This window comes from Ovis canadensis, chromosome 21, assembly GCF_042477335.2.
Source record: "Ovis canadensis isolate MfBH-ARS-UI-01 breed Bighorn chromosome 21, ARS-UI_OviCan_v2, whole genome shotgun sequence".
Classification (NCBI taxonomy): Eukaryota; Metazoa; Chordata; class Mammalia; order Artiodactyla; family Bovidae; genus Ovis; species Ovis canadensis.
In genome coordinates, this window is record NC_091265.1 from 53,371,103 (window position 1) to 53,484,395 (window position 113,293).

The window sequence follows — 113,293 nt, forward strand, 5'->3', positions numbered from 1 at the left end:
TTATTTTTGTTCTTTGCCTCTTTTTCCTTCTGGCTACATTTCTCTGGTTGATTGTTTTAAACGATGAATTATGATGTGCCTTTGTGAAGTTGTACTTGAGTTGAGTTTCTATGTTTATGGGTTTAAGTTTTCATCATTTATGGAAAATTTTCAGCCAGTAATTTTGCAGTTCTTTTCTCTATTCTCCTGTCTTTTACTTCCTGTAACATATATTCCAGTTACATATATTCTGGTATTCTTAAAGTTGTTTCAAAGCTCTCTGATGCACAATTATTTTTTCCCCACAGTCTGTCCTTTACTATTTTACATATATCTATTTAATATGCTCAATATTCTTTACCTAATGAATATAAGGATTACAATTGAAGTAAGATTTTAATGTCTTTCCCTGCTAATTCTGTAAACTATATTTTTAAGTGTGTTTCTACTAATTGATTTCCCCCTCATTCTTAATTTTCCCTTGCTTCTTTGCACATCTGGAATTTAAAAATTTGCACATCTTTTAAAATTTACTTATTTATCTTAATAAGTAATAAATGGAATTCCAGCTGAGCTATTTCAGGGAAGCTATCCTCCTTCCTTGGCACCTCAGTGGCTAAAGAATTCAGCTGCAATTCAGGACACATGGGTTCGACTGCTGGGTTGGGAAGATCATCTGAAAAAGGGAATGGCTACCCACTCTAGTATTCTGGCCTGGAGTATTCCTTGGACAGTAAGTTCATGGGGTCACAAAGAGTCAGACACAACTGAGAGATTTTCAATTCAGTTCACTTACTGCTCAATATGCCAGTAAACCTGGGAAACTCAGTAGTGGCCACCGGACTTGAAAAGGTCAGTTTTCATTCCAAATCAAAGAAAGGTAGGGCCAAACAACGTTTAAACTGCTGCACAATTTCACTCATCTCACAAACTAGCAAAGTAATATTCAAAATTCTCCAAACTAGGCTACAAACAATACGTGAACTGAGAATGTCCAGATGTTCAAGTCAGATTTAGAAAAGGCAAAGGAACCAGGCATCAAAATGCCAACATCATTGGATCATAGAAAAATCAAGAAAATTCCAGAAAAGCATCTACTTCTTCATTGACTACACTAAAGCCATTGACTGTGTGGATCACAACAAACTGCAAAATTTTTAAGGAGATGGGAATACCAGACCATCTTACCTGCCTCCTGAGAAACCTATATGCATGTCAAAAAGCAACAGTTAGAACAGGATTGGTTCCAAATTGGGAAACAGTATGTCAAAGCTGTATTTTGTCACCCTTTTTATTTAACTTATATGCAGAGTACATCAGGGGAAATGCCCAGCTGGATGAAGCACAAGCTGGAATCAAGATGACTGGGAGAAATATCAATAACTTCAGATATGCAGATGACACTAGCCTTATAGCGGAAATTAAAGAAGAGCTAAAGAGCCTCTTGAAAGTGAAATAGGAGAGTGAAAAAGTTGGCTTAAAACTCAGCATTCAAAAACCTTAGATCACATCATCTAGTCCCACCACTTCATAGCAAATAGGTGGGGAAACAATGGAAACACTGAAAGACTTTATTTGGGGGGGGCACCAAAAGCACTGCACATAGTGATTGCAGCCATGAAATTAAAAGACTCTTGCTCCTTGGGAGAAAAGCTATGACGAACCTAGACAGCATAAAATAAGCAGAGACATTACTATGCTGACAAAGGTCCATCTAGTCAAAGCTATCACTTTTCTGGTAGTCATGGATGGATGTGAGAATTGGACCATAATGAAAGCTCAGTGCCAAAGAAATGATGCTTTTGAACTGTGGTGCTGGACAAGATGCTTGAGAGTCCTTTTGCCTGCGAGGAGGCCTAACCAGTCAATTTTAAAGGGAATCAGTCCCAAATATTCATTCTAAGGACTGATGATGAAGCTCCAATAATTTTACCATCTGATAAGAACTAACTCATTTGAAAAGTCCCTGATACTTGGAAAGATTGAAGGTAGGAGGAGAAGGAGACAACAGAGGAAGAGATGACTGGATATGATCACTGACTCCATGGACATGAGTCTGAGCAATCCCCAGGAGTTGGTATGAACATGGAAGCCTGACCTGCCCCAGTCCAAGGAATTGCAAAAAGTCGGACACAATGGAGTGACTGAAATAAACTGAATTTGTCTTAATTAGAGAACAATTAATTTACAATATTATCATGGAATTAGGACAAATAATTTCACAGTTTGTACAGAAATTTTAAATTGGATGTTGAATGTTATAAATTTTACCCTGTCTGATGCTGGATATTTTAAAATTTTGATAAGTATTCTGGCACTGTTTTGGACCACTGTTAATTTTGTGGAAACAACTGTACTTTTGAAGGCTTTCCTATTAGTTTTGTTAGCTGAGATGAGACCAGCCTTTAGACTAGGTTTAATTTTCCACACTTGCAAGGCAATACTGTTTTCAGTCCCCTACCGATGTCCTGTGAATTGAATAATTTCCATTCTGGTGGGTGGGGACACAATTAGACTTGGCTCAATTTGAAAATCAATGGTTGTTCCTTCTAAATATGATCAATACTCTCAGCTGAAAACTGGAGGGCTATCTCCCGCAGACTTCCACAGTTCTCTGTGTGTAGCTCTCTCCTGTGAACTCTAGAGTTCCATCTCTTTCTTTCCCAACTTGGGGAGACTACTTGGATCTGCCTGCATTCCCCCTCCCTGTGCCACATGTTGCAAACTCGGTCTAGAGTTGGGACAAGTGTAGAGCTCACCTTGCTTGCTCCACCCTCTCAGGAATCCATTCTCAGCTGCTTAATGTTTGATGTACAAAAAACTGCTGTTTCACTTATTTTGTCTAGCTGGGAACTGTTTGAGGCAGGAAGATAAATGTGGTCTTGGCTTCTCTCTGTCTGCCAAAATGGAGACTGCACTCATTGAGCACCTTGTGCATGCTAGGCACTGACCTCCATGAAGGGGTGCAGACATGATGGGGAACATACGTTGGATCCTTGGGGAGCCCCAGTCTTGCTGAAGTAACATGCTGATTCCTACATAATAATTGCTATGTGGTATGTACAGAGGACCATCAGGGAGCAGGAAGAAGTCTTTGGAGAAGGAGAAAGGAACAGCTCCTGGACAGTTGACAGTAATGGGTTGGCAGGCCTTTTCAGGCTGGAGAAGCTGTAGAGAAGAAATTCTAAGCCAGGTGGAGGGAATGGTAAGAGCAAAGGCAAGGCGGCAGTGCTGGGAGCTCCCAAAGAACAAGATTCCAGCTCTATTAAATTTTATCGATGCTCAATATTGTCAGGTGATAGAAACATGAGTTTTGTTTTGGAAGTGGTAGAGCAATATTCAACGGAAGGACTGATGTTGAAGATGAAGCTCCAATACTTAGGCTACCTGATATGAAGAGTCAGCTCATTGGACTCTGATGCTGGGAAATATTGTGGGAAGGAAGAGAAGGGGATGTCATGATGAGATGGTGGGATGGTATCACTAACCTGATGGACATGAGTTTGAGGAAACTCTGGGAAATAGTGAAAGACAAGGAAGCCTGGCTTGCTGCAGTCCAAGTAATCACAAAGAGTCAGACTTGACTTAGCAATTGAAGAACAACAACAAGAACATAAGATCCAGAGAAGCTGGTGTCCTGGTGGGAAGGGAGAAAGATTTAGAAGCAAGTGGAGACTGCTGGGCACTGATGCAAGTCCTTCAATTGCAAGCTAAGGAGCACAAGATTTTGAATGTGTTACAAAACGTTAAAAAAAATAAAAAGACTGTTTTCTGCAGGAGTAAGAGCTTTGACTGAGTTTGTTCTCTAGATTTTGTTGGGGGATGTGGAAAAGACCTGGAGTGGACTGAGTCTGCAGAAACCAGGTGACCAGTTGCTGGATGACCAGGATCATGGTAGACATTCTGCACTGGGTGGAAAACAAATCCAGAGAAAAAGTCTCCCTTCTGGAGTGTACATGCCAATGTATGAAGTTGTTGCGGCAGATCACTTAAATGGTATTTTGAGGCAAGCAAGAAATGCATGATGGGGGTTTGCTTTGGTCAATTCCTGTGTACAGTTAGATGACTGAAAGTCTGGTTACACCATTTCTTCATTTCACATATTTCTTCATTAAACAGAAAGTGTAGGAAGATTTATAAGGCAACTGCAGATGTTTTAGACATGAGGGACCAAACAGGGCAGTTCCATTTAAGAGACTGAAATTCTACTGTGCAGGTTGCCATAGTAACAGTTCTTGTGCTATGCTAGAGATGTGGGAAACTGTCAAGAGACCAAAAGCCTTTACAACTCTCTTTGTAGTGTGATTTCAGGTTAGAAATATTTGGCAAGAAAAGGCTGACTGGTAAGGCTGAGGAAGGGAGTAATCTGAGCCAGTGTTTTAGCTTCTATTGGAGCACCAAAACAGAAACATCAGCTCAGTCAGAGTTCTGTGTCATGGCTCAGAAATAGATGTTATTTTGCTTGACTCAGTATTTAGTTTTGGGGATTGCAGCCAGAAGCTCTAAACAAAAGATTGCCCCATCCCAGGAGGCAGAATAATTCATATTTAATTCAGAGTCAGGGACTCAGAAAGCCTCTCTGGACCACTTGTATGCACACATGCAGTCTAAAAGGTGAAATTATCATCATGGTGCCCATTTTCTAGATGAGGAAACTGAAGTTAAGGGACTTGATCAAGGTTACACAGCTAAGCATGTGAGAAGTCAAGCACAAACCCAGTACTCAAATTGTGTGTTTTTGCTCCATACCCACAGTGGGTGGAGAGAGGTGATCTAGCACTGTTTAGGCAGAAGCAGGAAATATTCAGGTTTAAATTGAAGAAAGTAAAGAAAATCACTAGAACATTCATGTATGACCTCAGTTCAGTTCAGTTCAGTCACTCAGTCATTGCTGACTTTTTGCGACCCCATAAATTGCAGCACGCCAGGCCTCCCTGTCCATCACCAACTCCCGGAGTTCACTCAGACTCATGTCCATCGAGTCAGTGATGCCATCCAGCCATCTTATCCTCTGTCGTCCCCTTCTTTTCCTGCCCTCAATCCCTCCCAGCATCAGAGTCTTTTCCAATGAGTCAACTCTTCGCATGAGGTGGCCAAAGTACTGGAGTTTCAGCTTTAGCATCATTCCTTCCAAAGAAATCCCAGGGCTGATCTCCTTCAGAATGGACAGGTTGGATCTCCTTGCAGTCCAAGGGACTCTCAAGAGTCTCCTAACCCCTTACAATTATAGACTGGAGGTGACAAATAGATTCAAGGGATTAGATCTGGTAGGCAGAGTGTCTGAAGACCTATGGGTGGAAGTTTGTAACATTGTACAGGAGGTGGTGACCACAACCATTCCCAAGAAAAAGAAATGGGAGAAGTCAAAGTGCTTGTCTGAGGAGGGCTTAAAAACAGCTGAGAAAAGAAGAGAAGCCAAAGTCAAATGAGAAAGGGAAAGATATAACCAATGGAGTGCAGACTTCCGGAGGATAGCAATGAGAGACAAGAAAATCTAGATATAGAGCAAAGCAATGGAATTGTAATGACTAGAGATCTCTTCAAGAAAACTGGAGATACCATGGTAACATTTCATGCAGTGATGGATGCAAAGGACAGAAAAGGCAAGGACCTAGCAGAAGCAGGAAAGATTAAGACAAGGCGGCAAAAATACACAGAAGAACTACACAAAAAAGGTCTTAATGATCCAGATAGGCATGATGCTGGGGTCACTCATGTAAAGCAAGACATCCTGGAGTATGAAATCAAGTGGCCCTTAGGAAGCATTACTCAGAACAAGTTAGTGGAGGTGATGGAATTCCAGCTGAGCTGTTAAAAGTCCTAAGAGATGATGCTGTAAAAGTGCTTCACTCAATATGTTAGCAAATTGAAAACTTAGCAGTGGCCACAGCTCTGGAAAAGGTCAGCTTTGTTTCAATCCCTAAGAACAGTAACTCCAAAGAGTTTTCAAACTACCGAACAATTGTGCTCATCTCACTTGCTAGGAGGTAATGCTCAAAATTCTTCAAGCTAAGCTTCAACAGTACATGAACTGAGAGATTCCAGCTGCAGAAGCTGGAATTAGAAAAGGTGGAGGAACCAGAGATCAAATTGCCAACATCCATTGGATCATACAGAGAGTAAGGGAATTCCAGAGAAACATCTACATCTGTTTCACTGACTATGCTAAAGCCTTTCATTGTGTGGATGACAACCAACTGTGGAATATTCTTAAAGAAGTGGGAGTCCCAGATCACTTACCTGTTTCCTGAAAAATCTGTATGCAGTTTAAAAAGTGACAGAACCAGACATGGAACAGCAGCTGAATGATTCAAAATTGGGAAAGGAGCACGACAAGGTTTTTTGTCACTCTGTAGTTTAACCTATATGTAGGACATATCTCCAAGAAAATTAGAGATACCAAGGGAACATTCATGCAATCATTGGCACAATAAAGGACAGAAATGGTATGGACTTAACAGAAGCAGAAAATATTAAGAAGAGGTGGCATGAATACACATAAGAACTATGCAAAAAAGATGACCCAGATAACCACAATGGTGCGATCACTCACCTAGCCCCAGACATCCTGGAATGTGAACTCAATGGGCCTTAGGAAGCATCACTACCAGCAAAGCTAGTGGAGGTGATAGAATTCCAGTTGAGCTACTTCAGATCCTAAAAGATGATGTTGTTAAAGTGCTGCACTCAATACGGCAGCAAATTTGGAAAACTCAGCAGTGGCTACAGGACTAGAAAAGGTCAGTTTCATTCCAATCCCAATGAAGGGCAATGTGAAAGAATTTCCCTCTCAATTTCACTCATTTCACACGCTAGCAAAGCCATACTCAAAATTCGCCAAGGGCAGTAGTGTGAAAGAACTGTCCTATCAATTTCACTCATCTCATATGCTAGCAAAGTAATACTCAAAATTCTCCAAGCTAAGCTTCAACAGTCCACAAACTATGAACTTTCAGAAGTTCAACCTGGATTTAGAAAAGGCAGAGGAACCAGATATCAAATTGCCAACATCCATTGCATCACAGAAAAAGCAAGAGCATTCCAGAAAAACATCTTCTTCTGCTTTATTGATTGAGCCAAAGCCTTTGACTGTGTAGATCACAACAAACTGGAAAATTCTTCAAGAGGTGGAAATACCAAACCACCTTACCAGCCTCCTGAGAAATCTGTATGCAGGTCAAGAAGCAACAGTTAGAACCAGACATGGAAAAACAGACTGGTTCCAAATCGGGAAAGGAGTACATCAAGGCTGTATATTGTCACCCTGCTTATTTAACTAATATGCGGAGTACATCATGTGAAATGTCAGGCTGGATGAAGCACAAGCCGGAGAAATATCAATAACCTCAGATACGCAGGTGACACCACCTTTATGGCAGAAGGTGAAGAGGAAATAAAGAGCCTCTTGAAGAAAGTGAAAGAGGAGAGTGAAAAAGCTGACTTAATACTCTACATTCAGAAAACTGAGTTCATGGCATCTGGTCCCATCACTTCATGGCAAATAGATGGGGAAACAGTGGAAACAGTGGCAGACTTTATTTTCTTGGGTTCCAAAATTACTGCAGATGGGTACAGCACCCATGAAATTAGAAGACACTTACTCCTTGAAAGAAAAGCTATGACCAAACTAGACAGCATATTAAAAAGCAGAGACATTACATTGCTGACAAAGGTCTGTATAGCCAAAACTATGGTTTTTACAGTAATCATGTATGAATGTGAGAGATGGACTATAAAAAAAGCACTGAAAAATTGATGCTTTTGAATTGTGGTGTTGGAGAAGACTCTTGAGAGTCCCTTGGACTGCAAAGAGACCAACTAGTCATTCCTAATGTAATCAATCCTGAATATTCATTGGAAGGACTGATGTTGATGCTGAAACTCCAATATTTTGGCCACATGATAGGCATAGCCGATTCATTGGAAAAGACCCTGGTGCTGAGAAAGAGTGAAGGGAGGAGAAGAAGGGGATGACAGAGGATGAGATAGTTGGATAGCACCAACGACTTGATGGACATGAATTTTAGTAGGTCCCAGGAGTTGGTGATGGACAGGCTGCAGTTCATGGGGCTACAAAGAGTCGGACAGAAATGAGTCACTGAACTGAACTGAGGACACATCATTCAAAGTGCTGGGCTGGATAATCCCAAGCTGGAATCAAGATTGCTGGGGGAAATAAGAACAGCAGATATGAAGATGTTACCACCCTAAAGGAAGAGGAACTAAAGAGCCTCTTGATGAGGGTGAAAGAGAAAAGGAAAAAGCTGCCTTAAAAACTCAGCATTCAAAGAACTAAGATCATGGCACTCAGTCCCAGCATTTAATGGCAAGTAGATGGAAGAAAAGTGGGAGATTTTATTTTCTTGGGCTCCAAAATCACCATAAGCCTTGACCACAGCCATGAAATTAAAAGACACTTGCTCCTTGGAAGTAAAGCTATGACAAACCTGGACAATGTATTAAAAAGCAGAGATATCACTTGGCTGACAAAGGTCTGTAGTGTCATAGCCATGGCTTTTTCCAGTAGTCTTTTACAGATGTGAGATTATAGAATGGAGAGCACCTAAGAACTGGTGTTTTTGAACAGTGGTGCTGGGGAAGATTCTTGAGAGTCCCTTACAGAGCAAGGAAATGAAACCAGTCAATCCTAAAGGTAAGCAATCTTTGACCCCTGCTGTCCCAGATGAGGCCTCTGTCAAGGGTGTCCAGGTGGGAAGAACTGATGCTTCCACTCCAAAAGTGCCTAATCATGGCAGCTCCAACCAAATGGTTTGTAGCACCACCCCTGGAGGGAGCTCAGAAAGGCTGAAGCCTCTGTGTACCCTGGGTGCCCCAATATATGAGTTGCATTCTCCCCAGCAGAGTTGGAGGCCAAGGAAGGGGCATTTGAGCCCTGCAGGAGGAGGATGACTCAGGGATCCACAGGGGTCATCACTTGTCAAGTGGGACTGGACAGGACACAGCAAGCGTGTGTGGCAGAGAGCTGGTGACTGGGGTGTGGGGACAAAAACAAATCCTTTCAGTATGATGGACTCACACAGAACCCCTGGAGCAGAATCCCACTGCCAGTGTTCACCTGAGATGGGATGATTAGAATATTTTCATTATCCCTTATAATTCCTCGGAATGAGGAGATGGTGGAGTTGGTGGTGGAAGAGTCATAAACTCTTACATAGTCTAGACCATTCCCTAGCCACTATCTTTGCAGCTACAACTACCCAGCTCCAGTCATGTGGTTCTGCAAGAAATTGACAATCATGTTTGCTGCTGAGTTAGGGCCACATGACCATGTAAAGCCACTCATAGGACCCCATGGCACTGCCAGGATGGTTGGTTTCCAGCTGGACATGTGATCTGAGGTGGGCCATTCAGAGCACTCCCTAGAATCCTGATGTCTCTGAGCTTCTCTTCTTATGGGTTAGACTTCAGGATACAAAATCCTAGGGCAGGTAGCTCTGAAGTTCCTCACTAGGTGTAGAAGCCTTAGGGAAGAAAGCTGTCAGGCTAAGACAATCAAAGAAGAGAGAGGAGAAACAGCAAGGATGAAAAAGAGAAAACTGATGACTTCTGATTTCTTGGGTCCAGTCACTGAGATCTTTGGATCTGCTCTGGTTCCTATGTTCCAGATCCCCGGAATCCAGCCAATAAGTTCTCCCTTTCCTTGAAGCCAGTTGGAGTTGGGCTCCTCTCAGTTGTGCCTCAGACTTGGCACAAGATCCTTCTTGATCATTATGTATCTCCCAGACACAAACAGAGGCACCCATTTGTTTTAGCACCATTAAGAGTGAAACCTTTTATTCTTTACTGAGAATAGGGTTTGCAGATCACCAGATGCAGTTCACCAGCATCCCTGGGCAAGAGTGCCCTAAGTTTTTGCCAGTGTGTGTTTGGAGCAGCTTGATTGATTCCTCAACCAGTCCAAGCATTTACGCTGCCTGAGCCAGGCCAATCCTGTTATTTCCTCGATCATAAACTGAGAAATACAGCCTCAGGAAGATGTCACCCAGGACCCAGGTCTCTCTGTGTTTAAAAACTTCTGTGCCTCCTTTAAAGGTGCTAAAGCAGCCGCCTTGAGAATTCTAGGGGAGTTAGAGACACATACCAGTCAGCCTGAGACCTTACCTGCGACTCCCCCCGATATCCAGACTCAGCACACTTCTTTGTTTTATTTCCCTCTTTTGGTAAGTATCAGGTGATTTTCTCAGCAGCTTTGGATGTGATGGTTCATCCAAAACAAAAAGGGCCAAAACATGTGATTGCCAGAAGGAAGGGTGTGGGTGAGAGGAGGACAGGGAGTAGGGGATTATCAGATGCAAAGTAATATACAGAGGAATGATAAACAACAAAGTCCTACTGAGAGCACATGGAAATATATTCAATATCTAGTGATAAACTGTAATGAAAAAGAATAAGAAAAAGAATATATATTTTTGTATGTGTATAACTGAGTCAGTTTGCCATGCAGCAGAACTTAAGGCAACATTGAAGATTAGTTATACTTCAATACAAATTTTTTAGAAAAAAACAAGAGTGTCCCATAGCTCTCTTCACACTCTCTTGTTTCTTTCCTACTGACTTCTGCTTCTTGTTTTCCTTGCAGATGTTGCCTGTTCTTCTTCATCCCCACAACCTCTTCTTTATTAAAAACCTTCATTTTGTATTTGAGTGTAGGTGTTAACAATATTTTGGGTTTCAGGTGGATGATGAAGTGACTCAGTCATACATATACATGTATCCTTGTCCCAAAGATACCCCTCCCATCCTGGCTGCCACCTAACATTGAGCAGATTTCCCTGTGCTATACAGTAGCTCATTGTTGGTTATGCATGTTAAATACATTAATAGCAGTTCTCACAACACGTTCTTTAAGTCTTCACTGAGGCCCTCTGGGAAAACTCCTTGGAGCCACACTAACCTGCTTTGGTCACTCCAGGAATGGCTGGGTGATTCACTCTCATGCTCCACCCCCACCGGTCAGCCTGTAGCCCTCATCACCCCTAGAAAGTCCCCATTGCCCCTTTGCAGAGCACCTTTGGTGCCATTTGCATGAAATCTAGTGTAGATTTGCCTAGAGACAAGCAGGCCCCCTTATTGTGCTATGAGTCTGTGGGGTTAGAATTACTGAAATTCCCTCTCTTCCTCAAAGCCTTCTTTGAGCCCATCAGCCTGCTCTGAGCTCCCACAGGGAGCTGACATGAAGCCTCCCCCCTGTGTCAGGGCTGTACAGTCACTGTGCGCCCTTTGGTCACCTTAGCATCCAACTTACCCACAGAGGGCTTAGGTATCCCAACTCACAAAGGGGGCACATGGGCGTAGCAACAGAAAGATGCAGCTGAGACTAGGGTATCCAAACAAGGAAAACTTCGAGAATGGAAAGGAGACTGTTAATCCCTATAGTGGGACAGTACATTGGGACTGTCCCCAGCCATTCTCCTTGTCACATGGCCTATTTCAGAGATTGCTAGAGCTGACTTTCTGTGTTCATGCATCTGAGGGCTCTGATTGAACTGAAGTTCTCCGAGGCTGAGGTCCTTAGTGTTCCCCTCTTCTGGTGATTCATACCAGGCCAGCACGGGGTGGTGTCTCCACATCTATTTCAGGAAGATCAGTGCCCCAGACTGACCTTTACTCTCAAGTGGTTGGTTTTGTGGGAGGCACTGACCCAGGTACAGGGGCTCAGGAGCATCTGCCATGGTGTGACATGGCCTGCAGAGGGTGCCTTCGTCCCTGAACCAGCTAAAGGGTTTCTGCAAGTTCCTATTTGAGAACCAACCCTCAAGGCTGTCCCCTCACCTTGAGGATGTAGGCTTGAGCTGGCAGAGTGTAGTTGATGCCATTGATGGTGAAGATAATAGAGGGCAGGATATTGATGGTAGAACAGGAAACGTAGTGCTGTTAGAGAGAGAGGGAGAGAGGTTGGCCCTGGAGATCCTTGTTGTGTGTGGAGACTGAGAGTGACCCTGTGGCATGACCCTTCACCTTGGGACCCAGGGGCATGGCGCCGATCAGCCTCTGAATGTTAGTGACCAGTCTTGTTGGGCCGTTGATCAATGATGTCCCTGTGTCCACGAGGGCCTCGCAACCGCCAGAACAACCAATAAGCTTTCCTTTCATGGAGATGCTGAGAGACAGTGGAACAAAAAGCATCAAGGTAACTCTGAGTCTCCCCAGAGCTGCCCCCTTCCAGACTGTCTCCTGAACAGCCCTTCAGAGATGTCAAGGCAACATCTCTCTCCCTGACTCTTTTACTTTGCTCTCGACATGACACCTTCCTTGACATCCTTGAATGCAATATTTGAATACACCAGGCTTTTTTGTACCTTGACACAGCTGGCCTTCCTTCCTAGAAGACCCCCCCTCTCCTTTGACTAGCAAATTTCTTCTCCTCTTCCAGATTCCAGCTTAACTGTCATGGTTTCAGTGAAGTCTTTTCCTCGGTGTACATCAGTCTCCTGTCTTGGTCATTCTCTGTAGACCCTTCCTCATGTCTAGCATGTACCAAAGTGACAATTCACTATGTCTGTGAGGCATTTCTTGTACATTTGCCTTCTCAGATGTGAGGGTAATTTTTTTTTCTCATCACATCCCTAAAGTGCCTGGCCCAGAGTGGATGCACAATGCTTGTCTGTTGAATGAGTGAATGAAGACTGTGAAAATAATGAATGAGGACCACCAGAACTATATCTGGTGTCGAACAAAAATGGGTCAAATACACAGTGAAGATGGAGGTTCCCTGCAACAGCAGATTCTCATGGGGTGGAGGAGACCAGCTGCCCTGGGAGAGGGTATCTCCAGCACTGCTCACTCACCCAGCTCAGACACTGATGCCCTGGCCAGGCGATACCTGAGTAGCCCAGGGGACCTCCAAAGGACAGGTCCACATTTGTCTGAGGATACTACACAGAATCCCATCAATTATTTCCCCTTGTTCTCAAGCCATTCCTAGATCCCACCTTCCTGTTCTCCCAGTTACAGCAGCTTCTCCACTGTGTGCTTAGGATAAACAATAGGTAGCTAGGTTAAGTGGGGTGTCTTATTATGAGTTGCTTTCAGATCTCAAGACTGTGGCCAACCTCTCTCCACTGCTGGCTAGCTTCTCCCTAAGGAGACCAGTTTTCTCCCATTTGTTCAGGATGTTCCCTATGTTTAAATTGACATTTATATGAACTGAGAGCTTCCTCAGTCCTGTGTAAACATGGACACTTGGTCATCTTATCACAGCTCTGTTCAGGCTGAGGAAATTCTCTCTGATTCTCTTTTCACTACACTGTAGGGTCCGCTAACCATGTTCCCCACCTCACACTCAGGGGTGAAACCCTCCCCCAGCTGCACAGGCCTTTATGAACCCTGTTAAGGACCCTGGAGAGAGCCCTGGTCAGGAGGCCTGGGGCAATTATGAATCCATGGGTGGTTTTTGTATCTGTGTGTTTCTGTGTTTGTGTGTGTATTTGTATGTGGCTCTGTGTGTTTGCTTGTGTGTCCATCTGCCTATGCAATGTATGTCTCTGTGTGTTTGTATGTATCTGCTTGTGTGTTTATATGTGCCTGCCGTTGTGTTTGTGTGTGTCTGTGTGTCTGTATGTGTCACCGTGGATGGTGTATATGTCTGGTGTATGTCTGTGAGTGCATTTGTGTGTGTCTGCTTTGTGTCCGTGTACTGATGTGGGAGCATCACTTGGGGTGACCCTCAGAGGGAGAAGCTTACTGGTCCAAGTTTATACGCCAGTCACCCACTCGGGACAATGGTATCCAGTTGAGCTGTCCCTTGTAGTAGGCTTTGTCCACCCCACCCAACATCAGCACACTGCCGTTCACCGTGCCTCTGTAGAAAGAAGGAAGAGGGTGATTCTTGGACGACAGTAACAATTGCACTGTCAGGACTGTGCTTGTCCACCCATCAAGGCCCTGATAATGTCCCTACTTACAGATGCAGACATTGAGGCTATGAGCGATTGTAAACTGGACCAAGGTCAGTTACTGACTAATAAGTGGCACAGAGGAGGGTAGAATCTGGGCCACCTTCCCTGGGCTCCACCTACCCAAACTTCTGAAGAGTTCTGGACCTTCTGTGACCTGAGTGCTCAGAGATACCCTCAGAAGACAGTGTGTTGAAGGTTTTGGCTTCCCCTTGTCTCAGGCCAGAAAAATCAAGGCCTGAAAGTGCTAAAGGTGTGAGTTCAGGCTCACCCAGGGTTGGCACCACTAGCCTGTGACCTGTGCTGTCCATAGGGCCCCGCACTCAGTAGGGGACTCAACCTCTGCTTTCCCTGGCTTCAAATCCCAATACTTGTTGAAAAAGGATTCCCACACTTTCATTTTGGGTCCCACACTTCTGTTTTGCACTGGCTCCTGCAAATTGTGTAGCTGATCTGGGCTCCCAGTGAAATGTTAATGAGGAAGGAAAGATTTCCACCATCCCTCTCTTTCCATCCATTTCAAAATCATCAGTGTATCTTGTTGCCTTTTCTTCCAACTCACATCCTGATACCTTGCATTAGTCTTCATCTCCACTCACCCCCCACTCCAAACCGCTGCTCTTGAACCCAGGAGCATGATTGTGTTCCAATAAAGCTTTATTTATAAGGGCCAGTAATGATGCAAGGTGGGGCCCTGGGAACATAGTTTTCCTGGGTTAGATTATCTCTCAGGATACTTCTGTATCAAGTGTTCGATAATTTTCTTGCCACTGAAACATCTTAAGCTAATTTGGAGAAAGGGCTTGTCCAGCTCAGACTTACTTGCTCAAGTAGAAGGCAAAGATCGGCTCAGAAATGGCACCTTGTTTCTTCAGGTTGTCAAAGATGGGGATGGCTCCTAAGATGGAGTTGTTGGGGTAGTTCAAGCCCAAGATGCCATCAAAGGGTAACCCATTAAATCCATACTCCTCCAGGCTTAGACCAAATGGCTGGTCAGTACTTACAAGGTTCCCAATCTGAGGGAGAGAAGAGTGTTCCCACTTACAGATTTGTGAAGTAGGGCTAGGACTGGGCTAGGGTGCCTTGCCATTAAATCCTTAGAGAAGAACTGAGGCTGGGCTGTGTTTTTGGTAGACCCCAGACGGTTAGACCGAGCTAAGGAAAATTTGGATTCCGTTTGTGAGGGGTTGTGGATTTTACAGTATTGTAAAGTAAAATAAAGTAAAAATAAAAATTAAAAAAAATAAAAATAACAACAACAACAAAACAAACAAACAACAACAACAAAAATCTGCCCCTCTGAAAAAACATCTGCCTGAGTCAAATTGGCTTCAATTCTTCTGTACAGTTGGGGCAAAAAAAAAAAAAAAAAAAAAGTCAGGACAAAAAAAAAAAAAAAAAAAAGTCAGGACAGGACCTAATGGTGCCCCGTTCGGGACAATATAAGTAGGGAGCAGAACAGTCTTCTCTTTGTCATCACTATGACCTCATGACAGAAATGGACTGAATTCACTATAATATACTGTGGATTCTGCATCTGCCCAGGAAGACAGAAACCAAAAATACAATGTTGCTTGCAGGGTTCTATGAAGATACTGCCTGGGAAATACACTTTTGGGGACATGTGTGTGTTTGTGTGAGTGTTTGTGAGAGAAAGAGAATAAAAGAGAGAGGAGAACTACTCAGGTACTTTGAGAGAGGGAGGTCATAAGTTTCATTAGACTCTCAAAGGTCCCCAAGAGTGAGAACTCATTTATCAGGCCTCTCTGACATCTCTGTACCACTTCTTTCCATCTTGGATATCGGAAAGACTTGACTGCCACCAGGGTCCCCAGATCAGTTTGATTCTGCCCCCAAATACCCCACGGCAACTTAAGTCCTGAAAAGCCAGCCCAGCTCCACTGCTTACCACATGTGTGACCTCTGCAAGGCCCTTGCTGTCTGCACCTCAATTGCCTCATCTGTATTATGAGCTAATCAAAGTACCTGCTGTGTAGGGTTGTTGCAGGATTAAACCAGTTACTACCCGAAAGTGCTTGGAACATTCTGAGAATTTAAAAGTGGGTGCTTTCCCTCCTCCTCTTCTAGCTCCCAGCAAAATGAACCTTGAACTGCTTATGGGCAGAGGAGCTGCAAGTCCACATCCCAAGGTACTCTCTGGGTTAACTAATCTGGGAGTTTGTACGGCACCATGGGTGCTGTCGTCCCAGGCACAGGACCCTGTGGGTAATCACTAGGGGAGTTAGTGTAGGATGGGTCCTGCCAGCTGGTCCTGCATCTTTTTTGTAGCTGTGGTCACTTCGTTCCCAGTCCTGACTCAGCTTCTGTTTACACATTACCTGAATGGTGTCATAAGCAAGATGTCCCTTTATTCTCCCAGATCCATAGGCGATTTCAAAGGGCTTGGTCGTATGCCGGTAGGTGGAAGACTCCCAATACTTGAAGGTAATGTGTGAATCTGCAGACACAAGAGATGAGTGTCAGAGAGTGACACTGTCAGATGAGTCAGACACACTGTCAGATGAGTGTCAGGTGCCAATGATGAAAAAGGGGGGTGTCAGACAAGTAAAAGATGGGTGGGTTGGGAGGTGTCTGTACTCACAACAGGCGGGACTGGTGCAAAAGTTGGAGGGCACCCACAAGTCAGATGAGCCCGTGTCAAACACAACCCGGAATTGCTGAGGGGGTGTTCCAATGGCGATGTTACCCACGTAGGCTGTCTATGGGGACCAGGAAGGGTGGGTTAGTGTAGATCTGGCTCCCCTCGATTTCCACACTGCTGCCTCCCTCTGGGTGTCACATGTCTCCTGAGATCACTCTCCAACCACCATGAAGTTCACAATCTTTCTCAGAGAGGTGCCTGCATTTGATATTATTTCCTGCACTACACAGCATGAAGGATATTAAATCTATGACCAGGCATTGAAGAAGTACCTCCTGCATTCGAAGCCCAGAGTCATGACCATTGGACCCCAAGGGAAGTCCTGGTGCCTCCATTTGAGAAGCTTTCTAGTCTCTCCAAACCCAACCTGAGCACCTCCATCTACAGGTGGTCCTCTTTGATCAACACCACTCTCTCCCTCTAAACTCAAACCACATTCAATCAACACCACACAGGTGACCCTTTCATTTGACATATATTTACTCTTTGCCTCACTCCCAGGCTGGCCTGGGCATTCTTGAAAGCAGAATGAGCCCCTTTTTCCTAATCTAATAAAAATAATCACAGTTAGATTCTTATGTTATTACACAGAATAGGGGTTTGGTAAATTTTTACAGCTGTGGTTCTTGCACCTGTGGAAGTTGAATTCCTCTGCCTGGGGATTCACAATTACTTTGCAGTTGGCTTTACCTTTTGATCAGAGATGGTCACCCTTTATCTGTAACTGAGTGCCTCACTTAGTTCAGAAAACAATCTCCCTCAAACTAATGACACATTTCTGACACAGAAATGGAGGTTTACCTGCCACAAAAATGGATGTTTACCTGCCACCTGGTCATTTCAGGGCCTAGTCACCACAGGCCAAGAGGATGAGAATGCCTTCTCCTCTGGGAATGGGGTCCCTGTTCCCCAGTGTCCCTGCCTTCTGCCCCTGTCCCAGCCCCAACATCTGATCTGCCACCTGCAGATGAGCCCTAGTGCTAAGCCACACCACCAGGGGGCGCGGGGGAGCACCATCCTCCCAATAGACTCACATCCAGGAAGTTCCTCATGGGTACAAAAGCCATTTTTGAGTTACGAGTAGAATTCTGGGCCAGTCTATAAGCGTATTGCTTCAGGAAATTGTTCAGCAAGCTTTTTTCATTGAGGGTTTCTTGCATGACGTTCACTTTCATTAGAGGTATTCTTTCACCGATCATTGGGGAAAGAAAACAAAGAAGAAGCAACAATTAGCTGTATCTGTTAAGGTATAAATGTCATTGTAATGGCACTGTGTATTTCCCAATCACTTTTATAAGTGTCACATTATTATCAGAACTTTATGCATATACCATGGGAAATACATAGATTTGAAAATAGGTTCTGTTCTGTAATCTTGGGTAAGCCATTTGACCATGTGGGGTCTCAGTCTCTCCCTTGGTAAAAAGGTGGAATGTAATAATTCCCACCCTCCAAATAGAATATTTGGGGGATAGGTGAAGTGATGGATATAAGGTACCTGATAAATAAGAAGTCTCAACAGTGACAGCCATTAGCATTGCTGTTGCCATCCCACTGTATCTTTCTCATAGAAGCTCAGGGAAGGAGGTAGAAGTGGGATTCCTGTCCTCTTTTACAATGGAAGAATTTGAAATGCAAGAGGTTTGTGAGTTGGCTGTGGTCACACTGCTTGTCAGATATAAAACAGTGTATAAGTAGCTATTCCACTCATTCTCTAAGTTGAAATAGAAGAGAGAGTTGAAAGAAGAATCTAGGAGATAAGGAACAAGTTAGAGAAATTCAGAGGCTTGAGAAGGAAGGATGAGTCAAATGAAATTTAAAAGAAAGGAAAACAACACAGAGAGAAATACACTCACAGAGACTTCCAAAGAGATGGAGAGATAAATGACAGTGATACAGAGATGCAGACATAGATATATACATACTGAAGTAGAGAGAGAACAAAGAGGACATGTTGAATAAAATGTAGAAAAAGTGCTATTCCACAGGACCACAACTACATCTGCATAGACTGTGCACTGAACAATTGCAAGGAGTTCCATTTTCAATAGATCGTGAGATGACTGGACTCCAAGAGTTGTGCAACCATGCAAATCTACGCCAAGACCCTCGCTACCTTCCTATAGCAAGGTACTTATCAATAAGTAAGAAGTGAACTTTAAGACTGTCAGGGAAATATTCAATTCTCTTCTAAACCTGATGGGTGGAAGAATAATCAGATGAAAGGAAAAATCCGAGAAAGGAAGATGCTGCTGCTTACAGTCCCCATACTTACTCGACTATGCACTCTGAGAGGGCCACCAGCCCGAGGAGCACAAGCCACTTCATGTTTCTTTCCTGGCTCCAGGTACTCAAAGAAGTTTGGGTTCCTAGCATGTAGTGGTGACCAGGAGCTCCCAGTTATATATGCTCTGACCTGCACTAAGTTTCCCCTTTAGGCCACTAAAAGGCCTGAAAAAAACCAGAAATCTCAAGATAAAATCTTTACCTCTATCAGTGTCCTTGGTGAGTGGACTTTGAAGCTTCTCAGAATACAGAGAATTCAACTGTAATCTCTTCCTTGAAGCTTGGCTGAAAATCAAACTGATCTGCATGGATATCTAAGAAGATGGAGAATCTTGCCTACTTGGAGAAAAAACTGCTAAAAACATCATGAAAATGGATACTAGTGGCCATGCTCATCATTCGTGGTTTCATGTCATCTTCCTAGCCACTTCATGAGATATACATTTCTGTCTTCATTGGAGAAGAGATTGCTAGGAGGATAAGTTGTCGAATGGCAAAGTGAAGACTTCAGGAACAGCCCAGGGACATACAACTGGGTTTAGGTAGTGGGTCTAATGGCAGACATCAGGGGCACCTATGATGCCAGGCTGCATCAAAGATTTAGGGCAGAGCAGTACTTCAATTGCATGCTTTCAGTATTGGAAGAAATGTCATATGCATCCACAAGATATTTTATATCATCCAACAAATGTACAAGGAAGAACTGTGTGCTGGGTTCTGGGTTAAAGGCTTCAAAGTCAAAGTTGATCAAGACAAAAGTAGTCTTTATCTTAAGACAGCTAGCAGTCTAGTTCTTACAAACTCATGGCCCCAGGAGGCAAGAGAAATGATACTAGGACTAGGTTGCCATGTTGGACCCTGGGCAGCACAGGCCTTACCACTGGGAGCAGCCTTTCCTCCACTTCAACCATGTGGAAAGCAGGTTGTATATTTATGTACAATATACTGATTTTAATATTAGCAACTAATTTTTTTTCCCCTGAAAAAACAGTGGGCATGAAATCTCCACAGCGATGTGCTAGAATCAGCCTTCAGTCTCTGCAGGTTTTTATTTCTGGCCTAGAGTTGGGAGTGCCCTGGGGAAAGAAGGTATGAAATTTAAGTTGGATGATTTCCAAAGGGACTGAATGCATACTAAACATGTTTGTTTCCTCTCTATTTATAAATAAAGATCATTAGGGACATACAAACCAGCAAATTTAACTGCTGAAGATAAATGGAGATATTTTGGGTGTAATTTTTCCATAGGGTCTATGCCATGAAAGATTTTGTCTGCCACACGAAACATACAAAAAATAATTTTGAAATGTCTTACCAATCAAAGAACACAAAACAACTGCGGCAGCCAAAGTAAAGACAATCGGGTTTAATGACTCATCCAGGACTTTCAGGGCCTATTCCGGCATGAGATCTATTCATGCCTGTCCCTTGAATACAACAGGAGCCTCTCCTGGTTGCCAAATGTGTATAGATGGGGCACTGTGTTTTAATCCTCATTTTTGCATATTGTTTAAATTCAGTTTTGGTGGTTAAATTCCAACAAGGGTAATATCACATCACTGACAAATGACAAACGTATATGCCCCTTGAACGATGGTGTTGGAGAAGTCTCTTAAGAGTCCCTTGGACTGCTAGGGGATCAAACCAGTCCATCCTAAGGGAAATCAGTCCTGAATAGTCACCGGAAGGACTGATGCTGAAGCTGAAGCTCCAACTGTTTGCCCACCTGATGGGAAGAATGGACTCATTGGAAAAGACCCTGATGTTGGAAAAGATTGAAGGCAGGAGGAGAATAGGAAGACAGATGATAAGATGGTTGGATAACATCACCATCTTGGTGGACATGAGCTTGAGCAAGTGCTGGGAGTTGGTGATGGATAGGGAAGCCTGGCATGATGCAGTCGATGGGGTTGCAAAGAGTCAGACAGGACTGAGTGAAATAGAGGAGAAAGAATAATAAATCTGATTGTATCAAGTTGGTGACTAGCTGCATGTAACAACACATTAATTAAGTGTCTTTAAAATTCAAATTATGACTACATTCAAAGTGGAATATCTTCTAATGACAAACAAAAATACTGCCCATCCAAAAGAAAACCAAAGAAAATGAAAAGAAAATAAATCTGAAACTATGTTCAACAACCTGCTGTTCCGATTTTGTTTCTGTTATTGTAACAGAATCATATGTCTCTTAACAGGTAAAAGCAAGTCAATAATTAAAACTAATATTGTTCTGAAGAATCACTTTCACTGGTTAGAAAAAGAGGTTCACACATAACATAAAGAAGTTTAATTAAAACCCTACTGTCTTAAATCTTGAACTGAAAGCATAATTTTGTACCAACTAATTATATTCCTTTTTATTTTATTTTTTAGGGTAAATGTACTTCTTATTCTGACCAATGTAGAGCTTAGAAGCAATGACAACTTGATAACAGTGGCTATTCTGAGGTCTAACATGTAGCTTCTAAATGTATTTCCCAACAGACAATCCATAGATTCTTAAAGAGATGGCTGATTTCAGGACTGGGTCAAGAAATGCACAAAATAATCTTGGGAATCTTGAAGAATCAGAAACCTGAGGGACTTCAAAGACCAGTGGGGACTGGACAGAAATTTTAGGAATCCAAATGAAAAAGCCAAATATCTACCAGTTTGTTGGGCAGGATGATGTTTCTGCTTCTCAACACACTGTTTATGTTCCTCATAGCTTTTCTGCCAAGAAGCAAAACACTTCTGATTTCATGGCTGCAGGCAGCATCCAGAAATCTGTCATTGCTTCCACATTTTCTCCTTCTATTTGCCATGAAGGATGGGCCTGGATCCCATGATGTAGTTTTTTTTAAAATTTTTTAAATTTTAAAATCTTTAATTCTTACATGCGTTCCCAAACATGACCCCCCCTCCCACCTCCCTCCCCACAACATCTCTCTGGGTCATCCCCATGCACCAGCCCCAAGCATGCTGCACCCTACGTCAGACATGGACTGGCGATTCAATTCTTACGTGATAGTATACATGTTAGAATGTCATTCTCCCAAATCATCCCACCCTCTCCCTCTCCCTCTGAGTCCAAAAGTCCGTTATACACATCTGTGTCTCTTTCCCTGTCTTGCATACAGGGTCGTCATTGCCATCTTCCTAAATTCCATATATATGTGTTAGTATACTGTATTGGTGTTTTTCTTTCTGGCTTACTTCACTCTGTATAATCAGCTCCAGTTTCATCCATCTCATCAGAACTGATTCAAATGAATTCTTTTTAACGGCTGAGTAATACTCCATTGTGTATATGTACCACAGCTTTCTTATCCATTCATTTGCTGATGGACATCTAGGTTGTTTCCATGTTCTGGCTATTATAAACAGTGCTGCGATGAACATTGGGGTACATGTGTCTCTTTCAATTCTGGTTTCCTCAGTGTGTATGCCCAGCAGTGGGATTGCTGGGTCATAAGGTAGTTCTATTTGCAATTTTTTAAGGAATCTCCACACTGTTCTCCATAGTGGCTGTACTAGTTTGCATTCCCACTAACAGTGTAGGAGGGTTCCTTTTTCTCCACACCCTTTCCAGCATTTATTGCTTGCAGATTTTTGGATCGCAGCCATTCTGACTGGTGTGAAGTGGTACCTCATTGTGGTTTTGATTTGCATTTCTCTAATAATGAGTGATGTTGAGCATCTTTTCGTGTGTTTGTTAGCCATCCATATGTCTTCTTTGGAGAAATGTCTATTTAGTTCTTTGGCCCATTTTTTGATTGGGTCGTTTATTTTTCTGGAATTGAGCTGCATAAGTTGCTTGTATATTTTTGAGATTAGTTGTTTGTCAGTTGCTTCATTTGCTATTATTTTCTCCCATTCAGAAGGCTGTCTTTTCACCTTGCTTATATTTTCCTTTGTTGTGCAGAAGCTTTTAATTTTAATTAGATCCCATTTGTTTATTTTTGCTTTTATTTCCAGAATTCTGGGAGGTGGATCATAGAGGATCCTGCTGTGATTTATGTCTGAGAGTGTTTTGCCTATGTTCTCCTCTAGGAGTTTTATAGTTTCTGATCTTACATTTAGATCTTTAATCCATTTTGAGTTTATTTTTGTGTGTGGTGTTAGGAAGTGATCTAGTTTCATTCTTTTACAAGTGGTTGACCAGTTTTCCCAGCTCCACTTGTTAAAGAGATTGTCTTTACTCCATTGTATATTCTTGCCTCCTTTGTCAAAGATAATATGTCCATATGTGTGTGGATTTATCTCTGGGCTTTCTATTTTGTTCCATTGATCTATATGTCTGTCTTTGTGCCAGTACCATACTGTCTTGATGACTGTGGCTTTGTAGTAGAGCCTGAAGTCAGGCAAGTTGATTCCTCCAGTTCCATTCTTCTTTCTCAAGATTGCTTTGGCTATTTGAGGGTTTTTTGTATTTCCATACAAATCTTGAAATTATTTGTTCTAGTTCTGTGAAAAATGTGGCTGATAGCTTGATAGGGATTGCACTGAATTTGTAAATTGCTTTGGGTAGTATACTCATTTTCACTATATTGATTCTTCCGATCCATGAACATGGTGTATGTCTCCATCTATTAGTGTCCTCTTTGATTTCTTTCATCAGTGTTTTATAGTTTTCTATATATAGGTCTTTAGTTTCTTTAGGTAGATATATTCCTAAGTATTTTATTCTTTTCGTTGCAATGGTGAATGGAATTGTTTCCTTAATTTCTTTTTCTACTTTCTCATTATTCGTGTATAGGAATGCAAGGGATTTCTGTGTGTTGATTTTATATACTGCAACTTTACTATATTCATTGATTAGCTCTAGTAATTTTCTGGTGGAGTCTTTAGGGTTTTCCATGTAGAGGATCATGTCATCTGCAAACAGTGAGAGTTTTACTTCTTCTTTTCCAATTTGGATTCCTTTTATTTCTTTTTCTGCTCTGATTGCTGTGGCCAAAACTTCCAGGACTATGTTGAATAGTAGCGGTGAAAGTGGACACCCTTGTCTTGTTCCTGACTTTAGGGGAAATGCTTTCAATTTTTCACCATTGAGGATAATGTTTGCTGTGGGTTTGTCATAGATAGCTTTTATTATGTTGAGGTATGTTCCTTCTATTCCTGCTTTCTGGAGAGTTTTTATCATAAATGGATGTTGAATTTTGTCAAAGGCCTTCTCTGCATCTATTGAGATAATCATATGGTTTTTATTTTTCAATTTGTTAATGTGGTGAATTACATTGATTGATTTGCGGATATTGAAGAATCCTTGCATCCCTGGGATAAAGCCCACTTGGTTATGGTGTATGATCTTTTTAATGTGTTGTTGGATTCTGATTGCTAGAATTTTGTTGAGGATTTTTGCATCTATGTTCATCAGTGATATTGGCCTGTAGTTTTCTTTTTTTGTGACATCTTTGTCAGGTTTTGGTATTAGGGTGATGGTGGCCTCATAGAATGAGTTTGGAAGTTTACCTTCCTCTGCAATTTTCTGGAAGAGTTTGAGGAGGATAGGTGTTAGCTCTTCTTGAAATTTTTGGTAGAATTCAGCTGTGAAGCCGTCTGGACCTGGGCTTTTGTTTGCTGGAAGATTTCTGATTACAGTTTCAATTTCCATGCTTGTGATGGGTCTGTTAAGATTTTCTATTTCTTCCTGGTTCAGTTTTGGAAAATTGTACTTTTCTAAGAATTTGTCCATTTCTTCCACGTTGTCCATTTTATTGGCATACAACTGCTGATAGTAGTCTCTTATGATCCTTTGTATTTCTGTGTTGTCTGTTGTGATCTCTCCATTTTCATTTCTAATTTTATTGATTTGATTTTTCTCTCTTTGCTTCTTGATGAGTCTGGCTAATGGTTTGTCAATTTTATTTATCCTTTCAAAGAACCAGCTTTTGGCTTTGTTGATTTTTGCTATGGTCTCTTTTGTTTCTTTTGCATTTATTTCTGCCCTAATTTTTAAGATTTCCTTCCTTCTACTAACTCTGGGGTTCTCCAACTCTTCCTTTTCTAGTTGCTTTAGTTGTAGAGTTAGGTTATTTATTTGACTTTTTTCTTGTTTCTTGAGGTATGCCTGTATTGCTATGAACTTTCCTCTAAGCACTGCTTTTATAGTGTCCCACAGGTTTTGGGTTGTTGTGTTTTCATTTTCATTCGTTTCTATGCATATTTTGATTTCTTTTTTGATTTCTTCTGTGATTTGTTGGTTATTCAGAAGTGTGTTGTTCATCCTCCATATGTTGGAATTTTTAATAGTTTTTCTCCTGTAATTGAGATCTAATCTTAATGCATTATGGTCAGAAAAGATGCTTGGAATGATTTCAATTTTTTTGAATTTATCAAGTTTAGATTTATGGCCCAGGATGTGATCTATCCTGGAGAAGGTTCCATGAGCACTTGAAAAAAAGGTGAAATTCATTGTTTTGGGGTGAAATGTCCTATAGACATCAATTAGGTCTAACTGATCTAATGTATCATTTAAAGTTTGCGTTTCTTTGTTGATTTTCTGTTTAGTTGATCTGTCCATAGGTGTGAGTGGGGTATTAAAGTCTCCCACTATTATTGTGTTATTGTTGATTTCCCCTTTCATACTTGTTAGCATTTGTCTTACATATTGTGGTGCTCCTATATTGGGTGCATATATATTTATAATTGTTATATCTTCTTCTTGGATTGTTCCTTTGATCATTATGTAGTGACCTTCTTTGTCTCTTTTCACAGCCTTTGTTTTAAAGTCTATTTTATCAGATATGAGTATTGCCACTCCTGCTTTCTTTTGGTCTCTATTTCCGTGGTATATCTTTTTCCAGCCCTTCACTTTCAGTCTGTATGTGTCCCTTGTTTTGAGGTGGGTCTCTTGTAAGCAGCATATAGAGGGGTCTTGTTTTTGTATCCATTCAGCCAGTCTTTGTCTTTTGGTTGGGGCATTCAACCCATTTACGTTTAAGGTAATTATTGATAAGTATGATCCCATTACCATTTACTTTATTGTTTTGGGTTCGGGTTTATACACCCTTTTCGTGTTTCCTGTCTAGAGGATATCCTTTAGAATTTGTTGGAGAGCTGGTGTGGTGGTGCTGAATTCTCTCAGCTTTTGCTTGTCTGTAAAGCTTTTGATTTCTCCTTCGTATTTGAATGAGATCCTTGCTGGGTACAGTAATCTGGGCTGTAGGTTATTGTCTTTCATCACTTTAAGTATGTCTTGCCATTCCCTCCTGGCCTGAAGAGTTTCTATTGAAAGATCAGCTGTTATCCTTATGGGAATGCCCTTGTGTGTTATTTGTTGTTTTTCCCTTGCTGCTTTTAATATTTGTTCTTTGTGTTTGATCTTTGTTAATTTGATTAATATGTGTCTTGGGGTGTTTCGCCTTGGATTTATCCTATTTGGAACTCTCTGTGTTTCTTGGACTTGGGTGATTATTGCCTTCCCCATTTTAGGGAAGTTTTCAACTATTATCTCCTCAAGGATTTTCTCATGATCTTTCTTTCTGTCTTCTTCTTCTGGGACTCCTATAATTCGAATGTTGGAGCGTTTCATATTGTCCTGGAGGTCTCTGAGATTGTCCTCATTTCTTTTAATTCGTTTTTCTTGTTTCCTCTCTGATTCATTTATTTCTACCATTCTATCTTCTATTTCACTAATCCTATCTTCTGCCTCCGTTATTCTACTATTTGTTGCCTCCAGAGTGTTTCTGATCTCATTTATTGCGTTATTCATTATATTTTGACTCTTTTTTATTTCTTCTAGGTCCTTGTTAAACCTTTCTTGCATCTTCTCAATCCTTGTCTCTAGGCTATTTATCTGTGTTTCCATTTTGATTTCAAGATTTTGGATCTTTTTCACTATCAATATTCGGAATTCCTTCTCCAGTAGATTCCCTACTTCTTCCTCTTTTGTTTGGTTTGGTGGGCAACTCTCCTGTTCCTTTACCTGCTGAGTATTCCTCTGTCTCTTCATCTTGGTTATATTGCTGCGTTTGGGGTGGCCTTTTTATATTCTGGTAATTTGTGGAGTTCTCTTTATTATGGAGCTTCCTCACTTTGGGTGGGGTTCTATCAGTGGCTTGTCAAGGTTTCCTGGTTAGGGAGGCTTGTGTTGGAGTTTTGGTGGGTGGAGCTGGGTTTCTTCTCTCTGGAGTGCAGTGGAGTGACCCGTAATGGGTTATGAGACATCAAAGGTTTTGGGATAATTTTGAGCTGCCTGTATATTGAAGCTCAGGGGAGTGTTCCTGTGTTGCTGGAGAATTTGCGTGGTATGTCTTGTTTTGGAACTTGTTGGCCCTTGGGTGGAGCTTTGTTTCGGTGTAGGTATGAAGGCATTAGATGGGCTCCTATTTCTTAATGTTCCCTGAATTCAAGAGTTCTCTAATGTTTTCAGGCTTTGGATTTAAGCTTCCTGCTTCTGGTTTTCAGTTTTATTTTTACAGTAGCCTCTAGGCTTCTCCATCTATACAGCACCAATGATAAAACATCTAGGTTAAAGATGAAAAGTTTCTCCACATTGAGGGACACTCAGAGAGGTTCACTGAGTTACAAGGAGAAGAGAAGATGGAGGGGGTAGTTAGAGGTAACTGAAATGAGATGCGGTGAGATCAAGAGAGGAGAGAGCAAGCTAGCCAGTAGTCACTTCCTTATGTGCGCTCTATAGTCTGAACCGCTCAGAGGTATTTACAGAGTTATACAGGGCAGAGGAGAGGGAGGAAGTAGACAGAGGTGACCAGGAGGATAAGAGAGAGGAATGAGTAGGAGAGAGACAAATCCTGCCAGTAACCAGTTCCTTAGGTGTTCTCTACCGTCTGAAACACACAGAGATTCACAGAGTTGGATAGAGAAGAGATGGGGGAGAAAAGAGACAGAGGCCACCTGGTGGAGAAAAAGGAGAGTCCAGAGGAGGAGAGAGTGGTCAAGCCAGTAATCTAGCTCTCAGGTAAACTTGGGTAGTGAAGTTTGGGTTTTTAAATGTACAAAATTGACAACAAAAACCTAAGAGCAAAGATTAAAAATCTGGAGTAGAGGTTGGATTTTCAAAGATACAATATTAAAGAAAAGCAGAAGGAAAAAGGAAGAAAGAAAAAAAAGAATTATTAAAAAACAAACAAACAAACAAAACAAAACAAAACAAAACACCAACAACCATCCAAAAGAGTATATATGGTGTTTGCCTTAAAAAAAAAAAAGTCTTTTTTTAAAAAATAGTAATACTAGGTTATAGAAATAAAAATTAGAGGAGAAATAGAAGACTTAACAATTTAAAAAAAGCTAGGAAAAAAAAGAAAAAAAAGCAAAAAGCAAAAAAAAAAAGGAATGATTTTAAAAATATTAAAAATATATCTGGCTCTTCTCTGATGTTATGGGCCGTGTGGGCTCACTTCCAAGGTGGTTCCCTCTGTTTAACTTCTTCTGTTTGCTGGTTTTTTAGGCTCACTAGTTCAGTCGTGCTGTGGGGAGGGGGGATGCTGTTTTTGAAGACCATGGTCTGCTTTTCTGGTTGCCTGATGTCCTCTGCCAGCCTACAGAAGTTGTTTTGTGGAGTTTGCTCGGTGTTGAAATGTTCTTTTGAGGAATTTGTGAGGGAGAAAGTGATCTTCCCGTCCTATTCCTCCGCCATCTTTTTGATTTGGGGGACAAGCTGAACAAAAGTATTTCTCTTCAAGAGGGTGCCAATCAAGCAGAAGCAATTCCCATCTTTGCCTCCTAGATAAGCCATATGCTATTTTAGTTCTTTGCATAACTTCAAGGATGTTGCAACCTTTTAGGACTCAGTTTCTCCATCTGTGGTTTTTCAGATCCCTGTGTTTGCATTCTGAGGTTCACTCTTATTTTTCTGAAAGTACTTCTGGAAGCTCCCGTCTTGGCTTCTACACTGCCACCTGCGCGAAGGGTCGCCGTTGGTGGCCGGTGCGCCCGCCGGCTGCGCGATCTCTGCGGTGTGCACTGCTGGAGGAGATAGTGGCGGCCTGACCCTCGGCCTCCAGGCGTCTCCTTGCTCCTCAGCAGCGGCGGTCTCCACTTCCCTTCCTCCCAGAGGGTGAGCCTCCCAACTAGCCCGCAGGTTCTGCCACCGTCCCTCTGCCCGCCCGAGTCCTCCAGTATTCTTGTTTGGAGAATCCCCATGGCAAGAGGAGCCTGGCTGACTACACTCCATGTATTGCCAAAGTTGGACACAGCTGAGCAACTAAGCACACTTATAAAAATAGAATAGTAGTGCCATCTATATTACCGCTGCATTTGACAGTATAGGCTTGAAATAAAAATACTACACTATTGTACTCCATACAGTTCTGTACAGTAAAGTACACAAAAGCACACCCAATTGTCTGGGATGAGCCCAAGACAATGTGTGTCAGATCTGTGAACTAACTGATGTGATTGCACATGCAAATACACTTTTACATGTGTAAAAGTTTTCAACTTGAAGGTTTGTATGTAACAGATTTGCTACACAGGTGTTCAGTGAATGTATGTAGTGAATGAACAAGAGAGGAGAGTAAGGAGCTGCCTGTTCTTTCCCTTTTTGCATGTTTAATGGCCACTCTGCATAGGAATTCCATTGAGCATAATTGAGGCCCAGCGTATGGGAACATGGCTGCAAGTGAGAGAGGACCAGGATCCCAGGAGGTGGGACAACAGCCATGGTTGGTTGAAAAGAGCCAGAAGTGCAAAAGAGGAGGAACAATTTTTCACTGCTGTATGTGAAAGACTCAGCAAATATCCAGATTTGTTTGTTATGATTGAACTGTGTTTTTACCAATTGATTTTTCTTCCATTTTGTATATTTTCTTGCTTCTTTGCACATCTGGAATTTTTAAAAAAATTTTATATATCTTAATTAGAGGATAATTACTTTATAATATTGTGAAGGAACTAGGACAAATACTTTCACAATTTATATAGAAATTTAAAATTGGATTTAGATGTAGTCATTTTTACCCTTTGGATGCTGGATTTTTAAAAATTATTATCAATTGTTCCTGGCACTGTTTGCAAACACTGTTAATTTCTTGGAAACTGTTGTACTTTTTGAAGGCTTGTTGTTCAGTTTTTTTAAGCTTAGATGAGACTAGCCTTTAGATGAGGTTTATTATTCCCCACTAGCAAGGCAATATTGTCTTTAAGGCCCTACTGATGTCATGGTAATTATGAATAATTTCCACTCTGGTGGGTGAGGACACAATTAGACTTGGCTCAATTTGAGGCTCACGGATTGTTCCCTATAATTCTGACCAGTACTATCAACTCTCCACTGAAAACTGGAGGGTATCATCTGTACCTTCCCACAGTTCTATCTGTGTAACTTTCTCTTGTGAACTCTTAACTATCTAGAGTCTCAAATCTCTCTTCTTGGGGAGACTTTTTCTCTGCCTAGATACCCACTCCTTGTATGTGTTGAAAACTATTTCTAGAGTTGGGGCAATTGTAGAACTCACCTTGCTTGCTCCTGGCCACCCCCCAGGAATCCATTCTCTGCTGCCAGATGTTTGATGTAAAAAACTACTCTTTCATTTATCTTGTCTATTTTGTAGTTGTTTGAGACAGAAGGATAAATGTGTCCTTTGCTCTTCTATGTCTACCAAAATGGAGGTACCCCTGCAATCAGAACTCACTGAATGCCTTGTGAAAGCTAGGCACTGACTTCTGTATATGGGTGCAAACTTTAATGGGGATAGGTGTTGGGGCCTTAGGAAGCCTCGTCTTGCTGGAGAAACATGCCAATTACAAATAGTATTTGCTATGTGGTATGTTCAGTTCAGTTCAGTCGCTCAGTCATGTCTGACTCTTTGCAAACCCATGGAATGCATCACGCCAGGCCTTCCTGTCCTTCACCAACTTCTGAAGCCAGCTCAAACTCATGTCCATCAAGTCGGTGATGCCACCCAACCATCTCATCCTCTATCGTCCTCTTCTCCTCCTGCCTTCAGTCTTTCAAAGCAACAGGTCTTTTTAAATGAGTCAGTTCTTCACATCAGTTGGCCAAAGTATTGAATCTTCAGGTTCAGCATCAGTCCTACCAGTGAATACTCAGGATTGATTTCATTTAGGATTGACTAGTTGGATCTCCTTGCAGTCCAAGGGACTTTCAAGAGTCTTGTCCAACACCACAGTTCAAAACCATCAATTCTTCATTGCTCACCATTCTTTATGGTGCAACTGTCACATCTGCTGGGGTCCAGCCCTGGTGGATCCAGGGAAATTCGAAGCGTGGACAGCGTAGGTGAGGAGAAACTTATTTATTTATTAATATAGAAATATAAGATTAGATTAGGAGGAATTAGTGTAGTAGGAAAATTAAGTGGAGAAAAGAGGCTGAATAACTTGGTTTACGTGGAAAACCAATAAAGTTCCAGACAAGGAACTTGCAGCATCTATGTTGGGCCACCGTCGCCTGTTTGAATATCGGAGAGTGCCCCACCTTGGGCTCTCTCTCTTACGGATCTTAGAAGCCAGGACAAGGAAGTAGACATGGTGAGCCTCCATGACCCAGATGGGAATTCAGCCTGAAATTAAAGAGGAGACACGGGGGAAACCAGTCCAGTGACTGGCCCCGGCCTCTATTGTCCAGAAAGGCCTTTTATACCTTTTTGATTGTACATAGAGATCAATGGGTAATACAAAATTGTGCAGCGTTAGAAGCCCAGACTCTTATCAAAAACCAGGCTTTTCTCTCTACATGCCTAGTTGTATACACAAGTCTTAGGTGATTTGCATCATCTTCCAGCCAAAAGGGCCAATTAACATTTTACAGCCTTTTTTCTGATAAGGGTTTGTCAACCAGATTTATTTGTGTTGATCTTCCCGAAGTCTGGTGCCACTCTCAGAAAGCACTAAATAAAGTTACATTCTTACATAGCAAAGATACAGTGCCTTATAACAAGTAAAAGGAGTACAGTGATTTATAACAAAAGAAAAGTAATTAACTCAAAAGTCTAGTGTTGCTAACATCAAAACTACTATATATCTTTTTCCATATCCCGTTTACATTGATAACATCCTCCCGGGTGCCTAAAAGATAACGAATATGGAGGCCTGGCAGCAATCATTGAGTCAACAGTGAAAACCCGTCATCAATATGATTTTTAGCTCTTTAGAAAAGGTTCTGTATCTTTAAGATGCTTTTAAGCTTTGTGCCTCTCACGGTTGGGGGGCTGTAAGCAATTCACAAGCTGTAAGAGTCCGGGGGAACCTGTTAGGCAAGGTAGAGAGCTATCAGAGGGGGTTTAACAGAAACATCCCTTTCAAATGTAGAAGACTAAAGTCCTGAGTTGACTTTTTGCAGAGTGTGTCAGAGAGTGGAAAAGCAGAGTACAAAGGCCGGCAGATTTTTGGTTTTTGGGGTACATGCTCTAGAAACACCAGGGGGAAACCCTGAGATCTGACTCGCCTTGCGTCATCAGATGTCTGCCGCATGACCTTGTCATGGGTGGGATTCCTCATGCTGGCTCCCAGCACACATCCATACATGACAACTGGAAAAATCATAGCTTTGATTATACTGAGCATTTTCAGCAAAGTAATGTCTCTGCTTATGATAGAGGATGCTTGGGGCTGGTGCATGAGGATGATCCAGAGGGATGGTATGGGGAGGGAGGTGGGAGGGGGGTTGTTTAGGATGGAGAACATGTGTACACCCATGCCTGAATCATGTTGATGTATGGCAACACCAATAAAATATTGTAAAGTAATTAACCTCCAATTAAAATAAATTTATATTTAAAAAATGCTGCTAGGTTTGTCAGAGCTTTTCTTCAAACGAGCAAGCATCTTTTAATTTCATGGCTGCAGTCATCATCTGCAGTGATTTTGAAGCCCCCCAAAATAAAGTCTCTCACTGTTTCCATTGTTTCCCTATGTATTTGCCATGAAGTGATGGGACCAAATGCCATGATCTTCATTTTCTGTGTGTGCATTTTAAGCCAGATTTCACTCTCCTCTTTCACTTTCATCAAGAGGCTCTTTAGTTCCTCTTCACTTTCTGCCATGAGGGTGGTGTCATCTGCATATCTGAGGTTATTGACATTTCTCCTGGCAATCTTGATTCCAGCTTGTGCTTCATCCAGTTGGGCATTTCTCATGATGTACTTTGCATATAAGTTTAATAAGCATGGTGACATTATGCAACCTTGAGATATGCCTTTCCTCATTTGGAAAGTCTATTGTTCCATGTTCAGTTCTAACTGTTGCTTCTTGACCTGCATACAGATTTCTCAGAAGGCAGATAAGATGGTCTGGTATTTCCACAGTTTCCCACAGTTTGTTATGATCCACACAGTGAGGCTTTTGCATGGTCAGCAAAGCAGAAGTAGGTATTTGGAATTCTTTTGCCTTTTCTATGGTCCAACAGATGTTGGCAATTTGATCTCTGGTTCCTCTGCCTTTTCTCAATCCAGCTTGAACATATAGAATTTCACAGTTCATATACTATTGAAGACTTGCTTGGAGAAATTACTTTGGTAGCAGGTGAGATGAGTGCAACTGTGTGGTAGTTGAACATTCTTTGAAATCGCCTGTCTTTGGGATTGCAATGAAAACGACCTTTCCCATCCTGTGGCCACTGCTGAGTTTTTCACATTTGCTAGCACACTGAGTGCAGCACTTAAATAAAATTTTTTTTTAACTTTTACTTTATTTTACTTTACAATACTGTATTGGTTTTGCCATACATTGACATGAATCCGCCACAGGTGTATACAAGCTCCCAATCCTGAGCCGCCCCCCCCCGCCCCCCGCCTCCCACCCCATATCATTTCTCTGGATCATCCCCATGCACCAGCTCAAAGCATCCTGCATCCTGCATTGGACACAGACTGGCGCTTCGTTTCTTACATGATAGTATACATGTTTCAATGCCATTCTCCCAGATCATCCCAACCTCTCCCTCTCCCTCAGAGTCCAAAAGTCCATTCTGTACATCTGTGTCTCTTTTGCTGTCTCACATACAGGGTCATCATTACCATCTTTCCAAATTCCATATATATGTATCAGTGTACTGTATTGGTGTTTTTCTTTCTGGCTTACTTCACTCTGTATAATTGACTCCAGTTTCATCCATCTCATTAGAACTGATTCAAATGTATTCTTTTTAATGGCTGAGTAATACTTCATTGTGTATATGTACCACAGCTTTCTTATCCATTCATCTGCTGATGGACAGCTAGGTTGTTTCCATGTCCTGGCTATTATAAACAGTGCTGAGTGCAGCACTTTAACAGCATCATCTTTTAGGATTTGAAATAGCTCAACTGCAATTCCATCACCTCCACTAGCTTTGCTCATAGTAATGCTTCTGAAGGCCTACTTGATTTGCAATTTAGGATGTCTAGCTCTAGGTGAGTGATCACACCATCGTGGTTATCTGGGTCAGTAATATCTTTTTTGTACAGTTCTTCTATATATTTTTTTCAACCTCTTATTATCTCTTGCTTCTGTTAAGTCCATATAATTTTTGTCCTTTATTGTGCCCATCTTTGCATGAAATATTCCCTCCCTATCTGTAATTTTCTTGAAGAGATCTCTGGTCTTTCCCTTTGCGTTGTTTTCCTCTATTTCTTTGTACTGATCACTTAGGAAGGATTTTTTTTTTTCTTGTAATTCCTCCTTGCTATTTTGTGGAACTCTGCATTCATATGGGTATGTCTTTCTTTTCTCCTTTGCCTTTTGCTTCTCTTCTTTTCTAAGTTATTTGTAAGGCCTCCTCAGACAACCATTTTGCCTTTTTGCATTTCTCTTTCTTGGGGATGGTCTTGATGTGGTAAGTACAGATCAAAAAATGAAGATCATTGCATCCAGTTCCATTATTTTATGGTAAATACCTGCAGAAACAATGAAATCAGAGAGAGACTTTATATTCCTGGGCTCCAAAGTCACTGCAGACAGTGACTGCAGCTGTGGAAAAAAAAAGATGCTTGGTCTTTGGAAGAAAAGCTATGAAAAACCTTGAAAGCATACTAAAAAGCAGAGACATTACTTTACCAGCAAATATCTGTACAATTAAAGCTATGATTTTGAGAGAAGTCGTGACTGGATGTTAGAGCTGGACCATAAATAAAGCTGAGCACCAAAGAATTAATGCTTTTGAACTGTGGTGAGACTCTTGAGAGTCCCTTGGACTACAAGGAGATCCAACCAGTCCATCCTAAAGGAAACCAGTCCTGAATATTCATTGGAAGGACTGATGCTGAAGCTAACCTCCAATACTTTGGCCACCTGATGGGTAGAACTGACTCATTAGAAAAGACCCTGAGGCTGGGAAAGATTAAAGGTAGGAGGCAAAGCAGAAGACAGAAAATGAAATTGTTGGGTGGCATCACCGACTTGATAAACATGAGTTTGAGCAAGCTCTGGGAGTTGGTGATGGACAGGGAGCCCTGCATGCTTCACCCGATGATATAGGAAAGAGTTGGACATGACTGAGAAATAGATGGGGAAACAGTGGAAACAGTGTCAGAATTTATTTTTGGGGGCTCCAAAATCACTGCAGATGGTGACTGCAGCCATCAAATTAAAAGAAGCTTACTCTTTGGAAGGAAAGTTATGACCAACCTAGATAGTATATTCAAAAGCAGAGACATTACTTTGCCCACAAAGGTCTGTCTAGTCAAGGCTATGGTTTTTCCTGTGGTCATGTATGGATGTGAGAGTTGGACTGTGAAGAAAGCTGAGCACTGAAGAATTGATGCTTTTGAACTGTGGTGTTGGAGAAGACTCTTGAGAGTCCCATGGATTGCAAGGAGATCCAACCAGTCCATTCTGAAGGAGAACAGCCCTGGGTGTTCTTTGGAAGGACTGATGCTACAGCTGAAACTCCAGTACTTTGGCCACCTCATGGGAAGAGTTGACTCATTGGAAAAGACTCTGATGCTGGGAGGGATTGGGGGCAGGAGGAAGAGGGGACGACAGAGGATGAGATGGCTGGATGGCACCACTGACTCGATGGACGTGAGTTTGAATGAACTCTGGGAGATGGTGATTGACACGGAGGCCTGGCGTGCTGCAATTCATGGGGTCACAAAGAGTCGGACACGACTGAGCGACGGAACTGAACTGAACTGAGAGACTGAACTGAATTGATGTATAGAAGACAATCAGGGAGCAGGCAGAAGTCTTTGGGGAAGGAAGAAGGGACAATTCCTGGATAGCTGACAATGATGAGTCGGCAGTTGGTTTCAAGCTGGAGTAGCTGTAGGGAAGCAATTCTATGCCAGGTGGAGAGAATGGTAAGAGAATGGCAGGGCGGCAGTGCTGTGATTTCCCAGAAGATCCCTGTTCAATTAAACTTTATCAATGCTCAATTTTGTTGGGTGATTGGAAACATGAGTTTTGTTTTGGAATTGGTAGAGCAAAATTCAGTGGAAGGACTGATGCTGAAGATGAAGCTCCAACACTTAAGCCATCTGATGTGAAGACCCAGCTTATTGGAAGAGACATAGATGCTGGGAAATACTGTGGGCAGGAGAAGGATCAAAAGGATGAGATGGTGAGACGGCATCACTGACTCAATGGACATGAGTTTGAGGAAACTTCACAAAATAGTGAAAGTAAGGGAAGCCTGTTTTGCTGCCATACATGTAATCACAAAGAGTCAGACATGACTTAGCAACTGAACAATACCAATGAGGACACAGGGTTCAGTGAAGCCTCTGGCACTGGTGGCAGCAGAGAAAGATTTAGGTGGAAGCGGAGGCTTCCCATTCTCTGGTGCAGGTCCTTGAATCCAAGGCAAGGAGCACAAGATTTTGAATGTGTTAACAAACATTGTTTTCTAAACAAAACAAAACAAAACACTTTTCTGCAGGGATGAGAACTTTCACTGAGTTTGATCTCTAGATTTTACTGAGGGATGTGGAAGGGATATGGAGTGGGCTGAGTCTGTAAAAATCAGGTGATCAGCTGCTGGAGGTCCAGGCTCATGGTAGACATTCTGCACTAGGTGGAATACAAATTCAGAGATAAAGTGTCCCAACTGGAGTGTACATGCCAATGTATCAGATTGTTGCAGCAGATCACTTCAATATTGTTTTGAAGTAAGTGAGAAATGCACAATGGGTGGTATGCTTTTGTCAAATCCTGTGGGTAGTTAGATGACTAAATGTCTGATTCCTTTAATATATGGTTGGAATCATGCTTGGGAAAGAAAACTAAATCAGGTCCACACATATTTCATCGTTAAACAGCAAGCACAAGAATGTTTCTAAGGCCACCGTAGTTATTTTAAACATGAGAAGCCATATGTGGACAGTTTTATTTAACAGGCTGAGATTGGACTGTACAGGTTGCCATAGTTGTTGCTATGACAAGTAACTATAACAGCTACTTCTTGCTATGCTGGAGATGTGGGAAACTGACAAGAGACCAAAAGCCTTACAACTCTCCTTGCAGTGTGATTTCAGGCTAGAAGTAGTTGGCAAGGAAAGGCTGACTGGTAAGGCTGAGGAAAGGAGTAATCTGAGCCAGTAATCATTAGCTCTTTTGGGACCCCAGAAAATAGAAGCATTGGCTTAGTCAGAGTTCTGTGTCATGGTTCAGAAATAGATGTCATTTGGCTTGAATCAATATTTAGCCTTGAGGATGGCAGCCATAACGTCTAAAGAGATGATTTCCTTCTCTCCAGGTGGGAGAATAATTCATATTTTTTCCAGACTCAGAAACAAAGAAAGCCCTCTCAGGGTCACTTACTCTTTTCAGGCATGCATGCAATCTACAAGTTGGAATTATCATCATGATGCCAATTTTCCAGATGAGGAAACTGAGGTTAAGGGACTTGATCAAAGTGACACAGCTAAGCAAGTGAAAAGCCAAGCAGAAACCCAGGGTAACAGTCCTCAAATTGTGTGTTTTTGCTCCACACACACTGGGAGTGATGGGTGGTGATCTGGCACTAATGCTTAGGCAGAAGCAAGCAATATTCAGGGTTAAATTGAAGAAAGTAAGGAAAACCTCTAGAACATTCAGCTATGACCTAAATCAATTCCCGTATGATTATATAGTGGAAATGAAAAATAGATTCGAGGGATTAGGTCTGGTAGCCTGAAGAACTATGGATGGAGGTTTGTAACATTGTGTGGGAGGTGGTCACCAAAACCATCCCCAAGAAAAAGAAATGTGAGAAGACAATGTGGTTGCCTGAGGAGGCCCTAAAAACAGCTGAGAAAATGAGAGAAGTGAAAGGCAAAGGAGAAAGGTAAAGATATACCCAGTAGAATGCAGATTTCTAGAGAATAGCAAGGAGAGATAAGAAAGTCATCGTAAGTGAACAGTGCAAGAATTAAAGGAAATAATAGAATTGTAAAGAGTCTAGATCTCTTCAGGAAAATTGGAGGTACCATAGGAACACTTTACGCAAATATGGGCACAATAAAGGACAGAAAAATCAAAGACAAACAGAAGCAGAAGAGATTAAGAAGAGGTAGCAAGAATGCACAGAAGAACTATACAAAAATGGTCATAATGACCAGGATAGGAATGATGCTGGGGTCACTCATGTAAAGCCAGATATACTGGAGTATGAAGTCAAGTGTGCCTTAGGAAGCATCACCACAAACAAAGCGAGTGGAGAGGATCAAATTTCAGCTGAGCTGTTCAAAAATCCTAATGAAGGTGCTATAAAAGTGCTGCATTCAATATGTCACCAAATTTGGAAAACTCAGCAGTGGCCACAGTGCTGGAAAAGGTCAGTTTTCATTCCAATCCAAAGAAAGGCAATTCCAAAGAATGTTCAACCTATCATGCAGTTGTGCTCATCTCACTTGCTAGCAAGGTAATGCTCAAAATCCTTCAAGCTAAGCTTCAACTCTCCATGAACTGAGAACTTCCAAATGTACAAACTAGCTTGAAGAGCCAGAGATAAAATTGCCAACATCCATTGGATCATAGAAAGCAAGGGAATTCCAGAAAGACATCTACATCTGCTTCATTGACTATGCTAAATCCTTTCACCGTGTGGACCACAACAAACTGTGGAATATTCTTAAGGAAATTCAAGTACCAGATCACCTTACCTGTCTCCTGAAAGTCTGTATGTAGGTCAAAAAGTGGCAGTTAGAATCAGACACGGAACAAATGAAAGATTTAAATTTGTGAAAGGAGCATGAAAAGGTATACATTGTCACTCTGGTTATTGAACTTGTATGTAGGATACATCATTCAATATGCTTGCATCAATCCCAAGATGCAATCAAGTTTGCTGGGAAAAATATCAACATCCACAGATATAAAGATGACACACCCTAATGGCAGAAAGCAAAGAAGAACTAAACAGCCTCGCGATGAGGAGAGGAGATGAAAGAACTAGCTTAAACTCAACATTCAAAAAACTATTCACAAACAGACACTCAACATTCAGGGCATCCAGTCCTACCACTTCATGGCATATAGATGAGGGAAAAGTGGAAACAGTGGCAGATTTTATTTTCTTGGGCTCCAAAATCACTATGGACCTTGACTGCAGCCACGAAATAAATTTATATTAAAAAAAGACACTTGTTCCTTGGAAGGAAGAAAGGCTATGAAAAACCTGCACAGTGTATTAAAAAGCAGAGACTCACTTTGCTACAGAGGGCTGTAGTGTCAAAGCTATGATTTTTCCAGTAACCATGTACAGATGTGTGATCTGGACCATAAGAAAGGGTGAATGCCAAAAAATGAAGCTTTTGAACTGTGGTGCTTGACAAGATTCTTGAGAGTCCCTTATACAATGAGGAGATCAAACCAGTCAATCGGAAAGGAAATCAACCTCTGACCCCTGACTCAGCTGAGGCATCTACTGAGGGCCTCTAGGTGGAAAGAACGGATGCTTTTCCACTGCAAAAGTGCCTAACCATGGCAGCTCCAAGCAAACAGTTTGTAGCTCCTCCCCAGGAGGAAGCTCTGAAAGGCTGAAGGCTCTGTGTACCCTTGGTTCCTGATACAAGCGTTTCATTCTCCCCAGAAGCATTGGAGGCCAAGGAAGGGGCATTCTGGGCCCTGAAGGAGGGGGATGGCTCAGGGATCCACTGGGGCCATCACTTACCAAATAGGACTGGAAAGGACAGAGCAGGCATATGTGGCAGAGAGCTGGTGACTGGGGTTTGGGAACAAGAGGGAACCAGCTCTGCATGAAGTACCTCACCCAAACTGCCCTAGAGGAGAAGCCCAGTGATAAGTTCATCTGAGATTGGATGAAAAGAGTCTATTTCATTACCCCTTATAATTCCTCTGACTGAGGAGGTGGTGGAGTTGGTGGGTCATCACAAATTCTTCCATGGCCTAGACTATCTTCAGTCACTATCCTTGGGGCTGCCTCTCCCCAGCTTCAGTCATGTAGTGCTGGAGGAAACTGCAATCATGTGTGCTGCTGGGTCAGGCCAATGACCACGTAAAGTCAATCATAGGACCCCATTTCCCTGCCAGGATGGCTGATCTAGGACTGCCCATGTGAACTGAGGTGGGTCATTCAGAGAACACCCTTGAACTCTGATGGCTCCAAGCTTCTTTCCTTACTAGGAGATGCCTTCAGGATATAAAACACAAGGCAGGTAGCTAACTCCCATATTAGGCGTAGAAGCCTTAAGGAAGAAATTTGTCAAGCTAAGACCTTCAAAGAAGAGGAAAGGGAAAGAGTGAGGGTGAGAAAGAGAAAACTGATGACTTCTGAATTCTTGGTTCCAGTCACTGAGATTTTTGTATTTGCTCTGATTCTTGTGTCCTGGATTCCTAGAACCATTTCAATGAGTCTCCACTTTCTGTAAATCCAGTTGGAGTGGTCTCCTCTCAAATGTGATTCAGACTTTGTTCTAGATCCTTCCCAATCATTGTACACATCCCAGACTCAAACAGAGGTACCCATTTGTTTCAGCACCATTAAGAGTGAAACCCTTTATTCTTTCATGAGAATAGGGTGTGCAGACCACCAAATACAGTTCACCAGCATCCTGGGCAGGAGTGCCCTAAGTGTGAGTGAGTGTTTGCTCAGAGCAGCCTTACTGATACCCGAACCACTCCAAGCATTTACACTGCCTGTGCCAGGCCAATCCTGTCATTTCCTCGATCATACACGGAGAAATACAGCCTCAGGAAGACGTCACCCAGGATCCAGTTCTCTGTAGATGTCCTCACTGTGTTCTCTTTAAAGGTGGTAAAGCAGTGGCCTCTAGAATCCTGGGGGAGTCAGAGACACACACCATTCAGCCTGAGCTCTTACCTGGGACTTCTCCAATACCCAGACCCAGCACAATTCTTCATTTTATTTCCCTCTTTTGGTAAGTATCATGGGGTTTTCTCAGCAGCAGGGGATATGAGAGTTCATCCAAAACCAAAAAGGGCCAAGACATGAGGTTGCCATGAGGAAGGCTGTGGGGGAGGGGAGGACTGGGAGTTGGGGAAACAGAGGAATGAAAAACAACAAAGTCCTACTGTAGAGCATAAGGAACTATATTCAATATTCAGTGATAAACCACATGAAAATGAATAAGAAAAATAATATAGATTTTATATGTGTATAACTGAGTCACATTGCTGTGCAGCAGAACTTAACGCAACACTGAAGATCAGCCACAATTCAATACAATTTTTAGAAAAGAGCGAGAGTGTCCATAGTTCTCCTCACTCCCTGTTTTTTCCCTTTTGACTCCTGTTCCTTGTTTTCTCTGCAGAGAATGCCGGTTTTTCTCCTGCATCTCCACAATCTGTACTTTATTAAAAAACTTTATTTTGTATTGGAGTATAGCTGATTAACAATATTCTGAGTTTCAGGTGGACAGTAAAGGGACTGAACCATATGTATCCATGTATCCTGGTCTCAAAGATCCCCCTCCCATCCAGGCTGTCATATAACTGAGCGGAGTTCCCTGTGCTACACAGTAACTCATTGTAGTTTATCCATCTTAAATATAGCAGTGCCCACAACACGTTCTTGAAGACTTAACTCAGCAACTCTGCGAAGCCTCCTTTGGCCCACACTCACCCTCTTTGGCCACTCCAGGGTTGGTTGGGTAACTTACTCTGGTTCTCCATCCCTATTGGTCAATTGTAGCCCTCATCACCCCTAGTAAGTCCCCAGTGCCCCAATGCAGAGCACCTTGGAATGCCATTTGCATGAAATCCAGGGCAGTTTCGCCTAGAACCAAGCAACCCTCTGTATGGCTCCATGAGTTTGTGGTTTTAGAATGCCTGAAATTCGCTCTCTTCCTCAAAGCCTTCTTTGAGCCCATCAGCCAGCTCTCAACTTCCATAGGGTGCTGACATGAAGCCTCCACCCTGTGCCGGGGCTGAGCAGTCCCTGTGCACCCTTTAACATCTTAGCATCCAACCTCCTGCACAGGGGTAGGGTACCCCAACTCACAAAGAAGGTACCTGGCCAGAGCAAGGGGAAGATGGCACTAGGGTGAACATGTAATTTATCATCCAAACCAGGAAAACTTCCAGAAGGGAAAGGAGATTGTTAATCCCTATGGTAGGACATCACACTGGGATTGTCCCAGCCATTCTCATTGTCACATGGCCCATTTCAGGGTCTGCTAGAGCCGACTTTCCATGTTCACTGATCTGAGGGTTCAGATTGAACTGAAGCTCTTTGAGGACTGAGGACCTGAGTGTTCCCCTCTCCTTGTGATTCCCACCATGCCAGCGTGGTGTGGCATCTCCATATTTATTTAAGGATGATCAATGTCCCAGACCGCCCTTTACTTTCAAGTGCTTCGTCTTGTGGCAGGCTCTGGCCCAGCCAGAGGGGCTCAGGGGCTCAGGGGCTCAGCAGCATCTGCAATGGTGTGACATGGCCTGAAGAGGGCGCCCTCCTCCCAGCAGCAGCCCAAGTGTTCCTGCAAGTTCCTATTTTCGAACCAACCCTCAGGGTTGTCTCCTCACCTTGTGGATGTAGGCTCGAGCTGGCACTGGGTAGTTGATGCCGTTGATGGTGAAGATAATAGAGGGCAGGGTATAGATGGCAAAACATGAAATGTAGTGCTGTTAGAGAGAGAGAGAGAGAGGTTGGCCCTGAAGATCCTTGTTTGTGTGGAGACAGGGAATGACGCTGGGGCATGACCCTTCACCTCGGAACCCTGTGGTGTGGCACCGATGAGCTTCTGGATGCTATTGACCAGTCTTCTTGGGCCAAGGATCAGTGATGTCCCGGTGTCCACAATGGCCTCACAGCCACCAGAACAAGCAATAACCTTTCTTTTCATGGAGATGCTGAGAGACAGTGGAAAAAGCAGGCATCAAGGTAACTTTGAGTCTCCCCAGAGCTGGCCCCTTCCTAACTGTCTCCTAAACAGCCCTTTGTCTCTTGCTTTCTTTTCCTTTGCTCTCAACACAGCATCTTTCTTGACATCCTTGAATTCAGTACTTGAATACACCAGGATCTTTTGCACCTTGACACAAACTGGTCTTCCTTCCTAGAACAGTCCCCTCCCCTTTGACTAGCAAATTTCTTCGCATCTTCCAGATTCCAGCTTAATTGTATTGTTTTCAGGGAAGTCTTTCCCTTGGTGTTTATCAGTCTCCTGTCTTGGTCACTTTCTGTAGACCCTTCCTCATGTCTAGCATGTACCAAAATGACAGTTCACTATGTGGGTGAGTCATTTCTTGTACATCTGCCTTCTTAGATGTGAGGGCGAGTTTTATTCTCATTGCCTCCCTAAAGAGAGAACCATCCAGAGACCTGTATCTGGTGGGGAACAAACAATGGGTCAACTGCAGAGTGAAGATGGAGATTCGCAGGGGCAGCAGATTCTCATAGTAGGGGGAGAGAGGGACTCTTCTGGGAGAGGGTGTCCCTCAGCACTGTTCTTACAACCAGCTCAGACCCTGAGACCCTGGCCAGGAAATACATGACTAGCCCACAGAAACCCCAAAGGACAGGTCAGCTTTTATCTGAGGGTATCACACAGAATCCTATCAAGTATGCCTCTTGTCCTCAGGTCAGTCCTGGATCCCACCTTCCTAATTCTCTGTTATAGCCCCTGCCCCACTGTGCTCCCAGGTATGTGGGGTGTCTTTTTAATTAGTTGCTTTCATGTCGTAAGACTGCAGCCAACCTCTCTCCAATGCTGGGTAGCTGCTCCCTAAGGAGACCAGTTTTCCCCATTTTTTCAGGGCTTTCCCTGTTTTTAAACAGACATTTATCTCTGCTGAGAACTTCCTTGGTCCCAGGTAGCCCTGGACAGCTGATCATCTTATAACTCTGTGCAGGCTAGTAAAATTCTCTCTGATCCTCTGTTCACCACACTGTAGAGTCCTCTAACCATGCTCCCCACCTCAAAGGGCAGTGGGTGCAGCCCTCTCCCAGCTGCACAGACTTCTCCGGACCCTTTTAGGACCCTGGTCAGAGCCCTGGTCAGAAGGCCTGCAGTGATTATGAACCCATGGATTGTTTGTGTATCTATGTGTTTGTATATGTGTTTGTATGTGTCTCTGTGTGTGTTTGTGTCACTGACTAGCTGTGCATATTTTTATGTGTCTCTGTGTATGTTTATATGTGTCTGCTTCTGTGTTTCCATGTGTCTGTGTGTCTGTCTGTGTTGCTGTGTGTGGTGTATATGTCTGTGTGACTGTGTGTTTTAGAATGCATTTGTGTGTGTGTGCCTGTGTCCATGTACAATAGTGGGAGCATCACTGGGCTGACCCTCAGAGGAAGAGGCTTACCGGTCCATGTGTACACTCCAGTCACCTGCGTGGATCAATGGTACCCAGTTGAGCTCTCCCTTGTAATAGTGGTGGTCCACCCCACCAAACATCACCACACTGCCCTTCGCCCTGCATGTGTAGAGAGAAAAGGGGGCAGGGATTCTTGGAGGACAGTAATGACAGCACTGTCTTAGAGCTGTGCTTGTCTACCCATCAAAGCCTTGTCTACCCAATAAGGCCCCCATTTACCGATGCAGAAATCGAGGCTAGGAGTGATTGAGATCCAGACTGAGGTCGGTTACTGGCTAATGAGTGGCACAGAGGAGGTTAGAAGCTGAATCATCTGGTTGGGCTCCACCCACTATGTCTTCTGAAGAGACCCTGGACCTCCTGCTACATGAATGTTCAGATACATTCAGAGGACAGGGTGCTGAAGCATTTTTACTTTCCCCTTGTCCAGCTTGTCATTTTTCAGGAAAATCAAGTCCTGGGAGCGCTAAGTGTGTGGGTTCAGGTCACCCAGAGTTGGCTCTGCTGGCCTGTGAACTCTACTGTCCAAACAGCCCCACACTCAGAAGGGACCCCACCTCTGCTCTCCCTGTCTTGAAATGCCTAATATTTCTTGAACAAGGGGTCCCATGCTTTGGTTTTGTGTCCCACACTTTCATTTTTCACAGGCTCCTGCAAATTGGGTAGCTGGTCCTGGGCTCCCAGTGAAATGCTAATGAGGAAGGAAAGATATCCACCATCCTTCTCCTTCCTTCCTTATCAAATTCATAAGCAAATCCTATTGCCTTAACCTCCAACAGTTTTCCTGTTGCCTTCCATTAGCCATCCCCTTCAATCATCCCCCTAGACCAAGTTACTGGTCTTGAGCCCAGGAGCAGGGTTGTGTTCCAATAAAGCTTTATTCATAAAAGCCAGCGGTGAATCCAGGTAAGGCCCTGGGGCCATAGTTATCCTGGGTTTGATTATCTCTCAGGATACTTCTTTATCAAGTGTTCTATAATTTTCATGGAACTTAAAGCATGTTACAGCTAATTTGGAGAAAAGGATTGTCCATTTCCGACTTACTTGCCCAAGTAGAAGGCAAAAACAGGCTCAGAAAAGGCACCTTGATTCTTCAGGTTGTCAAAGATGGGTATGGTTCTTATGAAGGACATGTCAGGGTAGTTCAAGCCTAAGACGCCATCAAAAGGTACATGCTCAAACCCGTATTCCGCCACGCTTAGTCCGAATTCCTGATCAATACTTAGAAGGTCCCCAATCTGTGGGAGAGAAGAGTGTTCCTGCTTGCAGATACATGAAGTGGGGCTAGGACTGGGCTGGCTGGGGTGCATTGCCGTTAGATCCTCAGAGAATAATTGAGTCTGTTCTGTGTCTTTGGTGGACCTCAGACGGTTAGACCAAACTGGAAGGGAAATTTGGGTTCCATTTGTGAGAGGCAGTGTATTTTAAAACATCTGCCCCTCTGAAAAACACCACCTGAGTGAATCAAATTGGCCTCATGGCTTCTGTACAGGTGTGGCAACCAAGAGTCAGGCCAGGACCAACTGGTGCCGCCTTGTGGAGAAAATGAGTCGAGAGCAAGGTAGCCTTCTCTTTGGCATCACTCTGACCTAATGACAGGAATGGACTGCATTCTGTGTAAGGCACTGTGGATTCTGCATCTGTCCAGGAAGACAGAAGCCAAAAACACAGTCTTGCTTGCAGGGTTCTATGAAATTACTGCCTGGGGAATCTACTTTTGTGGATATGTGTGTATTTGTGTGAGTGTGTATGAGAGAAAGAGAGAGAGGGGAACTACTCAAGTACTTTCGGGGAGGCAGGCCATAGGTTTATTAGACTCTTAAGGGTCCCCTAGAGTGAGAACTCATTTATCAGGCCCCTGACATCTGAGGCCTCCAATTTCCCACTCTGGATACCTGATCCCTTGACTATCCCTAGGGTCCCCAGATCAATTTTGTCCTGTCCCAATCACCCCACAGCAACTTCAGTCCTGAAAAGCCAGCCCAGCTCCACCACTTACCACATGTGCGACCTCAACAAGGCCCTTGCTGTCTGCACCTCAGTTTCCTCATATGTCTCATGAGCTAATAAGACCACCTGCTGTGTGGGGTTATTGCAGGATTAAACCAGTTATTACCTGAAAGTGCCTGGAACAGTGTCTCAGAATATAAAAGTGCGTGCTTTTCCCCTCTCTTCTTGCTCACAGCAAAATGAACCTTGAACTGCTCATGGGCAGAAGAGCTGCATGTCCACACCTCAAGCCACTCTCTGGGTTAGCTAATCTGTTTGCTCGTGTGTCACCATGGGCACTGCCTCCCCAGGTACAGGATCCTGTGGGTAAGATGGCCAATATCTATGGGAGTTAGGCTAGGAAGCGTCCTGCCAGATGGTCCTGCATCTGTTTTGCAAGCAGTGGTCACTTCATAGCCAGTCCTGACTCAGCTTCCGTTTACACGTTACCCGAACGGTGTCATAAGCAAGAAATCCCTTCATGCTCCCAGATCCATAGGTGATGCTGAAGGTCTTTTGGGTAGGCCGGAAGGTGGAAGACTGATGATGTCGGAACCTAACGTGTGTAGCTGCAGACACAAGAGATGAGTGTCATCAGATGCCAAGGGTGGAAACAGGGTGGCAGGGCAAGTGAAGGATGGTCCGGGTATAGGGTGTCTGTACTCACAACAGGCTGAACTGGGGCAAAAGACGGAGGGCACCCACAAGTCAGATGAGCCTGTGTCAAAGACAACCTGGAATTCCTGAGGGGGTGTTCCAATGGTGATTTTACCCACATAGACCATCTACAGGGAAAAGGAGGGAGTGGGTTATTGCTCAACTGGCTATTCTCTATTCCCACACTGTTGCCTCCCTCTGGGTGTCACATATCTCTTGGGATTACTTTTGAATCACTGTGCAGCTCAAAGCCTTTGATCACAGTAGTGCTTGCATTTGATATTTTTTTTTCAGTGCTACATGATATGCAGGATATTGACTCTATGACCAGGCGTTGAAGTGGTACCTCCTGCATTGGAAGCACAGAGGCATAACCACTGAGCTGCCAGGACCACTGGACACCCAGGAGAGTCCTGGTGCCTTCATTTGAGAACCTCTGTAGTCTCTTCCAACCCAGCCTCAGCATCCCCTTCTCCAGGATGTCCTTCTTGATTAACATCAGCCACTCTCTCTAAACTCAGACGACATCCAATCAACACCACACAGATGACCCTTTTCATGACATGTATTTACTCTTTGCCTATCTCTCAGGCTGGCATGGGCATTCTTGAAGACAAAATAAGACCCCCTTTTAATCTAAATACAGTAAACACAGTGTTAGATTCTTATGACCTTACATGAAATACAGGTTCAGTAACTTTTTACTGCTGTGGTTCTTGCATCTGTGGAAACTGAATTCTTCTGCCTGAGGATTCACAGTTGCTTGGCAGTTGGTTGGTTCTACCTTTTGCTCAGTGATGGTTCACTCTTCATCTGTGACTGAGTGGCTCACTTAGTTCAGAAGGAACAATCTCCCTCAAACTAATGACACATCTTTGACACAGAAATGAATGTTTACCTGCCACCTGGTCATTGCCAAGCCCTGTCACCAAGACCAAGAGTTGAGGATGAGAGTGCCTTCTTCTCTGGGTGGCGTACCTGTTTCCCAGGCTTTCTGCCTCCTGTAGGAGTCCCAACCCCAACATCTCACTTGGCCTCTCCAGATGAGCCCCAGTGCTAGGCTAGAGCACCAGGGGGCGCTGTGGAGCACCACCCCCAAAACACTCACATCCATGATGTTCCTCAGGGGATGAATAGTTATATTTGAGCCACGAGAAGAAATCTGGGACTGTCTGTAAGCATGTTCCTTCAGGAAGTTTTTCAGCATGCTTTTTTCACTGAGGGTTTTTCTCATGGTCTTCACTTTTGTTAGAGGTATTCTTTCATTGAACATTTGACAAAGAAAACAAAGAAGCTACAATTAGCTGTCAGTGTTAAGGTATATTGTCATTGTAATGGCCCTGTGTATTTTCCAATCATTTTTATGAGTCACCTTATTATCAGAATTTTATGCATATACTATGGTAAACACATAGGTTTGAATACAGGTTCTTTTCTGCAATCTTGGGTGAGCCATATGACCATGAGGGATCTCAGTCTCCCCCTAGGTAAAATGGTGGAATGTAACAATTCAAACCCTCCAAATAGAATATTTTGGGGATAAGTGAAGTGATGGATATAAGGTACCTGATAAATAGGAAATGGATGACAATGACATCCATCTCAGCAATGACAGCCATTAGCATTGCTGTTGCCATCCCATGTGTCCTTCTCATAGAAGCTCAGGGAAGGAGGTAGAAGGGGGACTCTTATCCTCTTTTACAACGGAGCAGTTTGAAATGCAAGAGGTTTCTGAGTTGGCTTGGGTCACACTGCTTGTCAGATATGAAACAGTGTATATAAAACAGTGTATCTATCTCCAAATTGAAAGAGAATTGAGACTTCAAAGAAGAATCAAGGAGATAGGGAAAAAGTTAGGAAAATTTAGGGGCTCAAGACGGAAGGATGAGTCAAATGAAAAATTAAAAGAAAACAACACAGAGAGAAATACACTCACAGAGACTTCCAAAGAAATGGAGAGATAAATGACAGTGATACAGAGATGCAGACATAGACATATACACACTGAAGTATATGGGGGAAAAAGAAGACATGTTGAATAAAATGTAGAAAAGTGCTATTCCACAGGACCACATCAACATCTGCATAGACTGTGCACTGAACAGTTGCAAGGAGTTCTATTTCCAATAGATCATGAGATGAATGGACTCCAAGAGTTGTGCAATCATGCAAATCTACACCAAGACCCTTGGGATCCACAGTTCCTATAGCAAGTTACTTGTCAATAAGTAAGAGTTGAACATTAAGACTGTCAGGGATATATTCCATTCCCTTTTAAACCTGATGGGTGGAAGAATAGTCAGATGAAAAGAAAAATTTGAGAAAGGAATATGATGTGGATTACAGTCCCCATACTTACATGACTATGCACTCTGAGAAGGTCACCAGCCCGAGGAGCACAAGCCACTTCATACTTCTTTCTTAGCTCCAAGTACTCAGGGAAGTTCAGGTTCTTATCATGTAGTGGTGACCAGAAGCCCCCAGTTATATATGCTCTGACATGCCTTGTTTTCCCCTTTGGGCCACTAAAAGTTCTGAAAAAACACAAATCTCAAGATAAAATCTTTACCTCCTTCAGTGTCCTTGGTGAGTGGACTTTGAAGCCTCTCAGAATACAGAGAATTGAACTATAATCTCTTCCTTGAAGCTTGGCTGGAAAATAAAACTGATCTGCATGGGCATCTACAAAGATGGAGAACCTTGACTACTTGGAGGAAAAAATGCTAAGAACATCATGAAAATGGATACTAAGGGCAATGCTCGACATTCTTGGTTTCATGTCATCTTCCTAGCCACTTCGTGAGAATGCATTGCTGTCTTTGTTGGAGAGGAGATTGCTAGGAAGATAAGTTGTCAAATGGCAAAGCGAAGACTTCAGGGACATCCCAGGGACAAACAACTGGCTTTATTTAGTGAGTCTAATGGCAGACATCAGGGGTACCTATGATGCCAGTCTGCATCAAAGATCTAGGGCAGAGCAGTACTTCAATTGCATGCTTTCAGTATTGGAAGAAATGTCATATGCATCCACAAGATATTTTATATAATCCAAAAAACATACAAGGAAGAACTGTGTGCTGGGTTCTGGGTTAAAGGTTTCAAAGTCAAAGTTGATCAAGACAAAACTAGTCTTTATCTTAAGAGTGCTAGTAGTCTAGCTCTCAAAAACTCTTGGCCCCAGGAGGCAAGAGAAATGGTAATAGGACTAGGTTGCCATGTTGGACTCTGGGCAGTACAGGCTTTACCACTGAGAGCAACCTTTCCTACTTTTCACCCATGCTGGAGAGCAGGCCAGTTGGCCATGTTTTCAAGAGAAGTCAGAAGTTTGGATATTTATGTACAATCTACTGATTTTAATGTTCAGTTCAGTTCAGTAGCTCAGTTGTGTCCGACTCTTTGTGACCCCATGAATCGCAGCACGCCAGGCCTCCCTGTCTATCACCAACACCCAGAGTTCACTCAGAGTCACGTCCATTGAGTCAGTGATGCCATCCAGCCATCTCATCCTCTGTCGTCCCCTTCTCCTCCTGCCCCCAATCTCTCCCAGCATCAGAGTCTTTTCCAATGAGTCAACTCTTCACATGAGGTGGCCAAAGTACTGGAGTTTCAGCTTTAGCATCATTCCTTCCAAAGTAATCCCAGGGCTGATCTCCTTCAGAATGGACTGGTTGGATCTCCTTGCAATCCAAGGGACTCTCAAGTGTCTTCTCCAACACCACAGTTCAAAAGCATCAATTCTTCGGGGCTCAGCCTTCTTCATAGTCCAACTCTCACATCCATACATGACCACAGGAAAAACCATAGCCTTGACTGGATGGACCTTTGTTGGCAAAGTAATCTCTCTGCTTTTGAATATGCTATCTAGGTTGGTCATAACTTTCCTTCCAAGGAGTAAGCGTCTTTTAATTTCATGGCTGCACTCACCATCTGCAGTGAATTTGGAGCCCCCCAAAATAAAGTCTGACATTGTTTCTACTGTTCCCCCATCTATTTCCCATGAAGTGATGGGACCTCATGCCATGATCTTCGTTTTCTGAATGTTGAGCTTTAAGCCAACTTTTTCACTCTCCTCTTTCACTTTCATCAAGAGGGTTTTTAGTTCCTCTTCACTTTCTGCCATAAGGGTGGTGTCATTTGCATATCTGAGGTTATTGATATTTCTCCCAGCAATCTTGATTCTAGCTTGTGTTTCTTCCAGTCCAGTGTTTCTCATGATGTACTCTGCGTATAAGTTAAATAAGCAGAGTGACAATATACAGCCTTGACATACTGCTTTTCCTATTTGGAACCAGTCTGTTCCATGTCCAGTTCTAACTGTTGCTTCCTGGGGCACTTGCAATCTTCCCAAACCAGGTCTCAAACCCATATCTTAAGCACTGGATCAGAAAGGAAAACATTCTTGAAGGAATTTGAAATACATCACTTTTAAATGAAACTTGGCACCATGGCCTATTTTTGAGGAGACTAATAGAGTGTTGTCCCCTACTGTAAGCAACCTCCTGAGATCAGGACTGATTTAGTTTCCCCTCCCAAGTATTCCTATAGCATCTTGAAGCTGTCCCTGCCATGTGGTTTTGATCTTGCTTGAGTTTCTGAAATCCACACTAGACCATAGCTTCCAGAGGGCAGGCCTGTCACTTGACTCACTTGTAAGTATATGTCAGTAGATCTTATCTCATTATACCAGACTCTAATGTCAAGACAAGGCTAACACAAAGATCAGTTATTTTATTATGAGTGTTAGGTTACCAGTACAATGACTGTAATCAAACCCTAAATAACATTTGTCTTAAATACAAGACAATTTCAATTCACTCTTATGCAATGTTAGTGCAGGTCTCTCCACAGGGGTGGGAACCCACTTCTTTCTTGTCACATCTTCCACCTCTGCTACTTACCTCTTGTCTGATATGGCTGCTCCAGTCATTACATGTGCATTCCAGCTAGTGGGACAGAAAATAATACTTCCATTTGGAAGTGACATATCACCTCTACTCAAATTCCACTCTCCGAAGTATCTTCCATGGTCATGGCAAACCTGGGGGTGGTGGGTCCACAGAAGGGCAGGGGAATGTGATCTTACTATAGAATATTCATGATGAGTAACAAGGGCCACCGCTCTTCATTCATGTCCCTATAATTCATTGTTCTTTGGTTCTCCCCACACAGCTCTCAGTCTGTTTTGGGCTGCAGATATGGATATGGATGAGGCTATAAGAGAGGAAATGGCCCAGGCTGTACAAATAAGGAGAAAACAAGAAAGGAAAGAAGATAAGAAAATATAAAAATGCAAAATCTATAGAAAAGCCTGCTTGTAGTCATAATTTTGCATTTATGCAATTTATGTATACTTGTGGTTTATGAATCAATTTATAAAGTAAAAAATAAGACAAATGTAAAATATAAATATATTAACTAAACCCAACAAAATAATAAATTGAAAGTGAAGTCGCTCAGTCATGTCCGACTCTTTGCGACCCCATGGACTGTAGCCTACCAAGCTCCTCTGTCCATGGGATTTTCCAGGCAATAATACTGGAGTGGATTGTCATTTCCTTCTCCAGAGGATCTTCCCAACCCAGGGATCGAACCCGGGTTTCCTGCATTGTAGACAGATGCTTTACCATCTGAGCCACCAGGGAAGTTAACAAAATAAGGCTAGATCATATTAAACACATAATAGTATCAGGATTAAGTTTGGATGCACATTGCAAGAAAGTAAAACAACCAAAACTTTAGCAAGATAAACTTGACTTTTCTCCACCACTCAAACAAAGCTGGAGGTGGGCCAGCCAGAACTTGGGTGGTGTCCATCTCCAGAGTTACATGTTTGTTCAATACAACTTCAGGAATTCCAACCATCACAACTAAAATCCAGACAACAGTTAGGAAGTAGGTGGGGAAGGGAAGAGTCTCATCTCTCTGCTTGCATCTCAAAGTCACCAGTCATGACTAAGAGCACAGGTGGGTAGGAAATGCAGTCCTGTAGCTACTGGGCTCATAGCTATATAACAAACTATTTTCAGTCTTGAAAGAGAAGCAGAGAATAGATCATTTTGTAGGTAGCCAGCAGTGTCTGCCTTAAAGAACAAACCTTTTCTGAATGGATTAGGCTGAATGGCTGGACACAGTGTGGGAGCCAGGGGGAAGGAGTAGCAACGAGAAACAGCTAGATGGATCTGAACTGTGCTCCAGAAAAAAGAGGCAGGCTGGTCAGTAGAGATCTTCTAAGGACTGAAGTGAAGATTACACATACCACATGACCCAATTTGTTTTGAAAACTTCTTTTCCAACTCAGGTCCCAAATCTCTCTCAATCTTCAGCTTCTAAATACCTTGCCTTTGTTACCTCACATCCTCACCTACCTGTCTCACCTTCCTTATTTCTGTTCACACCACTTATCCATCTAGTTCACCACCATTACAAAATCCAGTATTGAGAACTTTTCAACACTTTCTAGAAGTGGGTTGAAACACAGTGACTCTTTCTACTTTAGTATTTGTTTGTCCTGATCAAGGTTGTTTGAAAGGACTGAGATGGCTAGAATTATGGAGATCTCACGTTTCCTCTAAAATCCCAACCAGGAATGTGATTTCCTTGGACCTGGAGGGGATGTGTTCACTTTTGGATCCACAGGTCTTAGCATAACAGTAAGTCCCCTTGTATACGAACAAATTACATTTGAAAAGGGTGTTCAAAAATCCCAATTTCTTCATAAGTCCAGCAAAGTTACTTAGGTAGCCAACTAAGACAATTGGCTATATATTGCTGTGGATTAATAGCTTTATGACACTTTTCACACAAATAATACATAAAAAACAAACACAAGCAATAAAAGAATCATTTTTAATCTTGTAGTACCTGGATAGGGAATGGCAACCTACCCCACTATTTTTGTTTGGAGAATCACCATGGAAATAAGACCCTGGCAGACTGCAGTCCCTATGTTTCAAAAGTCAGATACAGCTGAGCAACTAAAAACACCTTTAAAAATAGAATAGTAGTACTGTCTACATTACCACTGCGTTTATACTTTCTTTCAGACAGTGAAGGCTTGAACTAAAAGTCCTGCACTATTGTACTCCATACAGTTCTGTATAGTAAAGTACACAAAATCACACCCACTTGTTTGGATGTGCCCATGACAATGTGTGTCAGATCTGTGAACTAACTGATGTGAATGCACTTGCAAATGCACTTTTACATGTTTGACAGTTTTCAACTTGAATGTTTATATGTAACAAACTTGCTACACAGGTTTTCAGTGAATGTATATAGTGAAGGAACAAGAGAGGAGAGTAAGGAGCTGCCTGTTCTTTCCCTTTTTGCATGTATTATGGCCACTCTGAATTGGAATTTCATTGGATGTAATTGAGGCCTGGTGTATGGGAACATGGCTGCAAGTGACAGAGGACCAGGATCCCAGGCTATAGGACAAGAGCCGTGGTTGGTTGAAAACAGCCAAGAATGCAAAATAGGAGGAAACAAGTTTTCACTGGTTTATGTGAAAGACTTAGCAAATATCCGGATTTCTGTGTAGTGATTGAGCAGTGGATTAGAGGACCAGTCCCTGTTGCCCAGGATGAGCAAGATAGGAGAAGAGAGAAGAGACTGAACCACGAAAATGAAATGTATCCCAGGTCAAGTATGTCTAGTATTGAAGGGATGTAAGTCCTGTCAATTTATCTGCTCCATTCTGCAAAGAATTAGAGTTGTAAAAGAGGGAAGGTCCACACTATGCTAGCACCTTATTCTTCTTCTGTCCAGTGAACATTGATTTCTAATGCCATTTCTTTATAAACAGAGGATGCACTTTGTATGATTTAAGTCTTCTAATTTACTGTTCCATATAAACTTTTGGTGCTGTTCTGTGCCCAGGCACATGGGGCCCTGGGGCCTTGCAGGCTCTGTTTCTGCTCAGAGTGCAGTGTATGGGGATCCGCTGTCTTCTGAGCCCTGGGTTATATTTTCAGTCTGGGTTCACATCTGAGGGGTTAACTCTAGTTGGGTTTAATTCTATCATCTTGCTCTTTATCTTCAGTTTGTCCCATGTTCTTTCTTTCCATTTCTCTTTTTATGCCTGACTTCTTTGTGACTGAGAAGTTTTTATGATTCCCTTTTATATCCTTTGCCACTTTATTAACTGTAACTGTTTTTTTTTATTTTTATTTTTTTTATTATTATTTTTTTTAGTTTTTTATTTTTTTAATTTTAAAATCTTTAATTCTTACATGCATTCCCAAACATGAACCCCCCTCCCACCTCCCTCCCCATAACATCTTTATGGGTCATCCCCATGCACAAGCCCCAAGCATGCTGCATCCTGCGTCAGACATAGACTGGCGATTCAATTCACATGATAGTATACATGTTAGAATGTCATTCTCCCAAATCATCCCACCCTCTCCCTCTCCCTCTGAGTTCAAAAGTCCGTTATACACATCTGTGTCTCTTTCCCTGTCTTGCATACAGGGTCGTCATTGCCATCTTCCTAAATTCCGTATATATGTGTTAGTATACTGTATTGGTGTTTTTCTTTCTGGCTTACTTCACTCTGTATAATCGGCTCCAGTTTCATCCATCTCATCAGAACTGATTCAAATGAATTCTTTTTAACGGCTGAGTAATATTCCATTGTGTATATGTACCACAGCTTTCTTATCCATTCATCTGCTGATGGACATCTAGGTTGTTTCCATGTCCTGGCTATTATAAACAGTGCTGCGATGAACATTTTAAATTTTACTTTATTTTACTTTACAATGCTGTATTGGTTTTGCTATTCATCAACATGAATCCACCGTGGGTGCACACGTCTTCCCAATCCTGAACCCCTCTCCCACCTCCCTCCCTATACCATCTCTCTTGGTCATCCCAGTGGACCATCCTCAAGCATCCTGTTTCCTGCATCAAACCTAGACTGGCAATTCATTTCTTATATGATATTATACATGTTTCAATGCCATTCTCCCAAATCATCCTACCCTCTCCCTCTCCCACAGAGTCCAAAAGACTGTTCTATACATCTGTGTCTCTTTTGCTGTCTCGAATACAGAGTTATCGTTACCATTTTTCTAAATTCCACATATATGTGTTAGTATACTGTACTGGTGTTTTTCTTTCTGGCTTACTTCACTCTGTATAATCGGCTCCAGTTTCGTCCACCTCATTAGAACTGATTCACATGCATTCTTTTGGCTGAGTAATACTCCATTGTGTATATGTACCACAGCTTTCTTATCCATTCGTCTGCTGATGGACATCTAGGTTGCTTCCATGTCCTGGCTACTATAAACAGTGCTGCGATGAACATTGGGGTACATGTGTCTCTTTCAATTCTGGTTTCCTCAGTGTGTATGCCCAGAAGTGGGATTTCTGGGTCATAAGGCAGTTCTATTTCCAGTTTTTTAAGCAATATCCACACTGTTCTCCATAGTGGCTATACTAGTTTGCATTCCCACCAACAGTGTAAGAGGGTTCCCTTTTCTCCACACATTCTCCATCATTTATTGCTTGTAGACTTTTGGATTGCAGCCATTCTGACTGGTGTGAAATGTTTTAAAAGTAGTTTTAAGATCCATGGTATGCATCTTTAACTTGCCAGTCTATCATTATTAATTATGATAATCATTAAATTATTTATTTATTTATCATTTCTTTGTCTGTACTGGGTCTTAGGATGGCATGCAGGATCTTATTTGTGGTAGGGACTCTCTATTTTAGGATGGCAAGCTCAGTACTTGCAGCGTGTAAACTATTTGAGACATGCAGGCTTAGTTGCTCATTGACATGTGGGATCTTAGTTATCTGGGAAAGGAACAAAACTTTGCCATTTGCAAATGCTTTGCATTGCAAAGTAGATCCTTAACCACTGGACCACCAAGGAAGTATTTACCTTTTAATACATATTACATACGTGTCATTTTGGGTACTGCTCATTCCCCTTGAAGATCCAGATTTTCATTCGTCTTAAATTCCTTCTGACTTGAGACCTTTTAAAAAACATTTATTACATTGGTCTGTTGGTGGTGATGCATTCTTGTAGTTGTTGTATGTCTGAGAAAGCATTTTATCTTGTTTTTGATATGTATTTTTCTTGGGTATAGAATTCTGAGTCAGTTATATTTCTCTCAGCATTTTAAGATGTGGTGCCATTGTCTTCTGGCTACCATTGTTTCATTTGCCTAATCTGCTGTCTTCCCCATTTCTTGTTCTACTGTGTCTGTTTTTCCTTCCGGTTACATTTCTCTGGTTGATTGTCTTAATCCATGAATTATGATGTGCCTTTGTATAGTTGTCATATTTCTTGTCCTTGAGTTAATTGAGCTTTTGTGTTAATGGGTTTAAAGCTTTCATCATATCTGGAAATTTTTCAGCCAGTAATTATGAAGTTCTTTTCTCTATTCTCTTGTCTTTCACTTCCTGTGGGATTCCATTTACATATATTTTAGCACTCTTAAAGTTACTTCAAATCTCTGTGATGCACAAATAATTTTTTTCCCACAGTCTTTCCATTTCTATTTTACATGTCTCTATTTAACATACTCAATATTCTTCAGCTTCGTGAATATAAGGGTTATTGATGTAGTAAGTTGGTGATGGATAGGGAGGCCTGGCGTGCTGCGATTCATGATGTCGCAAGGAGTCAGACACGACTGAGTGACTGAATTGAACTGAAGCATTTTAATGCCCTTCCCTGCTAATTATATAATATATATTTTACTTGTGTTTTTACTAATTGTTTTTTCCTTCATTATGGATATTTTCTTGCTTCCTTAGACATCTGGATTTTTTTCTTTTTAAATTTATTTATTTATCTTTATCAGAGGATACTTACTTCACAATATTGAGAAGAAAGTAGGACAAATACTTTCACAATTTATAGGGAACTTTTATTTTTTATATTTATGTTTATTTTATTTATTTTTTTACTTTACAATACTGTATTGGTTTGCCAAACATCAGCATGAATCAAATCTTAAATTGGATTGTGGATGTGGTCACTTACCTTTAGATGCTGGATATTTTTAAAATTTTATAAATTATTCCTTTCATTGTTTGCAAACACTGTTAATTTCTTGGAAACAATTTCATGTTTTGAAGGCATGCTGTTCAGTTTTTTAAGCTGAGATGAAACCAGCCTTTAGACCAGGTTTACAATTTCCCACTAGCAAGGCAATATTGTCTTCAGGGCCTTATTGATCTCATGGGAATTATGAGTAATTTCCATGCTGGTGGGTGGGGACACAATTAGACTTGGTACAATTTGAGACTCAAGGATTGTTCCCTATAATTCTGACCAGTACTATCAACTCTCTGCTTAAAACTGGAGGGGTACCACCTGTGCTTTCCCACAGTTCTGTGTATGTAGCTCTCTCCTGTGAGCTCTAACTATATAGAGTCACAAATCTCTCTTCTTGGGGAGACTGTCTCTGCCTAGATATCTGTTCCATGTATGTGTTGGAAACTAATTCTAGAGTTGAGGCAATTGTAGAACTCACCTTGCTGCTCCCCTCCTCAGGAATCCATTCTCTGCTGTCAGATGTTTGATGTAAAAGAATGCTCTTTCTTTAGTCTTTTCTACTTTGGAGTTGTTTGAGACAGGAGGATAAATGTGTCCTTTGCTCCTCTATGTCTACCAAAATGGAGGTCCCCCTGCAATCAGAACTCACTGAATGCTTTGTGAATGCTAGGCACTGACTTCTGTGCACGGGTGCAGACTTGACTGGGGTTAAGTGTTGGGGCCTTAGTCTTAGGGAGCCCCAGTCTTGCTGGAGAAACATGCCAATTACAAATAGTATTTGCTATGTGGTATGTTCAGTTCAGTTCAGTCTCTCAGTCATGTCCCACTCTTCACAACCCCATGGACTGCAGGACGCCAGGGCTCACTGTTCTTCATGAACTCCCAGAGTTTGGGTAAACTCATGTCCATCAAGTCGGTGATGCCGTCCAACCATCTCATCCTCTGTTGTCCTTTTCTCCTCCTGCCTTCAATCTTTCCCAGTAACAGGGTCTTTTCTAATGAGTCAGTTCTTCACGTCAGGTGGCCAAAATATTGGAGGTTCAATTTTAGCATCAGTCCTTCCAATGAATATTCAGGACTGATTTCCTTCAGGATTGACTGGTTTGATTTCCTTGTACTTGAAGGGACTCTCAAGAGTCTTGTCCAACACCACAGTTCAAAGCCATCAATTCTTCATCGCTCACTATTCTTTATGGTGTAACTGTCACATCCATACATTACAACTTGAAAAATCATAGCTTTGATTATACTGAACTTTTTCAGCAAAGTAATGTCTCTGTTTTTTAAAAAATTGTATAGATTTGTCACAGCTTTCCTTGAAATGAGCAAGCATCTTTTAATATCATGACTGAAGTCATTATCTGCAGTGATTTTGGGGCCCCTTCAAATAAAGTCTCTCACTGTTTCCATTGTTTCCCCATGTATTTGCCATGAACTGATGGGACCAAATGCCATGATCTTTATTTTCTGAATGTGGAGTTTAAACCAGATGTTTCACTCTCCTCTTTCACTTTCATCAAGAGGCTCTTTAGCTCCTGTTCAATTTATGCCATTAGGGTAGTGTCTTCAGCATGTCCTTAGTTTTGTATGTATTGATATTACACAAAGCAATCTTGATTCCAGCTTGTGCTTCATCCAGTTGGGTATTTGGCATGATGTACTCTGCATGTAATTTAAATAAGTGAGGTGACAGTATACAGCCTTTACCTACTCCTTTCCCGATCTGGAATCAGTCCGTTGTTCCATGTTCAGCTCCAACTGTTGCTTCTTGACCTGCAAACAGATTTCTCAGAAGGCAGGTAAGATGGTCTGGTATTCCCATCTATGTAAGTTTTATACATTTTGTTGTGATCCACACAGTCAAAGGCTTTTGCATGGTCAATAAAACAGAAGTAGGTGTTTTTCTAGAATTCTCTTGCTTTTTCTATCATCTAAAGAATATTGGCAATTTGATCTCTGGTACCTCTGCCTTTTCTAAATCCAGCTTGAACATATGGAATTTCGTAGTTCATGTACTGTTGAAGACTTGCTTGGGGAGATTACTTTGGTAGCATGTGAGATGAGTGCAACTGTGTGGTAGTCGAACATCCTTTGAAATCACCTTTCTTGGGAATTGCAATGAAAACAACCTTTCTTGTCCTGTGGCCACTGCTGAGTTTTTCAAATTTGCTAGCATATTGAGTGCAGCACTTTAACAGCATCATCTTTTAGAATATGATATAGCTCTATTGCAATGCCATCACCTCCACTAGCTTTGCTCATAGTGGTGCTTCTGAAGGCCCATTTGACTTTGCATTTCAGGATGTCTAGGTCTAGGTGACTGATCACACCATCGTGGTTATCTGAGTCATTAATATCATTTTTGTGCAGTTCTCCTATGTATTCTTTTAACCTCTTCTTAATATGTTATGCTTCTGTTAGGTCCATACCATTTCTCTCTTTTATTGTGCCCATCTTTGCCTGAAACATTCCCTCCCTATCTCTAATTTCCTTGAAAAGATCTTTGGTCTTTACCATTCTAATGTTTTCCTATGTTTCTTTGCAGTGATCATTTAGGAAGGCTTAAAAAAATTTTTTTTTTAATGTATTCTTGCTATTCTTTGGAACTCTGCATTCAGATGGGTATGTCTTTCCTTTCTCCTTTGCCTTTTGCTTCTCTTCTTTTCTAAGTTATGTGTAAGTCCTCCTAAGACAACCATTTTGCTTTTTTGCATTTCTTTTTCTTGGGGACGGTCTTGATGTGCAATGTACGGATCAAAAAACAAAGATTATGAAATTCAGTTCCATCACTTCATGGAAAATACCTGGAGAAACAATGAAAACAGTGACAGACTTTATTTCTCTGGGCTCCAAAATTACTGCAGAGAGTGACTGCAGTTGTGAAAACAACAACAACAACAACAACAACAACACACTAGCTCCTTGGAAGAATAGCTATGAAAAACCTGACAGCATACTAAAAAGCAGAGACATTATTTTAGAAGCAAAAGTCTGTAGAGTCAAAGCTATGGTTTTACAAGAAGTCGTGAGTGGATGTGAGAGTTGGACCATAAAGAAAGCTGAGCAGCAAAGAATTGATGCTTTTGAACTGTCGTGTTGGACAAGACTCTTGAGAGTCCCTTGGACTGCAAGGATATCCAACCAGTCCATCCTAAAGGAAATCTGTCCTGAATATTCATTGGAAGGGCCAATGCTGAAGCTGAACCTCTAATACTTTGGCCACCTGATGGGAAGAACTGACTCATTAGAAAAGACCCTGATGCAGGGAAAGATTAAAGGCAAGAGGGAAAGAGGAAGACAGAAAATGAAATTGCTGGGTGGTATCATCAACTTGATGAACATGAGTCTGAGCAAGCTCCGGGAGTTGGTGATGAACAGGGAAACCTGGCGTGCTGCACCCCATGATACAGCAAAGAGTTGGACATGACTAACAGACTGAACTGAACTGATGTACAGAGGACATTAGGGTGTAGGCAGAAGCCTCGGGATCCAGTCAAGCCTGTGGCTCTGGTTGGAGTGCTGAAAAATTTAGGTGGAAAGGGAGGCTTCCCATCCTCTGGTGCAGCTCCTTGAATCCAAGGCAAGGAGCACATGATTTTGAATGTGTTAACAAATATTGTTTTCCATAAAAAAAAAAAAACCCAAAAACTGTTTTCTGCAGGAGTGAGAACTTTGACTGAGTCTGTTCTCTAGATTTTACTGAACAATGTGGAAAGAATATGGAGCGGGCTGAATCTGCAAAAATTAAATGACCAGCTGCTGGATGGCCAGGATTGTGGTAGACATTCTACACTAGATGGAAAACAAATCCAGAGAAAAAGGTCTCTTCTGGAGTGTACATGTCAATGTATCACATTGTTTCAGAAGATCACTTCAATCATGTTTTGGGGCAAGCAAGAAATGCAAGATGGGTGGTTTGCTTTTGTCAATTCCTGTGGGTGGTTAGATGACTAAATGTTTGGTTACTTAATTGCATGGTTGGAATTATGCTTGGGAAAGAAAACAAGATGAGGCCCACACATATTTCATCATTAAACAGCAAGCATAGGAAGGTATCTAAGGCAACTGTAGGTAATTTAAACATGAGGGGCCAAAGGGGACAGATTCATTTAACTGGGTGAGATTGGATTGTACAGGTTGCCATAGCTGTTGCTATGACAAGTAACTATAACAGCTACTTTTTGCTATGCTGGAGATGTGGGAAACTGACAAGAGACCAAGAGCCTTTATGACTTTCCTTGCAGTGTGATTTCAGGGGAGAAGTAATTGATAAGGAAAGGCTGACTGGTAAGACTGAGGAAGGGAGTAATCTGAGCCAGTAATCATTTGCTCTTGTGGGAGCCCAGAAAACAGAAGCATTGGCTCAGTCAGAGTTCTGTGTCAGGGTTCAGAAATAGATGTCATTCGGCTTGAATCAATATTTAGCCTCTGGGATGGCAGCCATAACCTCTAAACAGATTTCCTTCTCCCCAAGTGGTAGAATGAATCATATTTGTTCCGGACTCAGGAACCCAGAAAGCTCTCTTGGGCCACTTGCTCTTTGCAGGCACACATGCAATCTTGAAGGTGAAAAAATCATGGTGCCCATTTTCCAGATGAGAAAACTGAGGTTAAGGGACTTGATCAAGGCCACACAGCTAAGCATGTCAAAATCAAAGCACAAACCCAGTGTAACAGTCCTCAAATTGTGTGATTTTGCTCCATACCCATTGGGAGTGGTGGGTGTCATCTGGCACTATTGCTTAGGCAGAAGCAAGCAATGTTCAGGCTTCAGTTGAAGAAAGTAAGGGAAACCAGTAGACCATTAAGCTATGACCTAAATCAAATCCCTTATGATTATATAGTGGAGATGAAAAATAGATTCAAGGGATTAGGTCTGGTAGGCTGAAGAACTATGGATGGAGGTTTGTTACATTGTACGGGAGGTGGTCGCCAAAACCATCCCTAAGAAAAACAAATGTGAGAAGGAAAAAGGGTTGCCTGAGGAGGCCTTAAAAACAGCTGAGAAAATAAAAGAAGAGAAAGGCAAAGGAGAAAAGTTAATATATACCCAATGGAATGCAGAATTCCAGAGAACAGCAAGGAGAGATAAGAAAGTCTTTGTAAGTCAACACTGCAAGAATTAGAGGAAAACAATAGGATTGTAAAGAGCATAGATCTCTTCAAGAAAATTGGAGCTACTAGAGGAACACTCCATGCTTAGATGGGCACAATAAAGGACATAAAGTCAAAGACCTAACAAAAGCAAATGAGATTAAGAAGAGGTGGCAAGAATGCACAGCAGAACTATACAAAATGGTCATAGTGACCAGGATAGGCATGATGCTGGGGTCACTCACATAAAGCCAGATATACTGGAGTATGAAGTCAAGTGGGCGTTAGGAAGCATCACTATAAGAAAAGCTAAGGAAGGTGATGGAATTCCAGCTGAGCTGTTTAAAATTCTAAAGAATGTGGCTGTAAAACTGCTGCATTCAATATGTCATCAAATTTGGAAAACTCATCAGTGGCCACAGTGCTGGAAAAGGTCAGTTTTCATTCCAATCCAAAAGAAAGGCAATTCCAAAGAATGTTCAGCCTATCATGCCATTGTGCTCATCTCACTTGCTAGCAAGGTAATACTCAATATTCTTCAAGCTAAGTTTCAACAGTACATGAACTGAGAATTTCCAGGTATACAAACTGGTTTGAGGAACCAGAGATCAAATTGCCAACATCCATTGGATCATAGAGAAAACAAGGGAATCCCAGAAAAGCATTTCCATCTCCTTCACTGACTATGCTAAAGCCTTTCACTGTGTGGACCACAACAAACTGTGGAAAATTCTTAAGGAAACGGGAGTATCAGATCATCTTACCTGTCTCCTGAATAGTCTGTATGTAGCTCAAAATGCAGCAGTTAGAATCAGACACGAAAAAACTGAAAGACTTAAAATTGGGAAAGGAGAATGAGAAGGTATACATTGTCACTCTTGTTATTTAACTTATATGTAGGATACATCTTTCAATATGCTGGTCTGGATAAATCGCAAGCTGGAATCAAGATTGCTGAGAGAAGTATCAACATCCACAGATATAAAGATGACACTGCCCTAACAGCAGAAAGCAAAGAAGAACTAAAGAGCCTCTCGATGAGGAGAGGAGATGAAAAAACTAGCTTACACTCAACGTTCAAAAAACTATTCATAAAAAGATACTCAACATTCATTGCATCCAGTCCCACCCCTTCATGGCATATAGATGAGGGAAAAGTGGAAACAGTGGGAAGATTTTATTTTCTTGGGCTCCAAAATCATTATGGACCTTGACAGTAGCCACAGAATTAAAAGACACTTGCTCCTTGGAAGGAAGAAAGGCTATGAAAAACTTGCACAGTGCATTAAAAAGCAGAGACTCACTTTGCTACAGAGGTCTGTAGTGTCAAAGCTATGATTTTTCCAGTAATCATGTACAGATGTGCGATCTGGACCATAAGAAAGGGTAGATGTCAAAAAATTGAGCTTTTGAACTGTGGTGCTTGAGAAGATTCTTGAGAGTCCCTTATGCAACAAGGAGCTGAAACCAGTCATTCGGAAAGGAAATCAACGTCTGACTCCTGCTGTCTCAGCTGAGACATCTACTGAGGGCCTCCAGGTGGAAAGAACGGATGCTTCCACTGCAAAAGTGCCTAACCATGGCAGCTCCAAGCAAATAATTTGTAGCTCCACCCCTGAAGGAAGCTCAGAAAGGCTGAAGGCTCTGTGTACCCTGGGTCCCCCGATACCTGAGTTGCATTCTCCCCAGCAGAACTGGAGGCCAAGGAAGGGCATTCTGGGCCCTGGAGGTGGGTGATGGCTCAGGGATCCACTGGGGCCACCACTTACCAGGTAGGAATGGAAAGGACAGAGCAGGCATATGTGGCAGAGAGCTGGTGCCTGGCATGTGGAACAAGAGGTAATGAGCTTTGCATGAAGTACCTCACCCAAACTCCCCTGGAGGAGAAGCCTAGTGATAAGATCATCTGAGATGGGATGAAGAGAGTCTGTTTCATTATCCCCTATAATTCCTCTGAATGAGGAGATGGTGGAGTTGGTGGACCATCACAAACTCTTCTATGGCCTAGACCATCACCCAGTGGCTATCCTTGGGGCTGCCTCTCCCCAGCTTCAGTCATGTAGTTCTGGAGGAAATTGACAATCATGTGTGTTCCTGGGTCAGGGCCACAAGACCATGTAGAGCCAATCATAGGACCCCATGTTCCTGCCAAGATGACTGAGCTGTGGCTGTACATGTGATCTCAAGTGGGTCATTTAGAGAACATCCTTGAACTCTGATGTCTATAGTCTTTTCTTTCCTTATTGGAGATGCCTTCAGGATATAACACCCTAGGGCAGGTAGCTTGGACTCCCTCACTAGGTGTAGAAGCATTAATGAAGAAAGTTGTCAGGCTAAGACCATCAAAGAAGAGGGAATGAAATATGAGGGTGTGAAATTGAGAACTGATGACTTCTGATTTCTTGGGTCCAGACACTGAGATCTTTGTATTTGCTCTGATATTTGTGTTCTGGATTCCCAGAATCATTTCAATGAGTCTCCCCATTCCTTGAGGCCAGTTTGAGTAGTCTCCTCTCAAATGTGATTCAGACTTTGTTCTAGATCCTTCCCAATCTTAGTACACCTCCCAGACACAAACAGAGGCACCCATTTGATTCAGCACCATTGAGAGTGAAACCCTTTATTCTTTCATGAGAATAGGGTGTGCAGACCATCAAATACAGTTCACCAGCATCCTGGGCAGGAGTGCCCTAAGTGTGAGTAAGTGTTTGCTCAGAGCGGCCTTACTGATTCCTGAACCACACCAAGCATTTACACTGCCCATGCCAGGCCAATCCTGTCATTTCCTCAGTCAAAGACTGAGAAATACAGCCTCAGGAATATGTCACACAGGATCCAGTTCTCTGTAGATGTCCTCACTGTGTTCTCTTTAAAGGTGGTAAAGCAGTGGCCTCTAGAATCCTGTAGGAGTCAGAGACACACACCAGTCAGCCTGAGCCCTTATGTGGGACTCCCACAAATATTCAGATTCAGCAACATTGTTGGTTTTATTTCCCTCTTTTGGTAAGTATCAAGGGATTTTCTCATTAGCAGGGGATATGAGAGTTCATCCACAACCAAAAAGGGCCAAGACATGCAGTTTCCATGAGGAAGAGTGTGGGGGAGGAAAGGACTGGGAGTTGTGGATACAGAAGAATGATAAACAACAAAGTCCTACTGTAGAGTATTAGGAAATATATTAAATATCCAGTCATAAACCACATGAAAAGAATAAGAAAAATAACATATAATTTTTATGTTTAAAACTGAGTCACTTGCTGTGCAGCAAAACTTAATGCAACACTGAAGATTAGCCAGAGTTCAATATAATCTTTAGAAAAGAATAAGAGTGTCCATAGTTCTCACTCCCTGTTTCCTTCCTTCTGACTCCTGCTCCTTGTTTTCTCTGCAGAGAATGCCTGTTTGCCTCCTGCTTCCCACAATCCACAATTAAAAAAAAAACAACTTTATTTTGAATTGAAGTATAGCTGATTGACAATATTTTGAGTTTCAGGTGGACAGTAAAGGGACTCACCCATATGTATGCATGAATCCTGGTCCCCAAAATACCCCTCCCATTCAGGCTGTCATATAATTGAGCAGAGTTCCCTGTGCTACACAGTAACTCGTTGTTGGTTATCCATCTTAAATAGAGCAGTGCCCACAGCACGTTCTTGAAGACTTAACTTAGGAACTCTGGGAAGCCTCCTTCAGTCCGCACTCACCCTCTTTGGCCACTCCAGGCTTGGTTCGGTAACATACTTTGGTCCCCCATCCCCATCGGTCAGTCCTAGCCCTCATCACCATGAGTAAGTCCCTCAACTCAGAGCACCTTGGGATGCCATTTGCATAGAATCCAATGAAGTTTGCCTAGAACCAAACAACTTTCCATATGGTTCAATGAGTTTGTGACTTTACAATTCCTGAAATTCCCTCCCTTCCTCAAAGCCTTCTTTGAATTCACCAGTCTGTTACAAACTCCCGCAGGGAGCTGACATGAAGCCTCCACCCTGTGCTGGGGCTGAGCAGTCACTGTGCATCCTTTATTCACCTTAGTATCCAACCTCCCCACAGAGGGGTCGGTACCCTAAATCACAAAGGGGGCACCTGGCAGAGCAAGGCGAAATGGCAGCCAAGAACTAGGCTGACCATGTAATTTATCATCCAAACCAGGAAAACTGCGAGAGAAGGGAGACTATTAATCCCTATGGTAGGATAGCACACTGGGACTGTCCCCAGCCATTCTCCTTGTAATGTGGCCTATTTCAGGGACTGCTAGAGCTGACTCTCCGTGTTCATCCATCTGAGGGTTCAGATTGAACTGAAGGTCTTGGAACACTGAAGACTTGAGTGTTCCCCTCTCCTTGTGACTCCCACCATGCCAGCATGGCGTGGTGTCTCCACATTTATTTCAGGATGATTAGTGTCCCAGACAGCCCTTTACTCTCAAGCGGTTTTTTTTTTTTTTTTTTTTTTTTTCTGGCAGGCACTGGCCCAGCCACAGGGCTCAGCAGCATCTCCAACAGTGGAAGATGGCCTGCAGAGGGCAGCCTTCTCCCAGCAGCAGGCAAAGGGTTATTTCAAGTTCCTATTTGAGAACCACCCCCAGGGTTCTGTCCTCACCTTGAGCATGTAGGCTTGAGCTGGGACTGGGTAATTGATACCATTGATGGTGAAGATAATAGAGGGCAGGGTATAGATGGCAAAACATGGAATGTAGTGCTGTTAGAGAGAGAAGGAGAGAGGTTGGCCCTGGAGATCCTTCTTGTGTGTGGATACTGGGAGTGACCCTGGGGCATGACCCTTCTTCACCTTGGAACCCCATAGCGTGGAGCTTCTGTATGTTATTGAACAGTCTTCTTGGGCCAAGGTCAGTGATGTCCCGGTGTCCACAAGGGCCTCGCAGCCACCAGAACAAGCAATAACCTTTCTTTTCATGGAGATGCTGAGAGACAGTGTGACAGAGAGGGCATCAAGGTCACTCTGAGTCTCCCCAGAGGTGCCCCCTTCCCGACTGTCTCCTAAACAACCATTTGTCTCTTGCCCTCTTTTCCTTTGCTCCCAATACAGCACCTTCCTTTCCATCCTTGAATGCAGTACTTGAATACACCAGGATCTTTTGCACCTTGGCACAAGCTGGTCATCCTTCCTAGAGGAGCCCCCACCCCTTTGACTAGCAAATTTCTTCTCATCTTCCAGATTCCAGCTTAGTTGTCATGGTTTCAGGGAAGTCTTTCCCCCAGTGTTTATCAGTCTCCTTTCTTGACAGTCTCTGTAGACCCTTCCTCATGTCTGCTGGTGCTGCTAAGTCACTTCAGTCGTGTCCGACTCTGTGCGACCCCATAGACGGCAGCCCACCAGGCTTCCCTGTAGCTGGGATTCTCCAGGCAAGAACACTGGAGTGGGTTGCCATTTCCTTCTCCAATGCATGAAAGTGAAAAGTGAAAGTGAAGTCGCTCAGTCATGTCCGACCCTCAGCAACCCCATGGACTGCAGCCCACCAGGCTCCTCTGCCCATGAGATTTTCCAGGCAAGAGTACTCTCTAGCATGTACCAAAGTCACAATTCACTATGTGTGTGTGTCATTTCCTGTGCATCTACCTTCTCAGATGTGAGGGCGAGTTTTATTCACATTGACTCCCTAAAGTGCCTGGCACACAGTGGATGCCCAATGCTCGTGTGTTTAGTGAGTGAATGAAGACTGTGAAAGTAATGAATGAGAAACATCCAGAGAGTTGTATCTGGTGGGGAACAAATAACAGGTCAACCACAGAGTGAACATGGAGATTCGCAGGGGCAGCAGAATCTCACAGTAGGGGGAGAGAGGGGTGCCTCTGGGATAGGGTGTCTCCTAGCACTGTTCCTACAACCAGCTCAGACCCTGAGACCCTGGTCAGGAAATACATGACTAGCCCACAGTAACCCCAAAGGACAGGTCAGCTTTTGTCTGAGGGTATCACACAGGATCCTATCAATTATTGCCTTTTGTCCTCAGGTCATTCCTGGATCCCACCTTTCTGATTCTCTGTTATAGCCCCTGCCCTACTGTGTGCCCAGGTACGTGGGGTGTCTTTTTTATTAGTTGCTTTCACGTCTTGAGACTTCAGCAAACCTCTCTACAGTGCTGAGTAAGTTGCTCCCTTAGGAGACCAGTTCTACCCATTTGTTCAGGACTTTCTGTGTTTTTAAATTCATATTTATCTGTACTGAGAACTTCCTTGGTCCCAAGTAGCCCTGGACAGTTGGTCATCTTATAACTATGTTCAGGCTGGAGAAATTCTCATTGATCCTCTGTTCACCACACTGTAGAGTCCTCTAATCATGCTCCACGCCTCACAGGGCAGTGGGTGCAGCCCTCTCCCAGCTGCACAGGCCTCTCCAGACCCTTTTAGGACCCTGGTCAGAACCCTGGTCAGAAGGCCTGGGGTAATTATGAAACCATGAGTTGTTTGCAATCTATGTGCTTGTGTGTTTGTTTGTATATGTGTTTGTATGTGTGTTCGTATGTGTCTCTGTGTGTGCTTTTGTGTCTCTGACTAGCTATGCATGTTTATATGTGTCTCTGCGCATGTTTATATGTGTCTGCTTGTGTATTTTCATGTGTCTGTGTGTCTGTCTGTGTTGTTGTGGGTGGTGTATATGTCTGTGTGACTGTGTGTCTGAGAATGCATTTGTGTGTGTCTGCCTGTGTCCATGTACAGTAGCGGGAGCATCACTTGGGCTGACCCTCAGAGGAAGAGGCTTACCAGTCCATGTGTACACTCCAGTTGCCCGCTTCAATCAATGGTACCCAGTTGGGCACTCCCTGGTAGTAGGATTTATCCACCCCGCCAAATATCACCACACTGCCTTTTGCCCTGCATGTGTATAGAGAAGAGCTGGGGGGGTGGGGGTGGGGATCCTTGGAGGACAGTTACAACAGCACTGTCTTAGAGCTGTGCTGGTCCACCCATCATGGCCCTAATAAGGTCCCCATGTACAGATGAAGAAATCGAGTCTAGGAGCGATTGAGATCTAGACTGAGGTTGGTTACTGGCTAACAAGTGGCTAACAAGGGGTCCCACATGTTTGTTTTGTGTCCAACAGAGGAGGTTAGAAGCTGAGTCACCTGGCTGGGCTCCACCCACTCTGTCTTCTGAAGATGCCGTGGACCTCCTGCGACCTGAGTGCTCAGATACACTCAGAGGACATGGTGCTGAAGCATAATGGTTTTCTCCTTGTCCAGCTTGTCATTTTTCAGGAAAGTCAAAGCCTGGGAGTTCTAAGGGTGTGGGTTCAGGTCATCCAGAGTTGGCTCTGCTGGCCTGTGACCTCTACTGTTCAAATGGCCCCAGACTCAGAAGGGAACCCACCTCTGCTTTCCTGTCTTGAAATGCCTAATATTTCTTGAACAAGGGGTCCCACACGTTTGTTTTGTGTCCAACATTTTGATTTTTCACTGGCTCCTGCAAGTTGGGTAGGTGGTCCTGGGCTCCCAGTGGAATGCTAATGAGGAAGGAAAGATAGCCACCATCCTTCTTCTTCCTTCCTTATCAAATTCATAAGCAAATCCTATTGCCTTTTCCTCCAACTTGTTTCCTGTTGCCTTCCATTAGCCTTCCTCCTCACTCTCCCCGCTATACCAAGTTACTGGTCTTGAGACCAGGAGCAGGGTTGTGTTCCAATGAAACGTTATTTATAAATGCCGGTGGTGAAGCCAGGTATGGCCCTTAGGCTATATATCCTGGGTTAGATTATCTCTCAGGATACTTCTTTATCAAGTGTTCTATAATTTTCATGCAACTGAAAGCATCTTACAGCTGATATGGAGAAAGGGATTGTCCATCTCAGACTTACTTGCTCAAGTAGAAGGCAAAAATAGGCTCAGAAATGGCACCTTGATTCTTCAGGTTGTCAAAGATGGGGATAGCTCCAAAGATGGATATGTTGGGGTAGTTCAAGCCCAAGACGCCATCAAAAGGTGCACCCTCATACCTGTATTCTACAACGCTTAGACTGCACAGCTGGTCAGTACTTACAAGGTCCCCAATCTGTGGGAGAGAAGAGTGTTCCCACTTACAGATACGTGAATTGGAGCTTGGACTGGGCTGGCATGCATTGCCATTAGATCCTCAGAGAAGAATTGAGGCTGTTCTGTGTCTTTGGTGGATCTCAGACGGTTAGACTAAGCTGGGAGGGGAATTTGGGTTCCATTTGAGAGAGGCTGTGAATTTTAAAACAGCTGCCCCTCTGAAAAACACCACCTGAGTAAATCAAATTGGCCTTATGGCTTCTGTACAGGTGGGACAACCAAGCGTCAGGCCAGGACCCATTCATGCCCCCTTGTGGAGAAAATGAGTCGAGAGCAAGATAGCCTTCTCTTTGGCATCACTATGACCTAATGACAGGAATGGACTGCATTCTCTGTAATGTACTGGGAATTCTACATCTGTCCAGGAAGACAGAAGCTGCAAACTCAATCTTGCTTGCAGGGATCTATGAAATTACTGCCTGAGAAATTCACTTTTGGGGATATGTGTGTATTTGTATGAGTGTGTATGAGAGAGAAAGAGATAGATGGGAACTACTCAAGTACTTTGGGGAGGCAGGCCATAGGTTTTGTTAGACTCTCAAAGGCATCCTAGAGTGAGAACTCATTTATCAGGCTCCCTGACATGTCTGGCCTCCAGTTTCCCATTCTGAATACTTGAAGCTCTTGACTGCCCCCAGGGTCCTTAGATTAGTTTTATACTGTCCCTAAACGCCCCACAGCAACTTCAGTCTTGAAAAGCCAGCCCAGTTCCACTGTTTACCACATGTGTGACCTCAGCAAGGCTCTTGCTGTCTGTACCTCAGTTTCCTCATATGTCTCTAGAGCTAATCAGACCACCTGCTGTGTGGGGTTATTGCAGGATTAAACCAGTTATTACCTGAAAGTGCTTGGCACAGTCTGTGAATATAAAAGTAGGTGCTTTTCCCCCCTCTTTTCGCTTCCAACAAAATAAACCTTGAACTTCTCATGGGCAGAGGAGCTGCAAGTCCACACCTCAAGTCACTCTCTGGGTTAGCTATCTGTTTGCTCATGTGTCACCATGGGCACTGCCTCCCCAGGGACAGGATCCTGTGGGTAAGATGGCCAATGTCTATGGGAGGTAAGCTAGGATGGGTCCTGCCAGATGGTCCTGAATCTGTTTTGTAAGCAGGGGTCACTGCATAGCCAGTCCTGACTCAGCTTCTGTTAACACATTACCTGAACAGTGTGATAAGCAAGAAATCCCTTCATGTTCCCCGATCCATAGGTGATGCTGAAGGTCTTTTGGGTAGGCGGGAAGGTGGAAGACTTGTAATGTCTGAACCAACTTGTGTAGCTGCAGACACAAGAGATGGGTGTCATCAGGTCCCAAGGGTGGAAAACAGAGTGGCAGGGCACAGGTTGAACTGGGGCAAAAGAGGGAGGGCACCCATAACTCAGATGAGCCTGCGTCAAAGACAACATGGAATTCCTGAAGGGGTGTTCCAATGGTGATGCTACCCTCATAGAGCATCTATTGGGAGAAGGAGGGAGTGGGTTAGTGCAGAACTGGCTACCCTTTCTTCCCACACTGCTGCCTCCCTGTGGGTGTCAAATATCTCTTGAGATCAATTTATAACCACTGTGCAGCTCACGGCCTTTGATCACAAAGGTACTTACATTTGATATTTTTTCCTGTGCTACATTGTATGCAGGATATTGATTCTATGACCCGGTGTTGAAGTGGTACCTCCTGCATTGGAAGCCCAGAGGCATAACCACTGGACCTCCAGGAAGCTGGACACTCAGGGAAGTCCTGGTTCCTTCATTTGAGAAGCTCTGTAGTTTCTTCAAACCCAGCCTTATCCAGGAGGTCCTTCTTGATCAACCCCAGCCACTTCCTCCAAACTCAGACCACATCCAATTAACACCACACAGGTGACTCTTTCATTTAACATGTATTTACTTTTTGCCTATCTCTCAGGCTGGCATGGGCATTCTTGAAGGCAAAATAAGCCCTTTTTCTAATCTAAGAACAGTAACCAATGTGTTAGATTCTTATGGCCTTACACGGAATACAGTTTCAATAACTTTTTACTGCTGTGGTTCTTGCATCTGTGGAAACTGAATTCCTCTGTCTGGGGATTCACAGTTGCTTTGCAGTTGGTTCTACCTTTTGACCAGAGATGGTTCACTCCTCATCTGTAACTGAGTGACTCCCTTAGTTCAGAAGGAACTGCTGCTGCTGCAGCTAAGTTGCTTCAGTCGTGTCTGAATCTATGCAACCCCATAGACAGCAGCCCATCAGGCTCCCCTGTCCCTGGAATTCTCTAGTTAAGAACACTGGAGTTGGTCATCATTGCCTTCTCCTCAGAAGGAACAATCTCCATCAAACTAATAACACATCTTTGACACAGAAATGGAAGTTTAACTGCCACCTGGTAAGTTTTGGGCCCAGTTACCAAGACCAAGAGTTGAGGATGATAGTATCTTCTCCTCTGGGTTGGGCGTCTTTTGCTCAGGGTTTCTGCCTCCTGCAGGAGCCCCAGCCCCAACATCCCACCTGTCACCTCCAGATGAGCCCCAGTGCTAGGCTAGAGCACGAGGGGGAGCTGTGGAGCACCACCCACCCAAAACACTCACATCCATGATGTTGCCTAGGTGGTGAATAGTTATAATTGAGCCACGAGAAGAAATCTGGGACAGTCTGTAAGCATGTTCCTTCAGGAAATTGTTCAGCATGTTTTCTTCACTTAAGGTTTTTCTCATGGTCTTCACTTTTGTTAGAGGTATTCTTTCGTTGAACATTTGACCAAGAAAACAAAGAAACTACAATTAGCTTTCAGTGTTAAGGTATAACTGTCATTGAAATGGCCCTGTGTATTTTCCAATCATTTTTATGAGTCACCTTATTATCAGAATTTTCTGCATATACCATGACAAAGACATAGGTTTGAATAAAGATTCTGTTCTGTAATGTTGGATAAGCCATAAGACCATGCGGGGGTCTCAGTATCCTCTCAGTAAAATGGTGGAATGTAATGATTCAAACCCTCCAAATAGGACATCTTGGGGATAGTGAAGTGATGGACATAAGGTGCCTGATAAATAGAAAGTCTCAACAATGACAGCCACTAGCATTGCTGTTGCCTCCCCAATGTATACTTCTCATAGAAGCTCAGGGAAGGAGGTAGAAGGGGGATTCCTGTCCTCTTTTACGAGGGAGGAATTTAATATGCAAGAGGTTTGAAAGTGAAAGTGGAGAGTGAAAAAGCAGGCCTAAAGCTCAACATTCAGAAAACGAAGATCATGGCATCCGGTCCCATCACTTCATGGGAAATAGATGGGGAAACAGTGGAAACAGTGTCAGACTTTATTTTTGGGGGCTCCAAAATCACTACAGATGGTGACTGCAGCCATGAAATTAAAAGACGCTTACTCCTTGGAAGAAAAGTTATGACCAACCTAGATAGTATATTCAAAAGCAGAGATATTACTTTGCTGACTACAGTCCGTCTAGTCAAGGCTATGGTATTTTTCTGTGGTCATGTATGGATGTGAGAGTTGGACTGTGAAGAAGGCAGAGCACCAAAAAACTGATGCTTTTGAACTGTGGTGTTGGAGAAGATTCATCCCGTGGACTGCAAGGAGATCCAACCAGTCCATTCTGAAGGAGCTCAACCCTGGGATTTCTTTGGAAAGAATGATGCTAAAGCTGAAACTCCAGTACTTTGGCCACCACATGTGAAGAGTTGACTCAATGGAAAAAGACTCTGATGCTGGGAGAGATTGGGGGCAGGAGGAGAAGGGGATGATAGAGGATGAGATGGCTGGATGGTATCACTGACTCGATGGACATGAGTCTGAGTGGACTCCAGGAGATGGATGGACAGGGAGGCCTGGCATGCTGCGATTCATGGGGTTGCAGAGTCGGACACAGCTGAGCGCCTGAACTGAACTGAACTTGTGAGTTGGCTGTGGTCACACTGCTTGTCAGATATAAAACAGTGTATAAGTAGCTCTCCCAATCCTCCCCAAGTTGAAAGAAAAGAGATAGCTGAAAAAAGAATCCAGGGGATGGGGAACAAGTTAGGGAAATGTAGAGGCTTGAGAAGGAAGGATGAGTCAAATAAAAATTAAAGGAAAACAACACAGAGAGAAATGCACTCAGAGACTTCCAAAGAGATGGAGAGATAAATGATAGTGATACAGAGATGCAGACATAGACATATACACACTGAGTTAGAGAGGGAACAAAGAGGACATGCTAAATAAAATGTAGAAAAGTGCTATTCCACAGGACCACACCTGCATCTGCACTGACTGTGCACTGAACAGTTGCAAGGAGTTCCAATTTCAATAGGTCATGACATGACTGGAACCCAAGAGTTGTGCAGCTATGCAAATCTACACCAAGACCCTTAGGACCCATAGTTCCTATAGCAAGGTACTTATCAATAAGTAAGGGTTGAACTTTAAGATTGTGAGGGAAATATTCCATTCCCTTCTAAACCAGATGAATAGAATAATCAGGTGAAAAGAAAAATCACAGAAATGAATATGATGTGGCTTTCGGTCTCCATACTTACATGACTCTGCAATCTGAGAAGGCCACCAGGCCAAGGAGCACAAGCCATTTCATGCTTCTTTCCTGGCTCCAAGTACTCAAGGAAGTTCAGGTTCTTACCATGTAGTGGTGACCAGAAGCCCCTAGTTATATATGCTCTGACATGCCCTCGTTTAGTCCTTTAGGCCACTAATAGGTCTGAAAAAAGCACAAAGATCTTGATAAAATCTTTACCTCCATCAGTGTCCTTGGTGAGTGGACTTTGAAGCTTCTCAGAATACAGAGAATTGAACTTTAATCTCTTCCTTGAAGCTTGGCTGGAAAATCAAACCGATCTGCTTGGACATCTACAAAGATGGAGAACCTTGACTACTTGGAGAAAAAAACTGCTAAGACCATCATGAAAATGGATACTAAGGGCCACCCTCGACATTCTTGGTTTCATGTCATCTTTCTAGCCACTTCATGAGATATGCATTGCTGTCTTTGTTGGAGAGGAGATTGCTAGGAAGATAAGTTGTCAAATGGCAAAGTGAAGACTTCAGGGACAGCCCAGGGACAAACAACTGGCTTTATTTAGTGAGTCTAATGGCAGACATCAGGGACACCTATTATGCCAGTCTGCATCAAAGATTTAGGGCAGAGCAGTACTTCAATTGCATGGTTTCAGTATTGGAAGAAATGTCATATGCATCCACAAGATATTTTATATCATCCAACAAATGTACAAGGAAGAACTGTGTGCTGGGTTCTGGGTTAAAGGCTTCAAAGTCAAAGTTGATCAAGACAAAAGTAGTCTTTATCTTAAGACAGCTAGCAGTCTAGTTTTTACAAACTCATGGCCCCAGGAGGCAAGAGAAATGATACTAGGACTAGGTTGCCATGTTGGACCCTGGGCAGCACAGGCCTTACCACTGGGAGCAGCCTTTCCTTCACTTCACCCATGCTGGATAGCAGGCCAGTTGGCCATGTTTTCAAGAGAAGTCAGAAGTTTGGATATTTATATACTAATTTTTTTTCTCCCAAAGAACAGTGGGAATGAAAACTCCACAGCGATGTGCTGGAATCAGCCTTCAGTTTCTGCAGGTTTTATTTCTCGCCTAGAGTTGGGAGTGTAGTGGGGACAGAGAGAAATTTAATTCATGTCAGTTGATTTACAAAGAGACTGAATGCATACTGAATATGCGTGTTTCCTTTCTATTTATAAAGAAAGATCACCGGGCACATACAAACCAACAAATTTAACTGCTGAAGATAAATGGATATACTGCTGATATAATTTCCCCATAGGGGCTATGCCATGATAAATTTTGTCTGCCAAACCAAACATACAAAAAAATAATTGTGAAATATCTTCCCAATCAAAGAAGACAAACCAAATGTGGCAGCCAAGTAAGGACAATCATGTCTAATGACTCATCCAGGACTCCCAGGGCCTATTCCTGCATGAGATCTATCCATGACTGTCCCTTGAATACAACAGGAGCCTCTCCTAGTCACCAGATGTGTGTAGATCAGGCACTGTGTCTTAACACTCATTTTTGCACATTGTTTAAATTCAGTTTTGGTAGTCAATCCTAATGGGAGAATATGATGTCACTGAAAAATGACACACATATATACTCTTGGAACTATGGTGTTGGAGAAGACTCTTGAGAGTCCCTTGGACTGCAAGGAGATCCAACCAGTCCACCCTAAAAAAAATCAGTCCTGAATATTCACTGGAAAAACTGATGCTGAAGTTGAAGCTCCATTATTTGCCCACTTGATGGGAAGAACTGACTCTGGAAAAGACCCTGATGTTAGGAAAGATTGAACACAAGAAGAGAAGGGGAAGACAGGATGAGATAGTTGGATGGCATCACCAAGTCGATGGACATGAGCTTGAGTAAGATTTGAGAGTTGGTGATGGATAGGAAAGCCTGGCATGCTGCAGTCCATGGCGTTGCAAAGAGATGGACACGACTGAGGGACTGAACTGAACTGAACAAATTGAGAACAAAGGCTGATAAATCTAATTGCATCAAGTTGGACTAGTTGCCCATAACAACACATTACTTAAGTAGCTTTAAAATTCAGAATTATGACTACATTCAGAGTGGAATATCTTCTAAGGAAAAACAAAAATACTGCCCATCCAAAGCAAAACCAAAGAAAATCAAAAGAAATACAGGAAGAAATCTGAAACTATATTCAACAAATTATTGTTCCTCATATTGTTTCTGTTATTGTGACAAAATCATATATATGTTAACATGAAAAACAAGACAATAATTAAAACTAATGTTCTGAAGTAAGCCTTTCAGTGGCTAGAAAAAGAGGTTCACTACTAACATGAAGAACTTTAATTAAAACCCTGCTATCTTAAATCTTGAACTGAAAGCATAAGTTTGTACCAAATAATTAAATTCCTTTATATTTTATTTTTTAAGGAAAATGTGTTCTTCCTGCTCTGACCAAAGGAAAGCCTGCAAACAATGACAACTTGATAACAGTGACTATTCTGAGGTCTAACATGGAGCTTCTAAATACATTTTCCATCAGACGATGCATGGATTCTTAAAGAGATGGCTGATTTCTGGACTGGGTAAAGAAATGCGGAAAATAATCTTGGGAATCTTGAAGGACAAGAAAGCTGAGGGACTTCAAAGACCAATGGGGACTGGACAGAAATTTTTGGAATCCAAATGAAAAGGTCAAACATCTACCAGTCTGTTGGGCAGAATGAGGTTTCTGCTTCTCAACACACTGTTTATGTTTCTCACAGCTTTCCTGCAAAGAGGCAAAAACCTTCTGATTTCGTGGCTGCAGGCACCATCCACAGTGGTTTTAGAGGCTAAGATGAAGAAAGCTGTCAGTGCTTCCACCTTTTCTCCTTCTATTTGCCAAGAAGGATGGGCTGGATCCCATGATCTTAGTTTTTTAATATTTAATTTTGGTGTCCAAATGTTAATAAGGAACATCTAACTTGTCACTGCGAGGGCACCAACTCACCATTCTGAGCACTGAGAAAGGAAAATAATCATCAGTATTTATGCTATTTTTGTTTCTATTAAGCATAGGTTATGTAACTACAAACAGTTCCAGGAAAACAAGCTAGACTGTCCCTTCTGGGGGTGATGAGAGAGTGGTAGGGAGCAACTATAATACAGATGAAGGCTCACTCACTGGCCTGCAGCTCACCTCCTGCTGTGGAGGTCTGGTTCCTTAATAGACCAAGGACTGGTACTGGTCCTGACCCACTGTGCTGGTATTGTGGACTCCTGCTCTAAAACCAATAGTGGATTGCTTTGGGTAGTATACTCATTTTCACTATATTGATTCTTCTGATCCATGAACATGGTATATTTCTCCATCTATTCGTCTCCTCTTTGATTTCTTTCATCAGTGTTTTACAGTTTTCTATATATAGGTCTTTAGTTTCTTTAGGTAGATATATTCTTAAGTATTTTATTCTTTTCGTTGCAATGGTGAATGGAATTGTTTCCTTAATTTCTTTTTCTACTTTCTCACTATTAGTGTATAGGATGCAAAGGATTTATGTGTGTTGATTTTATATCCTGCAACTTTACTATATTCATTGATTAGCTCTAGTAATTTTCTGGTGGAGTCTTTAGGGTTTTCTATGTAGAGGATCATGCCATCTGCAAACAGTGAGAGTTTTATTTCTTGTTTTCCAATTTGGATTCCTTTTATTTCTTTTTCTGCTCTGATTGCTGTGGCCAAAACTTCCAGAACTATGTTGAATAGTAGTGGTGAAAGTGGGCACTCTTGTCTTGTTCCTGACTTTAGGGGAAATGCTTTCAGTTTTTCACCACTGAGGATAATGTTTGCTGTGGGCTTGTCATATATAGCTTTTATTATGTTGAGGTATGTTCCTTCTATTCTTGCTTTCTGGAGAGTTTCTATCATAAATCAATGTTGAATTTTTTCAAAGGCCTTCTATACATCTATTGAGATAATCATATGGCTTTTATATGCAATCTCTATCAAGCTATCAGTGATATTTTTCACAGAACTAGAACAAATAATTTCAAGATTTGTATGGAAATACAAACCACCTCGAATAGCCAAATCAATCTCGAGAAAGAATAATGGAACTGGAGGAATCAACTTGCTTGACTTTAGGCTCTACTACAAAGCGACAGTCATCAAGACAGTATAGTACCTGGCACAAAGACAGAAATATAGATTAATGGAACAAAATAGAAAGCCCAGAGATAAATCCACACACATATGGACATATTATCTTTGACAAAGGAGGCAAGAATATACAATGGAGTAAAGACAATCTCTTTAACAAGTGGTGCTGGGAAAACTGGTCAACCACTTGTAAAAGAATGAAACTAGATCACTTCCTAACACCACACACAAAAATAAACTCAAAATGGATTAAAGATCTAAATGTAAGACCAGAAACTATAAAACTCCTAGAGGAGAACATAGGCAAAACACTCTCCGACATAAATCACAGCAGGATCATCTATGATCCACAACCCAGAATTCTGGAAATAAAAGCAAAAATAAACAAATGGGATCTAATTAAAATTAAAAGCTTCTGCACAACAAAAGGAAACTATAAGTAAGGTGAAAAGACAGCCTTTTGAATGGGAGAAAATAATAGCAAATGAAGCAACTGACAAGCAACTAATCTCAAAAATATACAAGCAACTTCTGCAGCTCAATTCCAGAAAAATAAACGACCCAATCAAAAAATGGGCCAAAGAACTAAATAGACATTTCTCCAAAGAAGACATACGGATGGCTAACAAACACATGAAAAGATGCTCAACATCACTCATTATTAGAGAAATACAAATCAAAACCACAATGAGGTACCACTTCACACCAGTCAGAATGTCTGCGATCCAAAAGTCTGCAAGCAATAAGTGTCGGAGAGGGTGTGAAGAAAAGGGAACCCTCCTACACTGTTGGTGGGAATGCAAACTAGTACAGCCATTATGAAGAACAGTGTGGAGATTCCTTAAAAAGTTGCAAATAGAACTGCCTTATGACACCGCAATCCCACTGCTGGGCATACACACTGAGGAAACCAGAATTGAAAGAGACACATGTACCCCAATGTTCATCGCAGCACTGTTTATAATAGCCAGGACATGGAAGCAACCTAGATGTCCCTCAGCAGATGAATGGATAAGAAAGCTGTGGTACATATACACAAGGGAGTATTACTCAGCCATTAAAAAAATACATTTGAATCAGTTCTAATGAGATGGATGAAACTGGAGCCGATTATACAGAGTGAAGTAAGCCAGAAAGAAAAACACCAATACAGTATACTAACACATATATATGGAATTTAGAAAGATGGCAATGATGACCCTGTATGTGAGACAGCAAAAGAGACACAGATGTGTAGAGCAGACTTATGGACTCAGAGGGAGAGGGAGAGGGTGGGATGATTTGGGAGAATGGCATTGAAACATGTATACTATCATGTAAGAAACGAATCGTCAGTCTGTGTCTGATGCAGGATACACAATGCTTGGGGCTGGTGCACGGGGATGACCCAGAGAGATGTTATGGGGAGGGAGGTGGGAGGGGGGTTCATGTTTGGAAACGCATGTACACCCATGGTGGATTCATGTCAATGTATGGCAAAACCAATACAGTAGTGTAAAGTAAAAGAAAGTTAAAAAAAAAAAAAACCAATAGTGGGACATTCTGTAAGACAAACCACCCTGCTTACTCCCAGTTTCTGAACAAATAAATGACATTAAAATTGGGAAAGGAACAGTTATTTCATCTTAAAGGAGAACAACCAAGTGCACCATATTACTGCTCTCTCTCAATAAACTGTGAAAAGACATCTGCTTTTTGAGAATAAGGGAAATGTGCACATGGACTGGATATTAAATGTTAATTTTATTGGGAACAAAGAGCATTTTTTTTTAAGATCCCATTCAGTTCAGTTCAGATCAGTCTCAGTCGTGTTCGACTCTGCGACCCCATGAATCGCAGCATGCATGCCAGGCCTCCCTGTCCATCACCAACTCCTGGAGATCACTCAAACTCACGTCCATTGAGTCAGTGATGCCATCTGGCCATCTCATCCTCTGTTGTCCCCTTCTCCTCCTGCCCCCAGTCCATCCCAGCATCAGAGTCTTTTCCAATGAGTCAACTCTTTGCATGAGGTGGCCAAAGTACTGGAGTTTCAGCTTTAGCATCATTCCTTTGAAAGAACACCCAGGAATGATCTCCTTTAGAATGGACTGGTTGGATCTCCTTGTAGGCCAAGGGACTCTCAAGAGTCTTCTCCAATACCACAGTTCAAAAGCATCAGTTCTTCGGTTCTCAGCTTTCTTCACAGTCCAACTCTCACATCCATACATGACCATGGGAAAAACCATAGCCTTGACTAGGTGGACCTTTGTTGGCAAAGTAATGTCTCTGCTTTTCAATATGCTATCTAGGTTGGTCATAATTTTTCTTCCAAGGAGTAAGAGTCTTTTAATTTCATGACTGCAATCACCATCTGCAGTGATTTTGGAGCCCCCACAAATAAAGTCTGACACTGTTTCTACTGTTTCCCCATCTATTTCCCATGAAGTGATGGGACCAGATGCCATCCCATTATTTTACCCCTAATACTCATTATGTACATTTTGTGAAATGCTCATCTCATCCTTAAAATACTTATTGAAAAATGAATAAGAAGTAAAAGAGAGAATGAAATGAGTGTCTGTCTTGATTTAAGAACAGACCTGTGTAGCTGCTATGGATTGAATTGTGTCCACCCTTGACTCCCAATGTGATGGTATTAGAAAGCAGGGCCTTTGGGAGGTAACCAGGTTGACATGTGGTTTTGATGGTGCTCCCTCATGATGGGATTAGCCTCTCCCTATTTTTCTCTTATTCTCCCTCTTCCCCCTTCCCTTCAACCAACATATGTGAGAAGATAGCAAGAAGAAAAAGACTGATGCAAGTCAAGAATGCCTTCACCAGAAACTCACTTGGCCATCACCTTGATGTTGCATAGTCTCCAGTCTATGACAACTTGTGGGACTAAGAGGTTAGTTTTGTAGTTTTTGATGCCAAATGATAAAATATAGGGCTTATGACAATCTTCTTTATTATTTATGTTGTGTTTGAAATAGTTTTATAGTAGAAGTTTATACAAAGTCCATTTTGAAGTTTCTGTCTTAGGGATACCCTGAGGAGCCCAAGATAGCAGATTCTGGGAGGTCCCCAATGAACGAGTGGTTGGAGGACAACATGCTCCTTACTCCAACTCATCTCTTGTCATCTGAAAACAGTCCCCCACACCTGAGAACCTTATGGCCGCCCCCCCCACCCCACCACCATCTGCATGTCCATTGCCCTGCTAAGATGAGTCATCTAGCTGGAGATGTTGATGATTAAGGACAAGGTCTGGAAGCAGAAGGAATGCGGACATTTAGAAAGAATGAACTGGGAAGACCTGTCCTTGGTTTTCCCTTCCTTAGGGCCATCTGCAGGTGAGGGAGGGCCCGGGTAGAGAGGAAGCCACAAGCGGCACTGCAGGGATATTTGCAAGAGAAGGGAGGAGGAATTCAGAACCCTGGAACCAGGAGGTGGGCAGCTTGCACAGGACCCAGGAGGGAAGGAAGAAGCACTGGGAAAAGAATAGTGCCTACCTGAGGGCCAGACCTACCTGAGTCTTCCATTTAAACTTGGAGGTCACATCCTTCCTGCTGGAATTCCTGCTCCAGATGTGGATGGGAGAGAGCTGTATTCACTCAAACTGAGTCACAGGGCAGCCTCCCTCAGAGCCCTTTGATTCCACTCTAACTGTGGGTATCATCCCAAACCAGAGAGCAAATGGCAGGTCATCCAGAAGATGACCTACTTTAAATAGTATTTAAAATACTACAAAATTTGTCTTAGAGTCCTGGTATATCTAGTTCCCCAAGTTTTTTAGCAGAGATGATTGATCAGCCTAATTCGGGTTTCTGCTGAGGAATCTACAAACTTCCCCATGGGTAACTTCTGACTTTTAAGTACCCGATCTCATCCTGCAGAACACAAATGATGGTATGTTCCAGTGGGCAAGACCTCTAAGGTCCTCAGTGTCACAGCAGCTTTGTACCAAGTGGTCTACCATTCCCAGTTCTGATCCCTGGACCCATGAACATCACCAGACAGTTACAGCCCCAGGCCCACCAGAGGCATCCTCGGCATCCTGAGGAACACACACCTCAGAGCCACTTGTCCACTGATTGGCACTGAGCTTCAGTCTGGAACAAGTGTTCTGGAGCAAGTCCAGTCTCCTTCATCCAAGAGTTGGGAAACTGAACTCTGGGGTGTATGCTGCTGCTGCTGCTGCTAAGTCACTTCAGTCGTGTCCAACACTGTGACTCCATAGATGGCAGCCTACCATGCTCCCCAGTCCCTTGGATTCTCCAGGGAAGAACACTGGAGTGGGTTGCCATTTCTTTCTCCAATGCATGAAAGTGAAAAGTGAAAGTGAAGTCACTCAGTCATGTCCGACTCTTAGCGACCCCATGAACTGCAGCCTACCAGGCTCCTCTATCTATGGGATTTTCCAGGCAAGAGTACAAAAGTGTGGTGCCATTGACTTCTCCCTGGGGTGTATGACTCACTCTAAAGCTGCAGGTAAGTTAGAGAAGACTTGGGACCCAGGAACTCTGGTTTTCAGACCAGGAGACTTCTAGGAAGGGAAAAATGAGAGAAAGCTCAATTGCATCCACTGCTGGGCAGCTCACAGATTTCTGCAGGCACCAGAGTGGAAGTTCCTTTCTCGTTGCCCCTCAACTCTGGTTCTGATTTAATTAGCAGACATGCCTTCTTGTAGTAGCTGGAAAGCAATACTGCAGGCTCTTTCTTTGGGTTCCAGGCACAGTGGGGGAGCCCCAGCTGTAGTGATCCTAGGAGGCAGTCGTGCAGGTGGTGACTGACTCATTCCCAACTCAGAATCCCAGGAGCTCCAAATCCTCATTCAGACAACACAGACCCTTGGGTGACTGGGTAACATCAACCTGCATTCACAGTGAGAAGCATTCTTTTCTCAACCTTCTGGCAACTTAGATAATGGTTTTATGTTTCCTCAGGGAGCCCCTGGCTGAGGAAGGCTGAGGTCTGAGACTAGCCTGGATTAGAGGATGCATTCCCTCTTTGATGCTCAAAATAGACCTTGGAGATTCAAAGGCCTTGAGAGAATTACAATCACTCTTATGTTTTTTAGATACTTTGCTTTATGAATCTGGTTGGAGAAAAAGGACAGAAACTCAGGACAAGGCTGGACATCTCTGGGTCCCAGCTGATTGTGAGTTGAGTTCCAGCCTCCAGGCTTCACAGTCAGGTGCTTATGTAATTCACAAGCCCCTTTGAGGAAGCAAAAGAAGAAAGAGTTTTGGGGCAGAGAGCAGTGTGGTCAAAGGGCCATGGGAATCACATGGGGCAAGATGAAACAAGAGTCATTACTTGTTTCTTTGCTCTCTCAGTTCCTTGGCGTTTCTACTCCTGAGAACAAGTACATGGAGATAGCCAGAAGCATTGGTGGTGCCCCTGGCACCTGATGCTTTTGGTGATAACCAGTTTAGGGACATGCCCCTGAATCCAGAGCATATTCAGCCTCATGATAGCCCCAGGTTCCCCTTTCTTGGGAAGGCTGACATGGATCATCGCTGCTAACTCACAAGTGAAGCATGGGATAAGGCCATGGTGGTTGACCTGTAGTACAAGCTCCAAGCATGGGAGGAAGATTGGCAATGGAACGGTAGCCATTTATTAAACTTGGTTACCTTGGTCCTTAGCAGGGGCTACTTTCAACATTTAGAATGTTTTTCTCACAGTTTTTTGCATGGCCAAATCCTTCTCAACATTTAGCATCATCTCAAATGAGTTTCTGTCAGGCTTGTTTCCCTGGCCACTGCACTCTCACAAGCACAGACCCTCATCCAGAAAGTGCCTAGACACTTCCCACCATCAAATCAATAATTAGAGTTACCAATGTGGAAAGGTGGGATAAGGATAAATAGAGAGTTTGAGATTAATATATATATATACTACTTTATTTAATAGATAATCAACAAAGACCTACTGTACAGCACAGGAATTCTGCTCAATAATCTGTAATATCCTGTATGGGAAAAGAATCTAGGAAAGAAGGGATACATGCCTATGTATATGGGAATTAATTTCTCATACAGCTGATATTAACACAATGCTGTAAATCAACTATATTCCTATATAAATTAAAAGCTGATTAAAAAAATGCTTACATGTAGACATCCATGGAGTTCTTTAGACTCGCAGGACTTCAGATATGATGCTGGATATAGCAGAACGGGTGCAGAAATTACAGACATTATCTGAGGTTACATTTTCCTGAGCTTTGGTATCTTTTGCTTCCAGTGGCACCTTGGTTTTGTCTTTGGAGGATCTAATACAAGGGCTTGGAGACACCAGCTGGGTGTTAGTTGAAGGATGAGAGGGAGGCACTAGTGGGAGAGTGAAAGCCCAGCTCCCAGCCTTGGGTTGGGGCACATTTGAGGCACAACTTATGTCCCAATTTCCCTGTGAAAACAGGCTATAGCTTCCGTCTTCATGACTTGCATGAAAACAGAACCAGACTGAATTCATCCTTTTTCATGTCCTGCTTCCTGTGAGACCTCACTGGTTTCTCTGGGAGAATCTTTTTAAAAAAGTTTTTGTCCAATTAATTAAAATAAGTAACTTTATATTAAAAATAATTTTGGCTGTACTAGGTCTTCATTGCTGCTCAGGACTTCTTTATTTGCAGCGAGCAGGGGAACATCTGTAATGGCAGTGCGCTGGCTTTTCAATCCTGTGCTTCTCTTGATGTAGACAACAGGCTCTAGGGCACTTGGGCTCAGCAGTTTTGGCCCACTGGCCTAGTTGCCCTGGGGCATTTGCGATCTTTCCAAACCAGGTCTCAAACGCATATCTTAAGCACTGGATCAAAAGGGAAAACACCCCAGAAGGAATTAGAAATAAATCACTTTTACATGAAACTTGGCACCATGGCCTATTTATGAGGAGACTGAGAGAGGATTGTCCCTGCTTCAAGCAACCTCCTGAGATGAGGACTGAATGAGGTTCCCCTCCCAAGGGTTCCTACAGGATCTTGAAGCTGTCCTGCCATGTGGCTTTGTTCTTGCTTCAGTTTCTGAATCCCACACTAGAGCACAGCTTCCAGAGGGCAGGGATGTCACTTGACTCACTTCTAAGTATATGCCAGTAGATTTTGCCTCATTCAGACCCTAATGTCAAGACAGAGCTAACACAAAGATCAGTTATTCTATTATGAGTGTTAGGTTACAGGTTCAACAACTGTAATCAAACCCTGAATAACATTGTATTAAATACAACACAATTTCAATTCTCTTTCATATAATGTTAGTGCAGGTCTCTCCACAGAGATGAGGGCCCATTTTTTTCTTGTCACATCTTCCCCCAGTGCTGCTTACCTCTGGCCTAACATGGCTGCTCTAGCTCCTGTCATTATATCTGCATTCCAGCTAGTGGGACAGAAAATAATACTTCCATTTGGAAGTGAGATATCACCTCTACTCAAATTCCACTGGCCCAAGTATCTTCCATGGTCATGGCAAACCTGGAGGTGGTGGGCACACAAAAGGGCAGGGGAATGTGATCCTACTGAAAAACGTTCACGATGAGTAACAAGGGCCACCACCCTTCATTCATGTCCCTTTAATTAATTCTTCTTTGGTTCCCTTCACACAGCTCTCAGTCTTTTTTAGCCTGCAGATATGGATATGGATGAGGTTATAAGAGAGGACATGGCCCAGGCTGTACAAATATGGAGAAAACAAGAAAGGAAAGAAGATAAGAAAGTTAAAAATGCAAAATCTAAAGGAAACCATGCTTATAATCATAATTTTGCATTTATACAATTAAAGTATAATGGTTGATGAATCAGTTTATAAAATAAAAATTTAGAGAAATGTAAAATATAAATATATTCACGAAACCCAACAAAATAATAAGGCTATATCATATTAAACACATAGTAGTATCAGGATTAAGTTTGGATGCACATTGCTAAAAGCTAAAACAACAATAACTTTAGCAAGATAAACTTGATTTTTCTCTCCCACTGGAACAAAGCTTTAGGTGGGCCAGCCAGAGCTTGGGTGGTATCAGTCTCCAAGGTTACATGATGGTCCAATACAACTGCAGGAATTCCAGCCATCACAACTAAAATCCAGATAATAGTTAGGAAGAAAGTAGGGAAGGGAAGAGTCCCATCTTTCAGCTAAATCAACTCCTTGAAAGCAGATTTCCAAGAAATCCCTCTTACAGTTCTGCTTGCATCTCTAAGTCACCAGTCATGACTAAGAGCACGGGTGGGCAGGAAATGCAGTCCTATAGCTACTGGGCTCATGGCTATATAACAAACTATTTCCAATTTTGAAAGAGAAGGAAGTTTTGTAGGTAGCCTGCAGCACCTGCCTTAAAGAACAAACCTTTTATGAATGGATTAGGCTGAACGGCTGGTCACAGTGTGGGAGTTAGGCAGAAGGAAAAGCAATGAGAAACAGCTAGATGGATCTGAACAGTGCTCCAGAAAAAAGAGGCAGACTAGCCAATAGAGATCTTCTAAGGACTGAAGTGAGGATTATACATACCACATGGCCCTATTTGGTTTGAAAACTGCATTTCCAACTCAGGTCCCAAATCTCTTTCAATTCTTCAGCTTCTAAATACCTTGTCTTTGTTACCTCACATTCTGACCTACCTGTCTCACCTTTCTTATTTCTGTTCACATCACTTCTCCATCGAGTCCACCAACATTGCAAGATCTAGTACTGAGGAGTTAGCAACACTTTCTAGAAGTGGGTAGAAACACAATGACTATTTCTACTTTAGTGTTTGTCTTTATCAAGATCTTCTGAAGGACTGAGATGGCTAGAATTATGGAAATCTCAAGTTTGAGACCTTTTTAAAAAACATTTCTTGTTACATTGGTCTGTTGGTGGTGATGCAATCTTGTTGTGTGTCTGAGAAAGTATTTTATCTTTTTTATGATATGTATTTTTCTTGTGTATAGTATTCTGAGTCAAGTAGATTTCTCTCAGCATTTTAAGATGTGGTGTCAGTGTCCTCTGGCTAACATTGTTTCATATGCCTAATCTGCTGTCTTTCCTATTTTTTGTTCTACTTTGTTTTTCCTTCTGGTTACATTTCTCTGGTTGATTGTTTTTAACAATGAATTATCATGCACCTTTGAATAGTTGTCATATTTCTTGTCCTTGAATTAATTGAACTTCTGTGTTAATGGGTTTAAAGCTTTCATCATATCTGGAAATTTTTCAGCCAGTAATTATGAAGTTCTTTTCTCTATTCTCCTTCTTTCACTTTCTGTAGCATTCCATTTACATATATTTTAGTATTCTTAAAGTTGTTTCAAATCTCTGTGATGCACAATTAATTTTTTCCCGCAGTCTTTTCATTCCTATTTTCCATGTCTCTATTTAACTTACTCAATATTCTTCAGCTTCATGAATATAAGGATTATTGATGTAGTAAACATTTTAATGTCCTTCCCTGCTAATTATGTAATTTATATTTTAACTGTGTTTTTGCTAATTGATTTTTACCTTATTATGAATATTTTCTTGCTTCTTTATACATCAGAAATATTTTTCTTTTTAAATTTATATATTTATCTTAACTAGAGGATAATTACTTTACAATATTGTGATTGACTTAGGACAAATATATTCACAATTCATATGGAAATTTTAAGTTGGATATTGGATGTGGTAAATTTTCCCTTTGGCTGCTGGATATTTTTAAATTTTTATAGATTATTTCTGGCACTATTTGCAAACACTGTTAATATCTTGGAAACAATTGTATTTTTTGAAGGCTTGCTGTTCAGGTTTTTTATCTGATGTGAGACCAGCCTTTAGACCAGGTTACTATTCCCCACTAGTAAGGCAATATTGTCTTCAGGGCTATACTGATGTCATGGGAATTATGAGTAATTTCCATGCTGGTGGGTGGGGACATCATTAAACTTGGCTCAATTTGAGACTCAAGGATTGTTCCCTATAATTCTGACCAGTACTGTAACTCTCTCCTGAGAACTGAAGTGGTATCACCTGTACACTTGCACAGTTCTCTGTGTGTAGCTCTCTCCTGTGAACCCTATTTACAGTCTCAAATCTCTCTTCTTGAGGAGACCGTTTGTCTCTGCATAGATAGCCCTTCCATGTATGCATTGGAAATTATTTCTAGAGTTGGGGCAATTGTAGAACTCACCTTGCTTGCTCCCCACCTCAGGAATTCATACTCTGCTGCCTGATGTTTGATGTAAAAAAATGTTCTTTCATTTATCTCTTCTACTTTCAAGTTGTTTGAGACAAGAGGATAAATGTGGCCTTTGCTCCTCTATGCCTACCAAAATGGACATCCCCCTGCAATCAGAGCTCTCTGAATGCCTTGTGGATGCTAGGCACTGTGCATGGGTGCAGACTAACTAGGAGTATGTGTTGGGGCCTTGGGGAGCCCTGGTTTGTGGGAGAAACATGGCAATTACAACTAGCATTTGCTATGGGGTATGTTCAGTTCAGTTCAGTCGCTCAGTCATGTCCAACTCTTTGAAACCCCATGGACTGCGGCACACCAGGATTCCCTGTCCTTCACCAACTCCTGGATCTTGCTCAAACTCATGTCCATCGACTCGGTAATGCCGTCCAACATTCTCATCCTCTATCGTCCTATTCTCCTCCTGCCTTCAACCTTTCACAGTAATAGGGTCTTTTATAATGAGGAAGTTCTTCACATCAGTTGGCCAAAGTATTGGAGCTTCAGCTTCAGCATCTGTCCTTCCAATGAATATTCAAGATTGATTTCCTGCAGCATTGACTTGTTGGATCTCTTTGTAGTCCAAAGGACTCTCAAGAGTCTTGTCCAACACCACAGTTGAAAACCATTGATTCTTCATTGCTCACCATTCTTTATGGTCCATCTCTCACATTCATACATGACAACTAGAAAAATCATAGCTTTGATAATACTGAACTATTTCTGCAAAGTAATATCTCTGTTTTTAAAAATGCTGCTAGGTTTGTCATAGCTTTTCTTCAAACAAGCAAGCATCTTTTAATTTCATGGATGCAGTCATCATCTGCAGTGGTTTTGGAGACCCCCAAATTAAAGCCTCTCACTGTTTCCATTGTTTCCCCATCTATTTGCCATGAAGCGATGGGAAAAAATGCCATGATCTTCATTTTTTGAATGTGGAATTTAACCAGATGCTTCACTCTCCTCTTTCACTTTCACCAAGAGACTCTTTGGTTTCTCTTCACGTTCTGCCATGTGTCTTCTGCATATCTGAGGTTACTGAGATTTCTCCAAGCAACCGTGATTCCAGCTTGTGCTTCATCCAGTTGGGCATTTTGTATGATTTACTCAGCATATAATTTAAATAATCAGGGTTACAATATACAGCCTTTATGTACTCCTTTCCCGATTTGGAACCAGTCTGCTGTTCCAAGTTCAGTTTTAACTGTTGCTTCTTGACCTGCATACAGATTTCTCAGAAGGCAGATAAGATAGTCTGGTATTCACATTATGTAAGTTTTCCACAGTTTGTTGTGATCCACACAGTCAAAGGCTTTAGCATGGTCAATAAAGCAGAAGTAGGTATATTTCTGTAATTCTCTTGCTTTTTCTATGATCCAATGGATGATGGCAATTTGATCTCTGGTTCCTCTGCCTTTTCTAAATCCAGCTTGAACATATAGAATTTCACAGTTCATGTACTGTTGCAGACTTGCTTGGAGAAATTGCTTTGGTAGCATGCGAGATGAGTGCAAGTGTGTAGTAGTTGAACATTCTTTGAAATCGCCTTTCTTTGGGATTGCAATGAAAACGACCTTTCCAGTTCTGTGGCCACTGCTGAGTTTTCCAAATTTGCTAGCATATTGAGTGCAGCACTTTAACAGCATCATCTTTTAAGATTTGAAATAGCTCTTCAATTCCATCACCCCCCACTAGTTTTGCTCGTAGGTATGCTTCTTATGGCCCTCTTGACTTCACATTTCAGGATATCTAGTTCTAAGTGAGTGATCACACCATCGTGGTTATCTCAGTCAAAAATATCTTTTTTGTATAGCTCTTCTATATATTCTTTTAACCTCTTCTTAATATATTCTGCTTCTTTTAAGTCCACGGCATTTCTGTCTTTTGTAAGGCCCATCTTTGCATGAAATGATCCTTCCCTCACTCTTATTTTCTTGAGCAGATTTCTGGTCCTTCACATTCTATTGTTTTCCTCTATTTCTTTTCACTGATCACATAGGAAGGCTTTTTAAAAATCTCTTCTTGCTATTCTTTGTAACTCTGCATTCAGATTGGTATGTCTTTCTTTTCTGATTTGCCTTTTGCTTCTTTTCTTTTCTAAGTTATTTCTAAGGCATCCTCAGACAACCATTTTGCCTTTTGCATTTCCTTTTCTTGGGGATGGTCTTGATGAGTTATGTACAGAGCCAAAAATGAAGATAACTGCATCCAGTTCCATTATTTCATGGCAGATACACAGAGAAACAATGAAAACAGTGACAGACTTTATTTTCCTGTGCTCCAAAATCACTGCAGATAGTGACTGCAGCTGTGAAAAAAAAAAAAAGACGTTTTCTCCTTGAAAGAAAAGCTATGAAAAAACTTGGCAGCATACTAAAAAGCAGAGACATTACTTTACCAACAAAGGTCTGTATAGTCAAAGCTATGGTTTTTCCAGAAGTCGTGAGTGGATGTGATAGTTGGCCCATAAAGAAAGCTGAGCACCAAAGAATTAATGCCTTTGAACTGTGGTGTTGGACAAGACTCTTGAGAGTCCCTTGGAGTGCAAGATCAAACCAGTCCATCCTAAAGGAAATCAGTCCTGAATATTCATTGGAAGGACAGATGCTCAAGCTGAACCTCCATTACATTGGCCAGTTGATGGGTAGAACTGACTCATTGTAAAAGACCTCAATGCTGGGAAAGATTAAAGGCAGGAGGCAAAGCAGAAGACAGAAGACGAAATTCTGGGTGGCATCACCAACATGATGAACATGAGTTTGAGCAAGCTCTGGGAGTTAGTGATGGACAGTGAAGCCTGGTGTGCTGTACCCCATGATATAGCAAAGAGTTGGACATGACTGAAAGACTAAACTGAACTGATGTACAGAGGACAATCAGGGAGCAGGCAGAAGTATTTAAGGAAGGAGGAAGGAACAATTTCTGGACAGCTGACAATGATGGGTTGGCAAGTGGTTTAAGGCTGGAGAAACTGTAGGGAAGTTATTCTATGCCAGGTGGAGAGAATGGTAAGAGAAAGGCAGGGCAGAAGTGCTGGGATTTCTCAGAGGACAAGATCCCCATTCTACTAAACTTTATCAATGCTAAATATTGTTAGCTGTTTGGAAACATGAGTTTTGTTTTGGAAGTGGTAGAGCAATATTCAATGGAACGGCTGATGCTGAAGATGAAGCTCCAACACTTAGGCCATCTGATGTGAAGACCCAGCTCATTGGAAGAGACTCTGATGCAGGGAAAGACTGTGGGCAGAAGGAAAGGAGATAAAAGGATGAGATTGTGAGATGGCATCACAGACTCAAAGGACATGAGTTTGAGGAAACTCCAGGAAATAGTGAAAGACAGGGAAGCCAGCTTTATGGCTGAACATGTGATCATAAAGAGTCAGACATGACTTAGCAACTGAACAATACCAATGAGGACACATGGTCTAATGAAGGCTCTGGTCCTGGTGGGAGTGGAGAAAGTTTTAGGTGGAAGGAGAGGCTTCCCATCCTCTGGTGCAGGTCCTTGAAACCAAGACAAGGAGCACAAGATTTTGAATGTGTTACCAAACATTATTTGCTAAGAAAACAAAAAATTGTTTTCTGCAGCAGGGAGAGCTTTGACTGAGTTTGTTCTCTAGATTTTACTGAGGGATGTTGAAGGGATCTGGAGTGGGCTGAGTCTGTAAAAACCAGGTGACCGGCTGCTGGAGGGTGAGGCTTGTGGTAGACATTCTGCACTAGGTGGAAAATGAACCCAGAAAAAGTGTCCCTTCTGGCGTTTACATGCCAATGTATCATATTGTTTCAGCAGATCACTTCAATGTTGTCTTGGAGCAAGCTAAAAATGTAGGATGGGTGGTTTGCTTTGGTCAATTCCTGTGGGTAGTTAGATGACTAAATGTCTGATTACTTCATTGAATGCTTGGAATCATGCTTGGGAAGGAAAACTAGATCGGGTTCACACATATTTCATCCTTAAACAGCAAGCATAAGAAGGTATCTAAGACAACTGTAGGTAATTTAAACATGAGGGGCCAAATGGGGACAGTTTCATGTAACAGGCTGAGACTGGACTGTACAGGTTGCCATAGTTGTTGCTATGACAAGAAGCCATAAAAGCTACTTGTTGCTACACTGGAGATGTGGGAATCTGAAAAGAGACCAAAAACCTTACAACTCTCCTTGCAGTGTGATTTCAGGCTAGAAGTAGTTGATAAGGAAAGGCTGACTGGTAAGTATGAGGAAGGGAGTAATCTGAGCCAGTAATCAGTAGCTCTTTTGAGAGCCCAGAAAACAGAAGCATCGACTCAGTCAGAGTTCTGTGTCAGGGTTCAGATATAGATGTCATTTGGCTTGAATCAATATTTAGCCTTGGGGATGGCAGCCATATCCTCTAAACAGAAGATTTCCTTCTCCCCATGTGGCAGTACAATTCATAATTGTTCCAGACTCAGAAACCCAGGAAGTCCTCTCAGGCCCATTTGTTCTTAGCAGACACACACGCAATCTAGAAGGTGGAACTATCATCATGGTGCGCATTTTCCAGATGAGAAAACTGAGGTTAAAGGACTTGATCAAGGTCACACAGCTAAGCACATGAAAAGCCAAGCACAAACCCAGGGTAACAGTCCTCAAATTGGGTGTTTTTGCTCCATACCTACTAGGAGTGGTGGATGGAGATCTGGCACCAATGGTTAGGCAGAAGCAAACAGTATTCAGGCTTAAATTGAAGTAATTAAGGAAAACCACTAGACCATTAAGCTATGACCTAAATCAAATCCCTTATGAATTTATAGTGGAGATGAAAAATAGATTCAAGGGATTAGGGCTGGTAGCCTGAAGATCTATGGGTGGAGGTTTGTAACACTGTACGAGAGGTGGTCACCAAAACCATCCCCAAGAGAAACAAGTGTGAGAAGGAAAAGGAGTTGCCTGAGGAGGCCTTAAAAACAGCCGAGAAAATACGAGAAGTGAAATACAAAGGAGAAAGGGAAAGATATACACAATGGAATGCAGAATTCCAGAGAATAGCAAGGAGAGATAAGAAAGTGTTTGTAAGTCAACAGTGCAAGAATTAGAGGAAAATAATAGAATTGTAAAGAGTATAAAGCTCTTCAGGAAAATAGGAGCTACCAGAGAAACACTTCATGCAAGGATGGGCACAAGAAAGGACAGAAAAGTCAAAGACCTAACAAAAGCAGAAGAGATTAAGAAGAGGTAGGAAGAATGCACAGAAGAACTGTTAAAAAACCAGTCATAATGACCAGGATAGGAATGATGCTGGGGCCACTCATGTAAAGCCCGATATACTGGAATATGAAGTGGGCCTTAGGAAGCATCACTACAAACAATATTAGGAGAGGTGATGGAATTCCAGCTGAGCTATTTAAAAATCCTAAAGAATGAGGCTGTAAAAGTGCTGCATTCAATATGTCACCAAATTTGGAAAACAGCAGTGGCCACTGTGCTGGAATAGGTCAGTTTTCATTCCTTCCAAAAGAAAGGCAATTCCAAAGAATGTTCAAACTGTCATGCAATGTGCTCATCTCACTTGCTAGCAAGGTAATGCTTAAAATCCTCAAGCTAAGCTTCAACACTACATGAACTGAAAACTTCCAGATGTACATACTGGTTTGAGGAACCAGAGATCAAATTGCCAACATCCATTGGATCATAGAAAGAAGGGAATCCCAGAAAACCTTTCTGTCTGCTTTCACTGACTATGCTAAAGCCTTTCCTTGTGTGGACCTCAACAAATTGTGGAAAATTCTTAAGGAATGGGAATACCAGATCACCTTACCTGTCTCCTGAGAAGTCTGAATGTAGGTCAAGAGCGGCAGTTAGAATCAGACACGGAACAACTGAAAGATTTAAAAGTGGGAAAGAAGTGTGACAAGATATACATTCTCACTCTGGTTTTTTAACTTGTATATAGGATACATCATTCGATATGCTGGATTGCATAATTCCCAAGCTGGATACAGATTGCTGGGAGAAATATCAACATCCACAGAGATGAAGATGACACTGACCTAATAGCAGAAAGCAAAAAAGAACTAAAAAGCCGCTTGATGAGGAGAGGAGATGCAAAAATTGGTTTTAAACTCAAAATTTTAAAAACTACTTACAAAAATATACTCAACATTCATGGCCTCGTATCACTCCACTTCATGGCATATAGATGAGGGAAAAGTACATACAGTGGCAGATTTTATTTCCTTGGGCTCCAAAAGCACTACATACCTTCACTGCAGCCACAAAATTAAAAGACACTTGCTCCTTGGAAGGAAGAAAGGCTATGAAAAACCTGCACAGTGTATTAAAAAGCAGAGACTCACTTTGCTACAGAGGGCTGCAGTGACACAGCTATGATTTTGCCAGTAATCATGTACAGATGTGCGATCTGGACCATAAGAAAGAGTGAATGGGAAAAAATTGAGCTTTTGAACTGTGGTGCTTGAGAAGATTCTTGAGAGTGCCTTATACAACAAGGAGATCAAACCAGTCAATCGGAAAGAAAATCAACCTCCCTGCTGTCTCAGCTGAGGCAACTACTGAGGGCCTCCAGGTGGAAAGAACGGATGCTTCCACTGCAGAAGTGCCTAACCATGGCAGCTCCAAGCAAATAGCTTGTAGCTCCACCCCTGGAAGAAGCTCAGAAAGGCTGAATGCTCTGTGTACCCTGGGTCCCTCGATATATGTGTTGCATTATCCGCAGCAGCATTGGAGGCCAAGGAACGGGCATTCTGGGCCCTGGAAGTGGCGGATGGCTCAGGGATCCCCTGGGGCCACCACTTACCAGGTAGGACTGGAAAGGACAGAGCAGTCGTATGTGGCAGAGAGCTGGTGACTGGGGTGTGGGAACAAGAGGTAACGAGCTTTGTATGAAGTATCTCACCCAAACTTCCCTGGAGGAGAAGCCAAGTGATAAGATCATCTGAGATGGGATGAAGACAGTCTATTTCATCACCCCATATAATTCCTCTGAATAAGGAGGTGGAGTTGTTGGGTCATCACAAACTCTTCCAGGGCCTAGACCATCTGCCAGTCGCTATCCTTGGGGCTGCCTCTCCCCAGCTCCAGTCACGTAGTTCTGGAGGAAATTGACAGTCATATGTGCTGCTGGGTCAGGGCCAAAGACAATGTAAAGCCAGTCATAAGATACCTTGTCCCTGCCAGGATGGCTGATCTGGGCTGTACATGTGAACTGAGGTGGGTCATTCAGAGAATACCCTTAAACTGTGATGTATGCAATCTTCTTTCCTTACTAGGTGATGCCTTTGGGATTTAAAACCCTAAGGCAGGTAGCTTGGACTCCCTCACTAGGTGTAGAAGCCTGAAGGAGGAAAGTTGTCAGGCTAAGACCATCGAAAAAGAGTGAAGGGAAAGAGCGAGGGTAAGAGAGGATTGATGACTTCTGATTTCTTGGGTGCAGTCACTGAGGTCTTTGTCTTTGCTCTGATTCTTGTGTCCTGGTTTCCCAGAATCATTTCAATGAATCTCTTGAAGCCAGTTGCAGTTGGGCTCCTCTCCATTTTGATTCAGACTTGGTTCTAGATACTGCACTCCGAGACACAAACAGAGGCACCGATTTGTTTCAGCACCATTAAGAGTGAAACCCTTTATTCTTTCCTGAGAATAGGGTGTGCAGACCACCAAATACAGTTCATCAGCATCCTGGGCAGCAGTACCCTAACTGTGAGTGAGTTTGTGTTAGGAGCAGCTTTACTGATTCCTGAACCACTCCCAGCATTTACACTGCCCGTGCCAGGCCAATCCTATCATTTCCTCGATCAAAGACTGAGAAATACCGCCTCAGGAAGACGTCACCCAGGATCCAGGTCTCTCTAGATGGACTCACTCTGTTTTCTTTAAAGGCGGTATAGCAGTGGCCTCTAGAATCCTGGGGGAGTCAGAGACACACACCAGTCAGCATGAGCCCTTACTGGTGACTCCCCCCAATATCCCGACCTAGCACAATTCTTTGTTTATTTCCCACTTTTGGTAAGTATCAAGGGGTTTTCTCAACAGCAGGGCATATGAGAGTTCATCCAAAACCAAAGAGGACCAAGACATGAGGTTGCCAGGTGGAAGGGTGTGGTGAGCAGAGGACTGGGAGTTGGGGAAACAGAGGAATGAAAAACACAAAGTCCTTCTGTAGAGTGTAAGGAACTATATTCAGTATCCACTGATAAAACACATGAAAAAGAATAAGAAAGCATAACTGAGTCACATTGCTGTGCAGCAGAACTTAACACCACACTGAAGATTAGCCACACTTCAATATAATTATTTAAAAAGAACAAGTGTGTTCATAGTTCCCCTCACTCCCTGTTTCCTTTCTTCTGTCTCCTGCTCCTTGTTTTCTCTGCAGAGAATGCTGGTTCTCCTCCTGCATCCCCACAATCTGTACTTTATTAAAAACAACTTCATTTTGTATTGGAGTATAGCTGATTAACAATATTCTGAGTTTCAGGTGGACAGTAAAGGGACTCAACCATATGTATCCATGTATCCTGGTCCCAAAGATCCCCCTCCCATCCAGGCTGTAATATAACTGAGTGGAGTTCCGTGTACTACACAGCATTCTGTTGTTGGTTATCCATCTTAAATATAGCAGTGCCCACAACACGTTCTTGAAGACTTAATTAAGTAACTCTGGGAAGCCTCCTTCAGGCCACACTCACCCTCTTCGGCCACTCTCGGCTTGTCTGGGTAACTTACTCAGGTTCCCCATCCCCACTGGTCAGTCCATAGCCCTCATCACACCTAGTAAGTCCCCAGTGCCCCAGTGCCCCAGTGCAGACCACCTTGAGATTCCATTTGCATGGAATCCTGTGCAGTTTTGCCTAGAACCAAGCAACCCTCCATATGGCTGAATGTGTTTGTGGTTTTAGAATTCCTGCAATTCCCTCTCTTCCTCAAAGCCTTCTTTGAGCCCATTAGCCTGCTCTGAACTCCCATAGGAAGCTGACATGAAGCCTCCACCCAGTGCCGGGGCTGAGCAGTCACTGTGCGCCCTTTATTCACCTTAGCATCCAGCCTCCCCACAGAGGGGTCGGGTATCCCAACTCCCAAAGGAGGCACCTGGCCAGAGCAAGGGGAAATGGCAGCTGAGAACTAGGGTGACCATGTAATTTAACATCCAAACCAGGAAAACGTTGAAAAGGGAAGGGAGACTGTTAACTTGTGCTAGAATACCAGTCTGGGACTGTTCCCAGCGATTCTGTTTGTAACATGGCCTATTTCAGGGACTGCTAGAGCTGACTTCCATGTTCATGCACCTTAGGGCTCAGATTGAACTGAAGCTCTTTGAGGACTGAGGACCTTAGTGTTCCCCTCTCCTTGTGACTCCCACCGTGCCAGCATGGTGTGGCGTCTCCACATTTATTTCAAGAAGATCAGTTTCCCAGACTGTCCTTTAATCTCAAGTGGTTGGTTTTCTGGCAGGCACTGGCCCAGTCACAGGGCTCAGCAGCATCTGAAATGGTGTGACATGGCCTGCAGACTCCACCCTCCTCCCAGCAGCAGCCCAGGGGTTTCTGCAAGCTCCAGTTTGAGAAACAACCCTGAGTATTGTCCCCTCACCTTGAGGATGTAGTCTCGAGCTGGCACTGGGTAGTTGATGCCATTGATGGTGAAGATGATAGAGGGCAGAGTATTGACCGCAAAACATGAAACGTAGTCCTATTAGAGAGAGAGGGTGAGAGGTTGGCCCTGGAGACCTTTGTGGTGTGTGGAACCTGAGAGTGACCCTGGGGCATGACCCTTTACCTCGAAACCCTGTGGCATGGCACCAATGAGCTTCTGTATGTTATTGACCAGTCTTCTTGGACCTTCGATCAGTGATGTCCCGGTGTCCACAACAGCCTCGCAGCCACCAGAGCAAGCAATAACCTTTCTTTTCATGGAGATGCTGAGAGACGATGGAAGAAAGTGGGCATCAAGGTCACTCTGAGTCTCCCCAGAGCTGCCCCCTTCCTGACTGTCTCCTAAACAGCCCTTCATCTCTTGCCCTCTTTCATTTGCTCTAGACACAGCACATTTCTTGACATCCTCGAATGCAGTATTTGAATACACCAGGCTCTTTTGCACCTTGACACAGAATGGTCTTCTTTCTAAGAAGACTCCTCTCCCTTTGACTAGCAAATTTCCTCCCATTTTCCAGATACCACCTTAATTGTATTGTTTTCAGGAAGACTTTCCCCTCGTGTTTATCAGTCTCCTGTCTTGGTCACTCTCTGTAGACCCTTCCTCATGTCTGCTGCTGCTGCTGCTGCTAACTCACTTCACTCGTGTCCAACTCTATGTGACCCCATAGAAGGCAGCCCACCAGGCTCTGCCGTCCCTGGGATTTTCCAAGCGAGAGTACTGGAGTTGGTGGCCATTGCCTTCTCCTCCTCATGTCTAGCATGTACCAAAGTGACAATTCACTATGTGGGCGAGTCACTTCATATACATCTGCCTTCTTAGATGTGAGGGCGAGTTTTATTCTCCTTGCCTCGCTAAAGTGCCTGACACAGAGTGGATGCCCAATGTTTGTCTGTTCAGTGAGTGAATGAAGACTGAGAAAACAATGAAAAACATCCAGAGACCTGTATCTAGTGGGGAACAAATATGAGTCATACACAGAGTAAAGATGGAGATTCACCGGGGCAGCAGATTCTCATAGCGGTGGGAGAGCGGGGCTTCTCTGGGAGAGGGTGTCTTCCAGCACTACTCCTACAACCAGTTCAGACCCTGAGACCCTGGTCAGGAAATACATGACTAGCACATGGAAACCCCCCCAAAGAGGTCAGCTTTTGTCTGAGGGTATCACACAGAACCCTATCAATTATGCCTCTTGTCCTCAGGTCACTCCTGGATCCCACCTTCCTGATTCTCTGTTATAGCCCCTGTCCCACTGTATGCCCATGAACATGGGGTGTCTTTTTTATTAGTTGCTTTCATGGCTTTAGACTGGAGCCAACCTCTCTCCACTTCGGGGTAGCTGCTCCCTAAGGAGACCAGTTTTCCCCATTTGTTCAGGGCTTCCCTGTTTCTAAACAGACATTTATCTGTATGTCCTAGGTAGCCCTCAATTGTTGGTCTTCTTATCATAACTCTGTTCAGGCTGGTGAAATTCTCCCTGATTCTCTGTTCACTATCTGTAAAGTCCTCTAACCATGCTTCCTACCTCAAAAGGCGGTGGGTGCAGCCCTCTACCAGCAGCCCAGACCTCTCTGGTGCCTTTTAGTTCCCTGGTCTGAGCCTGGCTCAGAAAGCATGGGGATTATGAACCCATGGGTTGTTTGTGTATCCATGTGCTTGTGTGTTTGTTTGTATGTGTGTTTGCATGTATCTCTGTGTGTGCTTGTGTGTCTCTGACTAGCTATGCATGTTTTTATGTGTCTCTGTGTAGGTTTATATGTGTCTGCTTGAGTATTTCCATGTGTCTGTGTGTCTGTCTGTGTCGTTGTGGGTGGTGTATATATCTGTGTGACTATGTGTCTAGAATGCATTTGTGTGTGTCTGCCTGTGTCCATGTACAGTAGCAGGAGTATCACTTGGACTGATCCTCAGAGGGACAGGCTTACCGGTCCATGTGTACACTCCAGTCACCAGCTTGGATCAATGGTACCCAGTTGAGCTCTCCCTTGTAGTAGCGGTGGTCCACCCCACCAAACATCACCACACTGCCCTCCCACTTGTCTCTGTAGAGAGAAGAGAGGGGGTGCTCCTCGGAGGACATTAATAACAGCACTGTCTGAGAGCTGTACTTCTCTACCCATGAAGGTCCTAATAAGGTCCCCATGTACAGATGCAGAAATAGAGTCTAGGGGCAATTGAGATCCAGACTGAGGTCCCTAACTGGCTAATGAGTGGCACAGAGGAGGTTAGAAGCTAATCACTTGGCTGGGCTCCACCCACTATGTCTTCTGAAGAAGCTCTGGACCTCCAGCGACCTAAGTGCTCAGAAACACTCAGAGGACAGGGTGCTGAAGTGTTTGGCTTTCTCCTTGTCCACCTTGTCATTTTTTAGGAAAATCAAGGCCTGGGAATTCTATTGGTGTGGGTTCAGGTCACTCAGAGTTGCCTCCCATGGCCTGTGACCTCTACTAGCCAAAGGGCTCCACACTAGAAGGGACCCCACTTCTGTTCTCCCTGTCTTGAAATGTTTAATATTTCTTGAACAAGGGGTCCCACAATTTTGTGTCCTACACTTTCATTTTTCACTGGCTCCTACAAATTGGGTAGCTGGTCCTGGGCTCCCAGTGAAATGCTAATGAGGAAGGAAAGATATCCACCATCCTTCTCCCTCCTTCCTTATCAAATTCATAAGCAAATCCTAATGCGTTTTCCTTCAACTTGATTCCTGTTACCTTCCATTAGTCTTCCTCCTCACTCACCGCCCCTCCCCCACCACACCAAGACCAAGTTACTGGTCTTGAGCTCAAGAGTAGGGTTGTGTTCTAAGAAAAAGTTATTTATAAAAGCCAGTGGTGAAGCCAGGAAGGGCCCTGGGGCCATAGTTATCCTGGGTTAGATTATCTCACAGAATACTTTTTTATCAAGTGTCCTATAATTTTCATGCAACTGAAAGCATCTTACAGCTAATTTGGAGAAAGGGATTGTCCATCTCAGACTTACTTGCTCAAGTAGAAGGCAAAAACAGGCTCAGAAATGGCACCTTGATTCTTCAGGTTGTCAAAGATGGGAATGGCTCCAGAGAAGGATAGTTTGGGGTAGTTCAAGCCCAAGACGCCATCAAAAGGTATACCCTCAAACCCATATTCCGTCACACTTAGACCGAACGGCTGGTCAGTGCTTACAAGGTCCCCAATCTGTGGGAGAGAAGAGTATTCCCACTACAGATATGTGAAATGGGGCTAGGACTGGGATGGGGTGCATTGCCATAAGATCCTTGGAAAAGAATTGAGGCTGGGCTCTGTCTTCGGTGGCCCATAGGTGGTTAGACCAAGCTGGGAGGGGAATCTGGGTTCCATTTGAAAGAAGCTGTGAATTTTAAAACATCTGCCCCTCTGAAAAACACCACTTGAGTGAGTCAAATTGGCCTCATGGCTTCTGTACAGGTGGGGCAACCAAGAGTCAGGCCAGGTCCCATTGGTGCCTCCTTATGGACAAAACAATCGAGAGCAAGATAGCCTTCTCTTTGGCATCACTATGACCTAATGACAGGAATGGACTGCATTCTCTGTAATGTACTGGGAATTCTGCATCTGTCCAGGAAGACAGAAGCCGAAAACTCAATCTTGCTTGTAGGGTTCTATGAAATTACTGCCTGGTAAGTTCCCTTTTGGGGATATGTGTGTATTTCCGTGAGTGTGTATGATAGAGAAAGAGAGAGGGGGGGAGCTACTCAAGTACTTTGGGGGAGGCAGGACATAGCTTTATTAGACTCTTAATGGTCGTCTAGAGTGAGAACTCATTTATCAGACTCCTTGAATTCTCAGGCCTCCAGTTTCCCATTCTGGATACCTGAAGCCCTCGTCTGCCCCCAGGGTCCCCAGATCAGTTTTATTCTGTCCCCAAATGTCTTACAGCAACTGCAGTCTTGAAAAACCAGCCTAACTCCACCTTTTACCACATGTGTGCCCTCAGCAAGGTCCTTGCTGTCTGCACCTCAGTTTCTCATATGCCATCAGTTAATCAGAGTAACTGCTGTGTAGGGTTGTTGCATAATTAAACCAGTTATCACCTGAAAGTGCCTGGAACAGTCTGTGAAGATGAGAGTGGGTGCTTTTATCATCTCTTCGCACACCCAGCAAAATGAACCTTGAACTGCTCATGGACAGAGGAGCTGCAAGTCCACACCTCAAGCCACTCTCTGGGTTAGCTAATCTGTTTGCTCAGGTGTAACCACAAGCACTGCCTACCCAGGGGCATGTTCCTGTGGATAAGATGGCCAATATCTATATGAGATAGGCTAGGGAGGGTCCTGCCAGATGGTCCTGCATCTGTTTTGCAAGCAGTGGTCACTCCATAGCCAGTCCTGACTCAGCATTTGTTACACCATTACCCGAACTGTGTCATGAACAACAACTCCTTTCATTCTCCCAGATCCATACATGATCCCGAACGTCTTATTGGCAAGCCGGAAGGTGGAAGACTGACGATGTCTGAACCTAATGTGTGTAGCTGCAGACACAAGGGATGAGCGTCATCAGGTGCCAAGAGTGGAAACAGGGCCACAGGGCAAGTGAAAGATGGTCCGGGAACAGGATGTCTACTCACAACAGGTTGGGCTGATGCAAAAGACGGAGGACACCCACAAGTCAGATGAGCCTGTGTCAAAGATAACCTGGAATTCTTGAGGGGGTGTTCCAATGGTGATGTTACCCACATAGAGCTTCTACAGGGAAAAGAAGGGAGTGGGTTAGTGCAGAACTGGCTACCCTCTGTTCCCACACTGATACCTCCTTCTGGGTATCACATATCTCTTGAGACCACTTTCTAGCCACTGTGCAGCTCAAAGACTTTGGTCACAGAGGAGTCTGCATTTGATATATTTTTCCTGTGCTACATTTTATGCAGGATATTGACTCTATGACCAGGCATTGAAGTGGTACCTCCTGCATGGGAAGCCCAGAGGCATAACCACTGCACCTCCAGGAATGCTAGACACCCAGGGAAGTCCTGGTGCCTTCGTTTGAGAAGCTCTGTAGTCTCTTCAAACCCAGCCTTAGCACCCCCTTCTCCCGGAGGTCCTTCTTGATCAACTCCAGCCACTCCCTCTAAACTCAGACCACATCCAATCAACACCACACAGGTGACCCTTTCACTTGACATGTATTTACTCTTTGCCTATCTCTTAGGCTGGCATGGGCATTCTTGAAGACAAACTAAGCCCTTTGGCTAATCTAAAAACAGTAACCCCAGTGTTAGATTCTTATAGCCTTAAACACAATACAGGTTCAATAAATTTTTACTGCTGTAGTTCTTGCATCTGTGGAAACTGAATTCCTCTGCCTCAGGATTCGCAATTGCTTTGCAGTTGGTTCTACCTTTTGAAAGTGATGGTTCACTCTTCATCTGTAACTGAGTGGCTCACTTAGTTTAGAAGGAACCATCGCCCTCAAACTAATGACACATCTTTGATGCAGAAATGGATATTTACCTGCCACCTGGTAATAGCTGGGCCCAGTCACAAAGACCAACAATTAAGGATAAGAGTCCTTCTCCTCTGAGTGGGGTCCCTGTTTTCCAGTGTCTCTACCTCCTGCAGGAACCCCAAACCCAACATCCCACCTGACATCTCCAGATGAGTCCCGGTGCTAGGCTAGAGCACTGGGGGAGCTGTGGAGAACTATCCTCCCAAAATACTCACATCCATGATGTTTCTCAAGGGGTGAATAGTTAAATTTGAGCCATGAAAGGAAATCTGGGACAGTCTGTAAGCATGCTCCTTCAGGAAATTGTTCAGCATGTTTTTTTCACTGAGGGTTTTTCTCACAGTCTTCACTCTCCTTAGAGGTATTCTTTCACCGAGCATTTGACAAAGAAAACAAAGAAGATGTTACAACAAGCTTCAGTGTTAAGGTATAACTATCATTGTAATGGCCATGTATACTTTCCAAACATTTTTATGAGACACTTTATTATCAGAATTTTATGTATATACCATGGCAAGGACATAGATTTGAATACAGATTCTGTTCTGCAATCTTAGGTAACCTATATGACCATGTGGTATCTCAGTCTGTCCTTCGGTAAAATGGCGGAATGTAACAATACAAACCCACAAATAGAATATCTTGGGGATAAGCAAAGTGACGGATATAAGGTACTTGATAAATATAAAGTTTCAAAAATGGCAGCCATTAGCATTGCTGTTGCCATCCCACTCTATCCGTCTCATAGAACCTCAAGGAAGGAGGTAGAAGGGGGACTCATCTTCTTTTAAAAGGGAGCAGTTTGAAATGCAAGAGGTTTCTGAGTTGGCTGTGGTCACAGTGTTTGTCAGATAAAAAACAGTGTATATGAAACAATGTATCTTTCCCCAAGTTGAAAGAGAAGAGAGAGTTGAAAGAAGAATCCAAGTTATAGGGAACAAGTAAGGGAAATTCAGAGGCTTGGGAAGGAAGGATGAGTCAAATGAGAAATTAAAAGACAACAACATAGAGAGAAATACACTCCCAGTGACTTCCAAAGAGAGGGAGAGATAAATGACAGTGATATAGAGATGCAGACATAGACATATACACACTGAAGTAGACAGGGAAAAAAGAGGACATGTTGAATAAAATGTAGAAAAGTGCTATTCCACAGGGCCACACCGACATCTGCATAGACTGAGCACTGAACAGTTGCAAGGAGTTGCATTTTCAACAGGTCATGAAAAGACTGGAACCCAAGAGTTGTGCAACCATGCAAATCTACATCAAGATCTTGGGACCCACAGTTCCTATAGAAAGTTACTTATCAAAAAGAAAGAGTTGGACTTTAATATTCTTAGGGAGATATTCCATTCCCTTCTAAACCTGATGGGTGGAAGAATAAGCAGATGAAAAGAAAAATCAGAGAAAGGAATATGATGTGGCTTACTGTCCCCATACTTACTTGACTATGCACTCTGAGAAGGCCACCAGCCCAAGGAGCACAAGCCACTTCATGCTTCTTTCCTGGCTCCAAGTACTCAGGGAAGTTTGGGTTCTTAGCATGTAGTGGTGACCAGTAGTCCTTAGTTATATATGCTCTGACCTACCTTAGTTTTCCCCTTTAGGCCACTAAAAGATCTGAAAAAAACACAAAGCTCTTGATAAAATCTTTACCTTCATCAATGTCTTTGATGAGTAGCCTTTGAAGCTTCTCAGACTAGAGAGAATTGAAGCGCAATCTCTTCCTTGAAGCTTGGCTGGAAAATCAAACTGATCTGTATGGACATCTACAAAGATGGAGAACCTTGATTACTTGGAGAAAAACTAAGAATATCATGAAAATGAATACTAGAGGCCATGCTCGACACCCATGGTTTCATATCATCTTCCTAGCCACTTCATGAGATATGCATTGCTGTCTTCATTGAAGAGGAGATTGCTAGGAGGATAAATTGTCCAATGGCAAAGTGAAGACTTCAGGGACAGCTCAGGGACATACAACTGGCTTTAGTTAGTAGATCTAATGGCAGACATCAGGGGCACCTATGATGCCAGTCTGCATCAAAGATTTAGGGCAGGGCAGTATGTCAATTGTATGGTTTCAGTATTGGAAGAAATGTCATAAGGATCTATAAGATATTTTATATCATTCAACAACTGTACAAGGAAGAACTGTGTGCTAGGTACTGGGTTAAAGGTTTCAAAGTCAAAGTTGATCAAGACAAAAGTAGTCTTTAGCTTAAGAGAGCTAGCAGTCTAGTTCTCACTAGACTCATGTTCCAAGGAGGCAGTCAATATGATACTAAGACTAGGTGGCCATGTTGGACTCTGGGCAGCACAGGCCTTACCACTGGGAGCAGCCTTACCTCCACTTCACCCATGCTGGAAAGCAGGCCAGTTGGCCATGCTTTCAAGAGAATCAGAAGTTTGGATATTTATGTACAATCTACTGATTTTAATGTTAGCAACTTCTTCTTCTTTTTTTTTTTTCTTGAAAAAACAGTGGGAATGAAATCTCCACAGCGATGTGCTGGAATCAGCTTTCAGTCTATGCAGGTTTTTATTTCTGGCCTAGAGTTGGGAGTGCAGTGGGGACAGAGAGGAATTTGATTCATGTTTGTTGATTTACAAAGAGATATATGCATACTAAACATGCTGACTCACTGGAAAAGACCCTGATATTAGGAAAAATTGAAGGCAGGAGGAGAAGTGGAAGACAGAGGATTAGATAGTTGGATGGCATCACCAAGTCGATGGACATGAGCTTGAGCAAGCTCTGGGAGTTGGTGATGGATAGGGAAGCCTGGCATGCTGCAGTCGATGGAATTGCAAAGAGACGGACACAACTGAAGGACTGAACTGAACTGAACAAATTGAGAACAAAGACAAATCTAATTGCATCAAGTTTTTGACTAGCTACCTATAACAACACATTGCTTAAGTGGCTTTAAAATTCAGACTTATGACTCTACATTCAGAGTGGAATATCTTCTAAGGAAAAACAAAAATACTGCCCATCAAAAACAAAACCAATGAAAACCAAAAGAAATAAGGAAAGAAATCTGAAACTATGTTCAACAACTTCAGTTCAGTTCAGTTGCTCAGTCATGTCTAACTCTTTGTGAGTCCATGAACAGCAGCACACAAGGCCTCCCTGTTCATCACCAACTCCTGAAGTCCACACATACTCACGTTCATTGAGTTTGTGATGCCATCCAACCATCTCATCCTTTGTCATCCCCTTCTCTTCCTGCCATCAATCTTTTCCAACATATGAATCTTTTCCAATGAGTCAGCTCTTCGCATCAGGTGGCCAAAGTATTGGAGTTTCAGCTTCAGCATCAGTCCTTCCAGTGAACACTCAGGACTGATTTCCTTTAGGATTGACTGGTTGGATCTCCTTTTAGTCCGAGGGACACTCGAGAGTCTTCTCCAACACAATAGTTCAAAAGCATCAGTTCTTCGGGGCTCAGCTTTCTTTATAGTTCAACTCTGACATCCATACATGACTACTGGAAAAACCATAGCCTTGATTACACAGACCTTTGCTGACACAGTAATGTTTCTGCTTTTCAATATGCTGTCTAGGTTGGTCACAACTTTCTTTCCAAGGTGTAAGTGTGTTTTAATTTCATGGCTGCACTCAACATCTGCAGTGATTTTGGAGCCCAGAAGAATGAAGTCAATCACTGTCCCCACTGTTTCCCCATCTATTTCCCATGAAGTGATGGGACCAGATGCCATGATCTTAGTTTTCTAAATGTTGAGCTTTAAGCCACCATTTTCACTCTCCTCTTTCACCTTCATCAAGATGTTCTTTCATTCTTCTTCACTTTCTGCCATAAGGGTGATGTCATTTGCATATCTGAGGTTATTGATATTTCTCCCAGCAATCTTGATTCCATCCTTGTTTCCTCCAGCCCAGCGTTTTCATAATGTAATCTGCATATAAGTCAAATAAGCAGAGTGACAATATACAGCCTTGATGTACTCCTTTCCTATTTGGAAGCTGTCTGTTGTTCCATGTCCAGTTCTAACTGTTGATTCCTGACCTGCATATCGGTTTCTCAAGACGCAGGTCAGGTGGCCTGGTATTCCCATCTCTTTCATAATTTTCCATATTTTATTGTGGTCCACAGAGTAAAAAGCTTTTGCATAGTCAGTAAAGCAGAAGTAGATGTTTTTCTGGAATTCTCTTGCTGTTTCGATAATCCATCAGATGTTGGCAATATGATCTCTGGTTCCTCTGCCTTTTGTAAAACCATCTTGATCATCTGGAAATTCATGGTTCATGCATTGCTGAAGAATTTGGCTTGGAGAATTTTAAGCATTACTTTACTAGCTTGGGAGATGAGTGCAGTTTTGCTGTAGTTTGAGCATTCTTTGGCACTGCCTTTCTTTGGGATTGCAATGAAAACTGAACTTTTCCAGTCCTGTGGCCACTGCTGAGTTTTCCAAATTTGCTGGCATATTGAATGTAGCACTTTTGCAGCATCATCTTTCCGGATTTGAAATAGCTCAACTGGAATTCCATCACGTCCACTAACTTTGTTCATAGTGATGCTTCCTAAGGCCCATTAGACTTCACATTCCAGGATGTCTGGCTCTAGGTGAGTGATTACACCATCATGATTATCTATGTCGTAAAGATCTTTTTTGTACTGTTCTTGTGTGTATTCTTGCCACCTCTTCTTAATATCTTCTGCTTCTGTTAGGTCCATACCATTTCTGTCCTTTATTGAGCTTATCTTTGCATGAAATATTCCTTTGGTATCTCTAATTTTCTTGAAGATAACTCTAGTCTTTCCTATTCTATTGTTTTCCTCTATTTCTTTGTACTGATCGCTGAGGAATGCTTTCTTATCTCTCCTTGCTATTCTTTGGAACTCTCCATTCAAATGGCTATATGTTTGCTTTTCTCCTTTGTTTTTTTGCTTCCCTTATTTTCACAGTTATCTATAAGCCCTTCTCAGACAGCCATTTGGCTTTTTGCATTTCTTTTTCTTTGGGATGGTCTTGATTCCTGTCTCCTGTACAACATCATGAACCTCCATCCATAGTTCATCAGGCACTCTATTAGATCTAGTCCCTTAAATCTACTTCTCACTTCCACTGAATAGTCCTAAGGGATTTGATTTAGGTCATACCTGAATGGTCTAGTTCTTTTCTCCACTTTCTTCAATTTCAGTCTGATTTTGGCAAAAGGAGCTCATTATCTGAGTCACCATCAACTCCTAGTCTTGCTTTCACTGACTTTATAGAGCTTCTCCATCTTTGGCTGAAAAGAATATAATCAATCTAATTTTGGTGTAGACCATCTGGTGATGCCCATGTATAGAGTCTTCTCTTGTGTTGTTGCAAGAGGGTGTTTGCTATGACCAGTGCGTTCTCTTGGCAGAACTTTATTAGCCTTTGTCCTGCTTCATTCTGTACTCCAAGACCAAATTTGCGTGCTACTCCTTGTGTTTCTTGACTTCCTACTTTTGCATTCCTGTCCCCTATAATGAAAAGGACATCTTTTTGGGGGTGTTTGTTCTAGAAGGTCTTGTAGATCTTCATAGAATTGTTCAACTTTAGCGTTACTGATTGGGACATAGACTTTGATTACTGAGATATTGGATGGTTTGCCTTGGAAATGAACAGAGATCATGCTGTCATTATTGAGATTGCATCCAAGTACTGCATTTCAGACTCTTTCATTGACTGTGATGTCTAGTCCATTTCTTCAAAGGGATTCCTGCCCACCATAGTTGACATTTGGTCATCTGAGTTAAATTCACCTACTCCAGTCCATCTTAGTTTGCTGATTCCTAGAATGTCTATTTTCACTCTTTTCATCTGTTTGACCACTTCAAATTTGCCTTGATTCACGGGCCTAACAATCCAAATTCCTATGCAATATTGCTCTCTACAACATCGAATCTTGCTTCTATCACCAGTCCCATCCACAATTGGGGGTTGTCTTTGCTTTGGCTCCATCCCGTCATTCTTTCTTGAGTTATTTTTCCACTGTTCTCCAGTAGCATATTGGGCACATACAGACCTGGGGAGTTTATCTTTCAGCACCCTATCTTTTTGCCTTATCATTCTGTTCATGGAGTTCTCAAAGTAAGAATATTGAAGTGGTTTGCCATTGCCTTTTCCAGTGGACCACATTTTGTCAGACCTCTCCACCATGACCCATCCATCTTGGGTGGCCCCACATGGCATGGCTTAGCTTCCTTGAGTTAGACAAGGCTGTGATCCGTGTGATAGGTTGGCTAGTTGTTTGTGATTGTGGTTTCAGTCTGTCTGCCCTCAGATGCTGCCTCTCAGTTCCTACGATCTTACTTGGGTTTCTCTTACCTTGGATGTGGGTTATCTCTTCACGGCTGCTCCAGCAAAGTGCAGCCGCTGCTCCTTACCTTGGAAGTAAGGTAGCTCCTCTGGGCTGCCACGCCTGATTTGAACGTGGGGTAGTTCCTCTCCACCGTGCTTCCGCACTGCTGTTGCAGCTGCCACACATCTGCACCACCATCGCAGCTGAGGCGAGCAATAATTCAACAACTTATTGTTCCTCATATTGTTTCTGTTATTGTGACAGAATCATATGTATGTTAACAGGTAAAAGCAAGACAATAATCAAAACTAATGTTCTGCATTAAGTCTTTCCGTGGCTAGAAAATGAGGTTCACACATAACATAAAGAAATTTAATTCAAACCCTGCTGTCTTAAATCCTGAACTGAAAGCATAAGTTTGTACCAAATAATTATATTCCTTTTTATTTTAATTTTTAAGGAAAATGTGTACTTTTCCTCTGACCACTGTAAAGCTGAGAGTCAATGACAACTTGATAACAGTGACTATTCTGAGGTCTAACATGTAGCTTCTAAATACATTTCCCAACAGACGATCTTAAAGAGATGACTGATTTCAGAACTAGTTAAATAAACACACAAAATAATCTTGGGAATCTTGAAGAACCAGAAACCTGAGGGACTTCAAAGACCAATGGCGACTGGACAGAAAGTTGAGGAATCCAAATGAAAAGGCCAACACCTACCACTTTTTTGGGCAGAGTGATGCTTCTGCTTCTCAACACACTGTTTATGTTTCTCATAGCTTTCCTGCCAAGAAGCAATAGCCTTCTGATGTCATGGCTGCAGGCGCATCCACAGTGTCTTTAGAGGCTCAGATGAAGAAAGCTGTCACTGCTGCCACCTTTCCTCCTTCTATTTGCCATGAAGGTTTGGGCTGGATGCCATGATCTTAGTTTTTTTATATTTAATTTTATGATGGCCAAAAGTGTCCAAATGTTATTAGAAAACATCTAATTTGTCACTGTAATAGATTGCTAGGGCACCAACTCACCATTCTGAGCACTGAGAAAGGAAAATAACCATCAATATTTATGCTATTTTTGTTTCTATTAAGCATAGGTTACGTAACTACAAACAGTTCCAGGAAAACAAGCTAGATTGTCTCTTCTGGGGGTGATGAGAGAGTGTTGGGGAGCAGCTATATAATACAGCTGAAGCCTCACTCACTGGCCTGCAGCACATCTCCTGCTGTGGATGTCTGGTTTCTAATAGACTAAGGACTGGTACTGGTCCTGACTCACTGTGCTGGTATCGTGGACTCCTGCTCTAAACTCAATAGGGGGATATTCTGTATGAGAAACCACCCTGCTTCCTCCCAGTTTCTGAACAGATGAATGCCATTAAAATTGGGAGAGGAACAGTTATTTTGTCTTAAAGGAGAACAACTAAGTGCAACATATAACTACATTTTTCAATAAACTGTGAAAAGACATCTGCTTTTTGAGAATCAGGGGAAAAAATTCAAATAAATCACCTAAATAAATACATAAAGTCTAATAAATAACCTAGCTCTACACCTAAAGCAACTAGAAAAGGAAGAAATGAAGAACCCCAGGGTTAGCAGAAGTAAAGAAATCTTCAAAATTTGGCAGAAATAAATGCAAAAAAAAAAAAAAAAAGAGCCCATAGGAAATATCAACAAAGCAAAAATCTGGTTCTTTGAGAGGAGAAATAAAATTGACAAACCATTAGCCAGACTCATCAAGGAAAAAAGGGAGAAGAATCAAATCAATAAAATTAGAAATGAACATGGAGAGATTACAACAGACAACATAGATATA

General features: G+C 42.6%; 4 protein-coding genes across 4 annotated transcripts; all 4 read right to left on the minus strand.

Moving 5' to 3' along the window:
- Positions 1 to 9,742: 9,742 nt before the first annotated feature.
- Positions 9,743 to 18,987, minus strand: LOC138426700 (pregnancy-associated glycoprotein 1-like). Its single transcript, XM_069565403.1, has 9 exons — positions 18,833 to 18,987; positions 17,592 to 17,742; positions 16,498 to 16,615; positions 16,235 to 16,353; positions 14,718 to 14,911; positions 13,685 to 13,801; positions 11,959 to 12,100; positions 11,773 to 11,871; positions 9,743 to 10,058 (listed from the first exon to the last, which is right to left on the minus strand). The coding sequence occupies exons 1-9, from the start codon at positions 18,931 to 18,933 to the stop codon at positions 9,906 to 9,908; spliced, it is 1,194 nt and encodes a 397-aa protein (XP_069421504.1). The 5' UTR covers positions 18,934 to 18,987; the 3' UTR covers positions 9,743 to 9,905.
- A 21,816-nt stretch (positions 18,988 to 40,803) lies between these two features.
- On the minus strand, positions 40,804 to 49,509 carry LOC138427334 (pregnancy-associated glycoprotein 1-like). The gene is made up of 9 exons (XM_070289426.1): positions 49,457 to 49,509; positions 48,206 to 48,356; positions 47,108 to 47,225; positions 46,891 to 47,009; positions 45,496 to 45,689; positions 44,440 to 44,550; positions 42,846 to 42,987; positions 42,661 to 42,759; positions 40,804 to 40,953 (listed from the first exon to the last, which is right to left on the minus strand). Exons 1-9 carry the CDS (start codon positions 49,507 to 49,509, stop codon positions 40,804 to 40,806), a joined length of 1,137 nt encoding a protein of 378 aa, XP_070145527.1.
- Positions 49,510 to 66,001: 16,492 nt separating this feature from the next.
- Positions 66,002 to 73,952, minus strand: LOC138426635 (pregnancy-associated glycoprotein 1-like). Its single transcript, XM_070289441.1, has 8 exons — positions 73,827 to 73,952; positions 72,641 to 72,717; positions 72,423 to 72,540; positions 71,030 to 71,223; positions 69,940 to 70,050; positions 68,006 to 68,138; positions 67,817 to 67,915; positions 66,002 to 66,115 (listed from the first exon to the last, which is right to left on the minus strand). Exons 1-8 carry the CDS (start codon positions 73,950 to 73,952, stop codon positions 66,002 to 66,004), a joined length of 972 nt encoding a protein of 323 aa, XP_070145542.1.
- Positions 73,953 to 97,806: 23,854 nt separating this feature from the next.
- LOC138427322 (pregnancy-associated glycoprotein 1-like) lies at positions 97,807 to 106,666 on the minus strand. Its single transcript, XM_069566673.2, has 9 exons — positions 106,614 to 106,666; positions 105,382 to 105,532; positions 104,289 to 104,406; positions 104,074 to 104,192; positions 102,684 to 102,877; positions 101,630 to 101,746; positions 99,828 to 99,969; positions 99,642 to 99,740; positions 97,807 to 97,956 (listed from the first exon to the last, which is right to left on the minus strand). Exons 1-9 carry the CDS (start codon positions 106,664 to 106,666, stop codon positions 97,807 to 97,809), a joined length of 1,143 nt encoding a protein of 380 aa, XP_069422774.2.
- Between the last annotated feature and the right edge of the window lie 6,627 nt (positions 106,667 to 113,293).

Excerpts from the sequence above, each read along its gene's own strand:
- LOC138426700 (XM_069565403.1), bottom strand. The coding sequence starts at position 18,933 with ATGCTAGGAACCCAAACTTCTTTGAGTACCTGGAGCCAGGAAAGAAAC. Across the intron at positions 13,802-14,717 it reads TTTGCCTTCTACTTGAGCAA|AGGCACGGTGAACGGCAGTG; the intron begins GTAAGTCTGAGC and ends TTCTTTCTACAG. Across the intron at positions 12,101-13,684 it reads TGGCGTATAAACTTGGACCA|CATCTCCATGAAAGGAAAGC; the intron begins GTAAGCTTCTCC and ends ACTGTCTCTCAG.
- LOC138427334 (XM_070289426.1), bottom strand. The coding sequence starts at position 49,509 with ATGAAGTGGCTTGTGCTCCTCGGGCTGGTGACCTTCTCAGAGTGCATA. Across the intron at positions 47,226-48,205 it reads CCCTGAGGAACATCATGGAT|ATGGTCTATGTGGGTAAAAT; the intron begins GTGAGTGTTTTG and ends TTTTCCCTGTAG. Across the intron at positions 40,954-42,660 it reads CTCGAGCCTACATCCACAAG|GATTCTAGAGGCCACTGCTT; the intron begins GTGAGGAGACAA and ends TGACTCCCCCAG.
- LOC138426635 (XM_070289441.1), bottom strand. The coding sequence starts at position 73,952 with ATGAGAAAAACCTTAAGTGAAGAAAACATGCTGAACAATTTCCTGAAG. Across the intron at positions 71,224-72,422 it reads TTGCTTATCACACTGTTCAG|ATTGGGGACCTTGTAAGTAC; the intron begins GTAATGTGTTAA and ends TCTCTCCCACAG. Across the intron at positions 68,139-69,939 it reads TGGAGTGTACACATGGACTG|CATCTCCATGAAAAGAAAGG; the intron begins GTAAGCCTCTTC and ends ACTGTCTCTCAG.
- LOC138427322 (XM_069566673.2), bottom strand. The coding sequence starts at position 106,666 with ATGAAGTGGCTTGTGCTCCTTGGGCTGGTGGCCTTCTCAGAGTGCATA. Across the intron at positions 105,533-106,613 it reads TTCTCAGAGTGCATAGTCAA|AATACCTCTAAGGAGAGTGA; the intron begins GTAAGTATGGGG and ends GCTCGGTGAAAG. Across the intron at positions 104,407-105,381 it reads CCTTGAGAAACATCATGGAT|AAGCTCTATGTGGGTAACAT; the intron begins GTGAGTATTTTG and ends TTTTCCCTGTAG.